At 34.4% G+C, this 132,990-nt stretch overlaps 6 protein-coding genes across 6 annotated transcripts; 3 read left to right on the top strand and 3 right to left on the bottom strand.

Moving 5' to 3' along the window:
- Window positions 1-7,391: 7,391 nt before the first annotated feature.
- LOC127245009 (uncharacterized) lies at window positions 7,392-19,278 on the top strand. Its single transcript, XM_051265652.1, has 5 exons — window positions 7,392-8,579; window positions 8,917-9,341; window positions 9,924-10,216; window positions 10,274-10,348; window positions 19,211-19,278. The coding sequence occupies exons 1-5, from the start codon at window positions 7,392-7,394 to the stop codon at window positions 19,276-19,278; spliced, it is 2,049 nt and encodes a 682-aa protein (XP_051121609.1).
- A 46,634-nt stretch (window positions 19,279-65,912) lies between these two features.
- Window positions 65,913-69,190, top strand: LOC127245008 (uncharacterized). Its single transcript, XM_051265651.1, has 8 exons — window positions 65,913-66,449; window positions 66,552-66,761; window positions 66,842-67,354; window positions 67,440-67,637; window positions 67,779-67,948; window positions 68,027-68,207; window positions 68,292-68,570; window positions 68,651-69,190. Exons 1-8 carry the CDS (start codon window positions 65,913-65,915, stop codon window positions 68,900-68,902), a joined length of 2,340 nt encoding a protein of 779 aa, XP_051121608.1. The 3' UTR covers window positions 68,903-69,190.
- Window positions 69,191-70,429: 1,239 nt separating this feature from the next.
- On the bottom strand, window positions 70,430-72,954 carry LOC127245007 (uncharacterized). The gene is made up of 6 exons (XM_051265650.1): window positions 72,846-72,954; window positions 71,949-72,739; window positions 71,587-71,792; window positions 70,764-71,513; window positions 70,579-70,581; window positions 70,430-70,474 (listed from the first exon to the last, which is right to left on the bottom strand). Exons 2-6 carry the CDS (start codon window positions 72,655-72,657, stop codon window positions 70,430-70,432), a joined length of 1,713 nt encoding a protein of 570 aa, XP_051121607.1. The 5' UTR covers window positions 72,658-72,739; window positions 72,846-72,954.
- Window positions 72,955-73,119: 165 nt separating this feature from the next.
- LOC127245155 (uncharacterized) lies at window positions 73,120-74,197 on the bottom strand. Its single transcript, XM_051265894.1, has 3 exons — window positions 74,028-74,197; window positions 73,428-73,756; window positions 73,120-73,171 (listed from the first exon to the last, which is right to left on the bottom strand). The coding sequence occupies exons 1-3, from the start codon at window positions 74,034-74,036 to the stop codon at window positions 73,168-73,170; spliced, it is 342 nt and encodes a 113-aa protein (XP_051121851.1). The 5' UTR covers window positions 74,037-74,197; the 3' UTR covers window positions 73,120-73,167.
- Window positions 74,198-106,310: 32,113 nt separating this feature from the next.
- On the top strand, window positions 106,311-106,970 carry LOC127245003 (uncharacterized). Its single transcript, XM_051265645.1, has one exon. It carries the CDS (start codon window positions 106,331-106,333, stop codon window positions 106,742-106,744), a length of 414 nt encoding a protein of 137 aa, XP_051121602.1. The 5' UTR covers window positions 106,311-106,330; the 3' UTR covers window positions 106,745-106,970.
- A 334-nt stretch (window positions 106,971-107,304) lies between these two features.
- On the bottom strand, window positions 107,305-110,687 carry LOC127244762 (65-kDa microtubule-associated protein 8). The gene is made up of 11 exons (XM_051265247.1): window positions 110,482-110,687; window positions 110,197-110,400; window positions 109,766-110,023; window positions 109,460-109,672; window positions 109,157-109,312; window positions 108,920-109,079; window positions 108,681-108,832; window positions 108,502-108,589; window positions 108,251-108,324; window positions 107,972-108,046; window positions 107,305-107,843 (listed from the first exon to the last, which is right to left on the bottom strand). Exons 1-11 carry the CDS (start codon window positions 110,563-110,565, stop codon window positions 107,529-107,531), a joined length of 1,779 nt encoding a protein of 592 aa, XP_051121204.1. The 5' UTR covers window positions 110,566-110,687; the 3' UTR covers window positions 107,305-107,528.
- Window positions 110,688-132,990: the final 22,303 nt, after the last annotated feature.

The following is a 132,990-nucleotide window of genomic DNA, read 5'->3' as shown; positions in this document are numbered from 1 at the left end:
AATATTAAAAATACCCTTACAACTTACAATATATTACACAAATGTCATTACTTTTATATCTCACAAAACTAATAACATTATTTGAGTTTTTTCTACTTTATTCATACTACATCCCAATATAATAGTAATATATCTAAAATTTCGTGCAAAAAACAAACGTATAGATAGATAAGAAACAGAAAAAATAAAATTATAAGCAAATTGTTTATCGAAAAAAAAAAAATTATAATTCTTAATTTGTGGGGCCATTAATATATGTTAATAAATATGTTAATAACTATATATACATATATATGAAAGTATGAATAAATCAATAATATATATAAATATTAAAGTAAATATGCTAAAATTACACAATAAATTATTTATCAAAAAATAAAAAATATATTATAATCATTACCAAAGTTTTATCAATAATACCAAATAAATTCCTTTATAATTGATTAGAAATGACGATAAATATGATATTTATGACCATCACTTGCGGAGTTGAAATTACTCCAAATATTTTTATCAAAAGAAAAGTTGAGAGCTCTTTATATTTTAAATTTCTTGAAAGGTGTTATTATTTTTCCAATACAATTATAGTATATATGATATTATTAACCATTAATCTAACAGTTGCAATTGGTGAAATAAGTTTTTCAAAATTAAAATTAATTTAATCTTATTTGCGTAGTTCTATATCATACGAAAGATTTAATAGACTAGCTTTGGTAGTAATTGAGAATGAGATTTTGGATACAATTGATTAAGAAGATTTGATTGATGAATTTGCTTTAGAAAATGCTCGAAAAACAAGATTTTTCAAATAACAATAGGTAAATTAGCAATTTATTTATTCTTACGGTTGAAACGTGACTTGGATTTAACGGTCTACCTGACCCAAAACTAAAACGAAAGAGTTGTTTCAATTGGCAGGGTTCCTTTTGGGTTTATCTTAATTAATAACAAATAGACTTAGGGTTTAGAGTGTTTCGAAGTGCTTATAAATAGATAACTATGGTTTTTAGTCGGATGACAATTGTAAATATCTGAATCAATATAATAAAATCTCTCCAGTTCCTGCCTGTGGACGTAGGTTGACACACCGTCATCCAACCACGTAAACCCTCTGTGTTTTTTATTTGCTTTCTTTCTCGTTTTCTCATAACAAGTGGTATCAGAGCCATATTTCATTGATTGAAGATGTCCTCGTATAAGTTTTGATCTGAAGAAGTTTAATGGGTCGAATGACTTCACGCTCTGGAAGGTCAAGATGAGGGCACTTCTGCTTCAACAAGAATGTGCCGCTGCGTTGGAGGGAGAAGACAAGATTCTCAAACACACGAAAGAGGAGATAAATAAGGAGATTTTGGCAAGGGCTCATTCTGCGATCTTGCTGTCAGTTACTGATGAGGTGTTACGGGAGGTTGTAGATCAGACAACGGCTTTTGGGTTATGGAATAAATTGTGTGAGAAGTACTAAAGCAACTCTCTTACGAACAGGCTATATCAGAAGCAACGTCTTTACACCCTCCGGATGTCCGAAAGTACTAATTTAAAGGATCATCTTGATATCTTTAACCATATCATTTTTTATCTTCAAGGGGTTGAGGTTAAAGTAGATGATAAAGATCAAGCCCTAATTTTACTGTGTTCACTACCTGATTCATATGAGAATTTTGTAGATACTATGCTATATGGTAGAACTACAATTTCTGTTAATGATGTGAAAGATGCCCTTATGTCCAAAGAATTGAAAAGAAAGGTTTATCTGGAAGAGGGTTCTGGTTCAGGTCTGTTTGCAGGTAAGGGAAGACTACAGGAGAGGGGTAACGGGAATGGGAGGTCGCGTTCAAAATCAAAATTCTCTAGTAAAGTTAAGTGTTATCTTTGCAAGGAAAATGGGCACGTTAAAAGGGATTGTCCACAGAAGAAAGGAAATACAAAAGTTGATTCTATTAACAGTGGCAGCAGTGCTGCTGTGATACAAGACAGTTCTGATGATGGGGACTTTGGTGAAGTTCTGACAGTGTGTAGTGCTAGTACTGCTGATTCCTGGATTATGGATACCGGTGCTTCTCACCATATGACGTTCTCTCGTGATCTACTCAATTCTTTTAAGGAGTGGAATGGAACGGTGAAGTTAGGTGATGATGGGGTTCTAGCCATAAAGGGAAGCGGGATAGTGAAGATAAAATTGCATGACGGTACTGTCAGGAAATTTGACTGTTGGTATGTTCTTGAACTCAGAAAGAATTTGATTTCTCTTGGCACCTTAGCCAAGAATGGTTTAAAATATCATGGTGAAGGTGAGTGGGTGAAAGCCCTGAAAGGTGCTCTGGTAATGATGAAGGGAAAACTGCAGCATGGAATTTATTTTCTATAGGACAGTTCAGTGATGGGAACGGTGGCAGTATCCTAGTCCTTGCATAAACATGATGATATGACAAATTTGTGGCACTTTCGATTAGGTCACATGAGTGAGCTAGGGTTGTCTGTGTTGAGCAAGCAGGGTTTATTTGGTCGGGATATGATAGGTAAAATTCAATTCTATGAGGCTTGTGTAAAAGGGAAGCAACGCAGGGTGAGGTTTATTATCGGTCATCACACTTCAAAATAAATTCTGGACTATGTTCATTCAAATCTATGGGGTCCCTCTCCGGTAAAATTGCAGGGCAGGTGTTCTTATTTTGCCACTTTTATAGATGATTATTCGAGAAAATTCTAGGTGTACTTTCTGAAGACTAAAGATGAGGTGTTTGGTAAGTTCAAGGAGTGGAAGACCATGGTTGAAAAACGGATGGGTAAGCAGGTCAAGACTCTAAGAACTAATAATGGGTTGGAATTCTGCAACGCTCCATTTGATGATTTCTGCAAGAAAGAAGGTATAGTGAGGCACCGCAATGTACAACACACACCACAGCAAAATGGAGTTGCAGAGCGAATGAACCAAACCCTCATAGCGCGCGCTAGGTGTATGCGCATATTTGCTGGTTTATCTAAGCAATTCTGGGCTGAAGCAGTTAACATTGCTAACTATCTGGTTAATAGATCTCTATCAACTGCAATTGACTTAAAGACTTCTCAAGAGGTATGATCCGGTAAATCCTCTGATTACTCTAATATAAGAATATTTGGATGCCATGTATACGCTCATGTGAATGATAGTAAACTGTGGCGAGTAAAGATGCAGAAACCTGGATTATGGCAATGAATGAAGAGATGCAGTCTCTTGAAAAAAACAAGACTTGAGATCTTGTTGCACTACCAAAAAGGGTGAAGCCAGTGGGATGCAAGTGGGTCTTTAAAAGAAATGAGGGAATTCCTGGTGTTGAACCTGCTAGGTTCAAGGCGAGATTGGCGGCATAAGGGTTCTCACAGAAGGAAGGAATCGATTACCATGAAGTCTTTTCTCCTGTGGTGAAACACAAAACCATTCGGGTTCTTTTGGCAATGGTGGATGCTTTTGATCTGGAGTTGGAGTAGCTTGATATAAAAACAACATTCCTTCATGGTAATCGAGAAGAACAAGTTTACATGTCTTAACCGGAGGGTTTCTGCAGTTCTAAAGGGGACCAGGTATGCTTGTTAAAGAAATCTCTGTATGGCTTGAAGCAGTCTCCGAGGCAATGGTACAAAAGATTTGACTCATTCATGGTGTCTAATGGTTATACTCGTAATCAGTTTGATAACTGTGTTTACTCGAAGAAAGTTTCTACTGATTCCTTTGTGTATTTTTTGTTGTATGTGGATGATATGTTAATTGCAGCTAAAAACACGGTTGTAATTAATGACTTGAAAGCTCTACTAAAAGGTGAGTTTGAGATGAAGGATTTGGGTGCGGCAAAGAAAATACTTGGTATGGAGATCTGGCGTGATAGAGAAGCAGGACGGCTATGGGTTTCTCAAGAAAAGTATATTGAGAAAGTTTTGCAGGCATTCTCTGTTGATCAGTCCAAACCGGTAAGTACCCCTTTGGCGGCACACTTTAAACTTGATCGAAGAACTATACCGGGTACAGATGAAGAGGTTAGCTACATGAAGACGGTTCCATATTCAAGTGCAGTTGGAAGTCTTATGTATGGGATGGTATGTATGAGACCGGATCTCGCTTATGCGGTTAGTGTGGTAAGCAGGTTTATGGCTAATCCGGGTAAGGCTCACTGGGGAACTGTAAAGTGGATCTTGCGATATTTGAAATGATCGTCTGATATTTGTCTAGTATGTGATGATAAAGGCCATGGTGATGGTCTTGTTGGCTATGCAGACTCTTATTACGGAGGTGACTTGGTGAAACGAAGATCACTGACTTGCTTTATCTTCACTCTGTTTGGATGTGCAGTCAGTTGAAAGTCTACTTTACAACCTACAGTTGCACTGTCGACAACTAAGGCGGAATACATGTCAATGACTGAAGGTATTGAGGAGGGCATCTGGTTACATGGTCTGGTGCAGAGTTTGGATCTGAAGGTAGAGAAACCGGTGTTATTCTGTGATAATCAATATGCTTTGAGTTTGGCTAAAAATCCAATGTATCATGAGAAAACCAAACATATTGATGTAAGGTTGAATTTTATTCGTGATGTTCTGGAGGAAGACAGGTTTTCTATTTAGAAAATAGCTACAGAACACAATCCAGCTGATATGTTGACAAAGACGCTACCGACGGAGAAGTTTGAGCACTTCTTGAACTTGGTGAATATTTGCAGGAGGTAAAGCCCTCTCGGGGCATCTGGCAGGAAGGAGACGACTGAGAGATACTGACGAACCTTTGGCGGTTGGAGAAACTCTAAGTCAAGGTGGAGATTGTTGAAACGTGACTTGGATTTAACGATCTACCCGATCCGAAACCAAAGTGAAATGGCTGTTTCAATTGGCAGGGTTCCTTTTGGGCTTATCCTAATTAATAACAAATAGACTTAGGGTTTAGGGTGTTTTGGGATGCTTATAAATAGATAGCTATGGTTCTTAGTCGGATGACATAATTGTAAATCTCTGAATCAGTATAATAAAATCTCTCCCGTTCCTGCCCGTGGACGTAGGTTGGCACACCGTCACCGAACCACGTAAAATCTCTGTGTTCTTTATTTGCTTTCTTTCTCGTTTTCTTACAACACTTACATTTACTATTATTGTAATTCTATTGTTTGTAAAATATGTTATGAGATTAGTACATTTATGATTTAAAATAAAATTTATAAAAAATAGTATATTTTATTTTTAAAGGGTCTACTTTTTATTTTTGCATGTGATATTATATGGATATTTGGTCAGTGTATGTATATATTTATATATATGTGCGCGTATGCATGTGTGAGACTTCGCATTTTATGATATTTGATATACATATTTGATCATGTTAGTGAATTTATGAAAATGGATGATATGTGAGCTATCTCACCAGCCCTTTTCGGTAATTCACTTATTTGATATGTTACACACATATTGTACGGTTTATCGGATATGTTTTTATGGATCTATCGTTTAGTCTCCGTGTGCGGTAGTGCGAGGTGAGGATATTATTTGGGGTTAGGGTATTTGACCTCAATGTACCGTAACACTTTGACGATAGTGGACGATAGTAGTCAGACAATTGGATAACTTAGTTGCGTGGTTATTCAGGGATTAAACCCATTGTAGTTGAGACTTATTTCCACTAATTGGGTTGGCCATTGATGAGGTCTATCGGTAGTGATATCATATGCCAAACTCCAAACATGATCCCGTTAGGGTGCGCAATGAGGAGTACAATTTCCGGGTTTCCCTTGGATGATTCCAGGTATATCAAGGGAATCATCACTTATTTCCTTTTATTATGGAGAGAATCATCACTTATATCACTTATGGAGAGAATCACTAATCATGGAAGTATATCAAGGGAATCCTCACTTATGGAGAGAATCACTAATCATGGAAGTATATCAAGGGAATCATCACTTATGGAGAGAATCACTAATCATGGAAGTATATCAAGGGAATCATCACTTATTTCCTTTTATTATAAGTTTCAATATAGTATAATTTCATATCTAAAACTTCCCTAATTATTTATTTCCTTATAGTTAGACTTACCTTTTGGTTTGTTTCCTTTATTATTTGCTGCCTTTTATTTTCCTCAAGGACTTCTATGTAAGGTCCTTACCTATCATTGTAATGAGAACCTTCTTTTTTTACATCTTGAATTGAATTTCACTTTTATTATATTTTCTAGTGTTAGGGAGTGATTTCCTCGCATTTAGAATCTCAAATCGGGTCTTTGGAGTGATTCCATCGGTTCGTGGCTTCCAATCCTTTGCAGTGGGATTTAGCCTATTGTTTGTGTTTTACCTATGGATTGATTTCAGGTCCGAGACTTATTCTCGTGGTTGGTTATCATCTATACTAATTCACACTCTCTGCACTATCTTTCCTCTTCCTTCTCTTTTCTTTTATACATATTCTTAATCTATTTGTTCTATTGAACTTTGTGAGTAAGAACACTATGTTGGTTATAATTATACGTGGCCGGGCCGTGTCATCTGGTATCAGAGCTAGTTGATACAATCTCTTGATTGATATCACGGTTCTTATTTGAAAAAAAAAATCAAAAAAATAGAGCAAAAAAAAAAAGAGAAAAAAAAAACGAAAAAAAAAATTATTATCAAAAATCAAGATATTTGTTATTTACTTATAGTTCTCGAATCATCTTTTCTTTTATTAAAAAAACGAAAAAAAATCTATTTAGATTATTTGTCTTCTACCTTCATTCTGAACTTATATTTCTTTTGGTTTTCCTACTGTCTTGGATTTTTTGGCTATCGTCTTTGGGAGAATTCCATCGATTTGATTTGAGTCCTTTTTGCGAGACGGAGAGGTACATAAGGTGTGGAGTGATACACGAGAGTTCTAGTGAGGTTATTTTCTCTTTTTTTTTCTTTCGTCTCTTTCTAATGGCAGGGGGTGAAGGACCCAATTCTCAACAAGTTGATGTACAAGGTCTTCTCAATACCATTCTACAAGAGTTCAAAACTCTTCACTATTCTCGATTGGAATTGATGAATAATAGGATGGATCAACTGGAAGAGAATCAACAAAAGTTACAGGAGAATATCCGACCGTTACCGGAAACTCAGAGGCGAAATGATGTTCAACCGCATTTGAGGCCAAGACGCAACATCCGGCCCCCACCCCCACACAACTTTGACGAACCCGACGATGAGGAGTTTGAAGGAAATTGGGAACGACGTAAGCATCATAATAACTATCACCGACGGGATGGAGATGAGGCTATCAACTCGATCAAGTTTCAAGTGCCACCGTTCCAAGGAAAATCCGACCCTGAAGTATTTTTGCAATGGGAACAAAGGTTAGAACTAATCTTTGATGTTCAACAATTAACTGACCAAAAAAAACTCCGTGTGGCTGTAATGGAGTTTTCAGATTATGCCCTTGCATGGTGGGACCAATTGAGCATCAACCGCCGCAGAAATAGGGAGGCTCCAGTGCGTACTTGGACAGAACTTCGTACACTCATGTGGAAGAGGTTTGTTCCTCCTCATTACCATCGTGAAGTATTGCGGAGATTGCAGAGCATAGAACAAGGATCTCGGTCAGTGGAGGAGTACTATGAGGAGCTTGAAACACTTCTTCTACAAGCTGATATCCATGAAGATCAGGAGCAAACGATGTCTAGATTTTCGAATGGGCTTCAAAGGGATATTGCTGATGCGGTAGAGATGTACCAATACGTGGACCTCAAGGAGATGGTACACTTGGCCATAAAGGTGGAGAAGCAACTAAAATCAAAGAGGATGCAAGGTAATCCGTTTAAACTTGCTCCAATTGTAGAGTCACCTAAAGCACCGCTTCCACAACATATCAACAAAGGAAAAGAGGAGTCCAATTTGAAGTCCTCCTTAGAATCACCCGCAGCAAAAGGTACTCCGGATACAAGTGCATCTACTCTTTCATATAGCCTAACTACCCCTCAATCTCTCAAATCTTCATCCTTACCAATAAATACATCTGCCCCGAGCCACTCTCAAATACTCTACCCTTCTACTCAAAAATCTAACACGAGTGTTGTGATTCTGGGTGAAACCTGCTGGAATATTAAACACAAGAGTGAGAGGTCTAATCTTTTTATGTGTAGGAAGGAAGCTTTACGCTTGGAACATGGAGTTCATTGTTTGCTATTACTTTCTAAACCTACTTATTTTTCCATGAATGACTCTAACAAACTTCCATCTAGTTTTTCTAACTTATTGCAGGCGTATGATAATGTTTTTCCTGATGAAGTACCCCATGGTTTACCACCCACTCGTGGGATTGAGCACCAAATTGATTTTGTCCCGGGAGCATCAATTCCTAATCGGTCAGCCTATCAAGCCAATCCGGATGAGGTAAAGGAAAAAAAAAGGCAAGTCGAGGATCTACTGAGCAAAGGTTGGATTCATGAAAGCCTAAGTCCTTGTGCTTTACCTGTCCTATTTGTGCCAAAAAAAGATGGAGGTTGGCGCATGTGTGTGGATTGCCGAGCCGTCAACGCTATAACAGTTAAGTATCGTCATCCCATTCCTAGATTAGATGACATGCTTGATAATTTGTGTGGTTCTGTAATTTTTTCAAAAAAATTGATTTAAAAAGTGGCTATCACCAAATTCGGATGAATCAAGGTGATGAATGGAAAACAGCCTTCAAGATTTCTTTTGGTCTATATGAGTGGTTAGTTATGCCATTTGGACTTACCAATGCCCCATGCACATTCATGCGATTGATGAATCATGTTCTAAGGAATTTTATAAATAAGTTTGTGGTAGTATACTTTGATGACATACTTGTTTATAATACTTATATTGAAACACATATTGAACATTTACAAGCAGTTTAAGATGTTTTACGGGCTGAGAAGTTATATGCTAACTTGAAAAATGCGGCTTTTGTGTCGACAAGTGCAACTTTTTGGGTTTTATTGTACGAAAAGATGGAGTATGTGTAGATCCTGCGAATATTGCAGCCATCCAAAAGTGGCCTACACCTACTAGCGTGCGTGATATCCGCAGTTTCCATGGCCTTGCAAGTTTCTACCGTCAATTTGTGTGGAACTTCAGCACTATTGCAGCACCCTTAACTGCAGTTATCAAAAAAGAGGATAAGTTTGAGTGGGGAAGTGAACAACAAAATGCTTTTGATACTTTAAATTCGAAACTTACATGTGCACCCGTACTTGCTTTACCTGATTTCTTTAAACCGTTTGAACTTGATGCCTCTGGTGTAGGTATTGACGCCGTCCTCTCACAAGAAAAGAGACCCGTTGCATTTTTTAGTGTAAAGCTACATGGCCCTGCGTTGAATTTCTCAACCTACGATAAGGAATTGTACTCCTTAGTGCAGGCCCTGCTCACATGGCAACATTATGTACGTTCTCCAGAAGTTGAAGACGCAATTCGTCGGTGTACAACGTGCTTCTCGTTGAAGTCTACTGTTCATCTACACGGTTTGTATACTCCATTACTTATTCTTGAATCCCCTTGGGTTGATGTTTCTATGGATTTCATATTAGGTTTGCCTAGGAGTAGGCCTGGTAAAGATTCGATATTTTTTGTGGTTGATCAATTTTCAAAAATGACACATTTTATTCTATGCAAAAAAACCACTGATGCTTTGCATGTTGCTTCATTATTTTTTCAAAGAGGTTCTTAGATTGCATGGTGTTCCAAGATCCATTTTTTTTTTTATAGGGATTCTCGATTTTTAAGTTATTTTTGGAAAACACTTTGGACTAAATTAGGCACACAATTAATGTTTTCCACATCACACCACCCACAAAATGATGGTCAAATAGAAGTTGTTAATCAAACTATGGGAAACTTGTTACGTGCCTTAGTTAATAAGAATTTGAAGAGTTGGAAAGAATTTTTAGCTCATGCTAAATTTGCATATAACTGTATGATTCATAGCTCTACAACTTGTTCTCCATTTGAGGTTGTTTTCGGTTTTAACCCATTAACTCCTCTTGATCTTATGACATTGCCACGCAATGAGCACGTTTGTTTTGATGGCAGAAAAAGGGCTGAATTTGTCCAACAACTTCATTCTCAAGTTGTATTCGAGATAGGAGACTGGTTTTGGCTACACTTAAGGAAGGAAAGATTTCCAAAATTGCAAAAGTCGAAACTTACTCCCCATGGCGATAGACCTTTTCGAGTGTTGGAACGCATTAATGATAATGCCTACAAACTTGAACTCCCAGGTGAGCACCAAGTTCATGCTACTTTTAATGTTTCTGACTTAAGCCTTTTTGATGCAGCGGATGAATATCTTGTTCGGGAGAACAAGAAAGCTTTTCAAGAAGGAGGGAATGACGAGGACGTCAAATCTTCAAGCATTCAAATGCCCGTGGAACCCATCACTCGAAGCCGAGCTCGTCAGTTTCAAAAATCCGTCACTGCATTGATCAGACGATTTTTCATGGAGAATCAATTTAAGGATGATGCTTGGAGACCACTTAGCCCTCACCTGACGCTCCTTCAATGGGACCCGCAAGAATCCCAATTGAAAGATCAAGAGAATCGCTAATCATGGAAGGTTATCAAGGGAATCATCACTTATGGAGAGAATCACTAATCATGGAAGTATATCAAGGGAATCCTCACTTATGGAGAGAATCACTAATCATGGAAGTATATCAAGGGAATCATCACTTATGGAGAGAATCACTAATCATGGAAGTATATCAAGGGAATCATCACTTATTTCCTTTTATTATAAGTTTCAATATAGTATAATTCCATATCTAAAACTTCCCTAATTATTTATTTCCTTATAGTTAAACTTACCTTTTGGTTTGTTTCCTTTATTATTTGTTGCCTTTTATTTTCCTCAAGGACTTCTATATAAGGTCCTTACCTATCATTGTAATGAGAACCTTTTTTTTTACATCTTGAATTGAATTTCACTTTTATATTTTCTAGTGTTAGGGAGTGATTTCCTCGCATTTAGAATCTCAAATCGGGTCTTTGAAGTGATTCCATCGGTTCGTGGCTTCCAATCCTTTGCAGTGGGATTTAGCCTATTGTTTGTGTTTTACCTATGGATTGATTTCAGGTCCGAGACTTATTCTCGTGGTTGGTTATCATCTATACTAATTCACACTCTCTGCACTATATTTCCTCTTCTTTCTCTTTTCTTTTATACATATTCTTAATCCATTTGTTCTATTGAACTTTGTGAGTAAGAACACTATGTTGGTTATAATTATACGCGGCCGGGCCGTGTCATCTGTTATTATGAAGCCGAGGTTATTCCGGCTGCTCACTTCGACGGATGTATATGTATGTGCATGTGCATCGTTGTCGAGTTTGATATCTTTGTTGTATCATTTCACCCTTGGCATAACATAACATGACACGTATTTTATGAATGACAGATATTAGACTTTAGTAAAGGTATGACATGACATATTTCACGTTAGTTCTCAAAATGAATTTAATTCTAAATTGTTTTTGAGAAAAATATTTGGTTCAGGTATGTATGGCACCTCCGGGATAGGGGACGTTTCGGGATATAGAAAGACGGGCTAAGTGAGTGAACTTACATATGTTGTATTATATATAAATTTTTAACCAAAAAAACCACTTGTTTAGGAGTATATTTTGTAAATATTCATAAATCAGATTGTGTTCATAACATGCGCTTTTATAGCTAATCTTAGCCTTAACACTGTATTATGGAGCCCGAAGTAGGAGGTCACGACCTCATGATACAGTGTGGTGGGAGCATTTCCAGTATGAGCCAACTAAGAGTGTTACATCATCTCGTTCTAGTATCCTCTGTAGATCAGATAACAGATATTTTCAACAAGTCTCTTCTTCCAGGCCGCTTCCGATTACTTTTAGACAAACTCAAGTTGGTCTCTAATGTCCCATTTTGAGTTTGAGGGGATGTTAGATTTAGATATTTCTATAAAATTTGGTTTTAGATTTAGTAGATCTATATTTAGATTTGGTCTTCTCCATATAAAAGATTACTTAGATTTGAGTCTATCGAGTCCATTATGTGTTGTCTATATATTGGCCTTTTATTTTGATGATTAATATACAATCTCATTATTTTTCCCTAAAATTTCTAACAATAAAGATATATTTTAATTGAGCATAATACACCTCTTGCTTTAATTTAATGTATAACATACCTCTTATTTTATTTATTGTGTGAAACTTCTTTATGTTTCATTAATTTTGTTGGTGAAAGTAAGTAAGATTATTTTGATATATTTACCTTATGTACTTTATGTATATATGTAATGGTATGTTTTTAATTGAGTAAAATAACCCTTTTGTTTTAATTTAAATGTACACAATACCTTATATTTTATTTATTGCGTAAAAATTTCTTTTAGTTTCATTAAAATATGCACAAAACAACCTCTTCATCCAAAGCAAATATTGGTTGTAAATATACACCTAAGTATCCAAAATTTAAACAAATAAAATAGATAAATAGCTTTATTTGAATAAAATAAATAAATAATCAATATTCTATTTTATACTCACTCCGTCCTAAAAAAAGTGTCCAGATTACCGTAGACACGAAAATTAAAGTAAAGTATAATTAGTAAATAATTAAAAGATTTATTAGTAAAAATAATTATTGTATAATAAAAATAATTATAGACGTATTTTAAGATAGCTAAATAGTTTAATTAAAATTAAAAAAATTATAGAATATGAAATTTAAAATGTGATTAAAGTGTATAATTATATTTCTAAAAAAATAAATACAAAGTACGTGAGATACACCAAAAAAAAAAAAAAAGACACTTTCTGGAACAGAGATAGTATTTTTTTTTTTTATAAAGATTAGGTAATAATTGTCTAGAAAAACCATTAAATGAATGGTTGATAAATAATTTAATTATTTAGTTTATTCAAAAAAATATTATTTAAGACATTTTATCATTTTTTTTTTAACTTTTATAAAACTGTTATAATTAGGTGTGCGTTTACAATTAAATATCAGCTTCAGATGAAAATAAAAATTCCGTATATATTTTAGTTTAACACGAAAGATATTTAATACAATAAAACGAAGTATATTGTATATTTTTATTAAAACACAAAAAATATAATCCAATTTATTCAAATAAAAAGTATTTAATATAACATGCTATTATTTTGGCTATAATAGAAATTAAAATTAATAATTATTTTTAGTGAAACATACCTATAAAAAAAAATTCAATTGGAATAGGAGAAATATATAATGAAGATAAAACTAAAATATATATTTGAATTAATTTTTTTCTTAACCCATGTATTATAAATAAATAAACTGACGGCCAAATTAAAGTGGAAAGTGACTTGGCTTTATTTGAATGGTGATTGTCAACTTGAAACTATTGGAATATTAGGAGTGTGTGTTTAACTATTTTATTTTATTTTAATTTGAGGTTAAATAATATTTTAATATAATATTTTATAAAAAAAAAATACTCTATTTTAAAGTAGTAATTGGGAGAGATGAAAAAGCTAAAAAGAAATAAAAGAACATTTCTGGTTTGAAATTTGATTTAAATTTTTTATATTGTAAATATGTGATACTCTTTTTATTCCATATAATTTGTTCCTATTTTTTATTTCGTCGTTTCTGCATAATTTATTTTTTTTAAAAAAAATATGATTATATATTTTAATCACTTTTTAAATTTTATAATTTTTTAAATTTTAATTAAACTATCTAATTATTTGAATCTTAATCTATAATTATTTACTACCCAATAATTATTTTTACTAATACACTTCTTAATTACTTAGCAATTATACTTTACTTAAACTCTCATATCTAAAGTATAAGCCCATATTACATGGGACAGAGGGAATATTTAAACATTATTTTCAAATAAATGTTAAAATAAAAAAAAATGATATTTCAAAATAATCTGCTGATTTGATTGGTTCTACAGAGAGAAATATAATTTATATATTGTGTTGTACTTTATAAGTATATTTGAAATAAATAATAGATCGTATTATATGAAATTATATTAGTAATTGTATTTGTATTATTAAGAATTGCAAATATATGTTTGTTGTCTTATTATATATATTGAATCAAATCAACATTATATTAATTTGATTCAATCAATACAAAATTTCATGTGATTATTATTGCATTTTTTTATTTTTTATTTTTCAATAGAAGTTAGGAAAGTAAAGAATATATAAATTATATTTATTCATTATGATCAAATTGATTTGAGAGTTGTCCATTAAGGATATGTTTTTGAGTAGATTCGATTTATCCAATTAGTTTGAATTATATCTAATATTTGTTTTTTATACACTTTGGACAGGTTTAACAATCTTCAAAACTAATATTCCTTTGGTCCCAAAAGAATAGATTGATTTATATTGGACAGAAAATCTAAAAAATATTGATATTATATAGTAGTTGGTAGAAAATATAATTTTATTTTATTATTTTTTTTTTTTGGTCTTTGTGATTGTGTGTTCATTTAAAACGTAAAAAGTAGTGATATTTGTGTAATAAAAATAAAAAAAATAAGAATAATTTTACGATTTTATGATCATCTATAGAAATGAAACTATTGTTTTGGAATGAACATAAATTGTAAAACAAAACTATTAGATCCGGATGAAAAGACTATTTTATCTAAAAATGTTAAATTAAATATCTATTTTTTTATTATTTAAAAAAATATAAAAACTTCTATTTAAATAGAATTCAATTGTGTTTCTTTGAACTTATATATATATATTGAACTTTTATATATTGATTTTTTACTATTTACTATTTATATTTTTCAATAAAAATATATTTCCTCTATTTCCATATTATAACAATAGTTGGTAGAAAATATGTATAAAAATAATTTTTTTTGTTTTAAGTGTATTAGTATTAAAAATATTGATATTTATATAATAAAAAAACCTAGTATTGGTTTCATGATAATATGATTAATTATATATATAAAAAAACCTACTATTATTTTAGAATGAATGAAACAGATAAAAAGAAAAAAAAAAAACTATTGAATTGAGACTAATGAAGTATATTTTTTTTTAAAAAAAAGTTAAAATAAACTATTAAATATAAATTAGAACTAAATTTTCCTGGAAAAAATAAAAAAAACCCGAATAAGCGCACCCCTAATTATTCTAGCAGCACGATAGGTTGGGTATATGATAAATTCATGTGCGGAATTGGTACATTTATATTTATATTTTAGAAGAAAAAGGTTTGCATCTTAAATGATGAATTCTAAAATATTTTAAGTTCAGTTTTCTACTCTTACGCACTTCTTCTCTATACATGTTTAAAAATAAAATTCAATGTTTCTAATTAAAAAATTATTTTATGGCACAATATATATATATATAGAGAATTATTTTACCTAAGTAATATGGATCTGTTTTGTTCTTTTATCAATTATTTTCCAGATTTTTATTATTTACCAATTTTTTTTTAAAAAAAATATCAAATCAAATATTTATTTTTTATTTTTTATATTATACTAAAAATTAATTTTATATTCAAGATATTACATCATTCACCTATTTCAATTCAAAAATTTTACTATTCAAATCCCAACAAAAAAATTCAAACAATCAAACAAACACACTTTTTAATAGAATAATTTCTCATAAATATTATTTAAAAAATATAATATACACGTACATAACCATAATATATACTCCATCCGTTCTACTTACCATGTCCATATTTCTATTTCTGTTTGTCTCACTTATTCTTTCACTTTTTTCTTTGGAAAAAAAAATTATACACTTTGATCTCATTTTTATTATATGATAAATATTTTCACTGATACATTCTTAATTATTTACTAATTATACTCATCCTAAATCCTCATATCCAAAGTAATGAGGACACGGTAGTTGGGACGGATGGTGTATAATTTATATACTTTATAGACTCATAAAAAATTAATAATTTAATATAAAATATTATTTTTTATATCAACATCAATTCTCCATACTTAATAGATAAAAACTACATTCGTAAAAAAATACAAAATAAACTATCCAATTTTCTAATATTTTCAAAGTTTTCAATAATCATCAACAAAAATTCCAACATATCATAAAATCAAATGGACAATAATTTCATTAATTTTTATAATTTAGGTGTTTTTGTTTGATATATGAAGAATTGTAAAGATATTACTACATATTGAAATGATACTTAATTTCATGTGTTTTTATTAAATTTTATTATATATATTTTGTATTTTTTATAATCGTATATATTTAAAACATTAAACGAATATACTCTTAATATTTTCATATTCCCCATGTCTCGCTACAGACGATCAATTTTTCTTTTTTATCCGTTGCACAAAATATGATTTCTTTATATTCTTAGTAAATTTATTCATCTTAAACATACTTAAAAAATATAAATCAATTTAATTAAATTTCTAGCTCACTCAAAACTCCTTTATTTTTATCTCTCTTCAACAAGGAAATATTTTTGTCTATATTTAAAAATTTTCATTTTTTTTATAAAATAGTTTTAAGTTAATTATAAATACATAAATAAATATATTATTTTATTTATTTTTATTATATAAAATCTTTTTTTTCTACAAAATAATATTTATATTGCATATATTTTATTGAGATATAATACTAATAATATTTAAAATATCAACAAAATTATTCATATAAACAATAATAAAATAATTTACTAATCTAAATTACCTAAAATACCATGTCCATAACCAAATGATTAATTTTTTCCGAGACGGAGGGAGTATTAGAGAGATGAACAAAGTCGGTCGGTCCAAATCCATTGAGTCTGATTAGGCACATGTAAGTTGTAAGGTTAGGTTCCTCTTATCATATCCTATATTTCCAATCATACTTACAAAGGTAACTTTTAGGCTTACATTTTGGTTCAAAGATTTCGGGTCTGACAAAAAAAAAACATATTTATCAATTCAATTAATCTTCTATGGATTACATTAATCCAATTATTTACCAAACTCAAGTTCAATCCCATAACCATATTATTTGGTTCGGAAAGCAGTGCACACATGTGCTTTTACCGGAATTCATGTGTTTAAACCACATTATTAATAACTAATGCATAACATATATGTATTTTAACTCACCGAATAATCGATTTAAAAATTTATGAATTTATAATTAAATTTTATTGATTAATTAACCAATAATTCAACAATAACCCACATAAGTGGAAATACTCATAATTAGAACAAAACACAATTCAGTTCCAGAGATATCGACACGTCATGATAGGTAGTTTGTGGGTTGAATCTTCCTTAGTCAATATCATTATATGCACTTGTGGCCTAGTTGACACTATGCATTGAACTATTCTATCTTGGTGTGCATCTTAATCAATAATATTGACATGTCTCTATCTCAACCTTATTTTATTCTCATGTTTTAATCTGTTTTGGCCATGTATCATATCTTTGGATTCGTAAAATTTAATTTGAAGTGGTCCTCACTTCACACTCATATATGTAATAATATCTTAAAGTATCCAACTCTACTTTTAAGATTATTAAGAGTCGGTGACTCAACCTCACTATTTTGCACTTCGTAACACTCGTAGCTTTGTAAGAAATAGTGATCGAGTGTTCGTGCTGAATTAGTACAAATTATTTTTTCCATTGAATCAAAACTTGGGATCTCCAAATAATTTGGTTAGGTTACCACTGGAATTGTCCTTTAACTTGTGAATTTCAAACTTATTTTCTTTAGCAATTTAAATATTTGGTCACGATGTAACCCTTTAGTTAAGGGATCTGAAAGATTTTCTATTTAGCTAACATAATCAACAATTATAACCCCACTAGTGATCAATGGTCTTACAATGTTGTGTACGTGTTCGATATGTCGGGATTTACCTTTATAAATTTCATTCTTAGCCTTTGTTATAGCTGCTTGGCTATCACAATAAATCAAAACCGGAGGTATTGATTTTGTTCAAAATATAATATCATCTAGAAAACTTTTAAGTCATTCGGCTTCTTTATCGGTTTTATCTAAAACGATGAATTTTGATTCCATAATGGATCGAGCTATACAAGTTTACTTCACGAACTTCCAAACAATGGCTCCTCTTCTAATCATGAAGATATATTCACTTGTAGACAATGAATCTTTCATATCAGATATCCAGTTTGCATCACAGTATCTTTCAAGTATTGAGGAATATCTTGTGTAGTGTATGCCAAATTCAAGAATATATATTTTAAACACCCAAGATTCTATCTAGTATTTTCCAATGTTTGTGAGTTGGATTACTAGTATAATGACTTAGCTTATTCACTGGACAAGCTAAATTGAGCCTTGTACAATTAGTTAGGTACATAAGGCTCCCGATTATTTTGGTATATTCTTCCTGCACAATAGAATCACCTTGTTTTTGCTCAGCTGAACACTTAGGTCCATGAGTGTTTTTGCTGGAATATTCTTGAAAGATTAAACCATCTCAATATTTTCTCGACATTGTGAGACTAAGTTAGACAATTATTTTACTGTTTCTAATAATTTGCATTTCAAAAATCACATTAGCGACTTCCATGTCTTTCATGTTAAGGTTTCGTCTTAACATGCGTTTAACTTCTTCAATTAAGTTAATTTCATTCGCCATAATCAACAATTCGTCTACATATAAACATAGCATAAGAAATCCAATAGAAGTTTCTTTGATGTAAACGTATTTGTCACATTCGTCAATCTTGAAGCCATTTGATAACATTATATTATTAAATTTTAAGTGTCATTGCAAATGTTCTTGTTTCAGTTCGTGTAGCAACTTAACAAGTTTACACAAATTCAAATTAAAATGCATAAAACGAAACTAAAACATGAAAAGTAAATAGAGAAAAATACGAGTTCATCTTATTGTGCGTGTGTGTGATGTGTTTTTTCCTAGTTTTAATCCTAAGATAGAATAACCACCTCTTCCCACTAAAATGGGCAGTTCCAATTATTCCTCCACCACTCTCAACCGCCTGGTAACCTCCCACTATTACCTCAAACTGCATGGTAACCTCCTCCCACTACCTCCAACTGTCTGGTAACCTCATTCCATTAGTTCCCTGGTAACCTCCTTCTATCAGCTCTTAAGCCACCTGGTAACCTCATTCCATCAGCTCCCAACCGTTTCCATTGCCTCTGGACCGGGTTCCATTTGCTCTGAACTTCTTCTATTGCCTCTGGACCAGATCTGCTGCTTACTCCGACTTGTTTCCACCGTACTCCTAGCCGGTCCACGGGGATGTATCCCCAATAGCCTCGAGTTAAATGTAATCTTCGGTTTTACTCTTGTTGGCTTGTTCCATAGAGCTTTTTTAATAAAGTAGGAAAATGCATAGGCCCTCCACTGATATTAAGTACGAAATTATTAACCCATGATCTGTGGAAGCTGTTGCTTTCTATCTTGTGGAGGCAACCTTCCTCTACTTTGTGGAAGCATCACAGTCCAATGGAGGCAGTTGTTTTCAACCCAGTGGAGATAACACTTTCTGACCTTATGGAAACATTGTTCCGGGATGGAGGTGCCATAGTCCAAGGAGTTGCTGCCCTAAGGTCCATGGAGGCTGCTGCTTTCGGCCCTGTGGAAGCACCACAATCCAATGGAAACTGTTGTCTTCGGCTCTGTGGAGGCAGCAGTCTTTGGCTCCAAGGCCTGAAGCTCCATTGCTGTTGAGCGGCTCCGTGGCCAATGAGCTCTGACTCCACTTTTATCTTTGAGTCTCCTTCACGTTCAGGTGCTTTTGGACCCATGTCCAACATTATTATTATTATTATTATTATTATTATTATTATTATTATTATTATTATTATTATTATTATTTATAATCGGTGCTCTGCACACTGCCATTAAATTCAATTTGAACATTCCATTGAAAAAATAGCCTCTAACTAAAAACATTTCATTTTCAATAAAATAAATCTATATCCTACGAAGACTAGTTTAAAATCATGTCTAACTATTAGCGATCCCGTGATGAGGTTCTTGCAGATGTCTGATACATCAATATTCTTCAGGGTTAAATATTTTCTTGGAAGTCATTTTTTGCACCGCCACTCCCACTCATTTGACTTTGAAAGACTCATGGTTGCCATGTATATCTTTTTTCCCCCAGTCTCTTTGTAGATCGAGAAACTTGTCTTATCGGAACAAACATAACAAATGGCGCAATATTAATGAATCATGCCTTCGAACTGTCAACATAATTAGTCTCGTACACAACAACTACAAAATTAAGTATATATATATGTTCATATTTTTTTTGAAAAAATTAAATAATTCGTGGTATTTTTATATATAAATATTATATTGACATTGTACTGTTTAAATTTAATGTAGCAATGTCATTAAATTTATTATTTTAATTCTAACATAGATGGTAAAAGAAATTATGCACAATTAAATTTAGATAAGACTAAAATTATATTTGCAATTGTCTTATAAACATAAATAATTTTTTAATACTCATTCTATCTTGTAAAATTAAGTATGTTTAATTGGACACAAAGATGAAATAATAATATTTTAATATGAAATTTAGAACAAAGAAGATAAAAAAGTAAAGTGAGATATTATAAAAATTTTATTAAATGATTGAGAAAAAAAATAATAGGATAAATAGAAAAAGTAATGACACATTAGTTATTATAAGAATTAATAGAATTGTGAGTTGATAAAATTGTTTACTATAAATGATTGTGCATAATTCTATCGAACTATCAAAAAATGAATAATGAGATAATTTTAGCGAAAAAAAGTATAATTAAATTGTTAAAAAAAACAATAAATATATAGTGCTTTTCATATTAATAATTTATATTAATTTTAAATAACACATAAGAATTAAATTAAATTTATTTGTCTTCAATTTGATATATATTTTAGTAGTAAATGTAGTATATTTTAGCAGTTTAAAAATCATACTAATTTTTTTAATATATATTTATTAGTACGCACTATATAGATATATTAAATAATTTATAATATTTTGTTCGTTTGAAAAAAATTATGTTATTTTTCATTTGAGAATAAAGATTAAGAAATAATATTACCTCCACCAGTCTCATTTATTTTCTACAAGTTGATCTTTGAATATTAATTATTATATTAAAACGTAGTATAAATTAAGGAAAAATTGAAAAAAATACTTTCATTAGTATCTTATAATACTACTAGAATAACATTTGTACAAAAAATTATATAAATATAATGATATTTTTAATGTTAAGTACAATGACACAAAAAGTAAATGTGAGTGACTCTTAGAGGCAGACGAAAGGAGTATCGTTTTAACATATAAATGGGGTAAAGAAAATTAAATGGGGTAAAAAAAATAGTAGTATCACAAAAATTTTTAAAAAATTAAGGAAAAAACAATAGGGCAACTAAAATAATAATAATAATAATAATAATAAAGATAATAAAATTATCAATAAATATACATAACTATAAATAAATTTTTTATAAATTTAACCAATGAATTTTAACTAACATAAAAGATCATAGATTATCTAACTTACCTATAACACAATGGAGATGGATTCAGTAAAGTCATGAGTTGAAACATCGATGCTTCCAGGTTTTATCTATCACGTATGGTTCGTTTAGTGTGACTTGTCTTATCGGATTTAGTTTGTAATGTATTATATTCGCCCGGGAGTTTACCCAGTGCGTACTCGTCGGTAGCGATTTCGAATTCTCACTTTATAAATATATATATATAATTCAATTTAAAAATCGACTTAAAATATTTTAACAATTATTAAGTGGTTTTCTTTTCAACATGTATGTATGTGTCCGTACGTTTCACGATTACAATTTAAAATTGGATTTTGTTTAAGAAGTCAAAGATTAGGGTAAGTGCGTGTTAGTACATTAAGTAAAATAATATTTCTTTATTTTACATTTTGTTTCCAATCTATTATGAATAAAAGAATTTAGCTAAAATATAATTAGTAATTGTTTAAAAATTATTTATAAAAATAATTATTATATAATAAAATTAATTATAAATTAAAATTAAGATAATTAAAAATTATAATTAAAATTAAAAAATAAAAAAAATAAATGAAAAAAATAAAAAAAAGGTGAGATCAAAAGAATATTGATAATAGGTAAAAGGTAAAACACAATATATAAAACCCACTATTTACATATGACATATCTTTAAAAAAATTGATATTACTAATAATATATGGGGTGTTTGGCAATTAGTTGGTTTGACTAGTTGAATATATTAGTTGTTTGTGCTAAAGTGTTCGGTAAAATATCAATTTTATACCTAAAATGATAATTAAGAACATCTTATATTTTATTTTCAAAATATTTAGTTGAGGTTTTTAGTGGATAGGCTTTTCTAGAATTTTAATATTAATTTTAAAAATTAGAAAATTTTTATTAAAATATTTATTTTTATTATTTTTAAAATATTTTGTAAAAAATTAATGCAAAGTTATTGAAAAATGTATTTTTTTCATTAAAAATGATATAAATATAAAAAAAATAATCAGTATATGTATTTCTATTAGATTAATTTTTAATTAATATATATTTACATTAAATTTATAATTTTAAATAAATATATTCATTTTTAATAAAAAAATTTATGCTATAAAAATACTATATAAATGAATTAATAATATTAATATTTTTTTATATTTTCTTTATTTTAAAATTTTAAAAAATTTATATATAATATAATTGGCATTTTAAAATTTTAATATATAATATAATTGACATATAAAAAATAATTATTTTAAATTTATAAATATGAATTTATAGGTTCTTAGAAGAAAATATATCCAAATAATTAATAAATAGTATAATAAAAAATATATTAATATATGTGAAAGAATTAATTAGTTTTGAGGGCAAATAAGAAATAGAAAGATTAAAATAAAACAGTTAATCTGAAACGCTGGGATACAATTTTTTCAAAATTAGTTTTTTGAACAATAAGCTAATTGAAAACGCTAATTTATCAAACATCACAAATTAGATAATTTACTGGTCAAAATACAAATCGCAAAATACTCTTTTAACTTTTATAAAATACAATAATATTCATTTCTTTTGTACTTACAAGAGCAAAAATATCAAAATTATCTTAAACACTTCATCTAATTAATAAAATACTCCATCCATCTACTTTGAAAGTGTACATTTATTTTTTGCGTATTGATCTTTTAGTATTAATTATTATATTAAAGCGTACTACAAATCAAAGACATATGACAAAAATACTTTTATCAGTGTCTTATAATACTTAAAAAAAAAACATTTATACAAAAAGAATTATATAAATATAAGAATATTTTTTTAATGTTAAGTACAATAATATAAAAGATAAATATAAACTTATTAAATGGACAGAAGCAGAAGAAGAAGTATTATTTTTTTTAAACTACTATTAAAAAAATAAAAACAACAAATGAATATTTTAAATGGAGAGGAAGAAGTACAATATATAACTAATGTAAAATTTTAAAGTATTGATTAAAATTTTAAGTAGAACATACAATATAAACTAACTTAAATTGACAAAACAATATCCTAATAGTACATGGTAATAATTTACACAGTATATATTACAATTAATTCTTGCACAGTTATATATTAACAATATATATAAAACATAGACAGTATATAACAATAATCATTTTTTTTAAAAAATAACGGGTTACATGCTAATTAATCAACACAATATTCTATCTCATTCTTATATATAGATGATCGGTTCAGAGTATGGTGTTGAATTATAAGTTCAACACCATATTGAATAAATTCTAATCATTAGATTTTAAAATTGATCAACGGCTTAAATTAATTTAATGAGTAAAATTGTTAATTTGTCATTAATGTTAATTATTGTATTGATTACATCATTTATGAACTTTTATTTAGAGGGTGTTTGGGAAAAAATATTTTGAAGAGCTTTTAGAGCTGTTTTACTGAAAAAACATATAAATATATTTTTATAGCAGTATTTATTAATTAATTTTAATATATTTAATTTATTAAATTATATTTTTATTTTTATAAATTTAAAATAATTACTATTATTAAACATATAAATTATTTTATTTGTAAAATATATAAAATTTTAAAATTAAATAAAATAGAAAACATAAAAGTTATTAATTTATTTATATATATTTAAACAATAATTAACATAATAAAAATATATATACGAAAGATTTATTATTTTATATTTTACATAATTTTAATAAAAAATTATTATTTTTTAGTAAAAATAATTTTCTCAAATCTAAATAATAAAAATAAAATAAATTTTTTATAATATTTTTATAATTTTCAATAATTAATAACAAAAATTCTCATAAATTTCAAACCAAAATGAACAAAATTAAATATTTTAAAAAATAGCATATCAATGTCTTTAATAGTCATTTTACGTATAAACAGCTAATGTCAAACAGTTGTTTTACCAAACACTTTAATACAAACCGCTAATTGAATCAGCTAGTCAAACCAGCTAATTAAATCAACTAACAGCTAACAACTAATTGAACTCAACTAACAGCTAAAAACTATCAGTTAATTGTCAAACGCACCTTAAGCATTACAAATATGGAAAATATATAATTATATGAATTATTTTTTATTTGATGGGAGAAATCATTTCATAAGAAAAATAATTAATTTTTCTTTCAATATCACTCGTTTGAAATATAAAATCGTCTAAAACATAAAATAAAATTGTGCAATGATATGGATCGATTTTCTTTTAGAAAAAAAACGACGTTTCAAAATATTAAGAATGAATATTATATTCGTTGAGCTTTGAATCATAGTACATTTTTCTTATCTGAGTGTAAATTTTTATTTTTTTATTTTTTTACCGCATCATATATTTATTTTATAAACATCATCTTCGAAGGTATAAGAAAACATTCATATAATACACATACATCATTTCATCATTTGTACTTTTTACGAACAAATGTATTATTCTTAAGTCATAACTATTTTCAAAATATATACATACTAATTGTTTTTTTATTTTTTCAATATTATAAAATTTTCAATTCTCATATATCATCTTAAAAAAAATTTTAAAAAAATGATTGACATTATATTTTAAAATATTTTTTATATTCTTTTTATAAATTTCCATAAATTTTACATACTAAATTGAATTTACAAAATTCATAGAAAAAACTATTTTTGGTAGTTGTATAAATTTAAAATTTAGTCAAACTTAATTAAATAACTTAACATAAAATTAATAAATATCCATATTGCGGAAAATATTAAATTTGATAGTTATAATACTATAAAAATTTACCTATAATTTTGGTATTTGTAATCTACTTTATTTATTCACCTAAAATATAGGACATTAATTATGAAACTAATATATATATATATTATTTTTATTTCCAAAATAATTAAGCTCAATAAATCCGAATAATTTTATTCTTCTAAAATATTAGTTAAAAATAAAATTGATAAATTGTAACGTAGTTCTAACGAATAACAACATTATCATGCAATAAATATATCATATTGCAATATTACAGAAAACATATACATTATTGAGTACATCATCTTGTATAATTTTCGTGACATTGGACTTAATCAACACCTCATAATCTACCATCTTCTCTACCATCGATGTCTATTGCAGATATTAGAAACAAACGTCAGAAATGAAGGAAATGCGAGCAAAATTGGATCGAAAATAAAATTACTCACGGATGTGGTATTTAAATCAATGAGGACGGTGTGGGGGTGGATGAACTCCAGTGAGTCCTTGCCGATGGTGTGACGAAGGGTTTTCGGGTGAGAGGCAGTCGAGAGAATTTGGGGGGTGTGAGTCGGTGGCTAATGAAGAATTTAATTCTTGTTTAAATTTTTTATGTTATAATTTTGTTTTATTTTTTAATTGTTGCGGGTACCAATAATTTGTAAATTAATTGTGTTATATGGAAAATATATCAATTAATGAAAATATATTGTAGAATATTGTAACAAAATATGGTAATAAATATTATTTAATTAGGTGTGTTATATAATAAATATTTTGTAAATAATTGTGATTTATTTTTCTTAAATTGAGGCTGAATTTTTATAATCAATTTTAATATTTTAAGAAATAATTAACGGTAAATAACCCCAAAACATTTATCATCTTGTCGTACTATGTACATCATTTTTTTTTTTTTATATTTCTCATATTATATCATCCATGTAATTTTAGATAATATATCATAGTCTTACCTTGTCGGTGGCATATGTTTGTGTTGTAAATATCATATTACTTTGATTGTAAATATTTCAATTGAAATTTAATGTAACAAAGATTTTCATAATTTAAGACGATTTTTCATTTCAAATATAACGTACAAAATTAATTTTATTGATTTCTTTAATTAAAAAATTATAATAATTTTAATATAATACCTAAATGTCATGGATCATTATAAACCACAACATTATAAAATAAAGCAATCTAATAGCGAAAACCTTATACTATATATATACACACTAATCATGCAAGGCAACTGTTATGAGAAAACGAGAAAGAAAGCAAATAAAGAACACAGAGGTTTTACGTGGTTCGGTGACGGTGTATCAACCTACGTCCACGGGTAGGAACCGGAGAGATTTTATTATACTGATTCAGAGATTTACAATATGTCATCCGACTAAGAACCATAGTTGTCTATTTATAAGCACCCCAAAACACCCTAAACCCTAAGCCTATTCTTTATTAATTAGGATAAGCCCAAAAGGAACCCTGCCAATTGAAACAGCCCTTTCGCTTTGGTTTAGGGTCGGGTAGACCGCTAAATCCAAGTCACGTTTCAACAATCTCCACCTTGACTTGGAGTTTCTCCAACCGCCAAAGGTTCGTCAGTATCTCTCAGTCGTCTCCTTCCTGCCAGATGCCCCGAGAGGGCTTTACCTCCTACGAATATTCACCAAGTTCAAACAGTGCTCAAACTTCTCCGTCGGTAGCGCCTTTGTCAACATATCAGCTGGATTGTGTTTTGTATTTCTGAATAGAAAACTTGTCTTCCTCCAGAACATCACGGATAAAATTCAACCTTACATCAATATGTTTGGTTCTCTCATGATACACTGGATTTTTAGCCAAACTCAAAGCACTTTGACTATCACAGAATAACACCGGTTTCTTCACCTTCAGACCCAAACTCTGCACGAGACCATGTAACCAGATACCCTCCTTAATACCTTCAGTCATTGACATGTGTTCCGCCTCAGTCGTCGACAATGCAACCGTAGGTTGTAAAGTAGACTTCCAACTAACTGCACATCCAAACAAAGTGAAGATAAAATAAGTTAGTGATCTTCGTTTCACCAAGTCACCCCCGTAATCAGAGTCTGCATAGCCAACAAGACCATCACCATGGCCTTTATCATCATATACCAGACAAATATCAGACGCTCCTTTCAAATATCGCAAGATCCACTTTACAGCTCCCCAGTGAGCTTTACCCGGATTAGCCATAAACCTGCTCACCACACTAACCGCATAAGCGAGATCCGGTCTTGTACATACTATCGCATACATAAGACTTTCAACTGCACTTGAATATGGAACCGTCTTCATGTAACTAACCTCTTCATCTGTAGCCGGTATAGTGCTTCGATCAAGTTTAAAGTGTGCCGCCAAAGGGGTACTTACCGGTTTGGACTGATCAACAGAGAATGCCTGCAAAACTTTCTCAATATACTTTTCTTGAGAAACCCACAACCGTCTTGCTTCTCTATCACGCCAAATTTCCATAACAAGTGGTATCAGAGCCATATCTCATTGATTGAAGATGTCCTCGTATAAGTTTGATTTGGAGAAGTTTAATGGGTCGAATGACTTCACGCTCTGGAAGGTCAAGATGAGGGCACTTCTGGTTCAACAAGGATGTGCGGCTGCGTTGGAGGGAGAAGACAAGTTTCCTAAAGACACGAATGAAGAGGTAAATAAGGAGATTTTGGCAAGGGCTCATTCCGCGATCTTGCTGTCAGTTACTGATGAGGTGTTACGGGAGGTTGTAGATCAGACAACGGCTTTTGGGTTATGGAATAAACTATGTGAGAAGTACCAAAACAACTCTCTCACGAACAGGCTATATCAGAAGCAACGTCTTTACACCCTCCGGATGTCCGAAAGTACTCAGGTAAAGGATCATCTTAATACCTTTAACCGTATCATTCTTGATCTTCAAGGAGTTGAGGTTAAAGTAGATGATGAAGATCAAGCCCTAATTTTACTGTGTTCACTACCTGGTTCATATGAGAATTTTGTAAATACTATGCTATATGGTAGAACTACAATTTCTGTTAATGATGTGAAAGATGCCCTTATGTCCAAAGAATTGAAAAAAAAGGTTTCTCTGGAAGAGGGTTCTGGTTCAGGTCTGTTTGCAGGTAGGGGAAGACCACATGAGAGGGGTAACGGGAATGGGAGGTCGCGTTCAAAATTAATATCCTCTAGCAAAGTTAAGTGTTATCTTTGCAAGGAGAAAGGGCACGTTAAAAGGGATTGTCCACAAAAGAAGGGAAATACAAAAGTTGATTCTAGTAAGAGTGGCAGCAGTGCTGCTGTGGTACAAGACAGTTCTGATGATGGGGACTTTGGTGAAGTTCTGACAGCGTGTAGTGCTAGTACTGCTGATTCCTGGATTATGGATACCGGTGCTTCTCACCATATGACGTTCTCTCGTGATCTACTCACTTCTTTAAGGAGTGGAATGGAACGGTGAAGTTAGGTGATGATGGGGTTCTAGCCATAAAAGGGAGCGGGGTAGTGCAGATAAAATTGCATGACGGTACTGTCAGGAAATTTGACTGTTGGTATGTTCCTGAACTCAGAAAGAATTTGATTTCTCTTGGCACCTTAGCCAAGAATGGTTTAAAATATCATGGTGAAGGTGAGTGGTTGAAAGTCCTGAAAGGTGTGTTGGTAATGATGAAGGGAAAACTGCAGCATGGAATTTATTTTCTACAGGGCAGTTCAGTGATGGGAACGGCGGCGGTATCCCAGTCCTTGGATAAACATGATGATAGGACAAATTTGTGGCACCGGCGATTAGGTCACATGAGTGAGCTAGGGTTGTCTGTGTTTAGCAAGCAGGGTTTATTTGGTGGAGATGTGATAGGTAAAATTCAATTCTGTGAGGCTTGTGTCAAAGGGAAGCAACGCAGGGTGAGGTTTAGTACCCGTCATCACACTTCAAAACAAATTCTGGAGTATGTTTATTCAGATCTATGGTGTCCCTCTCCGGTGAAATCGCAGGGCGGGTGTTCTTACTTTGTCACTTTCATAGATGATTATTCGAGAAAGGTCTGGTTGTACTTTCTAAAAACTAAAGATGAGGTGTTTGAGAAGTTCAAGGAGTGGAAGACCATGGTTGAAAAATGGACGGGTAAACAGGTCAAGACTCTAAGAACTGATAATGGGTTGGAGTTCTGCAACGCTCCATTTGATGATTTCTGCAAGAAAGAAGGTATAGTGAGGCACCGCACTGTACGACACACACCACAGCAAAATGAAGTTGCAGAGCGAATGAATCAAACCCTCATGGCGCGTGCTAGGTGTATGCGCATATTTGCTGGCTTGTCTAAGCAATTCTGGGCTGAAGCAGTAAACACTGCTAGCTATCTGGTTAATAGATCTCCATCAACTGCAATTGACTTAAAGACTCCTCAAGAGGTATGGTCCGGTAAACCCTCTGATTACTCTAATCTAAGAATATTTGGATGCCCTGCATACGCTCATGTGAATGATGGTAAGCTGGAGCCGAGGGCGGTAAAATGCATATTTCTAGGGTATGCAACAGGAGTAAAAGGTTACGACTGTGGTGTACAGAAGGTAAAAATCATGGTAAATTTCTTATTAGCAGAGATGTACCCTTTGATGAATCTGCTATGCTTGATCAGAGTAGAGGTTGTGAAAGTATTGCAGGTACAAAAGATTGTGGTGCTAACCAGAGGGTGGAGTTTGAGACTCCTGACAGAGTTGTGTTAGAGGAAAAGCAGCAGGATAATACTATTGATCAATCCGATCAACCAGATCAGTCAAAACCTCAAGGGAAACCGGTTGAGGGGGAAGCTGATGACGCTGGTACTGGGGTTGAAGATTCCATAGCAGCAAGAAAGGGAAAGAGAAATATTCAGAAACCAGCTAGGTTTGCAGGATGTGTCAATACGTGTGACATGGATTCTGTTGCTTATGCACTAGCGGTTGGTGATGATTTTGGCTCTGATGAGCCAAAGACATATAAAGAAGCTGTGGCGAGTAAAGATGCAGAAACCTGGATTATGGCAATGAATGAAGAGATGCAGTCTCTTGAAAAGAACAAGACTTGGGATCTTGTTGCACTACCAAAAGGGGTGAAGCCAGTGGGATGCAAGTGGGTCTTTAAAAGAAATGAGGGAATTCCTGGTGTTGAACCTGCTAGGTTCAAGGCGAGACTGGTGGCAAAAGGGTTTTCACAGAAGGAATGAATCGATTACCATGAAGTCTTTTCTCCTGTGGTGAAACACAAAACCATTCGGGTTCTTTTGGTAATGGTGGGTGCTTTTGATCTGGAGCTGGAGCAGCTTGATGTAAAAACAGCATTCCTTCATGGTAATCTAGAAGAACAAATTTACATGTCTCAACCGGAGGGGTTCTACAGTTCTAAAGAGGACGAGGTATGCTTGTTAAAGAAATCTCTGTATGGCTTGAAGCAGTCTCCGAGGCAATGGTACAAGAGATTTGACTCATTCATGGTGTCTAATGGCTATACTCGTAATCAGTTTGATAACTGTGTTTACTCGAAGAAAGTTTCTACTGATTCCTTTGTGTATCTGCTGTTGTATGTGGATGACATGTTAATTGCAGCTAAGAACATGGCTGTAATTAATGACTTGAAGGCTCTACTAAAAGGTGAGTTTGAGATGAAGGATTTGGGTGCGGCAAAGAAAATACTTGGTATCAAGATGAGATAATAAAGACAAAAGAACACAAGAATTTGGTAACGCAGTTCGATCACGATGATCTACGTCTGGGGGCGCTGCCAAGCCATGAATTTTACTATAAAGTACGCAGGCACATGTTAAAGTGAGAATACATGGATATTTATAGCCTAAGCCTTTGACAATAATATCCAAATCATATCTCTAAAATCTAAAATATAATATCCAAATCATATCCCTAGATTTTAGGATATAATCAGACTTCATATCCCAACAATCTCCCACTTGAAGACTGATTTCATCTTCCACTTCAACATACCTCATCCAATCTCCACTCTCCACCATTCGGTATTCTGATTCGAATCATTCATTTACCTACAATTTTCAGTGTCTCATCATCTCCAAGATAGACAACACCAAAATTACCTGTGGTATAGGATTCCATGATTCTCGAATCACTGCATGAGTGGAATGACGACGTTCGACCAAAATCCATGACTCCATTGGACTGCTGACGCTCAGAATCAGCGCATCGGATATCTCCTCCGTTGCGTTTGCTGAACCCTGATCCTTCTCCGGCGCCCTGCACTGTCGTTTCAAGTGCCCCTTGCAGTTCCAATATACCACATGACTTGCATCTTCCTTGTCCTTATTCTTCGGCTTCAACTTTGACCATTCTTGATCTTCACCCTTTCCTTTTGCCTCAAATCTAAATTCAGTCGAGACATTCTCCCAAAGGGTTAGTCGAACCGCACTCATCATCTTCCTGTTGATCTTCCTGTATTCGGCTTCATCCATGTCTTCGGATTTCTCCTTCAATACCGCATCTAGATCTTTACCATTCATGTAATCTTCTATATGCATATTTTAGAAACCGAAGTTCATACCATCGAATACCTTGACAACATGACAATCACCCATCTTGACTCCCACAAACAAACCTAAGGTTCACTTGATATGAGAGCACATCGGATATTCCGCTGCGTTTGCCGAAACCCTTATCCTTCCCTACCAACCTTGCACCGCCTATCACAAAGGGACTCGCTGCCTGACCTACCAGTCGGGACCGACCCAACACCGCCAGGAGACTTTCGACACAAGGCACCTCCGCAGGTCACAAGGGATTCCCACAACGATCCAACGTCCGATTCCTCTCAATCCACCCTATCAACGAACTAGGCTCTGATACCACTTGTTATGAGAAAACGAGAAAGAAAGCAAATAAAGAACACAGAGGTTTTACGTGGTTCGGTGACGGTGTGTCAACCTACGTCCACGGGCAGGAACCGGAGAGATTTTATTATACTGATTCAGAGATTTACAATATGTCATCCGACTAAAAACCATAGTTGTCTATTTATAAGCACCCCAAAACACCCTAAACCCTAAGCCTATTCGTTATTAATTAGGATAAGCCCAAAAGGAACCCTGCCAATTGAAACAACCCTTTCGCTTTGGTTTAGAGTCGGGTAGACCGCTAAATCCAAGTCACGTTTCAACAGCAACATTTCTACTAACTTTAATAAATTAATTAATAATTTATTGAATGAATTATTTAACAAAGAATGTAAGCAAGATGTATAGTTACATAATTACACAAAAAAGAAATGAAGGAATTAAAATTATAATAAGTATATTTACTAAATAAAATAATGCATAAAAAAATAATAATAAACGGAAAGAGGGGTGCGTGCCAAATTTCCAACCGCTAGTATATTATTAACATTTTTCTAAATATAAAAACATTAACATATGTTTTTCTTTTCAAAAAATTTTATTGTATTATATATAATAAAAATATATTAATTTTTATAAAATATTTTAAAATTAATTAAAATGTATATTTTTGTAATATTTTCACAAATTTTAGTAATTAATAATAAAACTTTAAAAATACCAAATATTAAAACAACACGACTTTACAAAAAGAAAATGGGAATTAAGAATTAATTGGCATGCAATGCATTTGAAAGTAAAGTTATCCACTAACTCCAATTTCTTAGCACGCCAATGATTATGCAAATATAGATATATATATATATATATATATATTATTTCGAATTTTAGTTTCTTTTTTTAAAAAAAATTAAGGTTATTTAACAAATTTATATTACTATAATTTAATAATATGTTTTGTTATATCACTCGATCTATATTATTTTATTGAGTGTTTTTTTTTAATTGATTTTAGATTTTTTTTTTCTTTTTATAATAGGGTAATTTTAAAAGAAATCGCAAGTATAGGGTAATAAAAAAATAAAAATAAAAATCCAAAATAACAAATAACTACCTTTAAATTAAAACTTAGAGTATGTTTGGTACAAGAAAATAAAAATATATTTTTTTCCTCGTATATTTGAGTTAGAAAATTAAAATTTGAGAAATAAATTAATTTTTATTCTTTGTTTTTATTTTTCTCCGATGCGTAAAAAAAATGAAAGAATCCCTTAGTTTGTTCACATAATCTATTTTTGAGTAGCACATTTCTCCATAAACATTATAAAAAATATAATATATATTAACATAATGTGTATAATATATATTTTATTCACACACAAAAAATTAATAATTTAATATAAAATATTATTTTTATATTACTGACTGTTGAATAATCGATTATTTTGTAAGTGAAAATTCGACGGGCCGGTGTACCAAATTAATATAATTAATTTGAAAGAAATAAATAAATATTATTTATTTATTGTATATGAGGTTTGGTTAATATTTTGACTATTTTACTTGTCTCGAGACAAACCAAATTGTGCAATCCCAAATTAAACCCGGGTATATGGCCTAAGTCGCAATATTATTCTGATAAAATATTATCCGTTGGATAGATTTATTATAATCTCAAACGGAATGTTTGAAATTAGAATAAATTACAATCGTTTCAAACGGAAGGTTTAAAATTAGAATAAATTACGATCGTCATAAACGGAAGGTTTGTAATTAGAATCAATTACGACTGCTTCAAACGGAATATTTGAATTTATAATTAATTACATCGATAATTAGGGTCGTAATTATGATCGTAATTGATCTCCTGCCATTTTGCCGAGTGGAGACGCCTATATAAAGGGCCTCCCCCTTCATTCTAACATCCAACACAAACAATCTTCTCGTCCTTCTCTCATCTCTTCTAGTATTCCGGCAGCCTTCCCGGCTCAGTTCCTCTCTCGTTTTGTTCGTCGGAATTCCAACGATTAGAGGTGCCACTTTCATTGGAGACGAAAACCATTTTATCTTTAGATTAGAACGTCACCCACCGGAGACACTACCGGGGCATATCTAATTTTCGGAAAGAGGATCCATCCTCGATTCGGTTTCACGTTTATTCTCGCAATACTCATATATTCCAACAATTGAAAATTAGATAGTACTTTGCGAGAATGTCAACCCCCGCTCTTCTACCTGACTGCGATTGGGTTTGTCATGTTCGTGTTGCATGATGGCCCAATCACCCCAGAGCCCGGTGTGGATCAGCAGACGCATGCGAATTATGCATCGTGGGCACACGGAGACTACATGACAAGAAATACTATATTATGTAGTCTCACTAACTCTCTTTATAATGTATATTGCAAAATAAAGAGTACGAAAGGGTTGTGGGATGCCCTTGAGAAAAAATATAAGTCCAAGAATGCCGGGACTAAAATGTTTGTTGTGGCCCGATTTATGGATTATAAGATGGTAGATGACAAGTCTGTTGTCGAACAAGTGGAAGAATTTCAACATATTGTTCACTCTGTTATCGACGAGGAGATGTCACTGCCAGAAAAGTTCATCACGAGTGTGATGATCGAGAAATTGCTGCCGAGTTGGAGCAACTTCAAGCACGGGCTGAAGCATGAGCTAAAACAAGTGGGGTTTGAAGATCTGATTGTCCGAATCCGGATAGAGGAAGACAACAGAAAACAACACAAGGCTAAAAGTGAAGATATTGTTAAAGCCAACTTGGTCGGATATCCCGCCAAAAAATGTGCACGTCCAACTCAAACGGACACGGGCAAAGCCAAACAGTCCAAGTTTATAGGTAATTGTTTTAATTGTAGTAAAACAGGACACCAGGTTAAGGACTGCAAGGCATCAAAAAAAAAGAAGCCGAGTTCCCAACTGGTCGAGACGAGCCACCGGACTGATCGTGATCTCAATACTGACAACCTTGTCGCTGTTGTGTACGAAACAAATAATGTGGAAAGTCCGAGAGCTTGGTATATTGACACCGGAGCAACCTGCCATGTTTGCTCCGACAAAACAAACTTCTCGACCTACAAGGAGACTGAAGGGATGAAGCTGCACATGGGAAATCATGCAACTTCTGAGGTCCAAGGCGTAGGGAACGTGATGCTGAAGATGACCTCTGGCAAATAACTAACCCTGAAAGTTGTCCTGCATGTGCCAGACATTCGGAAAAATCTCGTCTCAGGATCGCTACTAGTTAGGCATGATTTTAAACTTGTCTTTGTAACAGAGAAATTTATAGTATCGAAAAACGAGATGTTCCTAGCTAGGGGTTATCTTACAAATGGGCTGTTCAAATTGAATGTAATGGCCGTGCGCCGAACGCTACCTACTGATAATAAAAATATTGCCTCTTCTTCGTACTTGATTCAGTGTTTTGACTTATGGCATTGTAGACTAGGTCATGTAAACCTAAATGCTATAAAAAGATTAGTAAATATGAATTTACTAAATATAAAAGAGGTGAACACTCAAAAAAAATGTGAAGTTTGCGTGGAGGCCAAAATGGCAAAATTACCCTTATCGTCTGTAGAAAGAAAGACTAAGCCATTAAAGTTAATTCACACCGATGTATGGATTTTAAATTTGTGCAAACTAGAGGTGGAAAGAAATATTTCATCACATTTATCAATGACTATACAAAGTATTGCTATATTTACCTATTAAGGGAAAAGAGCGAAGCAATCGAAGCCTTCAAGAACTTCAAAACCGAGGCAGAAAATCAACTTGACTGTAAAATCAAGACAGTTCGAAGTGATAGAGGTGGCGAATATGTGGCCCCGTTCGAAGAATTATGTAACGAAAATGGCATAATTCATCAGACAACGGCTCCATATTCACCTCAATCGAACAGCGTTGCAGAATGCAAAAATCGAACACTTAAGGAAATGATGAATGTCTTGCTGATAAGTTCAGGACTTCTCCAAAACCTGAGGGGGGGGAGGCGGTACTGACTGTAAATTATATCCTGAATAAGATTCCACTTAAGGGTAAGGATGCCACCCCTTACGAACTATGGAAAGGCAAGAAACCCACATACGAATACTTCAAAGTGTGGGCGTGCCTAGCAAAAGTGGAAGTTCCGCTTCCAAAGCAAGTCGCTATCGGCCCAAAAAACGGTATATTGCATATTTATTGGATACGCACTAAATAATAGTGTGTATCGTTTCATAATTCACAAATCGAAAATCCCTGGGATGACCGAGAGAACTACGATAGAATCAAGGAATGCCACATTCTTTGAAAATATCTACCCTTGTAAGGAAATGATGCAGTCAAACCCAAAATCCGTAGATGAAGAACTACGGGGCGTAAAAAGAAAAATGGTCAATAGCCCTGATCAAGAGACTTCAGAGCCTAGGCGTAGCAAAAGGAGAAAGGTTGAGAAAACTTTTGGTCCGGATTTTGTTACGTATATGTTAAACAATGATCCAACAACGATCAAGGAACCACTATCTAGTCCTGATGCTCCTTTTTAGAAGGAAGCAATAGATAGTGAAACAGACTCAATAATGTATAATAACACTTGGGTGTTATCTGACCTACCCGAAGGCTGCAAACCACTAGGGTGTAAATGAGTTTTGAAAAAGAAACTCAAGGCTGATGAGTCTATTGACAAATACAAAGTTCATCTCGTAGTAAAAGGCTACAGACAAACTCGAAGGGTACTGCGATGCAAATTGGATATCCGATGCAAAAGACTCATTGTCTACAAGTGGATATGTATTTAGAATTGGAGGAGGAGTTGTCTCGTGGAAATCCACAAAACATACGTGCATTGCACGGTCGACAATGGAATCGGGGTTCATCGCCTTGGACAAAGCTGGCGAAGAAGCCGAATGGCTGAGGAACTTCATGGATGATATTCCAACTAGACTAAACCAGTACTTCCCGTAATGATTCACTGTGATAGCCAAGCTGCAATAGAAAGGGCTAAGAATGGAATTTACAACGGTAAATCCCGACATATCCGACGTAGACATAACACTGTAAGACATTTGATCACCAGTGGGGTTTTGATTATTGAATATGTAAAATCAATAGAAAATCTAGCGGATCCGCTAACCAAAGGGTTGCAAAGAGATCAAATGTACAAACTGCTAAAGGGAATGGATTTGAAATCCACAAGAGAGATAATTACAGCGGTAACCCAACCAAATCACTTGGAAATCCCAAGCCTTGGTTTAATGGGAAAACTAAACTGTAAGAGTCCGGCACGAACACTCAATACAATTCCCTGAAAAGCAATTAGTGTTATAATGTGCAAAAATGGTGAGATTGAGTCAATGACTCTTAATGATCCTAAAGGTGTGAGTTAGGTACATTGATATAGGATTACCTATATAAGTGTGAAGTGTGGGGCGCTTCAAATAAAACACTTATGAATCCAAAGATGAGATCCATGGCCGAAATGGATCAAAACATGAGAACAAAGTTGAGACTGAGATAGCGACACGTCAATATTATTGACTAAGTGCACGCAGAGGTGGAACAGTTCAATGCATCACGTCAACTAGACCACTAGTACACTCTGTAATGTTGACTATGGAAGGTTCAAAGCAAAAAACTATCTGTCCTGATGTGTGAATGTCTTACAGGGATTGAATTGGGCTTCTGTCCTTTATGGGCATTTCTACTCATGTGGGGGATTGTTGGATAATCGGTTATTTTGCAATTGATTATTTTGTGAGTGAAAATGCGATGGGTCAGTGTACCAAATTAATATAATTAATTTGGAAGAAATAAATAAATATTATTTATTTATTGTGTATGGGATTTAGTTAATATTTTGACTATTTTGTCTGTCTCGAGACAAACCAAATTGTGCAACCCCAAATTAAACCCGAGTATATGGAGTAAGTCGCAATATTATTTGGATAAAATATTATCCATTGGATAGATTTATTATAATCTCAAATGGAATGTTTGAAATTAGAATAAAATACAATTGTTTCAAACGGAAGGTTTGAAATTAGAATAAATTACGATCGTCACAAACGGAAGATTTGTAATTAGAATCAATTACAACTGTTTCAAACGAAAGTTTTGAATTTATAATTAATTACATCGATAATTAAGGTCGTAATTATGATCGTAATTGATCCCCTGCCATTTTGGCCGAGTGAAGACGTCTATATAAAGGGTCTCCCCTTTCATTCTAACATCCAACACAAACAATCTTCTCGTCCTTCTCTCATCTCTTCTAGCTTTCCGGCAGTCTCCCCAACTCAGTTCTTCTCTCGTTTTGTTTGCCGGAACTCCAACAATTAGATGTGCCACTTTCATTGGAGACGGAAACTGTTTTATCTTTGAATTAGAACGCCACCCACCGGAGGCACTACCGGGGCGTATCTAATTTTCGGAAAAACAATCTATCATCGACTCGATTTCACGTTTATTCTCGCAATACCCATGTATTCCAACACTGACCTTCTCTATGTCTAACATAAAAATATATTTTCATCCAAAATACAATATTATTCAACGTTATTGTATAATTTGGCTATTCGGTATATTATATATGTTGTTCTATTGTGTTTGTACCGTGGAGTTTTTTATTTTGAATTTTAATTTTAGTTTTGGGTAGTAAAAATTTGAATTTAAGTGATTGTTTAATATAATATAAATATTTGATGTGATATTTTGAATGTAAAATTAATTTTTAATATAATATAGTCCCTCTGTGTGAGATAATTATACAATTTTCTCATTTTTAGTTGTCCATTAAACTTATTTATAATCAATTTATAATAAATTTACAAACAATTTTATTACTTGTATTTTAACAAATAATAACTACTTTGTTTGTGCCTCACACCCTTTCCCCCGTCTGGGTCCGCCCTTGTCTGTGCTCGAGTATTTTAGCATAATTAACTCAGTTGAAGAGAATGATAAATAAAAACAAAATATATATTTAATTTGATGTTATTAAAAAAATTGAAATAGTAAAACTCAACTCATAACTTGACAAACAAACACAGTGTATATATTGGAAAACTAATTATTTTTCTTAGCATGTGTTAAATTAATATTTAAAAGTCCACACATATACATAATAGCTAATATTTATTTCTAAGATTTGGTAAGTAAAACTTTATTTAAAATATATTATCTGTAACAAATAGTTAAATGATGAATCATTATAGTATTAGATATTTAAGCTAAATATAATAAATGGATGAATAATAAAAATTCTTCACAAGTCTAACCTAATATCCCCATTAAGAAAAAATAATAAAATGAATGATTATATTGTTGATTGAGATTCAATTAGTGACACCAATAAATAAAATATAGTATGTCAATACATAATTTGAATTAATACACTATCTCTATATAGATTGTTACACTACCATAGTAAATATTTTAGAAGTGTGTTGATTTAATTATTTTTTATGCTAAGACTTCTTATGTGAACTATTGCCTTATTATTAATTTATATGCATTGTTTATATTATATTAATATAAGATTTATATTATACTCTCTCCGTCCCATGTAATATGGGTGTATTACCGTAAATACGAGAATTTAGATAAAGTATAATTAATAAGTGTATTAGTAAAAATAATATATTATTTAGTAAAAATAATTATAGATTAAGATTAAAATAAGTAAATAGTTTAATTAAAATTAAGAAAATTATAAAATTTAAAATGCGATTAAAGTGCATAATTATATTTTCAAAAATAGAAAGGACAAGTTATATGGAACGGACGAAAATAGAAAATAGGGACAAATTATGTGAGACGGAGGAAGTATGAACTATTCTCATGTATAAATATATTGATTAATTTCCATCAACACACTAACGACAACCTAAAATAAATTATATAGATTTATATTTATACCCATTTTGCAAAAAGTTGGCAATCTTTTCTAAGATACATATTTAACTTTTTTGCAGCATTATCTCTTTTAAAAATGAACTACCAATACATATTTCATTCGTTCAGCCATAAAGTATATATATTTTTATTTTAGGTTGTTAAATTACGAAGTAATTATTTTATTATATATCCTATTTTTTTTTTTTTTCACAAATATCCATATTTTACCATCGTATAATCACTTTTATACTAAAAATGTAAAGACAAAATGTCTTTACATTATTTTTAACTACATATTATAATTAAAATACTATTATTTTTTAAATTCTATATCAAAAATAAATATTTACTTTATAGTTGGACGAAGGAAATATAATACATATATGTATGTGTGTATATATATATATAATGATTCTTGAAATTATTATTGTGGCATCAATTTTAAGGTACGTAATAAGAAAATCCATTTTTATGATGCTTTGATCCATATGTTGACACATACAACATGTATTGTATTTTGTTTTGTGTTAGTGGAAATAATAGGCTTTGATTACGTTGATTTATTACTATTTCATTTTAAAAATATGTATGTTGTTTAGTGTATTGTATTAATTTCATATACTTTTCAATAAAAAAATTATTTTAATAAAATATATATATATATTTTTTTGTCCCGATTCAAAATATTATTTTTACTATTATTGTGTGTCTCATTCAAAAATATTTATTTCATATTGTAGTAAAAGTAATTATATACTAATATCAAGATATACATAGCTTTTATTTAAATTACAAATATACTATTACACATATAATTACTTTATATATAATATCAAAGGATAAAAATATAAAAAAAAAAATTTATACACTTTCACCAACCAATAAAATACTATTATTTCTTAATTTACTATTAAAACTCAAAGAAATACATTTAAAAAAGATTAAAGGAGTATTATATAAAAATACTATTTAAATCAAAATTTAAATCCAATCACATACTAAACAAAATACCCTCGGCGTTTTACTATTCTCTATTATTATTATTATTTTCAAAATTTCAAAGTGTATTCTTTTGTCGTTTGATTTTAGTATTTTTACTAAACAATAATTTTTATTTTCGGTTAAAAAATAAACAACATTCCTTTTATCCGCACTACAAGCAAATATTATTTTTATAACGAAAATTTCATTCATAAATTTATTTTCTCCATTATTAATGACACTAGGAACAAAATTAAGGAATAAATTCATTTTTTTATTAAGGGATGTATTATGTAGATTTTGTTTAGATTTCTAAAATATGAGCTTATTCAATCCAAATTTTTAAAATTATTTTAAAATATAGAATCCAAATTTTTTAAAATTTTTTAAAATCATGAGGTATTCAACAATTCACAAGCTTTTAAAATTTACGGATTTTATTGGATTTTGATGTAAATTTTTTAAAAAAATGTATTATATAAAATATCAAATCAAACACCTATTTTTTATTTTTTATATTATACTAAAAATCAATTTTACATTAAAAACATCACATCAACACCTATTTATATCACATCATACAACTATTCAAATTCAAAATATTCAAATCCCAACTCAAAATCCAAACCCCCAAACAAACACACCCTTAATGGATTTTTATACTAATAATAATAATAATAATATGTTATTGTATACCTGATAAATAATATGATAATATTTATTAATATTATTGTAACTTTTAATAAAAATAATGATCTAAAACTAAAATATAATAAAGGATTAATATCATTTTTGAAAAATTAATATAATATTAAAAAATATTATTATTATAATAAATATATATTATTATTGTATTCTCTTTTTAGTTATCAAATACACTATATTGTCATATCGGTAATAATGAAATAAATATTTATATATATATTTTTTATTTAACCATTTGTTTATATTTATTTACTTTTTTATTTTTATATATTTTTAAAAAATCATAAATTATAAATTTTATTTTATTTATATACATATTTTTTACGTAAAAAATATTATATAAATAATAATAATAACTAATACAAAATAAAAATAATTTAATATATTGAATAATAATATAATAACTGAAAATTATAAAACTAAAAATATTAATATACAGTATAGTAGCATTATAAGTATATGTTAATATTTTTACATTATTAATAATTAATTATTTATTTATTTTATAAAAACATAATAATATATAATAACTTTAATTATAAATATATTATATTTATAAAAACTGTACTTAATATAAATTTATATAATTATATATATTAATAAAAAATTATTGTTTAATTCTACAAAATTCATAAAAAATTTAATTAAATATATAAAAATTCATTTAAATTAATTATTAAAATATATGAAACTCACGATTTTATAAATATTCTAAATCCATATAAATATATAGACTTTCTAAAATTCAAAAAATTTTATTGAAATCTCAATTGAACACACCCTCTAAATTTCGTACATAAAGTTCACGAAATTAATGTCACCTGTCTCTAATTTCCGTTACAAATATGTTATTTCATCCATCTTTCAAATTTATTCTCACTTTTTTCTTTTTAGACCGTCTGCTTAAATTTACCCCACTGCTAATTTTGACAGTGTCAACAAATCAACATTTATTTTTTACTCTCTATTCAATATTTATTTATAATAAATACCACTATTTTTATTGCATTTCACCTCTTCATTTATTTTAATTTTTAATTAAATTTTTAAAATATCCAAACTACCTTTTTACTTTATTTATTTTTTTTAATAAAATATTTATTTTTCTTAATCCTCGTATGATTAATTAAAATTAACAAATGGAGGGAGTGTTTCTTTTGTAGTGCAAGATCAAATGTATCCATTTGAATTTTTATAGTAGATTTAAAAATAATACCCTCTATGTTCGTCAAATTTATTTTCATATTTTTTTTTTAGTTTTTTCACTAAATTTATTTTATTACTAATTTTGACAAAAGTAATAAATCTAACATTTAATTATTACCCTCATACAATATATATTTACAATAAATATCACTAATTTTATTACATATTCTCTCTCTTTGTTTACTTTAATTTATAACTAAATTTCCAAAAAATGCCCCCAAATGCTTATCTTTTTTCAATAAATATTTTTTTTTATAATTTTCGTACCGGACCCAAATATGCTAATTTTAATGGATCGAGGGAGTAATAGTGAAGTCTGTAAGATGATTATGATATTTTTCTTTTATACCTGGGATTGACATTTGAATAGTAAAAATTTTGAATTAGAATAGAGGTATGATCTAATATAAATATGCATTGATGTGATATTTTGAATATAAAATTATTTTTAATATTATATAATAAATGAAAATAGATGTTTTATTTGATATTTTTTGGAAAAAAAAATTTGATGAATAGTAAAATTGAGACAAAATCTTATAAAAAAACACCACATATGATATTTTTGTAATTTTGTAAAAATTAATAGTATTCAAGTATTATCTCTGTTATAAAATATGTTCATTTGATTGGACATGAGTTTTAATTATAAAAGTGGGTAAAAATATATTTTTTTCTTTTATAGTAAAAAAAATAAAAAAATAATAGTATTTTTATTAAAAATGATAATATTTTTTTTTTGATAGTAACTTTAAAAGAGAATATAAATTTGGGTGACAAATGTACGAGTGTACGGTTATTTTTACTATAAAGAGATATTTTTTTTGAATAGGATAAATAAAATTGATAAAAATTATACTTTCAATTAACACCTAGAAAGTGTTATTTATGCAAGACATCACATGAATTTTGTTTGTTTTGAATTTTAGTTTGAAGATTTTTTTTTCTTTTTTCATGTGAGGTATTAGGAATTGTATAGGTAATTTAAAAATAATAAATATATGTAATATATTAATTTCTTAGGTTAAAAATATTAGATATTTTTGTCGGAAAGAACACTTTCTTAGTCAGTATTCAAACAAAAAAGCAACTAGGGGTGAAAATAGGCCGGACCAGACCAGACTTTAGCTAAACAGGCTAGACCTATTTTAAAAAACTAAAGATTGAGTCTGGCCTATTAACAAGTAATAAAAAAAATTATACAGCGCCTGACCTATTTTTAAGCCTATGTAGTTACGAACCTATTTAAAAGCTTATATAATAATTATTTTTTTATTTTTAAAAATTTAATATTAGTAAAAAAATATAAATGCAATTATTATTTTATGTATATATATATGTAATTATAGTTACAACTAATCAATTTTATATTTGGTTATTATCACTAAATTAATTTTCTTTTAAAAAATATAAATATATAATAACTTTATATATTAAATTAAAATTATATATAGAAATAAGCCTAAAAGGCTTTTCGTAAAGCCTAAGCCTATTCTAATTAATTAAATAGGCTTTAAAATAAATTTATATCGAATCATTTGAATAAATAGATCAGACCGAGTCAGGCCTTATGCAGACCAGGCTGTAGGCCCCTGGTAAGCTGCTTGGCCTATTTCCACCCCTAAAAGCAACCTCAAACTTTAGAAAAATATTAAGATTTTGTTCTTCCAATATATATATATTTTTTCCGAAACGATTCTTAGTATATATAATATACATATTTTATCATCTCACAAAAAATCAATATTCAATTAAAAAATATTATTTTTATATTACATACACAATTCTCTATACCTAACATGAAAAATATACCTCAAACCAAAATATTAAACAAACAAACCCTTTATGTGTTTATTTATGAGATTTTAGTTTGATGTTATTACCTCCGTCGTATAAGTAGAACTGCTTGTTTTTTTGTTTTTGTTTACATCATTATACTTAATATTAAAGCTATCAGTATATTTGTATAATTTACTTTACAAATGTTATTGTTTTGTATTATAAGAGACTCATAAAAATATTTTATTTTATTTTTTATTTGTACTATGTATTGATATAGGTAATAATTAATATTTAAATATTTAAACACAAAAGTCAATGGAACTCTTATTTTGGAATGGATGTAGTATCATATTAATATTTAATTTTATATTTAAAATATCACATCAATATATATTTATATCATATCAAACAATTATTTTAATTTTAAATTTGTAACCAAAATAAAAAATCAAAATCACTAAAAAAACACATAACCAAAACTTGTAAAATCCATAGGTGTATTTCTTTTCAACTTAGATTGAATTTATAAATTTTGTAATTTTTATTTAAATAATACTTAATATGATAAAATATACATTTTCCGAAAACGTGCAATCTAAATAGTAAAACATCATTTAGTTCATTCAATGATTTTTTATTAACCGACAAATTTTTTATACCTAACATAAAACATATCCATTTAAAAATACAAAATGAACATACATGCACCCGATAAGTTTGTTCTTTTATACATCACACAATTTTTAAAAAATACCACTCATATCTTCTTAATAAAAATATAAATATTGTTTTTTTAATAAAAAATAATTTTAAAAAATATTAAACATTACTTAATCAAAACAATATTACAATTCTTTCAAAATACTTTCATAATTTTAAATAATCAACAATAAAAATCTCCCTATTTTGAAATCACTATAATAACACATTCCATATCTAAATGCAATTATAATACTTCGTCCGTTCAATTTCTATTATCCTAAAGTATATTTGCACGATTTTTTAGGTAATTGTCTTTTTGTTATCAATTGACAAATTTGCCCTTAATTGTATGGTAGAGATTAAAAGTATTAAATGAATGAAGGGTAAAAATGTAAAATTTGTGTTTAAAAAAAGAAAATAAGACAATAGTTGTTGAACGTTCCAAATAAAAAAGTAGGACATTAGTTTGTGGGCGGAAGGAGCAGTAATTATTAACATTTTATTTTACTTGCTAAATATATTTGTGTACAAACATAAGTATTGGACACATCATGCAAATAATAATAATCCAAAATAATAATAATAATAATAATAATAATAATAATGATAGTAGTAATTAAAAAATAGTTCCACTAATGTAAAAAGGGTGGGAAATGACTGATGCAAAGTGCCAGTAGGATTCCATACAATAAATAATATTAATGCCATTAACAGAAAGTTGCTATAAGTGGACACCATCCTTTCTATATATACATCTACACATTATCCATCTCTATCTTTGTATCGTTCAATATAGTAATAATACTGCATTTATTATATTGAATTATAATAAATAATATTATTTTATTTTATTTAATATTTATTTAAAGCATTCGAATATGATATAGTTACAAGTCCGATATAATAATAATTAGTTATAACATTAATAATACCTCATATTAATTTATCCGATTTAACAAAATATCTAAATTGTCCTTCTTCTTAATTTGTTTTCATAAATATTATAGCAAGAAAGTATTAGAAATATGATAATACTTTTTTTAATATAATATTTAGTTGAAATTAATCTTGATTTTTAATATTTTTAATCAATAAAATATACAGAGGTAATAATTAAATTTAATAGTAATATTATATAATCTCGTGCTACGCATATATTATTTTTATATTAAATTATATATTAATTATATATTTTTTATAAATAATACTTATATTTTTTTATACATATGAAATATATTACTCAAATCAAATATTTAATATACTTTTGAAAATATATATATAGTTGCATTAATAGTAATACAATGATCAAATTTTAAAAATTAATTAACTCTAACGTAATTAATTAAATTATTTATAAATTAGATTAATCAACTATTTTTTTTTAAAAAAAATAATACTCAAATGAAATAATAAAATAAATAAATAAATATACACGTATGTTTACACAAATACATATACTCTATTTTAATAAATTTTTTTTTTTTATATTAATTAAATATTTTTCTATATTTAATATTATACGTCTCAAATCTTATAATATAAATTAAACACACTATTAATATATATAAATATATATAAATATTTTTTATGGTATTTTTCTTTAAGTTTTTTTTTTTATCTTTTAAGATAACTTTTTTTTACACGGAAAAAAAATATATTTATATAATAAATAACTAATAAAAAACAGAATTTAATAATAATAAATATATAAAATATAATAAATATAAATTATAAATTAAATATAAAAAATTTAAATTTATTCATAATTAATGGATATATTTTCTAAATGTCATAAAATACTAGTATAGTCATTGTAACAGCTCTGTCGAATAAATTTAATATCTACAGATGATTCACTGTTAATATAATTTGAGATAGATGATAGGAACACACTGTTGGCTATGTGATACCGTACGAAGTAATTAAGGGCCGAAGTACTTAAGGGACGTAAAGGACTTCAAGTATTACGTTAAATTTAATAATCCAAGGTATTTAGTATCCTATTGTTGTTAATAGTTGTTATCTCTGGCATATTTTATAAAATTATAATAATATTTTAGGTACTTTCGATGAGAGTTCATATACTCCTGAAACGGCTTTGTATGAATTAATTTAAAATGATACATACCCATATATATTAGTTGTGTATACCGAGAAATATAATGAGAATACTATCTAATTTCAAAATCCACCAATAGTGGTCATGTATATGGATCATCGTTCAATATACAATCTTTCAGAAATAAAAAGAAATTCCAGCCACATGAGAAACTAGAAATACCTAAGGTCAATCCTCATTGCAACTTCGTCGGTTATGTCCTAGGTGACCACAACGACCACATTATTTAGATTGCTTCACCTGTTGTAATTCAAACCATCTTTTCTTTGGCCGGCCCGGTTGGGAAAATATTGTAGGAGGAATTATCTTTGTCTGCGGGTTATTCCACACTACATTCATATTATGTGTCGGCACCGGGTTAATGGGTTCTTCATAAGTTTTTTTGTAGGATATTTTTTTGTTATTTATTATACCCCAGTGAGTCCCTTGGAATAAAGAAGTCTCCTAACACCGGGGCTGTGATTACACAATGAAGGCTTCGGCAAATGGCATAGCCTCCACAATAGATGTTATATGCTGCTCAAAATCTTTCCGTAGAGGTGCATAAACAGCTTTGTTGAAAATGGATGTCCATTGTTTCTTGTGGTGCATCGGATATCTCCGTATTGCCTATACGAAATATAATTACCATGTTCACATATCATAATAAATAAAATATATATTATACACATATCTGTGTGCGGAAGTTGTCCACCAAATGCTGGAGAAAATATGCGTGATGGGCTCCGGGAAACACGACAACGATAGATTTTAGAAGTCACGAGTGTTTATCCGAAAAAAGTGAATTCTTTCCAATTATACCAACCATCAATATGAAGAATATACCTTATAACCTTCAGAAAAACCATTCTCAATTTTTAGCATTTTCGGTAGACACTGCTGCATAGCAACAAGATTTTATGAACATCCAAGCCACAAGCACATGAAACATATACCATGGTTCATACATTAGTAATTGTAATAGATATAAACCAAACCAGGGTATCTTCAAACATATAAAGCATATAATATCAGAAAATATGAGTATAAGATTAATAAATACAGGTATACTCCATAAAAAAAAAGTTTTCTGTGAAAATGTGTGACACCCCTACCCTCAAGCAACACGAAGTTGAGCATGTCAAGATCGTAAACTAGCCCCAAAGGTCAACACGAGTCATTTCAACGCGCTTTGTCCTCACTTACGCGCACCCTGCAGACTTCTCAGGGGGTCATCCATCTTCAAATTACTTTAGAGCAAACTCTACAGTTCTTTCAGTAGGGCTTCCGAAAAGTAATGTGCATATTGTTGACATGAGTAGTCTATTCAATCTATTTAACCTCTAATCAACTTCGGATGGCCTGGCACCGGCTTATCCACAGGAGTTGGCCTAGCACCGGCCCAACTCTGGCGGTATTACATCCTCCCCTACTTAAGGAATTCAACGTCCACGTTGCACCACAAGGATCATCAACTGCTAGGCCCGTCACCAGTCCGTTCAACGACTGCGAGCTGTCGCAAGTCAGCTCTGATACCAATTGTAACACCTTGGCTCGCAAGCAACACAAAGATGAGCATGTCGGGATCGTAGACTAGCCCCACAGGTCAACACGAGTCCTTTCAGCACGCTTTGTCCTCACTCACGCGCACCCTGGGAGACTTTCCAAGGGGTCAGGGTTTAGGTCAAATTACTCTAAAGTAAACACGCTTAACTCTAGAGTTCTTTCAGTAGGACTTCCGAAAAGAAATGTGCACATTGTTGATATGAGTAGTCTGTTCAATCCATTTAACCTCTAATCAACTTTTGGATGGCCTAACACCGGCTCATCCACGGGAGTTGGTCTAGCACTGGCCCAATTTCGGGGGTATTACAAAATGCCCATGCATACTATTGTGAAATCGCAACAACCCCCACAAAGTTTTCTTCGTATACATATTGTCCCGCATAAGAGGTCATTATGAATGTAAATAATTACCAACCATTGCACAAATAATTTCAAATAGGGCATAATCACCAATGGATTAGTAAAATACGTACCGGAAAAGGCTGAAGTGAACATCCCATCAATTGCCATCAATTGCTACAACGCTAAGTAGACATCCTTTGTATTTGTTCTTCAAATGTGTCATATCCAGAAAAAGTATGGGTCTGCAACCTCTAGAAAAACCAATTCTGCACGCATTGAAGCATACCAATAGGCGTTGAAAACGTCGTGTTTATGCTTCTACTTCACAATGCACCATACTGCCCGGATTAGACTCACACAACGTATGACAGTACCAAAAGAGATTCCCGTAACTGTCCCTACCTCCTTCATTGATAGACCTCATCGCGTTTTTCTTGCCTCGCAATGCTCTATAATATTTGACATCGATCCCATAATCGGTTTGGATATGCGTTTGGATGTCGGATGCCTTATAGGATGGCATTGTACGTAGCTTATCTCTATAAATGTCTAATATCCTATTTGCATTTGCATGTAGATGATCCCGAGACTGCAAGAAACTCAAATCGCAAGTATGTTACAAGTTGCAAGCACGAATACCAAAGGTGCACTCTGTAACATAGTATGAGGCATAAACCTGCCAGCCACAGCTACTATCGATGCATGCAACAATAATTTTCTTCGAGTCATTCTTATGATACTTAAATGCTTTTTGTGTCGCAATGCAATAATTCTTTAGCATCCTTCTAAACTTAAGCGCATCCTTGAACGTTTGAACCTCCCCGATTATGCATCTTTGCATTGAAATACGGTTCATGCTTTCATCAACAACCATAACACCGGTCATTTCATCTTCATCGAATAATATACCCTTAGATACAAAATTATTATGAATCAGAGGTTTTTCAACTAAAAGAGAAGGTACCCATCTTTTTATACCGGGTACTCATAGATTGTGCACGATTAATTACCAGGGAATCTAGGGTGTTTAAGGGTGCAACTGGATCTATTAACCATGTCTAGTTACAAATTATAGTGTAATATCTCAAGCTATAGATATTGATCTTATTCGTAACATTCCACCTACCTATTTCAAACCGATGGATAGTGTTAATGGCGTATAGTGCGAAAGTAACTGTCTTCACAATACTTTCGACAGTACTTCTCCACTAAATGTTTTTACAATACCTCTATGGGTTTGTATAGTTCCCCATAACCATTAACAAAAATGTGCAGTCAATGATTACCTAAAACAAAAAAAAATAAAAATGGCACTCTCGTATGTCATGGCCATGCAAGAATGTTGGCAACACAATCAATGGAAGTAGTTTATTTCCAACCATATATATCGAAAATAGTGAATACATGCATCATTTCACCTTAACATCGGTATAGGTAAAATACTTACTTTTTCGGTATATTGGCCATGTATACATGAATGCTTATAATTCATATTCTTGGAGTAGTACATCTTTTATTATAATCTAAGATAAAAAATTTTCAAACCAAATAATGCAATAGTAGTTATAATACAATAGTAGTTATGTAACTGCATTCAATGCTGCATTGGGACGGCAAGTTCTGGTGCTCATTTCTCGAATGTGCAACAATGTCTACGAACATAAATTTTAACAAAATATGCATTCTCCACATATTTGACACATCATTGTTGCACAACGTCACATAGTTCTTTTGAATTGGTGCTATATATTAAAGTTTTACATATTCAATGGCAACTGCGTTCCATCGTTACGATAAATTACCATAAAGATCTGCGAGCAATGCATTCTCTTTTAGCGCAAGTACATAAAGCTCCCTTTCATATGTGCATATGATTAATAATTTGGGACTACAGTCCTCTCTATCCATTGAAGGCTTCACCAAATACAAAATATAATTCTTTAATACTTTGACATACAAATTACAATCATCAAAACTTCATATATAACTATATTATACCAACATAAATCAGCAATAAATATTTATTCTTTTAGTGCTTCGAAATATAGGTTACATACATAACATCCAAACAACAAGGATGCCCTTTAATATAATCTATCCAAAAAGTTAAACCTAAATATTATTTTTCCAAAACTTAAACTTATAGTTTCATACTGACAGAAAACTTCATATTTTGTCATACCTAAAATAAAATAAAATAATCTCTAAGAACCAGACGACAACATGGATCGATCACACAAATTATTTTCACTGATTGCGGTTACTTGTAATATCAAATAAAAGTGAAGATGATCGATCATACCTGAGTTCCAATCTTCGTCTTCAATGGAATGTGGGTAAAATCGATCGTGAGCCCTAACAACACCGCAGTAATCAACTAACAAAATTATCATAACTAAAACCATTCGAAAGTTAGGCTTCCCCTTACCAGTTTTTTCCTCGTGCAAAATAAACCTAAGTATTGAAATTTGGATTCGACATCTCCATCGCCATCGATCTCGCGCAAATGAAACAGAAGGTTGGATGGAACTCCTTCGTGCGAAAATAACCTAACGAGGAACACTATATCAGAAATGATAAATAGATTTTTGGGGGAGAGAAGGACAATAATGTTATTGAGATTGGTGTAGGAAGTTAGTGGTAATGTTCATTAAAAAGTGGGGAGTTCAGTGTGTGAAAATTATTGGGGACTGAACTCAAACATCAAAATAGAGGTAAAGATTTTAATGAAATTGTCCATTTTTTATATGAGTAATATTGTTGATATTTTAAATATTTCTAGTATTATATTCCAAGAAAATATACTCCCTCCGTCCGCTTACAACGATGACATTTACTTTTTGCACGTTGTTTAAGAAATATTGTATTTTAATGATAATTATGATAAATTTAATATAAAAAGACTAAAACACCCCTATAGTACTTTTATTTTTTTTGCTTTGTAATTAAGTTGTGATTTGGGGTAATATAATTAATGCACTTTACAAAAAAATTAATTAAAGCTAGAGTGTGCAAAAAATTAGCAAATTTATAGAATAATTAAAATTATTGGGATAATTACATAATTACTAGAAAAATCACAAAATGCAGAAAATAAGTAATGTAATTAGAATTAAAACAACACAATTAAATTTATGGATTTAAAATTAAAATTACACAATTAAATTTACAATTCACATAATTAAATATAGTGCAGAAATCTTAGTTAAGCTGACAATGTTCAAATTAATAAAAAATGTACATAATAGAACAAAAAAACCGTGTACAATTAAAACTGTACATAATTAGGAAAAAAAGAAGTGTACAACTAAAAAGTGTACATAATTAGAAAAAAAATCCAGTAGACAAACGTATAACATCATACATTGAGAAGGGAAAATCAGTAGACAATGCGATATATCAGTAGAAATCGCAATAAATCATCATGGCATCACACAATAAAAATCACAGTGAATATAGATAAAAACCAGTGCACAAAATAGCCTCCAAAACAAATTCATTTCCCTCCCAAAGAAGGATAATCATATCACAGTCACATCATGTTAATCTTTCTCATCAAGGAAAAAAATTCCCTTAATTACCAAATGCATATTTCCCCTTTAAATTACACTATATATACATCATTAAATTCACGTATTAAGCCACTCATTTTCACAATGGCTGGAAATATGAAAAAACAAAATTTAGCAGCCAATGATCTTAATAACTTCTCTAGAGGAGTTTTAGCAATAGATAAATGTGTAGGTGTAGTAAAACATGCTTTTGCTGATGGGATAAGTTATGGTTATTTCTATAAAACACCTCTATTTAGAGAGGTTGTTTAAGCGATAACCAATAATCTCTTTTGTAGGATAATTAAATCGATTTGTACGCTCAAAAAATCTTTGGATGGGATAATATGCATATTCGGAACATTTTGTATGTCTCTTTTCATAATTTATCATTATAGAGTGTCATCAACTCACTCTCAGAAATTAATTGACATTTATCGGGTGCTCTCAGATACTAATCATCATCGAGTAAGGGCCGGGGTGTACAAATTTCAATGCATATGTGGATGCATTACTTTAAAAGTAAGCCTCCAAATACAAAATGCATCATATGAACATCAAAGAGCACAATCAGTAACTCTCATAAGATAATTTTCATCAAGTGGGGCGTAATGCCTACGAATTCAAATGCACAGTGGTTGCATTACTTTAAAAGTAAGCCTCCAAATACAATATGCATTATAGGACCATCAAAGAACATATTCAATACACTCTCAGACGTTAGCCTTCATCAAGGAGGGGCAGTGACTATGAATTCAAATGCACAGTGGTTGCATTACTTATAAACTAAGCATCCGATACAACTATGCACGATCGGACACTATCGGAAGAAAATCATCATCGAGTGGAAGCTAGTTATGCAAAAAGTCTTGCACATATATGGTGCATTACTTATAGAGTAAGTCATCCATAAACAATATGCACTAGACACAACCAGCAACCTATATTGCACATAATCAATACGAAAATCCTTATTTCAGCCACTAAAATTGAAATTCCCAACTCCAAGTATTCATAAAATAAAAACCATAGAAGGTATACCTCAGAGTACTCAGGCAAGGTGGTCGCAAGAGGACAATAAGTTCTCAGGAACTGAAGGAACACTTCACGGCAGCTACGAGCATCAATTCCAGCTACAAGGGTTTTTTTGGCCATGTCGTTTTGAACGAAAACCGGCGATGGACACACAATGGCATCCTCGGAGTCTGGCACAACCCAGCCGGAGTACAGGTGGGGCGATTCCGGCACCTCGGAGGCCAAATATTCCGATCCTGTACAAGAGTAAGACATCTCAACAGACAGCCGACAGCCCCCCATCTCGAAGGTCTCAAACCCACCGTCGAAGGTCCCGCACGTCTCCGGCACCATGGATCTGTAAAGATCAGAGTCGAAGAGTGAAAGATCGGAATATGGCTTCTCGGGCGACTGCCGGACAAGGTCGACGGGCGAAGCCGGAGGAGGATCCATTGATAAATCCTTCGATCGATCGCGATTTGGGCGATTTTGCGCCATTCGGGTGGTCAACGGCGACAGGGAACCAAGATCCAGAGAGAACGATGAAGACGAAGATTGCGAGAGAACCCTAGGAGCGAAAGAGGATTGACGAGAATGAAGAGATTCAGATAATTATTGTAATTTTAGAAATTATTTTTTGTTTTTAAATATTGTGTTTTATTTTAAAAAAATGTGTTTTAGTTTTAATTGTTGGGTTTTATGTTTAATAATTGTGTTTTAGTTTTAAGTATTGTGTTTAAATGTTAATAATTGTATTTATTTAAAAATAGTTGTATAAATAAATATAATGGTATTTGTGTAAATAAGTGTAAAAGCAAGGGTACGAGTAATATGGAGTGGGGTCCATACTTACTAAAAAAGGAAATGTAAACTTTGTAATTGGACAACCCAAAATGGAAAAATGTGAACTTTGTAAGCGGACGGAGGGAGTATATAATATGAATCTCATTTTGTAGATAATAAAATTTTATATAATATAAATAAATAATAATATATATTTATTTATAATTAACTTAAAACTAATTTTATAAAAAATGAGAAGTTCTAAATATAGATAAAAATATTTATTTACTGATGAGAGAGATAGAAATAAAGAATTTTTGGGTGGGTCCTACTTGTAAGATGTTAGAAATTTAATTAAATTTATATTTGTTAAGTATGTTTACGATGAATAAATTTACTAAAATTAAAAATGAGTCATCGTTTATGGGACTGACAAAAAAGAAAAAAAGGTCGTTTGTGGCGGCACGGAGATAGTACAGCACATAACTAAGGGTCAACATTTGGATTTCGGTTCGGATTTTCTCGAAATCGAACCGATCCGAAAATCCAATTTTCTAAAAAAACCAATATGAACCAAATCGAAAATCTAAAATCCGAATTAGAAAATCCGATCCAAACTGAAATATCTGAAATAATTAGAAATCTAAATTTTTTAATATTTTTTAAAATTTTAAAATTTATTTTAAACTTTTATAATTCTTTTATACTATTAAATATATATAATAAATAAACATAAGTATATTAAAATATAATTAATAATTTTAACTTTTTATTTCTATTAAAATATTAAATATATAAGAATAAAATATATTAAAATTTATATTTCGGATTTTGGATTGGTTCAAATATTTAGTATACCGATTCAAACTAATCCTAAAAGTCGAAAATTATAAAATTTTCAATCCCAACCAATTCGAAAATCTGAAAAATCCAAACAAATTTTAAATTTTGGTTTGGTTCAGATTGAATTTTTGATATTTTATTCACTCCTACACATATCTACTAATATTATTTAGTCTAATAATAAATACTCTTTCTGTCCGCCAAAATTATTCTCACTTTTCTTTTCCGCCCGTTAGTTAAATTTACTCAATTACTATATTTGTAAAAGTCAAAAAGTTAATAGATAATGCCAAAACTGCCCATATCCTCTCCTTGGTTTGGAAACTCGGTGTTATTCTCCTCTGTACTTTAAAAATTGCTTGGTATTCCCTTGTGTTTTCAGACACGTTGTGCGTAACCCCCTAAACGTTAAAAGATAATGGAGGTTGGTATGCACATGCAGATTAATCGAGCATTCTTGGAATTGCTTCTCTTAAATTATCCAAACTACTTAATTTGCACTTATGACTCTCATTAAATTCTACCATTCCCTCTCCATCGATCTCGCACCAATGAAGCAAACCTAGGTCCCGAATCCCCTCCTTGACATTGCTTAGCCACGGATTTTTAATTCCTAGGTACGTTTTTCTATTGAAAACTTGATGTTTTCGTTTTGCCTTTTTTTTGGCTTTATTTTTCCCTTAATTTTTTTTTCCTGCGTTTGGCGACATTTGGATATGATTTCCGTTTTTGTGGATGTTGATTCTGCCTTGATTAAGTTTTGCGAACATGGGTATCTTCGTTGTAGTGTTTAAAATTGCTATCTTAAATGGCTATTTTTTTAAATGAGGCTGAATTTTTTATTTCTTTTCATACCCTAATGTCGTCAGTGGTGTTTGTTATTTTCGATATTTTGTAAATTGGAATGAACTGTGTGATTTTCTTTTGATTCAGAAAGATTTCTAGCTTCTCTGAAATTGTGGAAATTTTCTAGTCTGTCTAACATTTTTGAGCTTCTTTTAAATTGAATGTTTAATTTTGTTTCAAGCTGTAATGTTGACCTCCTCTAAAATTGTGTGAATTTCCCGATCTGCAGATGTCTACGAGTAGTAATAATTCCCACGCGAAAATAAGAACGAGTTTTGAGTTGAAGTATAAATGCCCAAAGTGCAAATGTGGTGTTCTTGCTGCCATACGTGTGGTTGGTCCATCAAAACAGACCGAATGTAAATTATTCTGCAACTGTCGGATGGGGGTTTGTGATTTTTTTCGTTGACTAGAACCTCTTAACAGAAGGCACAAGGACCACGTGATGCACACGAAGACTGAGATCGACTCCTTCATGTGTTTAGTTGATGAAGTAAAGGAGATTAAGATAGTGAACTATCAGATCCTTTCCGAGTTGAAGGTAATGCAGCCCATTTTGAAAAATATCATGACTATTTTTGTTGTTTTCATTGCAATTGTGTTGTTAAAAATAGCACTTTAGACGGTCCAATGTGCTCGTCGAGGTGTGTTTTTCAGATGAATAGTGTTGCTCATGTGGTTCTTGTATTTTAGAAGGTGTAGTATTGCCCGTTCGTATTCCAGTGCTTTTACATGGTTTGTGCCTTGGATGGGTGTCAGTTAGTACTCTTTTAGCAAGATTAAGGTTGATTGAGTCGTGGTTGAATGAAAATTTTTTGGGTTGATGTAGATGATTCGTGTTTCTATTGTAGTAGTAACTAGTTCGTTCAAGTTATTGTTAATCAAGTTCGATTACAAACGTATTCCTTTGTTGTTGCAGTAGTAAACCACCCCTAGGATATTAATAACATTCACAACTATTATCAAACGAAGAAATTAAATAAATGCTAAGAAAATGTACATTCTTCGAAACCATAATACTTGTAAAATTCCTTGCTATTAGTAGTAGTAGCTAGCTGTGACACCCCGGCCCGTAAGCCATGCAAAGCCGGACATGTCGGGATTGCAAACTAGCCCTACAGGTCAACACGAGTCCTTCTAGCGCGCTTCTGTCCTCACTCATGCACACCCTGGGAGGGTTCTCGAAAAAAAATGTGCACATTTTTTACATGAATAGTCTATTCAAGCCATTTAAGCTATATTCAACCTCGGATAGCCTGACACCGGCTTATCCACGGGAGTTGGCCTAGCACCGGCCCAACTCCGGGGGCATTACATCCTCCCCTACTTAAGAATGCAACGTCTTCATTGCACCCCAAGGATTATCAATTGCTAGGCCTGTCACCAGTCCAGTCAATGACTACGGGCTATCACAGGTTGACTTTGATACCAACCAAGCACGCTTAACTCTAAAATTCTTTCAGTAGGGCTTCAGAAAAAGAAATGAGCACATTGTTGACATGAGTAATTTATTCAATCCATTTAACCTATATTTAACCTCAGATGGCCTGACACCGGCTCATCCACCGGAATTGGCCTAGCACCAGCCCAACTCTAGGGGTATTACACCAGCCGACAAGAGCAGACTGTCCAAATAAATTTCAAGCCTACATAATGCAGGATTTCCTAATACAATATTAATACCTTACTACCGTCATGTCGTAGCGAACCAACAAACAAAAACACATCAACCAAATCGCTAACACAAAAATGATACAGACAGTGCAATATAGTTCCGCAATCCTAACCGATATAATACCAAAAATAAAGCTGAACAATTCCAACTTCAATACATAATTATGAACCACCACATTCACGAGTGTGTGGTGTTTTCGAGAATCCAACAGATTTCAGGAGCGATGCTATGGACGCCCGCATAAATGATGTTGTTGGCTTTTTTCCTTTGTCTCCGGAAGTTGTTCCTCCCCAACTGCGAATATGCAAGCAAATAAATTATTAGACGTGGATGAAGTGTGACCAGATAAACTGGACGTCCAGAGTGTCACGAGATAGGTACCTGAAGACATTAAATCCAAAGCCGATGATCGAATCGCCCACACGGAGACTAAAACCCTCTTAAAAGCGGCAAAACCAAATCAAATATCAAAGCCGCGGATCGTCTAAAGAAGACATCAAATCCAAAGCCGATGATCAAATCGCCTACACAGAGATCAAAGCTCTTCAAAACACGGCAAAACCAAATCAAAGATCAAAGCCTCGGATCGCCCAAAGAGGATATCAAATCCAAATCCGACGATCAAATCTCCTGCACGGAGACCAAAGCCCTCCAAAGTCTGGCAAAATTAAACCGAAGACCAAATCTCTTCGGATCAAAAAATCCATCGAAAACCAAGTTGAAAAACAAATCGACCCGAAAGAAGAATCAAAGGACCCATTTAGAGAATAAGACCCGCTATAAATCCAAATCAAATATAATTTGTACAAATTTTTGTATTTATTAAAAATAACACAATTTTTTGTCTACATATACGACTACTCTAAAGCTAATCTGGTCTGGGGACTACTACCTTCGAAGAAAATGGAATGTTTTTGCATCGTCTTTTGTTATGCCCTTGTTGTAAATATTTTGAGCATGTGGTCATCAACCATTTTTGTGAGGCTTTCTCTAGGTTCTTCTCGTCGTTTCCATCACACCTTCTCGCTTTTTTTGGTCTTCCCATGCGAATCTTTATTTTCAGGGGATCAACCGGGCCTAGGTGACTCTCCTTATACTTGTGCATCCCAGGGACTGGGTTAATACTATGGTTGTACACCATCTCATATGTATCATTCCGGAAGCATACATCCACAAAGTCATCCACATTCAGACGATGGTAATCGATGGCCGCGATGGCGTGGCAGTAGGGTACCCACATATTTGAAACATTCCGCATGTGCAAGTCTTATGACGCAACTGAACAACATGATTCTGTTGATAATGCAACACCTTAAAATTTTCCCCTCCACCTCACGATGCAAAACAAATTATGGACTCGATGTGCTGCTTCTTGATCTTCTTGACAATGTTGGGACAAACCACCCCACTGAATTTCTCAATCCCGTACGCTTAGTCTGTATTCTAACCATCAAGTTCTGTCTAATCCACTCTCACATATCAACGATTGGTAGATCTCTTACATCCAAAATAAGCCGGTTGAAGGACTCGCACATGTTTTTTACTAACACGTCATTTTTGGTTCTTGTCGAGAAGAATGCGCGACACCAGTGGAGTCGGGAAACTTCGCTCAACCAAGAGTATGCCTCTTCACCGATCCCATGCACCGCATCATACTTTCATATATCCTTTATATTCCTCTCGTACTCCTTGACAATGTACGTCAAAGCAGCCGTCCAAAATAACTTCTTAAGTGCCAACCATTTAAATCGAGACTTGAAATTGTTATACATGTGACGGATGCAAAATTTGTGCTCCGCACGAGGTGCATGGACTGAAATCGCCCCAACCAGCCCTTTTCAGGTCCGATATAAAAGCCCATTCTCCATCACTCCACTCGCCCAAATCCTGCAACAATCTCTCTAGAAACCAATCCCATGTCTCGAACTTCTCAATCTCAGAAGTACATCCTTCAACCTCGATAGACAGAAGTACATCCTTCGTAAAACCAGCAGATCGTTGTTGTGATTTACATCCAAAATAAGGTTGTTGCCTTGGTTATACTTAAATACAGTCGCATAATAGTCGTATAATTGCCGATAGTGCTCCTTCATGTCCCCTTGAATCAACTTCAATGCATACTTCTTGGCTCGATACAATTTGTGCATACTAGCATCAACACGAACCTCCCTCCAAATCTTTTTCTTGAGGGCAGAGAGCGTAACATCAGGATTATCACTTACGATACTTTTGATCCGTGTGTCCAAATATTTTTAATCTGCTTGCATGTTTTGTGTTTGGTGCGTGCAAGTGTGAGTTCCTAAATGCCAATACAAACACAAATTGAATGTAAAATGGCAAAACAAGAAACTTTCTTTATGTAATCGCAAACAAGTAAAAAAATACCTTTTAACGTCTTATTCTGAAACGCCGGGCCATTCATTATACATGATGCGTGAATTCTCCAAGCGCACCATTTCTTACAAACTATAGTCATTTTTGTTTTTTCATTCTTCACGAAGGAAATGTCTCATCCCTTGCGCACCGCACAATACCTCAATGTCTTCTTATATTTGTCGCGGCTCTCAAATTTCAATCCACTTTTAAATCAACACAGTCTAGATCCCGATCCTCATCCTATAACACAGGGGTAGAAACATGGTCTGTCCGAGGCGACGTCCTTAGACAGCCCTCGTTGTCACTATCCACATCACTAAACCAGCCTTCGATTGGTCGAGATCCACCTGTGAACCCACACTCTGGCTTCTCACCATCCTCTTCGTGTAATTGGTGAATCACATCCTCAAGTCCCTCAAAATCATTTCCATGTCCGGGCTTCTCATCATCCTTTTTATGTAATCGGTGAATCTTTTCTTCAAGACCCTCAAAATCAGTTCCATGTCCGTGCTCCTCATCATCTTCCTCGCCCGAGGTGATGCCATCCCGACACTCGCTATCATCATCCGCTGGCACATTAAAGTCTCCCTTCATCTCCTCATCATCGTCTGACTATTCATCTCCGTCTGTGTCACGTCGGTCCTCGGCTATGAACCCTTCAGGTAGTTCCTCCTCATCGGCTGTGAACCCTTCAGTTGGTTCTCCGTCCTTGCCGTTGAACCCATCCTCCTATCATTCACTCTCATTGTCAAAACCACACTTATATGCTTAGTCTATAGCATCGCGTTCGTCGAAATGATATTTGCACTATGTTTTTCCCATTCATTTCTACCCGGTGTAAATTCGAATGTATATTCCACCCCACTTTGTTGGTTCCTCCGGGTACCAGTAATATTTTTGGTGTAATCTGCCTACACCGGTTCATCCACACCAAGATGCCCTAGTCCGTCTTCTCCGTATGACTCGTCACCATCATCGTCGTAACTCCATGTTGTCGATCCACTACCACCACCTTCATTACCCTCTTCGTTCATTCTATCCTCTCATGCGCTATCGTACTCGGCCCCCTCGAACTGATCATCGTCATCTTCGTCCATTTCCTCACCCTCTTGAAACTCCCCTTAGCATCGATCTCCCCCACTGCCAATGTCCGAGAACTCGGACTCCGAGTCTAACTCATCCACAGTTTCAACAATCCTTTTTTCTCTTCACAGCGTACAACTCCTAATTTAGATCAAACCCCCTCAGTCATCTTGATGTTGTACTCGCCGCCAACACAATCATCCAGATTTTCCTCCACGGGTTTGTCCGAATCTGATGATGCAATATCATAGACAATGGTTTCAGGTGGAATTTGATAACTTGAATTGGTATCCCCGTTCCAACCAATAAGGGCACTTCCTTCTCCAAGCCTATCTCGCGCCATTCCCGATCACATATGGCGATCGGAATGCAAATGTCTTCAGCATATACGTGTATATGTTTCTCCCCGTAGTGTTCTCGAAACATTTCCAAGATGTCATCGTCAATTTTCATAAGGAACATATATTTTGTACAAACTTCATTAGGGGTTCCCTTTGATGTGTGATACAGCCGAACCACAAGAGAGTTTCCAGAGAGTTTCCACCAGCGCGTCCAAACATATCGAGCAATGTTCCAAAGTAAATTTTGTCCTTATCGATATTCGTGAACAACATTTTTTGGGCCTGGGCTTTCCGGTTGAAAGAAGCCACTCACCCACATGTATATGTTCATGTAGCCGTCGGTACTCATTGATTGATGTCAAAAAAACCTGCAGGTGGGATAATATATATATTATTCCCAAAGAATCGATAAGAAAATAAATAAATGACTAACGATAGGTGGTCCACCCCACCATGGTCAACTACCGACAGCAACCAAAAAGAGAAAAAAATAATAAAAAATACTTATTTCATAACTGAAAAGTGACACCGTTGTGAATTTTGGGGGATAAACAATGAAAATGTATAAAAATCCGAATAAATGCACTCATCGAACACCCGAATCTACATCTATAGCAAATCGAGGAACTTTCCAACCCGATTTAGCCCTCCTAATCCTATGGAGTTCACCGGCGGATGGAATAATCGGAGGAATCATCAAACAATTTGGGAGGGATGCATTTGTATCGGTTTGCATTTGTATTATATATTATTTAACAAGATCTTGGGGAGAATTTGTAATATATACACTCACCGTCGAAGAAATCAAATTTGGGTGTGGCGTCAGTGTGTGTCGTCGGCATTGGTTTCGGAGAGGTCTTCGGGTGTGGCATTCGGTGTCGGCGTTTGGGCGATTCGTCGATCCGAACCATGATTCGGTGGTCGATGGGGGACGGAAGTGAGTTTATGGCGAGATTGAGGGAGGGCGTCGATGGGGAGGGTCTCGGTGGGAGAGATTGTGAGTAATGAGGGAGAATTGTTAGGTGAGAGGTATTTAATTAAGGGTATAACAATCCATTTGACTAATATATTTAACAAGGAGAGAGTGTGCAAGGTTTGTGAAAACACGGGGGAGTACTACGCCGTTCCGAAAGTATATAGGGAAATAACGTCTGAGTTTCTAAACCACAGGGGATATAGGAAGTTTTGTCGTATTTAATTATTATCTTTTATTCAACACTTATTTACAATAAATATTATTTTCTCCGCCCCACTTAATTTGTCCACTTTTTCTATTTTCGTCCGTCCCACATAATTTGTCATTTTTTTTTGAAATATAATTATACACTTTAATCACATTTTAAAATTCATAATTTATATATTTTTATTTTAATTAAAATATTTAGTCATTTTAATCTTAACCTATAATTATTTTTATTAAATCATAATTATTTTCACTATTACACTTATTAATTACTTACTAATTACATAATATCTAAAACTCTGTGTTTAAGCTAAATGAGACAATTTAGCTGGGATGGATGAAGTAGTAACTTTATTACATTCTCTCTCAATTTTCTTTAATTACTAACTAAATTTTCAAAAATATCCTCAACTACCTTTATATTTTTTCTATTTTATTTTTTTTAATCCACGCGTCAAGTCTAAATGGGCTAAATTTATGGGATAGAGGAAGTAAATATTTACATACAATCCAAACAAAAATAATATTTTATATTTAAAATTACTCCCTCCATCCCAACTAATTCGTCCCTTAAGTATAGGTACAGAGTTTTAGATATTGTATAATTGGTAACTAATTAAGAAGTATATTAGTGAAAATAATTATAATTTAATAAAAATAAGTATAAATGAAAATAATGATAACTAAATAATTTAATTAAAAAATATATATAAATTATGTATAATTAAATTTTCAAATAAAAAAAAAAATAAATTATGTAGGATAAATAAAAATAAAAAGAATTACAAATTAATTAGGACAAATAGAATAGCATTTAATATCTATTTTCATTTAAATATTACTACAATCCTTATTCTTCATTTAAATTTTTTCTAAAATGATTATGCTACTGCTCCTTCTAGTTATTTAGAAAACAATAATAATAAAAATATATTTTCCTTGTCAATTCAAACAAATTATATTTTACTACTTTTATATGTTCAAATATAAATTATTTATATATTGTTTTAATAAATTAGACTACACTATAAATTATAATATTTTTGGTGTGTTTGTTGATCTGTTTGGATTTTCGAGTTTGAATTTTTTAATGGTAAACAATTGAATTTGAATAGTTATTTGATGAGATATAAATAGATATTGATGTTATATTTTTAATGTAAAATAGATTTATAGTATAATATATATAAAAAATAATTATTTAATTTAATTTTTTAATAAAAAAATCTAAATAATAAAATTTTGTGATAAAATCTACAAAGAACACAACCGTATTTTTTCTTTTTACATTAATATTATTATATTAAATTAAACATACAAACAAAAGTATCTCTGTATATAAAAATATAAAAAAATTGCACCAAAAAATAAATATTAATTATGTTTTTGTTTTATGTTTTAGTTTGAAAAAATATATTTTTATATTAAGTATAAAAAAATTGTATAAATAATATAAGAATATGTAATAAATTAATTTTTTGGATAAATATTTAAAATTTTTTTGGTTGATATAGAAGCTCAAATCACCTAGTTCTATGATATTACCAAGTGTGTTTGTATAAAGGATTTTAACAAATTTATATTTTCATCAAAAAATTTTTCTAAAAAATAGCAAATTATTTATTATTTATTTATTATTTATTTTTTATACCATACCACTCATGTCTTATTAATTTAAGGGAGACTTGGACTAAAATCCCTGTCAGTGTATTTTGCTTGCAATTCAGTCCCCATTGTAAATTAATTGATCTGCAGTCCCTACTTTATTGATTAGATATGTTATAACTCCCTTCTTGTATTTTCTACTCAATCACCATTGTATATGCAACATGTACTTACGATTGATTAATAAATACTCCCAATTTTATAATATATACCTACATTACCTCCCGCTCTACCCCCAGTATACGATTAGATAATTCCATTTAAATACTGCGTACCTTATTTTGTGATTTTTTTTAAAAAAAAAATCACAGAAAATATGCACGATTTAAAAACTGAAACATTCTCTAACTCCCCTCACTCACTCTCCGTTCAAGCCCTAGTTCTTCGAGAAGGAAATCGTCCCTCGCGAACTCGACGATCAGCAGTAAGACATTTTGTTCAGCGAAATGGTGAGAAAAACCGCGAATCCGCCGCGATCCCCCACGAGGAGTTCAAAAAAGTAAGTGTCTGGTCGAAACCCTTTTCGTTTTATGATTTTGTTGACAATCGAATTTTATATCGTAGTTTACTCGATTGTTTGGGGTAGAAGCCTTGGTCCCGTGTTTGTATGCCTCGGTTTAGTGATGAGAAGCCCTGGGTGTTCGGTGTTGTGTTAGTTCAACGGGTGGTTTGAAATTGTTCGAATTTTTGGCCAGGAAACCCGGTTCGGCCGATTTTGGGTGATTTTATCTGTTTTTATCTTTGATTTTGTTAATTTTGGAGATGTATATTTTGTTTAGTTACTCGAAGTTGCATATTTTAGGTTTTTTGGTGGATTGTTCGGTAAATAGTCATATTTGTGGGTTGATAAATGCGGTAATATTAGGCACCAGGAGTTTCATTTGTTTGGTCTAATTTGCCAATTAATATACCTGAACGGCACTGTTGTATACTCGGAATGCGTTTTTACTCCTGCTAAATTGTGAAAAACTTTTAACTAAATTAGAGATTTGGGTAACGTGGACTTATGGTTTTTACTTACAGGCCAGGCAAGGAGCACAAATCGGTGATCAGCCGATTTGCATTACCTTTTTTTCATAATGAGCTGGCCAAACTGAAGCAACACATGAGAGACCAACACATCGCAGCTATAAACATGACACCATTCGGGCATTTTATGGATTGCCCGAAAATGAAGTTTCCATGGCACCGACTTGTTGCCCTCGTCAATAGCTTCAGTTCGGAATCTATGTCCTTCAAGATTGGAAGTGACATTGAGCTTCCGTTTGAAGTTGAAGAATATTCTGTAGTCTTAGGACTACACGCGAAAGGAGTCTACGTGACCGAAAATACATCGGTCGAAAGCGAATGGTTTGTTCGAATTTTTGGGAGCAAGCCACGTTCTGTAACCCGCGGGCAGGTGTTGCAGAAGCTGCGTGAGGCTCTGTTGCAGGGGCTGGAGCCTCTTTCTGTTGCGGATGTTGCTCGTCTTTTTATTATGTTTGTTTTTGCAAATATTTTATTTTGTTCTGCGAATTATTCTGTACCCCTTTTTTTGTTACCGTATGTGGAAGACCTGAGTGCGATTGGTGACTACGCGTGGGGACCCGCGAGTCACCGTTATCTGTTGAAGTCTATAAGCGACTTCAAGTCCGGGAAAAAATATTTGACAGGCTGCACCGCGGGTTTGTTGGTAAGCAATGTAATATCGGATTTGTTAATTTTTTCTACTTATTTTGGTATATTGCACAATATGTATTATTGTTGGCAGTACTGTCTATTACAATATGTGCAGGCCTGGTTCAATGAGAGGGTCCCAACTCTGGACAAGGCACGGTGCCTTCCGAAGGTACCGCGTCTCTTTCGGTGGCTGAATAGCCTCGGTCCAATGTCCAGGGTTCATGCAGTTGATGAACTGACTTCCATAAAGCGGTCCGATGTTCAGGAATTCTATCGGATAGGCACGGAAGAAAAGTTCGTTCGTGCTATTTGTCATGCTTCAGAGGTAAATGCATTATTCAATGTTGCTACCGTTGTAAATGGATAAAATAATTTCTTATATGACATTATTAACATATGTTGCAGGAAGCAGCACAGGAAATTGCGGCTTTGAAGGTGGAGCTGCGGAAGAAAGACACTGCAATTGCCAGACTTGCTCATAAATTACAAAGATCTAGAGCCGGTGTTGTCGATGACGACAGTGAAGGTGAGGGTGAGGACGAGAGCGATGGCGAGGAGGGTGATGCAAACTATGGGGATGAAGGGACAGCAGACCGGATGGCTGTGGAGTCTGAGAGGAAAGAGAAGCAGGCCGACATGGAGGAGAAGCAAGGTCAGGAGGAGGAGAGTCAGGGTGAAGAGGAGGAGGAGGAGGAGAAGGAGGAAAAAACTGGGGAGGAGGAGAGGCAGACTGAGGAGGATCCCGAGGAGGCAGCGGAAGAGCAAGCGAATACCGAGCGCCGAAGCAAAAAAAAAATGGACATCCTTTTGGCCGAAGTTGATCCGATAAACGAGTCAGATGACGAAGGGGTTGGTAGCCTGCTAGAGTTTAACCAATTGATGGCCATTGTTCCTTATGTTGCACCGATAGATGTCAAGGTAAGCTAATTAATATAGTAATTACAATTTGTCCGGTCGTAGTTGTCTATCTGTTGAATGATTATTTGCTTTGTTGAAATTGTAGCAGGGCGATGACTCCGACCGTGAGACTTGTAGCAGGGCCGCAGATTCATCGATTGTACGTGGTGTAATGGCACGTAAGGATCGGAAGAGAAAGAAGAAGCCTGAATTCGTGACACCCGTGTCGACACCGCGAATTGAGAAAGCGAGAAGAACACGGAGGGCGAAAGGAAAGTCAGCGGTCGACGTCAATAATGAGCAGGTACGTAGTTCCATACAAATATAAGTCGTCTGGCTCAAAATACTTCAGATAGATTCATAAATACCTAGTGTTTCTGCGTCAATACCTGTACAATAAATACAGATACCTACGGAAACATGATTATCTTAATTGTTGGTTCAGGAACCATTTGTCGTCGGCGACGACGGGGACTCGGATGCTAAGGTTGTAGCAGACCCTGGAGCACAAAAGTGGGAGGGATATCGCAATAACGACAGCTACTGTGGAAAGGGTTCCTTATCTGAGGATGAGACGAACACCATTGAACATTTTCTCGCGTCATTCGCTGTCCGGTATTGCTATTCACTCTTACGGCTTTATATATTTTTCTCAATCAATGTATTTATCCGTTTGCGACTATCATGTTGTAGGGACACTGTATGGCAGCAGGGCGTCGTGTCTGTCTCGGCCGATGCCGTTTTAGAACTACTGTTTGACGAAGCTGTGAAAGGCGAAGTCATCGACGCGTACCTATATCATCTATGCAGCAATGAATATCAGCTCCAACACAATCCGCAGGTGCGGTGTGGTTGTGTGCCATGGTTCGTAGCGGTGAGTATCCTGTTTGGAATTTATACGGTTAGTATTACAAATCACATTGTTATTATTGCGTTGATTGCTGTGTTCGATTTTCAGAAAGCCGTGAACGACGCGCTATCACGACCAAGCAGGGGAGCGAAAAAGCCGAGCATCAATAAGGGTAATGTACTCGCGTTTGCCAACTCGCTGCAAGTGACCGTAGGCCAAGAGATTGCCGGAATCATGGACAAAATCCGGTCTGGGTGCCGGTACATATTTCTACCCGTACACACCCGGTTCCACTGGCATCTCTGCATACTGGATACCGTCAAACGTGTTGTGTTGGAGTGTAACTCAATGCGCGACCCCTTCGGGCAGGGGAATGCAAAGAAATTGGTACGTCTTTCGAATGATCATAATTAATTGCCTATGGGTAGGGTGAATGCCTTAACGAAAGAGTAACGTTATTTGTGCAGACGCGATTTTTATCGTTGTATATGAACGCGTCACGACTATGGCCTATGGTCAGCGACATGCCCGAGTACATTAGATGCCGACACCAGGGTGAAACGTTGGACTGTGGACCTTTAGTCTGCATGTTCGCAGAGTGTTATGCGCGGGCAGGTCCAGATGTCAATGTCGTTGGTGTCCTCGGCGAGGACTTCGGCGATGTCAAGAGCTACCGAGGCACGATTGCGGCGAGGATATTGAAAGGTCCCCCCTTCTGAAACGTAGACCCCGATGGAAAAATAGGGCAGGTTAACACATGTAATGAATTTGGATTGATTTGGGAAGTTTTTGCGTTGTGTGGCGAGGTGATGGATTTGTTGAATGTCTTCAGTTTGGATTGATCTGGGAAGTTATTGTGTTGTGTGGAGGTGATGGATTTGTTTAATGTCTTCAATTTGGATTGATCTGGGAAGTTATTGCATTGTGTATCGAGGTGATGGAATTGGTAAATGTCTTTTATGTGGATTGATTTGTCATCTTCATTATATACCTGCGTTGTGTGGTGATACCCGTTGATAGCTTTTATGTGCCTACGGAAAACTAGTATGTACTTCCATTTATATATTACATGCTCCAGTCATTTGCGTTTGTGGGACTGGTCATTTCTTTTGCACTGATCACTGAAATAGCGTTCACTTTGAATCAGTTCAACCGTGTCGGCGTTTCTCATAAAACCCTACTGGACGCCATGTTTTAATCGACCGGAGATACTGCAAGGGCTTACTCGTTAATTTAAAACAAACAATACTAAAAAAACATGATAATATTACAACAAAATATTTGTGCGGGACATAGGTGTCTGGTAATTGCGTGTGGGCCAACGTCTAGATTACAATCAACTATTTCCTGCGGAATGCTAAGCAACACGTGGTTACAGGTAAGTGCTACTATACCTACAACTACGATACCTACAACTACAACACAGATGCCCGCATACGCAATCTGTGTACCCCGTTCAGCGAGTCTGGTACTTAGCTCAGATGCATAAGTAACGGAGTCATTACTAAAAATACCCTATAGTATCTATTATGTACCTACGGAAATAGCCTTTATACTTCCGTTACCATTTCAAATGCTCCGGTGCCCTGCGGGTGGGGACTCGGCCTTTTCTCTTAAAATATTCATGAACTGATGGTAAGAGTGTATTGGCTTAACCATGGTAGCGTTTCTCGTCAACCCCATAATCTTGACATACGTGTTTTAGGCCACAGATTATACTTACATCGTTTACCCATTAATTGAATTAGAACACAATAGAATAGACACGATAATATAACCACAATATAGTTGTGTGGCATATGGAAGTCTGGTACGTAGCTGTGTGCTGAATTTTAATCAATACTACGCCTCCAAGTTATTACACGGTAATACAATTTGAATACTGTATAAACAAAATAAAATATGGTTACTACTCGGACCGCAACCCTATATGTTGGAATCATTATTCATATACCCTCTGTAAGCTATTGCGTACTTAAAACAACCGTGACATTATACTTCAGTTGCAATTATGTATGCCCTGGTTACCTGTGGCTGGGGAAACGGTCTTTTTTTTTCTTTTCTTCAAATAGCATGTATTTACTGCTGATGGTTAAAGAAGGCATCAACAAATACTTAAGTTGTATGAGACATGCAGTTGGTTAGTATGACGAGTTTAATACAACAACTATACCTCATAGTAATAACCCAAAAATAGGATAGCATGTACTTTCAAAACAATTAGATATTACATTAACCATCCGTCCCTACAGAGCTACATAATCAAATGCCTCAGTACATGAAAAATATACCTGCAGAATATAACTATGAACCTTCACAACTTCATCATATACCTGCGTGAGAGGGCTACATACCACTTACTACTGCAAATAAGTCGATGGATCCAACCGGTTACATCCTAGAGACACAAAAAACAATTACAATATAGCTATTGAATATGTACCTACTGTCTTAATATATACTCCTGGAAGCCAAAAAGATGTACAATGAAAAAAAGGTTCGCTAATCTATTCGTTGCTTGCAACTTCTTCTATTATGTCCAAGACGCCCACAACGACCACATTTTCGTGCATTCTTTACCTGCTGGGACTCGAACCTTTGCTTCTTTGGCCGGCCTGGTTGGACAGACGACGGAGGAGGGTGAATTTGGTCCGCCTCAATTTCAACAATCACGTCCATATCATGCGTCGGTACGGGATTTATTGGCTCCTGGTACGTTTTTCTGTAGCATTCAATGCTATAGTAAAGATCGCAAAAATCATAAATTGACATACTGCATTTTTCAATGCAAGCGCAGGCATGCTTGCAGGGCAATCGGAACATTTGCCATTCTCGACAAGAGCATTTGCGCGCCTCCAAATCGACTGCGTATCTTTCATTACAATCTGTTACCTCGAATACAGTTCTAGAGGATGAACTGCACTGTAGCCGTCGAGACGCCATGTACGATAGTGCCAACTTGCTCTCCTGTTTTGGACAGAGCCTTCCGTGCATTATCTCCGACTTTTCGCGGCGTTCATTCATCATTACCATCACTTGCCTTCTAATGGTATCCAACATCCCAACGAATGGCATTGACCTCGCGGACCTCACCCAACTATTCCATGACTCAGCAATGTTATTATTTATTATTCCCCAACGAGTGCCTTTGAATAGTGAATTTGCCCAACATTCTGGGTGTGATTGGGTAATGAAGTCCCTGGCCAATGGCATTGATTCGACCACAGAACTAATGTGGTTTTCGAAATCTCTCCTCAACGGAGCATAGGCGGCCTTATTGAAGACAGCGGTCCATCGCTTCTTATTATGCATTGGGTATCTCCGCATAACCTAAAAAAAAGACATTTTATGGCTGATCATAACCAGTGATGTTCATTACAAATTACTATTGACGTACATGTACCTGGGTACGGAAGTTGTCCACTAAGTGTCGGAGACAGTACGCATGATGTGCTCCGGGAAAGACGCACGAGATTGACTTTAGTAAACCCGAGTGCCGATCCGAGAAGAATGTGTACTGTTTCCAATCCGTGCGTCCCTCACATTCTAAAACAGATCGCAGCTTCCAGCAAAACCACTCCCAATTTTCATCATTTTCCGTAGACACAGCTGCAAGTCAACAAATTAGAACACAAATAACTACAAAGGTTTCCAACGTATAAGGGTACATACGTGCCTAAAGAGAGCATGGAAAACAGCATACACGAACACCTATACCCAGCATTCTAACATAATGACAACTGTAGCTAATATCAAATTACGTACCAGAAAATGCTAAAGTAAACATCCCATCATCCCCATCCACTGCAATTGCACTTAGCAGACACCCTTTGTGTTTGTTTTTTATATGTGTCCCATCAAGAAAGAGTAGGGGCCTGCAACCCCTCAAAAAACCCAGCCGGCATGCACCTAAACAAACAAAAAGGCGTTGGAAACGTTTGGTTGCCTGCTCAACTTCGCAGTCTATAATACTTCCCGGATTTGACTCCCGAAGTGCATGACAGTACCACGGAAGTTGTGAGAAACTGTCTCTACCTCCACCATTAATTGCCCTTATCGCATTCTCTTTGCCACGCCATGCTTTATGATATTTCACGTCAATCCCATAATCTGTTTGGATATGCTCCCGGATGTCGGATGCCTTATACGCTGGCATAGAACGTATCTTATCTTTGTACACCTCAGAAATCCAGTTCGCATCGGCTGCTGGATGATCTCTTGATTGCAATAGACTCATAGTACATGTGTGATGTAAATTGCACTTACGAATGCTGAATGATGCATCACGAGCATGGAAGGATGCATAAATACGCCAACCACAGCCTTTGTCGATGCACACCGCAATAATTTTGCTCGAATCATTCTTTTGGTACCTGAAGTGTTTCTGAGTGGCAATAGAATAATTCTTCAGTAACTTTCTAAACTCCTGCGGTCCCTTGAATGTCTGCCCTTCCCCGACAATGCATCTCTGCATTGCAATTAGACTAGTACTTTCGTCGGGAATAAAGATACCATCGGCGCAATCTTCGTTCAATCCAGAACATTCGGCCTCACCCCTACATTACAAATACAATAATAAGAATGAAAATTATATCAGATGTAAGTAGTTCTAATTTTATATGGTAATAGATATTTTCAGAGTAAAGGGAAAAACATGGGTACCCATCTTACTCGACCGAGTATGTCCACGGTGTCTATGGTTACCTACCGTGTCATCCAGGGTATTTAAAAGAACAACTGCATCTATTCACCGCAGCAGGCTACGTGATGCAATAAATGCCATGGGCTACAGAAATTTCAAGGCATCGATCATGGTACACCTACCTAAACCGGATTGCTAGAGGATATTGACAGTGGCGTGTGAAGAAGGAGTGAAAATCGTTAAATACCTTCAAGACGTTATATCCCCACTATATATCTTTACAATCTCTTCAGTGGTTCGTTCTGCACCGCGCTACTACAAAATCGCGGAGGTGGATACTTACTACCTACAAACAACATCGCAACAATATACCACGGTATTGTTGTATGCCAATATCATGAAAGAATTATTACTAACGTAACCTATGAACAATATGTTTTTAGATATGTTGAACATGACATTATAAGCGCTTACAGACTGCATTCTTACATATTGCATTATAAGTGCTTACAGACTGCATTCTTTCATAAGGAACAATTGTGACTGCATTCTATAACAAAGTTTAATAAAGACTACTTAATTACAAATGATGAGTAACGTACCTGCGTCCAACCGTGCTTCGGAGAGGCACGCTCTGGTGCTCGCTTCTGCACCGTGCAATCATATCCACAAACATTACCTTTAACAAGATATGCATTCTCCACATATTTGCGACATCATCGTCACACAATAACGTCACGTAGCTTTTCTGAATAGGTGCAATATATTGGAGTTTTACCGCCTCAATACTCACTTTATTCCATCTTTTCGATATATTCCGGTAAAGATCCTCCAGCGTGGTGCCCTCTTCTAAACGAATTACATGATGCTCACCTTCGTAGGAACATATAATTAATAATTTCAGACTACTTTGCTCCATGTCCATCGGAACCTAGCGATCCAACCGATGAACGTATGAACTATATTAGGTCGTATGGGCGATTAGATAATCTTACACAAAATACACTAAAATCATATGTTCTTACGGAATTCTAGTAATGTCTTGATCCTCAATAGCAACAAATTACCCATTTCACAAAATAAATATTACCCTTAAACCCTAAATAGCAACAAAATTTATTATCAAAATCACCCAAGATAATACCCAAACATTTTCTTCGAGATAATAATTTTCCAACTAAGATATCGATACAAAAACACACCTGGTACATCTAATTTCGCCGGAGAACAAGAAAGACGGGCCAGGGAACCGGTGACAGCCTTCGGTAGTTCTTCGACCGAATCAATCGACACAACACACTTGGTACATCTAATTTCACCGGAGACCAAGAAATACGGGCCACGGAACCGGTGACAGCCTTCGGTAGTTCTTCGACCGAATCAACCGACTGCCGACGACAGGGAACCGGAACAGGATTCGGAGAGTGCCGTAGGAAATTTTTCAATCGAACCAGACAAGAAGCTTACCTGTGCGGGATGTGGCTTTCGAGCTCACGGAAGAGGACAACGGCTTCACAAGAATTTTTTGCGCGAAAAGAAACAGAATGAAGAGAAATACGATTAGGGAGGAAGAAGAAGGAAGAAGGAAAAAGGGGGGAGTGCAGAGCAAGTTTTTATCTTTAGGGACTGAATCCCAAATGATAAATGGACAGAGGGATTTTTGCCCAATTGTCCGTTAATTTAAAGGTGAGCAAAAAAACTAAATTAAATTGCCGAACAGAATTCTCGATTAATCAAACAAATTTGATTCAAATATAAATATTGCACATTTAATATTTATTCAGTTCGATTTACTTTTAATTTTAAATATATATTTTTTTTCAATTAACCAAATCGAATCAAATACTTCATCTGTTTGCCTCTAAGGGTCATATTTACCTTTGCGTCATTATACTTAATATTAAAAATATTTTGATATTTATATATATATATATATTGTACAAATATCATTCTATTAGCATTATAAGACACTAATAGAAGTATTTTGCAATTTTCCTTAATTTGTATTACATTTTAATATAATAATTAATATTGAAAGATCAACATGCATAAACTAAATGAAACTCTTGAAATCGGACGAAAGTAGTATATTTTATATTATTATATTTTAAATTTTATATACTCCCTCCGTCCCATAAGTAAATATCCATTTGTTTTTTGCACGTAATTTTAAAAATTTTAGTATTATATTGAAATATAGTAGGAATAAAGTAAAAATGACTAAAATAACCTTATTAGTATGTGTGATATAAATGTAATGATATTTGTGTAATATATTGTAAGTTGTAAGAGTATTTATAATGTTAGGTAGATAGTACAGTTACTAAAAAAAGAAATGGATACTTTGTTATGAGACGGAATAAAATGGAAAAATGGATACTTTGTTATGAGACAAACTAAAATGGAAAAATGAATATTTTGTTATGAGACGAATGGAGTATTAAATTAACCAAATTGAACCAAAATTTTTTCAATTAGAATGCAATTTACAATTTGGAGTATTTGTTTGATTGACTTAAATACCAAATAATTATATACTTGCAAATAATCGAATCTTTGCCCACCCTAGTTATCATGTAATAACGAAATTCAAATTTCTTTTTATACCTATTAAATATTTACCCATATTAACAAGATGATGTGCTATTAGGCACAACATTAATAAAGCAAGATCTCTCTCTCTCTCTCTCAAGAAACTTCTTACAATTTTAATATCTAATGTGTATATGAATGAGTAATCTATAAGATAAAGCATTCATCAAATATATTTTAAACCAAAAATGAAAATGAATATAATAAAGAGTGGCCATGGAACAATCGACAACTCATGGAGAACAACACAACAAAACACAAGAGTGGCCAATGATGGGGAACCCACTCAACAAATTAAATACACACACATGTCTATATATATATATATAAATAAAGTTATTTATTTAGGGTATGTTTCTTTCGATAAGTTTGGTAAAATTTTGGTTTAAGTTTGGTATTAAAATAATATTTGATAAGATATTTTGTGAGAGAAAAAAAATGTATTCTTTTTTTCGGAAACGCAGAGTCTAAATAATAAAATTTGAAAAATTTTAAATAAAGAAACATACCCTGAATGAGATACGCTCACGTAATAATAAAAAAATAAAATTAAGTTGAAGAAACATCTTCAAATTCAATTATATATGAATAATTATAATTAATTAAACATGATGACTTGACTACTTTGTTCTTCTTCACCCTTCTATTAATTTCTTACAATTAAACTCACCAATCCCTGCTTAGCTTTCTGCACCACACGCCACAACTTAAAGCAACTTTGTTTTTCTTCTTCACTACCTTCTTTTTTTTTTTTTTATTTTTTATTTTTTTAATTTTTTATTTATATATATATATATATATAAATATATATATGGATACAGATAAGAAAAGATATGGGAAAAGTATTGCTGCTGATTACTCCATCCGTTCACATATCATATATTTTCTTCGTCCGTCCTCAAGGGTCATATTTATTTTTTACGTCATTGTCATTAACATTAAAAATATTCTTATATTTCTTCCTTCTATTAGTATTATAATACACTAATAGAAGTATTTTTGCAATTTTTTTCTTAATTTGTATTACGTTTTGATATAATAATTATTATTCAAATATCAATACGCAACAAGTAACTGGGACCTTTAGAGTCGAACGGAGGTAGTATGATATATGATATGCTTTCTTTGTTCGGCTCTGAGAGTCTCATTTATCTTTTGCGTTATTGTACTTGACATTAAAAATATCCTTATATTTATATAATATTTTGCACAAATGTCATTATAATAGTATTATAAGACACTAATATAAGTATTTGTACTTTTTTCCTTAATTTGTACTATGTTTTCATATAATAATTAATATTCAAATATTAATACACAAAAAGTAAATAAAATTCTTAGAGCCGGACAAAGGTATTACATAATTTTAAATTCAATATAATTAGTAAATAATTAATAAATAAATTAGTAACAGCAATTACAGTATAATACAATGATTATAAATGAAAATCAAAATAATTAATTAGTCTAATTAAATTAGAATTATAAACTATTTAAAATATAATTAAATTGATAAATTCTTTTTTTTTTAAAAAAAAATAAAAAGAGACATAAAATGTGGGACAAACTAAAAACACAACATAGACACTAGATGTAACGAAAGGAATAATATTTAGTATTGCAATATTGGAATCAGTATATTATACTATAATTATGTCACTGAACATAAATTAAATTATTATATTATGAAATAATATATCATGCACATCTACATAAATATATTTAATAAAGTAAAACAACGTATGAACAATAATTTTATAGCAATTTTTTTATATGAGCAATTATATTAATACTACCCAATATTTTGGATCAACAGTTTGAGTTTGTTTTTCCAAAAAATTATTTTTTTCAACACGATTTTCAATATATATATAATATATTTATCATCTCAAAAGAAATTAACATCCGATATAAAATATTATTTTTATATTATCTACACAATTCTATGTACCAAAACAAACAAACAAACCCTTCATATATATATATATATTAGTATTTAATATATTGAATCAATATATGCAATACATAAACAAAAATTTTAGAGTGTCATTCTAGTGTTTCTATCTATTTTAGATTTTGATGTTTTCTAACTATTGCACATAATATTTTGTATGAAAAATAAATATTGAATAAAAAAAAATTGAAAAATTATATAATGGTCATAAAAATAAAAAACCCCCTTAATGATCAATATTTAAACATTTAAAAGTAACATTTCAATTTAACATAACAATATATCTCATATGTGAACATTATTTATCAACAAATATTACTATATTTTTTACATATAAAAAACATATAATTAGATGCATATATTTTATTTCAAAAAGTATTACATCAAATTATCCAATATTTTACTATTCCTAAAGAATTTAAAAAAAAAAATCATAATTTTTTATATGAATAAAATAAAGAATGGAATTAGCGAAGGTGGCAGATTGGTCTCCTAACTTGATGGAGATAGACCAATCGTGTTACTATATTATAATTGGAAGCCAATTGAATCACTGGCCAGTTGAGAAGCACACCTGTTCACTCACTCAACCCTAAATAATTTAATAAATAAAATAACCAAAGGCTATATCTAATTATTCGATGTTTAATATTAAAAAAAAAAAAAAAAAAAAAAAAGTCGTAAGTATAGAAACCAATTATTCGATGTTTAATATTCAAAAAAGTCTTTAAGTATGGAAACCAATTGAAAGGTGCAGGGAGAAAAGAGGCAAACAAAACAAAAGAGTGAACTTAGAAATAACCTTTTTACATTTTCACTGATAAATACGTCTCTCTGTCAGGAACTCTCTTATATTAGTTAAATAATTAATGACGACGTATCTGTAATAGTTTAAAATTTTTAATACAATAAAATAAAATAAAAGAACGTAACATACAACAAATTTAGCCAATGAGCCTTCTCTTTTAATCAAAATTGCAAAGAACAACCAATTGAAAGAATATTGTATATTCAACATCTCAGTTACAGTTACGAATCACTAAGAGAAAAATTGAAAGAATAATAGATATATCTCTTCCCGTCTCCCGAAAAAACATTTGGGCCATTTGTACAATTTTTGTATTACTAGACTTTTGCATTTAATTTTTATAAATACTTGATGTATTTTCTTCAAATTATATCGAAAATATTAGAAAAAATAATTAGTTTGGCTGCCTCTAGCGGTATATCATTTTGATCGAATTAAATTACTGTATTGTTGTACTTTCTTTTATGTATTTTTTATCTTGATTTTTTAATTTTACAATGTTAACTTATAATTTTTTACTTTTCTATTTAAGGCTATGAACAAAAACCTAAAAGGAATGTTTTGCATATCTTGATTATCAAAATGATATTTACAATATAAATGGATCTGGTGGTGCTGATAAAATCAGTGCTAAATTATGTTGAAAAACTTATGATATAAAATCTTAATTTTTATCATTAAATTTTGTAATTAATATAATTAAAAGTAATTATGATTTAAGGTATTCAACATTCAACACCTGATCCATGCCGATTTACAACATATGTTATTACATGAGATTCAAACATGACACATGTTACTGATGTCTTCTAGTTATTACAGGGCCGTCTCGGGTTTTTGTAGGGTCCTAAACAAAAAATAAATAATAAGCCCTATAAGCAAATAAATTTTTTTAAATACTATCAACGATAAATATAATAATAAATTTCACTAAAATAAAAATTATATTAATCATATATACAATAAATGAAATATATGTCGCCTAGTTTTTATAGTTATCTTGACTATTATAAAACTCGACAATATTTTGACTATTATAAAATCAATAACTCAATAATAATAACTACAAATTCAAAATGCAAGAAATATAGGATTAATTTTAGAAAAATTCTAGTTTAAGTTTATTAGAATTAGAATATAATTTGGGATTAATTTTTTTTAAATAAATTTGTTTGTGTTTATTAGAATTAGAATTGGATTTGATAATTGTAGAAAAAATTTTGTTAGAGTTTATTAAAATTATAATTAGATTTAAGATTAATTTTAGAATTTTTTTTTTAGAGTTTATTAGAATTAGAATTGGATTGGGTAATGGTAGAAAAAAAAATATGAATTAAAATTTAAATTAAATTTTAATATATCTAATAATAACAAACTTTAAAAATATATTCCAAATGGGAGGAAGATAAGATTAATTTTAATTTTTTTTTGGTTATAATTAAATTTTAAAATTAAAATTAGATTGAGTAATTGTTAAGGAAAATATGGAATAAATTAATATTATGGGTCAAACCTAATTACATGTAAACCAGGCCCGACGAAATAATCATACTAGGCGATGGTCACAAGTCCAACTCCTACACAACCAGATCATCCCTTGTGTGGCTAGAATATCACATCAAACATAAATTTTTATTCAAACATCATATGGGGGGCACTCATTTCTCATTTCTCAAAACCACACAAGTAAACACACAGAACTCGACAACAACATGAAATACTAAACAAGAAAGGAGCATAACTCAGACCACGTAGTCATGCAGATTAGATAGACATACAGTGAAAGCACTAATTTGCATTTGAGAAATATAAGTGGAAATGCTATCCAGGAATGAGAATAAAATCACAATCCACAAGTACTAAAGTAATGGCATTAGGAAGTTTCAATGCCATAATTTGTACATGATTACAAAAATATACACGACCCAAAAATTCGACCCGAATCCGACACAAAAAAATTGTACTTAGCCTAAAAAAATAGTACTGAAACATTTCAAGGCCGTGCCTAGCCCAATACAAGTATGAACCGGGCTATGTCTGGCCCGGCCCGAATTTTAGGCTACATATAATTTTAGAAAATGAATTTATAAATATATTTATGTAAAAAATAAAAATTTAGTTCAATGGTTTAGTTTGTATAGCATATATAAAGTTATAGATTCAATTCTGACACTTAATATATAAATATTTATTAAATTATTTTGTAACAATGAAAAAATAAAACTAAAATATTGAAAAAATCAAAATGGGCCAAACGGCACAATCCGATTTGAAACCCGATTGTGCTCGGGCCTGAATTTTCAAGTCCTGTTTGAAATCGGGCCGTGCCTAACTAGCCCAAAATATTCTCACATGATTCAACAAATTTTTTAGGAACATTCTTAGATGTTTTTTTATTACCCAAGATATAGTGTTCAATATATCTAGGCCATGGTTTAAGAAGTGTTTAGTTGAAGGTTGATTTCAATGTTTTTTCCTTACATATCCTTTCGATTTAATACTATAAGCATAATAATATCTAAACAACTATTCAAACCAAAACAGTATTAAAAGGTAAAACAAGAAGAGAAGAAATGGCAGAGAAGGTGATGAGGATGAAGTTGCCATGCCATTATATCATAAGTTGATTGATTCCCCAACATTGTGAATCTCCTTAAACAAGAAATCACCATTGATTATTATTATGTGCATTTTCTTCGGCTACTCATGCCCTAGTTTGAACAAATACACATCCAATTGCATTTGTAGGAAAGAAGAACAAATTGAAACCTGCAAAAGGTCTTCTCTCCGTTGAAGAATAAATTATTGGATTTTGAAATAATGAAGCGGTAAGAAATTGAGTCTTTTTAAATAATTAAAAAAATAGACCTCAATTAAAGAGTATCCAGAACTCCTTGATTGTAAATTAAAGGAGTTCTCAGAACTCCTTTTTTATTTTAATAAGAATTTAAATAGATAAATTTACCATAATTTCTCACTTTCCCGTTACTGACGAAGCAAATCATTCTTCCCATGCCTCCTCACCGAAGCGAATCGCCACCGCTGTCGACGACTGCCGTGGCCCGAACACCACCAAAGCGAATCGCTGTTCTTCCTCATTACTGACGAAGCGAATCGTTCTTCCCGTGCCTCCCCACCGAAGCGAATTCGCTATTCTTCCGTGCCTCCCCACCAAAAATCGCCACTTCCGTTGCCCGAACGCCACCACTACTGCTTCTACAATTCCACCGCCGGGTCGATCCCCTTCTTCCTCCCCTTTCTTCTTCCTTCAATTCCTAAAATATTTGAGGTAATTTCTTTGATTTTCATTAATTTTGTGTTAGGGTTCTAATTTCTGTATTGTGTTGGTGTCATTTGGTTTTTTAATATTGTGGTTGACGGTGGAGGCAGAGTTAAGAAAATATAAATCTTTATTTCTATTTTATATGCATTTTTATTTGATTAGGTTATTTGTAATTTGCTATATTATTTCTATTTTTACAGAAGATTTAAAATTCTAACATTGTAGGATTAATTTTATAATATTATTGGTGGCTGGCAACCGATTAAAATTTTTTTTTTTCTCTTTAATATCTGAAATTTTGTGTGTAATATCATCATGCTAAAATATATAGTTGGTATTGAGAACTACCCTATATTATATCTAGTTGAACTTGTTTGAGAATCTAGAATTAAATCATTCCCGCATAAAAGGATCTCGATTTGGTGCATAAATATTATGCTTTTATAAGGATAATAAATTTGTGTATTGTTATTATTTTCATTTCAATTATATTATTTTCAGATTATGTTTTCATATCGAGATGGATTGTCCGGCCCTACTAACGATCGATTGCTTTATCTTCAATCGACACATCGTTCTGAACGTATTTGGAATAGTGAGTTGATTGATCATAAGTTTAGTCTTGTTTGTCCTGAAAGATATTGGACTAGTATATCCTCATTATGTCATCCCAGGGTTCTTTAAATATTGCATCGAATTGGATTTTATGGGATATATAGAGTTGGACATGTCAAGCATGATCCTGGTCTTCTTACAGCATTAGTCGAGCGTTGGCGTCCTGAAACACACACTTTTCATTTTACATCTGGTGAAGCTACAATCACATTAGAAGATGTTGCTATGATATATCAATTACCCATTGATGGTAAACCCGTTGTTAGTGTTGCCACGTCTAGGCAAACTAGAGAAGAAGCTTCTGCCCTATGCATAGAGTTGGTACACTTGCCTCTTACACCGAAATACTTCAAACATGGACCTTGGATTTTACATTGTACTTTAAATAATCATTTGAAAACTTTCCAAATTGATAATGATAGTTCTAAAGAGGTAGTAGAGTGTCGAACTCGTGGGTTTATACTACTTATGATTATGGTAGCATACTTCCCTCTTCAGATGGTAGTAAGGTTAAACTAACTTACTTATCATACATACGAGCACTTGACCTCTCTGAGAAGTATAGTTGGGGAAACGTTTGTCTTGAATGCTTATATCATAATCTTTGTTCGGTTGTTATTGGACAAGATAGAAGGAAGCTTAGTGGACCACTCACATTATTGCAGGTATAATATGTTAAAAAGAAAATATATTATGACTATATGTTTAAATATATTATTATAACATGTTAAATATTTTATTCACGATATACTTTGTTATTTCAGGTTTGGGCATGGTCTAGACTATACATGCTAGCTCCTCGAATTAAATCCGTTAAATCTATTGATCTTGACCCTCTGATACTTCCTAATGGTCTAGTACTACCGGCTGCTCCTTATGGAGCTAAGTACGTAAATTATTTATATTTTACGATCATCATTATATTAAAATTTTATTATTTGTGGTTCTTAATATAATGTATAATATCCATTTGTTTTGTAGATGGAGTCGTGGTAAACATAATCTTGCACTAACCGTGCATAATTGTGTATCTGCTATTCGGGATATTATTGATCATGAAGGAGATGGACAAGTATTTTTATTAATAGTGCAAACTTTTTTGTGGTATAATCATTTTAATCAATTTATCGATATAATGTTGTATTTATTTTCCGTACAGTTTAATTGGCGGTCTTATGAACCTAACTTGTACAATTTCTTACCGCATTCTTGCCCTTCAACCTTGTTCCGGTACAAAGGACCTTTATTTTACGAGCGCTGCGTCGAGCATCTTCACTTAGATAGGGTACTTCGACAGTTAGGTTTAATTTAGCATATTCCGGATAATCCATTGATAGTGGAGAATAGGAACACACATAGTTCTTCACGAGACTCAGATGCTAGAAATTTGTTGCGAATTTATCAAATATATATTCAATTGTGGTATAAGTCTAACTTGGTGATTGGTGAATCAAACTTGTATGATACGCCGTATACTCCAGAATATCTTCAGTGGTATATAACTCATTCCATAAGATTTATTTATAATCCTAAATTGCGTTCACGAAGTGGCTATCCACCTGAGCTACCATCTTACAATCATTTTGCGGTAAATTTGTTCTTTATTTAACGCATTCTAATTATTGCATTTTGAAAAAATTATAATAATTATTATTTTTTGTGTAGATTAATCAATTGAGGCATTGCATTGAGATTAGAGACATCAGTCTACTCCAAAACATTATTGACGACGTTTCACAAGATCGAGCAAATTGGACATTTGAGTCATATGAAACTACTTTCGTAAATGATTATCAAGTCCACCTAAGTCCGGATTCTTATATTCACAGTGATTCTATCCAACAAAAAAACTTACTTCCACTAAATGTAAGTCAATAGTTGCGACTCGATGATGTTTCCTCGGCCGCTTCTGATTGCGCTAGTTACCTCGCAAGTATTTGGCCCTGATCCATTTCATTTCAAATGCGTGTAGTGCGATCACAACCTCTTCTTTTAATCCTACGTTGGGTAGGATTGTGTACCAATTGAAATGAAGTTGATTTACCAAAATGACTCATCATGATATGTATAAAATTGAACAGTATATGTGTTTATCCATGAATCAATTGAGTAATAGTCACGCACGTATCATTTTCCATTCAAATGGAACATACGACACACCTTTAACACATGTGAACATGGTACCCTATCTAATGCCCGTTGACCACAAGAACAAAACTTTTTTTTTTAATCGAAACAACATGCTCTTTTGATACCTGGCTAACACTATCAAGTGTAAATACCTTTGTCCCATATTCATCTTCATTTACCATCACTGCAATATGTTATCAGGTTTTTTGCTATGAGTCAAGATACTTTATGCGTGCACATAGGGACCATTCATAACTAGAGTCTTGCTTATCTCGAGCATCATGAAGTCGTTTAACGAAAAAAAATAACAACTCGATCATACGTCAATTGTACAAGAGCAGTGATAGGTAGTCGTCGAGCCCCATTCAATACTCCATTGATGCATTTAGACAAATTGGTTGTCAATATACCATGTCGCCACCCTTCATCATAGGCAAGTGTCCATTTACTCTTCTCAATTTTCATAAGCCAATCATAAGTTGTCGGCTTCAAAAGGTGGATTGCCGCTAATGTTTCGTTAAACTCTAATGGATCAATGGATGCTCCTGCCCTCCAACACATATCTTTCAATCTTACATCTTTAATTTTTTGGTTGAAGTTAGAACATATATGCCGAAGGCAAAATCGATGCCGACCACGAGGTGGGTGAAATGTAGGAATACGATCAACTGCATTCGTGATTCCAAAATATCTATTCCAACGAGGTGGGCCCACTCAACAATTGTATTTGGTATGTACTTTTGAAGTGTCTTCATATAAGCTGGAAGTTTTTGTACCGATGTCTCCCATGTCTCATAAACATGCACAATTGCACGTTTTAATCCACGTCATGCCTTTGAATAAGATATATCAAAACCATATTCTATTTTCACTACTCTTTTCACATTCGCTAGCTCGTATGTCGGATTTCTACTAACAAACCCCTTCAACAAATCCGCTATCATGTTAACATCCAAGTTGCTATGCTCCAAAGACGCATCATCCGGAATACACGTGTGATCAGACATCACCGTAATAAGTTGCCAACATTCCAAGTGTGACTTATATGATGCAGTCACACCCCACCCACAACAATGTTTTCCATAATGCTTACATTTTACCCTAAAAACTGTACGGGTGCTCTTCGTCAACGTATATTCTCTCCCGACCACTCGCACCGAGTAATTCTTTATAGCCATTTGCATTTGCTTTTTATCATTGAATGTCATCCCAGAAATCAGAACAACATTATTTTTTGTGTACATATTCCATTTTCAACTAGGAGTATCGTATGTATCTTGTAGAAACTCTTCCCGAGGCAAATTCTGAAAAAATTCAGTCGAGCGATGTTCAATCTCACCCCCTGAAAGTTGTATGGTGCATGTTTCGTGACATCTCGATGACCCTAGATTTGGCCATTCTGCAACACCAGCATTTTCTCTGTCATCATTTTTTTTCCCTTCTATTTCATCATCTGATTCTGATAGTGATTCTGGCTCACTACATTCATCTTCACCGATTTCCTTACAATCAACATCTAATATTTATAAATCATCACTTGTTGGATCATGTATTCTGTTGTAATCCACACTAGGACATCAACAATTGCACTTTCAGAATTTATTTGGAATTCAACAAATAATTCCAAACACTTGTAATCATTAGTTTAATTCAAAAATGCTCGAGATTAACCGCAGTGATTGTAATTAACCTCGATTTCTGAATACCATGGTCATGCGTCCAACTGTATGGCATTTTCAAAATAATAGAATACTAACGTCGATCTTTTCCGGTCACATTAAAAATAATACCTTCTAAATCTTCAAATGTACTATTACGTCCAATAAAAGTCATATATTTGGGATCACAGTCATATTCTATTATTCCATAATTGCGAATAATATTTTTATCCCAATATAATAAAATATCAATATTGCTATTGACACCGAACATCTGTTCAAATAATAATAATAAAAAATATTAATGCTACATTCATAAACAAACACATAAAATTATATAAAAATTAAAAAAATTATACATTTCATATTAAAATTATCAATATCAAAATAAATAAATAGAAAATAATACAACACAATAAATCTATAATGCATAATATTGTATAAATATATTAAAATTTTTCTTACATTTTACGAAACTAACAAAATATTCTAAATCCATCCAAATTTTTATTTTAATAATACATAAAATTTAGATGAATACATATAATAAGTATTCAAGAAAATAAAAAAGAAAAGAAAAATAAAAAGAAAACTTACCGAGGAGGATAAAGTTGTGGAGAAAAAACTTATTGTGTGAAATATTGTGATATAATAAATGAAATAAAGAGTGAAGATATTTGTGTAATGAATAAAAGAAGTTCTCAAAACTCCTTAAATTGACATTCAAGGAGCTATCAAAACTCATTGTTATTAAATTCAGATTGGTGTGGGCCATAACTATCTACACCAAAATGAAGTTCTCAGAACTCCTTAATTTTGCAATCAAGGAGTTTTAAGAACTCCTCAGTTTATCAAAATTAAGTAGTTTTTAGAACTACTATGAAGTCTATTTTTTTTAAGATAGTTTTGACTTGGGACATTATTTTAAAAGGTAATTTAATTTATTAGGTTGTAAATTATATATTTGGACACGGATTTTTTAAAATAATGTCATAAGTCCAAACTATTTTTAAAAAAATAGACCTCAAAGTAGTTTTGGAAACTATTTAATTTTGGTAAATTGAGGAGTTCCCAGAACTCCTTCATTGTAAATCTAAGGACTTCTGAGAGAACTCCTTTTTTATTTTAATAAGAATTTAAATAAATAAATCTACCATAATTTCTATTTCCCCAATTTTTCAATCACCCGTGACGATACGAATTGTTTTGTGCCTCCCCACCAGAATCGCTGCTCTTCCTCCCCACCAGAATCACTACTCTTCCTCTTCCTCCCCACTAGAATCTTTGCTCTTCCTCCCCACCAGAATCGCTGCTCTTCCTCTTCCTCCCCACTAGAATCGTTGCTCTTCCTCCCCACCAGAATCGCTGCTCTTCCCGTGCCTCCCCACCGAAGCGCCACCGCCGTTGACGACTGCCGTGGCCCAAACCCACCGATGCTGCTCCTACAATTTTACCGGCGGGTCGATCCCCTTCTTCCTCCCCTTTCATCTTCCTTCAATTCCTAAAGTACTTGAGGTAATTTCTTTGATTTTGATTAATTTTGGGTTAGGGTTCTAATTTCTGGATTGTGTTGGTGTAATTTGGTTTTTTAATATTGTGGTGGGTGGTGGAGGCAGAGTTAAGAAAATACAAATCTTTATTTCTATTTTATATGCATTTTTATTTGATTACTTCATTCGTAATTTGCTATATTATTTCCATTTTTACAGAAGATTTAAGGATAATATTATGCATAAATATTATAACTAAAGGATAATGCTATGCGTAATATTATGATTTAAGGATAATATTATGCATAAATATTTCCATTTTCGATTTGGTGGATAAATATTATGCTTTTATAAGAATAATAATTTTGTGTATTTTTATTATTTTCAGATTATATTTTCATATCGAGATGGATTGTCCGGCCCTACTAACGATCGATTGCTTCATCTTCAATCGACACATCGTTCTGAACGTATTTGGAATGGTGAGTTGATTGATCATAAGTTTAGTCTTGTTTGTCCCGAAAGATATTGGACTAGTATATCCTCATTATGTCATCCCAGGGTTTTTGAAATATTGCATCGAATTGGATTTTATGGGGTATATAGAGTTGGACATGTTAAGCACGATCCTGGTCTTCTTACAACATTAGTCGAGTGTTGGCGTCCTGAAACACACATTTTTCATTTTACATTTGGTGAGGCTACAATCACATTAGAGGATGTTGCTATGATATATCAATTACCCATTGATGGTAAGCCCGTTATTAGTGTTGCCACGTCTAGGAAAACTAGAGAAAAAGCTTCTGCCCTATGCATAGAGTTGTTACACTTGCCTCTTACACCGAAATACTTCAAACATGGACTTTGGATTTTACATTCTACTTTAAATAATCATTTGAAAATTTTTCAAATTGATAATGATAGTCCTGAAGAGGTAGTAGAGTGTTGGACTCGTGGGTTTATGCTACTTATGATTATGGGTAGCATACTTCCCTCTTCATATGGTAGTAAGGTTAAACTAACTTACTTATCATACATACGAGCACTTGACTTCTCTGAAAGTATAGTTAGGGAAACGTTTGTCTTGAATGCTTATATCATAATCTTTGTTCGGTTGTTATTGGACAAGATAGAAGGAAGCTTAGTGGACCACTCACATTATTGCAGGTATAATATGTTAAAAAGAAAATATATTATGACTATATGTTTAAATATATTATTATAACATGTTAAATATTTTATTCACGATATACTTTGTTATTTCAGGTTTAGGCATGGTCTAGACTATACATGCTAGCTCCTCGAATTAAATCCGTTAAATCTATTGATCTTGACCCTCTGATACTTCCTAATGGTCTAGTACTACCGGCTGCTCCTTATGGAGCTAAGTACGTAAATTATTTATATTTTACGATCATCATTATATTAAAATTTTATTATTTGTGGTTCTTAATATAATGTATAATATCCATTTGTTTTGTAGATGGAGTCGTGGTAAACATAATTTTGCACTAACCGTGCATAATTGTGTATCTGCTATTCGGGATATTATTGATCATGAAAGAGATGGACAAGTATTTTTATTAATAGTGCAAACTTTTTTTGTGGTATAATCATTTTAATCAATCTATTTATATAATGTTGTATTTATTTTCCATACAGTTTAATTGGCGGCCTTTTGAACCTAACTTGTACAATTTCTTATCGCATTCTTGTCCTTCAACTTTGTTTCAGTACAAAGGACCTTTATTTTACGAGCGCTGCGTCGAGCATCTTCACTTAGATAGGGTACTTCGACAGTTAGGTTTAATTTAGCATATTCCGGATAATCCATCGATAGTGGAGAATAGGAACACACATAGTTCTTAACGAGGCTCAGATGCTAGAAATTGGTTTCAAATTTATCAAATATATATTCAACAGTGGTATGAGCCTAACTTGGTGATTAGTGAATCAAACTTGCATGATACGCCGTATACTCCAGTTAATCTTCAGTGGTATAGAACTCATTCCAGAAGATTTATTTATAATCCTGAATTGCGTTCACGGATTGGCTATCCACCAGGACTACCATCTTACAATCATTTTGCGGTAAATCTATTTTTTATTTAACGCAATCTAATTATTGCAATTTTGAAGAAATTATAATAATTATTATATTTTGTGTAGGTTAATCAATTGAGGCATTGCACTGAGATTGGAGACATCAGTCTAGTTCAAAACATTATTGACGTTTCATAAGATCAATCAAATTGGAAATTTGAGTCATATGAAACTACTTTCATAAATGATGATCAAGTCAGCCTAAGTCCGGATCCTTATATTCACAGTGATTCTTTTCACGCATATGAGACTGGTGAAGGTAGTGGCGTACACGAAAGTAGTACTACACCTCATGTAGGTAATATGGCTAATTTTGATCATTCACTACTTTTGGAATGTCATCGTGTGCAATCTCAAGGACATGTACTTGATAACTCACCTATTGAATGTAATATTGTTGAATCCCCATGTCCTCAAATTCAACGAGTACTCCGTAGAAGCACTCGTGAAAGTCACCCGCCAAATTGTGGTACCGGAGGCCACCAAGGACATTGACATGAATGTAAATATTTGTATGTATGTGTCGCTTGATTTTGTATGTGAATGTAGACAGATTTGGATATTTGTTTAATGTCGTTCGATATTATATTTCTAGTTGGAATGTTGTTTAATTTAGTTGGATAATATATTTGTACATATTGTAATAATATTATCAGGAATGTTTGTTTGTATAATATGTACAAGTATTGTATATTGAATAATAATAATAATAATAATAATAATAATAATAATAATAATAATAATGACGACAACAGTAGTAGTAATAATAATAATAATAATGACAATGACGACAAAAATAATAATAATAATAATAATACATAATAATGTCATGGTAATTTTTTTGATAAAAAAAAAAATTGTCTTACAAGCATAAGCATACGATAATGAGATGACATCAAATTATATATTTTTTTTCCGGATATTTGTTCAAAGTTCAATCAACAATAGCAGCATATTTTGCATATGTTCATCAAACCTGCATAATAAAATGACATCAAATTATGTTCCGAACAAATTATTGTTCAAACAAAAAAAATCCGAAATTTTACTTTGATATTTTTCGTAAGCCATAACGATCTCTCTTCATAAATTTGGTTATTTGCTTCATCGCATTTTCCTCCATCTCCAACCTATACATATATACATTTCAAAAATTATGATTACCAGCCAACATTATATTTTTAATATATCCCTATAATAATTATATGCAACAAAAAACTTACTTCCACTAAATGTAAGTCAGTAGTTGCGACTCGATGATGCTACTTCGGCCGCTTCTGATTGCTAGTTGCCTCGCACGTATTTGGCCCCGATACATTTCAGTTCGAATGCGTGTAGTGCGATCACGACCTCTTCTTTTAATCCTAAGTTGGGTAGGATTGTGTATCAATTGAAACAAAGCTGATTCCCAAAATGACTCATCAGGATATGCATGAAATTGAACAGTATATGTGTTTATCCATGAATTAATTGAGTAATAGTCACGCACGTATCGTTTTCCATTCAAATGGAACATACGACACACATCTAACACATGCGAACATGGTACCCCATCTAATGCCCATCGACCACAAGAGCAAAACTCTTTTTTAATTGAAACAACATGCTCTTTTGATACCTGGCCAACACTATCAAGTGTAAATACCTTTGCCTCATATTCATCTTCATTTACCATCACTGCAATATGTTTTCGGCTTTTTTGCTCCGAGTCAAGATACTTTGTGCATGCCCATGGGGACCATTCATAACTAGAGTCTTGCTTATCTCGAGCATCATGAAGTCGTTTAACGAAAAAAGCAACAACTCGATCGTACGTCAATTGTACAAGAGCAGTGATAGGTAGTCGTCGAGCCCCTTTCAATACTCCATTGATGCATTCAGACAAATTGGTTGTCAATATACTATGTCGCCACCCTTCATCGTAGGCAAGTGTCCATTTACTCTTCTCAGTTTTCATAAGCCAATCATAAGCTGCGGGCTTTAAAAGCTGGATTGCCGTTAATGTTTCGTTAAACTCTAACGGATCAATAGATGCTCCTACCCTCCAACACATATCTTTCAACCTTACATCTTTAATTTTTTGGTTGAAATTAGAACATATATGTCGAAGGCAAAATCGATACCTACCACGAGGTGGGTGAAATGTAGGAATACGATCAACTGCATTCGTGATTCCAACATGTCTATCTAAAATTAGACATGTATGATATCTATCCTACACAATATATTGCATACACAATAATCAAATAAATATCATTACTAGAATTTTCAAAATATATATAATTTACAACCTAATAAATTAAATTACCTGCTTACTAGCTGGAAAAACCATATCCAAGATTCAGTATTCTCTACATCAACAATGACAAAGGCTAATGGCAACACATGATAGTTGGCATCTATAGTAGCAGCAATCAACATAACATGCTTGTATTTTGCACATAAATGAGTCACATCCACACTAATTACATTCCGACAATGACGGTATGCCTCAATACAAGGTCCGAATGCCCAAAACATATATCCTAATGTGAATTTCTCTTGATGTGCTGCTTCTACATGGGCCCACTCGACAATTGTATTCGGTATGTACTTTTGAAGTGTCTTTATATAAGCTGGAAGTTTTTGTACCGAACTCTCTCATGTCCCATAAACATCCTCAATTGCACGTTTTAATCCATGCCATACCTTTGAATAAGATATATCAAAACCATATTATATTTTCACTACTCTTTTCACATTCGCTAGCTCGTATGCCGGTTTATACTAACAAACCCCTTCAACAAAATCCGCTATCATGTTAACATCCAAGTTGCTATGCTCCAAGGACGCATCATCAGGAATACACGTGTGATCAGACATCACCGTAATAAGTTGCCAACATTCCAAGTGTGGCTTATATGATGCAGTCACACCTCACCCACAACAATTTTTTTCCATAATGCTTACATTTTACCCTAAAAACTGTACGGATGCTCTTCGTTATCGTATATTCTCTCCCGACCACTCGCACCGAGTAATCCTTTATAGCAATTTGCATTTACTTTTTTATCATTGAATGTCATTCCAGAGATCAGAACAGCATTATTTTTTGTGTACACATTCCATTTTCAACTAGGAGTATCGTATGTATCTTGTAGAAACTCTTCCCGAGGCAAATTCTGAAAAAAATTCAGTCGAACGATGTTCAACCTCACCCCCTGAAAGTGGTATGGTGCATGTTTCGTGACATCTCGATGACCCTAGATTTGGCCATTCTGCAACACCAGCATTTTCTCTGTCATCATTTTTTTCCCCTTCTATTTCATCATTTGATTATGACAGTGATTTTGGCTCACTACATTTATCTTCACCGATTCCCTCACAATCAACATCTAATATTAGTAAATTATCACTTGTTGGATCATGTATTATATTGTAATCTACACTAGGAGCATCAACAATTGCATTTTCAGAATTTCTTTAGAATTTAACAAATAATTCCAAACACTTGTAATCATTAGTTGAATTCAAGAAATGCTCGAGATTAACCGCAGTGATGGTAATTAACCTCGATTTCTGAATACCATGGTCATGCGTCCAACTGTATGGCATTTTCAAAATAATAGAATACTGACGTCGATTTTTTCCGGTAGCATTAAAAATAATATCTTCTAAATCTTCAAGTGTACTATTACGTTCAATAAAAGTCATATATTGGGGATCACAGTCATATTCTATTATTCCAGAATTGCGAATAATATTTCCACCCCAGTATAATAAAATATTAATATTGCTATTGACACCGGACATCTGTTCAAAAAATAATAATAATAATAAAATATTAATACTACATTATAAACAAACACATAAAATTATATAAAAATTAAAAAAATTATACATATATAATGCATAATATTGTATAAATATATGAAATTTTTTCTAACATTTTATGAAACTAACAAAATATTCTTGTTGAACACAAAATAATGGATAGGTTTTTAGGAAATGGGCCTGCCAAGATTAGGTCATTCGAAACGTCCAATGGGCTTTTTGAAAGTCCAAATATGATTGCAGTAACCAGGTCGGATGAGTTTTGAGTCTGATCAAACCTGGTCGGGTAAATCCCCAAGGTCGGACGGATGAGGAGATTGGACCTGGTCGGGACCAAATAGTTCGGACGTCAGAGTCGGACCTAGTCAGGACAAAGTCCGAGGGTCGGATTTAAGAAAGTCGGACGGGTGATAAGATTGGACCTGGTCGGGACCAAATAGTTCGGATAGAGAAGTCGGACCTAGTCGGGACAAATTCCAAGGGTCGGGCATAAGAAGGGTAGATATTGAAGTCGGACCAAGTTCAAAGGTTAGGTATTAAAAGTAGTTATCCTATAGGTCGGATAAAATGCAGTTTCTGGTAGTGGGGGGTAGTTTCGACTGGTGAGCGGTTTTTAAAGTCGGACGTGACAGGACGGTTCTCATACGTGTCGATAGAAGAGAATTTTTTGGGGAGTTAACAGCGGTTATGGTAACCGACTGGATAGCGGTTCGAACCGTATCTTCAAGGGGTTATTTAAAGATTCTGTACGGTATAGAGAGGGCACCTTCAATCGACATCAAATTCAAGAAAATCGCTTTTGGGGATCGCCACTTTATTTTCCAGTCTTTATTTTATTCTTATTTCATTCTACAGTGTTTAGAAGTTTCTAATTTCATACATTCATCTATCAAATTCGGGAATATTTCTCTATTTTCGAATTTTACTTTTTATTGTTGAAAAAACGCATCAACAATTTGGCGACCATAGTGGGAGTCGAGGCAAGATTGTTGATCCTATGTCAACGGAGAGTTTCATACAATTGAGATCCGGCCGAATCATCGGAAGGATCCACATAGCAGGCTCACAGCCTCAATCATCTTCGGCACCGGTGGGAGAAACGGTTTCACCACCTGTCATGCCAAATACAAGAGAAATGCCACAAACACCCGCTGACTGGGTTTCTTATGTTCAGTAATTGGACAACCAGCATAATTTGGCCATGCAGAATATGTTGCACGAGCAACAAATGTTGCGCGAGCAACAAAATCTTATGCAAAATACGTTAAATCAGGCGTTATCAAGGGTTACTTTGCAACCCATCCAGACGCCACCAGAACTATCACCATCCAGGTTACAGACAAATTTTGCGGGGCCTTTATATTTGGACAGCACTTTTCCAAGTGTTACCGCCCCAAGGGTTGACAGAGGGAAGACTTCTCTTACATACCCGAATAACATTCTGTCTGGTGGTAGGATCGAGCCTACCGATCTCAGAGAGGACAGATTGGGAGGCCAGGCTCACAATCCTATTCAGGTATTGGATCCTGTCCCACTCAGAGTAGACCCAGAGGACATTACTCAGGTTTTAAGGGTACATTTTGGAATGAACCCCCAGACGGTCAACAGACCTGCGTACCAAAGACCATTTCCAGAAAGAATCATCACAAACATCCGCTTCCAAGGAATTACAGACCACCCGATTTTCATTCGTTTTCTGGAGAAGATGAGGCATCAACTATAGAACATGTGGGACGTTTCATAGCCCAATTAGGGGAAGTAGGCAATAATTCTTTCTATAAACTACAATTGTTCGGGTTATCACTTACAAGGACCGCTTTTTCATGGTTTGCAAATTTGCCACCCGGGCAGTTGCAAACCTGGGAAAGCTTGGAGGCAGCATTCTATGCAAGATTTTTTAATCCTCTCCCGACACTCTCACTCACAGATCTTTTAGAGATCAGATAGATGCCAGAAGAGACCGCGTATCAGTTTATTGAACGGATACGACTCATGAAAGGCAGATGCCCGACAATCATCGAAGAAAGTGAAATGACCAATTTGGTGGTCAGAAACATGCATTCCAGACTTCGGGAGGCATTGACAGCCCATGATGTTCAGGACTTGGCTAGTTTGGCCTCCAAAGCAGGGAGATTAGAATATTTGTTCAGAGAAAAAGATCACAACTTTCGTCGGAACAGGGTACATCAAATGGCTAGTGTTGATACAGAGATTTATTCGCCAGAAAAAGGAAATATTCTTGAAGAGATAGCAGCCGAAATTGTGAATGGCAAACCGTACGTATGCTCGAAACTAAAGCCATTGCCAGGAACAGAGGAGAGGGAGCAGCCGACTTTCGATGTATCCAAGGCCGACGAGATCTTCGATATTCTATTGAGACGGGCAGATTCGTATTCCTAAAGGGCAAAGTTTGGCAACGAAGGAGGAAATAAAGGGAATGCCATACTATAAGTGGCATAATTCCTTTACTCATAACACTAATCAATGCACACATTTCCGAAAGGAAATACAGAAGGCTATCAAAGCAGGGAGATTCAAATATGTAACAATGAGAGTAGAGCATCAGCCCTTCCCAAAAGTAATTACTGCAATGATTTCTTTGCGGTCTTCACGAGTTGTGCAAAGTGATGACGAAGAAGACACCGGACGAAAAGATCGCAAGCCTAAAGAATGAGAATCCAATCAGGAAGTGAAGTTCAAAGTTTTCGAAACTAGAGTAGCAGAGAAATGGGATAAAGAAGACGGATCGTTCAAAGTGGAATTGAAAGATAAAGTCGTGGTACGGGACCGACCAACCCGCAAACCACATCCAGTCCAAGAGAAATGGAGCCGAAACAGAAAGCCTCTGCCAATAGACATAGACCCTCGATTTCCAGGTATGAATCGCACACAAATCCATAATGCTAAACGCAGGTATGCAGCACGGCATGGAAAGCGAACATATAAGGGTAAGGAGAAGAAAGAATCATCACCTAAAAGGAAGGACTTGAATGACGAAACAAAGGAGCAAGGGGAGAGCAGCAAGCCTATCAAGAAGGCCAGATGTTTTCGATGTCAATTCTGCAAACGGATCAATATTGATCCTGAAATAGAAATTGCAGAGGAAGAGACCCCCGAGATTATTTTCGGATCATTTGCCCCAGAAGAGACGAAAGTTTTACGCAGCAAGATAGTAAAACTTGATAAAGCAGGATTCGAGGTCAGGATGACGGATATGCGATGGTTCGTTGAAGAAGAACCCATTTGGGCTAAGTTCGAGGAGGAGGAAGAACCAGAATGGGCAGCAATGGTTGGCAGACCCCCACCTATGGTTTTTCCACCTATACCAGAAGAGGCAGTCCCGCATTTAAAACCACTCTATGTTAACACACACATATGTGGTAAGCCGGTTAACAAGGTTTTTATGGATAATGGGGCTGTTTTCAATGTCATGCCCCTCAAAACTTTAAGAAAATTGGGTAAAGAGATTGGTGATTTATCTCCGGTAGACATCGAGATGACAAGCTTCACAGGACAATCGACCAAGCCAGAAGGGATGATGGTGGCGCCCATTGAGGTTGGACCGAAGGTGATTTCGACTGTGTTTTTGTTGTGGATGCCAATACTACCTACTCAGTTTTGTTGGGGCGAGATTGGATTCACGCTTCCAAATGTGTGCTTTCTTCTCTTCATCAACAAATTATGTTTTGGGAAGGAGATCAGGTTTTCACCATGGAAGCCAGTACGAATCCGTTCGGCTCTACAGAAAGAGTGGAAGAATCGGTTCTTTATACGGAATACATACCACCTATTTCACGGACAACCATGGTAGATGAGTATCCCTGGAAGGGTTGTAAGCTCACTACGCAGGGTTGCATGTTTCATTAGAAGCAATTTTCTGTTTTTATGGCTCTGTTGTTAGCCAAAATAAACTTTTACTTGAAGTTGATTTATGGAAGAAATAAATAAATGTGATAAACTGATTAGACAGTTCTATTTAAACCAATTAATGGTTAGACTACATAATAGTAAAATTTCCAACAATAATGTTGGCGAAGAAGAAGGTTTTCGCTGGCCTGATCTCCTGGAAAAGACAGAAACTTCTCTGTCAAGTCAGCACCCCCTCATTGAATATAATGTGGGAACCAAACAGATACCCAAGATGGTTAGGGTAAGTGGTTTACTGACAAAAAGTCAACAGGAGCAAATGGTAGCGTTAATTCGAGATCACAAGGAATGTCTGGCATGGGATTATTCCGAAATGCTCGGATTGGCGCGCAGTTTAATAGAACATAGGTTGCCTATTAAAAAGGGGTTTAAGCCTTACAAGCAATCACCAAGGAGGGTGAGTCCAGAATTGATGCCCCAGATCAAAGAAGAAATTGAGAAGCTACTAAAGGTTGGTTTCATTCGTCCATGTCGATATGCGGAATGGTTAGCCAATATCGTTCCGGTAACCAAAAAAAATGGAAAGATCCGAATTTGCATCGACTTCAGAGATCTCAATCTCGCCACTCCAAAAGATGAATATGTCATGCCAATAGCAGACATGTTGATTGATTATGCGGCGGGACACCGTATTTTGAGTTTAATGGATGGATACGCAGGGTATAATCAAATTTCATTAGCAGAAGAAGATATACCCAAAACTGCATTTAGGTGCCCAGGAGCGTTGGGAATTTATGAATGGACAGTTATGCCATTCGGTTTAAAGAATGCAGGGGCGACCTACCAACGGGCTATGAACACTATCTTTCATGATCTTATTGGGCGGTCAATGGAGGTATGTATTGATGATATGATCATTAAGTCTACCGACTTTGATTCACATTTGGTTGATTTAAAAAATGTTTTTATTCGGATGAAGCAGTACAACCTGAAAATGAACCCAACGAAATGTGCCTTTGGAGTTTCGGCGGGGAATTTCTTGGGGTTCTTAGTATATGAAAAGGGAATAGAGATTGACGCGAACAAAGCCAAAGTTGTTCTAACGATACGATCGCCTCAGTCGGTCAAAGAAGTACAAGGTTTTTTGGGAAAGGTAAATTACCTAAGGCGTTTTATATCAAACGCTGCGGGGAAATTAAAACCTATCACGAAATTGTTACGGAACAAGGCTACCGATTTTTCTTGGGGTCGGGACCAACAGAAGGCATTAGAGAAAATCAAAGAGGCATTGGTTAACCCGCCTGTGTTGGTCCCTCTAAGAGGCGACCGACCTCTTCGGTTATATTTGGTGAACAGTTTTGATGTGGTAAGCAGTCTCTTGGTACAAGAATGGGAAGATGGTAAGGAAAGAGCCATTTATTATCTAAGCAAAACTTTAGCAGGACCTGAGTTGAATTACAGTATGCCCGAAAAAATGTGTTATTCTTTGGTCTTTGCTTGCACTCGGTTGGAACATTATATTCTGCCAAGAGAAACCGAAGTGGTTTCTAAAATGGATTTGGTCAAACTAATGTTGCACAGACCAACCATGCAAGGTAGATTAATGAAATGGGCTATTAAGCTGGCTCCTTTTGCACTACGCCACCGACCTCTCAAGGCTGTGAAAGGACAAGTTGTGGCTGATTTGTTAGTTGAGTTTACAAGTGATGGATCATCAGAAAACAAAATAATGCCATATATTGGCACCAGTCCTTGGAAAATGTTTTTTAATGGTTCCCATTCGAAAGGAAAGTCGGGAGCGGGAGTGATACTAGAAGGACCATGAGGCGGCAAAATTAATTTGCAGCTTCAAATGGAAGATATGACACATAACTCCGCAGAATATGAAGCACTGATTTTGGGTCTGGAAGCACTTATCGCTAAGGGAGTGCAGTCTGTGTTAATCTATGGGGATTTTCAACTTGTTATCAACCAAGTATTGAAACGGTACGCGTGTAATTTTCCCCATTTGCATAGATACCGAGATGTAGTGCTACACTTGTTATATAGAATCGGGGAAGTAGTTTTTGAGCATGTACTAAGAGCGGAAAATCAGCTGGCTGATAATCTGGCTCAGAGCGCTTGTCAACAGCTGATTGGCAGTCTCGATTCTGGGACTGATTGGAGAACAGAGATTATGGAATATTTGGAATCTCCAAATTCTACTGCTCATGTTTGTGTTCGCTTAAAGGCTTTACGTTTTCAGCTAATTAATGGGATTTTATATAAAAGAACCTTTGAAGGGGTTTTGTTGAGGTGTTTGGGACCTGAGGAAACTATTAAAATAATGGAGGAGGTCCATGGAGGAATGTGTGGTGCGCATCGAGCAAGTTTAAATATGCGATGGGCCATTCATCGTATGGGATTCTATTGGCCGAAGATTTTTTATGATTGTATCAGATTTGCCAAGGGATGTCAAGAGTGCCAAAAGCATGGTCCTTTGCATCATTTGCCAACAGTGGATTTGCAGACAATGGTTAAACCTTGGCCATTCAAAGCTTGGGCGTTGGATGTAATTGGAAAGATTCATCCAGCCTCGTCGAAACAACGTTCTTTTATTTTGGTGGCGACTGATTATTTTGCCAAATGGGTAGAAGCAGTTCCCTTGAAGAATGCGACGCAGAAAGAAGTGATTGAATTTGTACTCAATCATATCATCTATCGATTTGGAATTCCTCACACTCTCACAACCGATCAAGGGTTGATGTTTACTGGGGAAAAGTTTATTGAGTTTTTGGCCGAATACAATATCAAATTACACCATTCTTCACCGTATTATCTACAGGCGAATGGATTGGCCGAAGCAGCAAATAAAATTATTATTGGCATTATCCGGAAAATGGTGGAGGAGAATCCAAGGAAATGGCATACTCTGTTATCTCAAGCATTGTGGGCTCATCGAAACAGTAAGTACTTCTACTGGATTCTCTCCATACCAATTAACATTCGGGCAAGATGCAGTATTACCTGCAGAATTTGTCGTGCCTTCACCCAGGTTGACCAGTACAACAGCCTATATTGATGAGATGTATTTACAAAAGATGTGGCAACAGTTGGAAGAGTTGGATACAGATCGATTGAACGCGTTGGACCAAGTAATTAAGCAGAGTGAGATTCGGGCAAAATATTACGGAAAAAGGGTGGTCCCTAAGCTCTTTGCAGAAGGCGATCTGGTCTGGAAGACAATTTTGCCGAACTATAAGAAAGTAGATCAATTGGGAAAGTGGTCTCCCAACTGGGAAGGTCCTTTCATCATTCATAAGGTAATTGGAAATGGAGCCTTTATTATCATAAATCAAGAGGGAAAAACGGTACATGAGAATATTAATGCTAAGTATCTGAAAAGGTATTACCCTGCCTTTTCGGAACTTTGTCATTGATTATTTCGAAAAAGAAAAAATCATAGGACCCTTTAAAGGGTTCGAACCCATTGGTAAAAAGGGTTCTCTAATCATCGGAAAGATTAATGGTGTCATCCCAGACTGCCGAGGTCGAGACCATTTCAGGTTCTTCATCTAGAAGATCATCCAAATCCAAGTGGTAGCGATCCCATTTGTCTTGCATGTCTTGAAGATTTTGTTCAATTCGGGACTTCAATCCTGCAAAGACTGAATCTCTCGTTCAGCGAGGACACTCAGTCTGGAGAGCGTTGATCTTTGTGGCTGAAAATCGTTGTTCCAACTAAGGCCTGGGAGAATGGCGGTTACATGATGGTTTATCATGTCTAGATGATGGTCGAGATCTGATATACGTGTGAGTATGTCGGTATAAGGTTCGTAGCTGGTAGATATATGCTCCATCAGTCGGATGGTACGATGAATAGTTCTCCTACCTCTGCCGGAGAATCTGAATTTGAAATCCAGTTGTTTCAGAACCTGTATCATATCTTCAGCGTGATGACCTATGGGGTGCTTTCCTACTAAGAATGGTTAGAGAGCACCTTCCCAGTTTGAGAGAGGAACACGGAGGCGAGGAGAAACCATATTGCATGAAAAGTAATGGTGATATTTTGAAGTTGGAGGTACGGAGCTTATATAAGTATTCTGGTTTCTAAGTTAGGTGATTTAGTAATAGGCAATAAATACGGATCTGTGTTTGCTTGTTAGACTTAGTAAAAAACACAGGAAAGATAGGATCTGTTTTCTAGAAATAGGAATTAATACTTGTTAAAACCGAATCAATGTACAATATATTTGAATTACATGGAGAGAAGCGCCCGTAAAGCAGTTTTTAGATCGGTCCATTTGAGTTCTGACTTGATGGCCCGACGACGTTGGTATGCTTCTTGGTGTCTCTGGACGAGTCTCGTTTGAATAGCTGCCTGAAGTTGTTCGCAAAGATTGGCTTGGTTAAGGCAATGTGTTTCAACCAGACGACTTCCCTCTCGTATGCTATCATCTATAGCTTCCAATCGTTCTTGAAGTCGTCGTAGTTCTTCAGTCTTTTGGGAGATTTCAGTAGCTAATGTATGTCTCTCATGCCGGAGCTCGTCCAGTCGGGCCCTAGCAACGCTGAGATCTTGGTCGGCCTTCTTCAAATCTGCTTCAATATTATTAGGATCTGCTGCCGGACGGGAGGAGGTCGCTTCGGATAATGGGGGTTGGATCAGAGGAAGTTCAGCTTAAAGTTCAGTGATCCTTGCCATCATCCGATCGAGAACTGGTGAAGCTCCCGACTCCAGGGCAGGTTGAACCAATAGGGTTATTGTGACTTGGACTAGCGCCGAAAGGTCAGCCAGTTCTAAGTCAGCAAAATCCAAATTGCCGTATCGTTCCACAATGGTTTTGACGGGAGTCGGGAGGTCTATTCGGGTCAAAATGTTCATCTCCTGAGCAGCCTGAACCAGAATAAGATTAGCAAGCTAAAAGACATGGCAAAATTTTTGAGAGATAAGGTCGGAAGGTTACTTGATTCAGGGCAGCTGTAGCCTCAGAAGGGGCCATAAGTTGGAAAATTGAGGGGTTGACTGGTCGGATAGTTAGACCAGCAACTGATTCATCCCCTGGTGGAAGTTGTTGGGTGGCTGCTAAATCCATACCCTGAACAGAAGACAAAAGTTTTCAGCACCATTGGATGGGCGAAAACTAAATCCAAAAATAGATGAGAAAGGGTACCAACCAGATCCAGCGGGACAAAATTAACGGAAGCTTCACCCGATTTTGAGGAGGAAATTTCCTCTACATCGTGGGGTGGTTGGACTGGTTCGGGACCAACAAGAGGAACCTCATCAACTTGCTGAACAAGTGGGTCGGGTAAAGCCACGACCTGGTCGGGGTCGGGTAATACCACATCTTCAATAGGTGCCTGGACCAAATAGGTTTTAGGTATCAGGAGTTTTATCAAAAGGACGATGTTGAAAGAAGGTTTAGCGCTTACTTGTTGAGGTTCCGCAACTTGGTCGGGGAGGACAACAGGTTGGTCGGGCATCACCGCAACCATGTCCGACGCTAGGGGATGAGGTAGCCTGCCCATCGATTCGCCTGGTCGGTGTGCCTACAATAAAAAGTTTGAAGTTATTGTTTAAAATTAATATTTTGTTGGTCTAAGGAATGTCGGAAACTATCTTTTACCTCTGATTGTCTGGTGGTCGGTTGTGTGGTGATCGGGACTATAGCTAGTCGTTCTGTGGTCCGGACCACAGATGGTTGTTCTATGGCCGGGACGGCAGTTGATCGGGACGAAGATAAATTAATGGGAAGTTGTGCCTCGGGTGATTGTTGATCGGTCGGTTGAGACGTGGTCGGGCCAGTGGTCGGGAGCATTGAAGGATCTTTTGAAATAGACATATTGGAGTTAGAAATGGGCCGTATGAAAATAACATAGGGAAAGGAACAAAACTTACCAAATTGTTGCCTTAAATACTTTGGCATCCCACTGGTATCTATGGGCAGAGAAGCCAAATATTCCTCGATGGCCTGCCTATCGATAGCAGGAGTGGCCTTTGCTTTTTGTCTTTTTGCTCCCGACCCACCTGCCACAGGTGCTTGCCTTTTCCTTCCTCTGACTGCCAGTCGGGGGAGCCAAGAGCCAGAGCTGTGGGTGGAGCAAGCCTCCCGACCAGTTGGTTAGTCGAAGGGGCAAGTAAAGACCAGGTGGCCGACCACCAGGCGGGAAAATTTTTGGTTGTCGAAGGTTTTGGGCAGAAAGGGAGATAAGGTGATGTAGCTGGTGAGTTGAGAAATATAGGTCGGGATGAGTTCGGGAATTGCCAGACCCTCGGGGCTTTGAAATATGAGGTGAGGACTGGCTAATGGTCCTGGTATGCCCTAGCAGCAACCAAATTGCCTCGACAAAAATTGAGGTTGGTAATTGTAAGTAAAAAATGATCTACGATTCTTCTTATCCGACCTTCTACTAGAAAAAAGAGATCGGGGCTTCATCGCGGCGTCCCAGGAAAAAATGTAGGTCGGGTGAGGGATAGGATCTGGGCGAGTTAAAGGATAGGTTGGGTCAGGATAAAGGAAGAAAAGATCGGTCGAATATTGCATTAAGGTTGTATATACAAAAAAACGGGAATTGTTCCGATCTTCGGTCAAAATTTGGGTTATTATAGAATTAGAGGATTTTAGACAAGAAGAGTTCGGGGTTAATCTGGCTAAGGCATAGCCAATAGACCTGTAAGGATTGGGAGAAATTGGGAGGCGACCAAAAAATGCAGAGGGGAAGTATAGACAGAACCACAATTCCAAGAATCAAAATGGTCCTGAGGCTGCAGTGTCCGCCTTTTTAGTATCCGTAAGACGGGAACTTACTCGGGTTAAACCTTCAAAGAGGTTGGCTAAAAATAAGGTACCTAAAGAAGAGAAATGACCACATGCCAAATGAATGGCTAGGTCAATATGAGTTGAAAGGACAAGTTTAGAAGGGGAAAGAATGATATATCTGTGAAATAAAAGAAGAAAGGAATGTAAGCTCAAACATTCAAACTTTGTGCATACAAAAGAAATCAAAAGGAAGAAGATATACCTGCAGAGCCAAAAGAGGAGAAAAGCAGTGTGTTCCAACTCGGAAACAGGGGTATCCTCCTTACCCTGATATTTATTGACAAAGTATGTCCATCCTTTTTCTCTTTCAGGCAGTTTGGCCAGGGCCCAACCTTGATGGTTGGGGGGAAGTTCTTGATTTCCGAGAGAAACCAGAACGGGGTCCTCTCCTGTGATCGGTAAATGCGCGATCACTGCTACATCCATTAGGGTTGGACCCATTGGACCTGAAGGGAGGAAAAAGGCACCTATTTGCGAATGCCAAAAAGCCGCCATGACCATCAGAACTTTATCGTGGAGGTAGAGGGGTTGCGTTGAAAGGAGGATAACTTTATCGATCCCTTGGGTTTTCCATTGGTTTTCAAAATGAGGAAGGAGCCTCGCGTACCATTTCCGGTAAGCATCTTTTGGATCGGTCAAGTGAGTTTTGATGCTATCCAGAAGGCGTTCCGATTTGAACGCTTCATTGTTGACGATAATAGGAGAAACTTGAACAATGACTGAACTCATACGCTCAGCATCCGCAGTGGTAGTGCAGTAAAGGCGGATTGTAGGGGTAAGAACTTTGGAAGATACAAGGGGTATTGAGGGTTCAGTTCCGTCAAAAGGGAGTGCAGGGACGTATTGGTTAGCCATTTACGCGAGAATGAGAAAAGATAGAAAGAAAAAACGAAAAAGGGAGCTATACGAGAGCAGAAAGGGTTTTAGAATTGTGAATGTGTACGTTTGAGAAGATGAAGTTGGGGTTTAACATAAACCCTTTTGACGCAGCGCAGTGTGATGATCACACTGTAACCCTAAAACGTCACGTCTTCCGTAGTTCGAGGAGTGACGTTTCGACGGGAGGGGGCAAGTTGTTGAGCACAAAATAATAGATATGTTTTTAGGAAATGGGCCTGCCAAGATTAGGCCATTCGAAACGTCCAATGGGCTTTTTGAAAGTCCAAATATGATTGCAGTAACCAGGTCGGATGAGTTTTGAGTCTGATCAAACCTGGTCGGGTAAATCCCCAGGACGGATGAGGAGATTGGACCTGGTCGGGACCAAATAGTTCGGACGTCAAAGTCGGACCTAGTCAGGACAAAGTTCGAGGGTCGGATTTAAGAAAGTCGGACGGGTGATAAGATTGGACCTGGTCGGGACCAAATAGTTCGGATAGAGAAGTCGGACCTAGTCGGGACAAATTCCAAGGGTCGGGCATAAGAAGGGTAGATATTGAAGTCGGACCAAGTTCAAAGGTTAGGTATTAAAAGTAGTTATCCTATAGGTCGGATAAAATGCAGTTTCTGGTAGTGAGGGTAGTTTCGACTGGTGAGCGGTTTTTAAAGTCGGACGTGACAGGACGGTTCTCATACGTGTCGATAGAAGAGAATTTTTTGGGGAGTTAACAGCGGTTATGGTAACCGACTGGATAGCGGTTCGAACCGTATTTTCAAGGGGTTATTTAAAGATTCTGTACGGTATAGAGAGGGCATCTTCAATCGACATCAAATTCAAGAAAATCGCTTTTGGTGATCACCACTTTATTTTCCCGTCTTTATTTTATTCTTATTTCATTCTACAGTGTTTAGAAGTTTCTAATTTCAGACATTCATCTATCAAATTCGGGAATATTTCTCTATTTTCTAATTTTAGTTTTTATTGTTGAAAAAACGCGTCAACAATTCTAAATCCATCCAAATTTTTATTTTAATAATACATAAAATTTACATGAATACATATAATAAATATTGAAGAAAATAAAAAAAAAATTAAAAGAAAACTTATCGAGGAGGATAAAGTTGTAGATAAAAAAACTTATCATCGTATGAAAAATTGTGATACAATAAAGTGAGGATATTTGTGTAATGAATAAAAGAATTCTGAAAAACTCCTTAAATTCTGGAAATTGCTATTAAATTCAAATTGGTGTAAACCATAAATATCTAAACTAAAATGGAGTTATCAGAAACTCCTTAATTTTTTAACTCCTCAATTTTTTAACTCCTCAATTTACCAAGTTTTCAGGTCTATTTTGTTTTTAAATAGTTTAAGTTAGGACATTATTTTAAAAAATCCATGTGACACGCGCCAAGAATTTCCGTTTCCCTCCAAAATTCCTAGTGCTTCGGTAAATTGATATTCAACTCACCTTTTTCTCACACTTTGAGGAGGACAGGAGGATTCGCAATGGCGGAGCAGGAGGAAGAACAAACCCCTAACGCCGCCGAGGAAGCGCACAAGCTGGAGATCCCGACTCGTCGAGTGAAGAACATCATGAAGCTCGATAAGGACATCAACAAGGTCAACTCCGAGGCACTGTTTCTCATCGCTTCATCCACCCAGCTCTTCCTCCAATTCCTCGCTGAGAAATCGGCGCACGTCGCCAGGGAGAACAAGAAGAAAACTGTGAGGACCGAGCACTTGAGAGTCGCTGTGAAGCGACATCGTCCGACTGCCGATTTCCTGCTGGATTCTCTCCCGATGCCTCCTCAACCTCCCGAACAAAATCCTGTCAAGGAGCGCGCTAAATCGCGTCCTGATAAGAAGGCTGTTCCTTTTGCCACTCGGTCGATTGATGCCTTCTTTCAGAAGTTCTCTTAGATTTAGGGCTTTCTGTAGATTGTACATTTTTCTGAAGTAATGTTTCCAAGTTTCCTATTTTAAGCAGAAACAAAATTGAAGGAATGGTTAGATCAAGCAATGCCAACAATGGATTTTTTGATCCATTTTTTAGATTGGTTGTGTTTGAATGGATGGACTTGAAGCCTAAAGTTACATGGTTTCTTTGGATGTTCAACTTCTTGATGATCATTTTCTTGATTGATGTTTGCAGTGATTGGTTGTGTTTGAATGGATGGACTTGAAGCCATCGAAAACTAGTGATTAAAATCCATAGCTACTAGTTATTTGCAATCTTTCACTCGAAAGTTACATGGTTTCGATCCTATGTTGGACTTCTTGATAAGCATGTTCTTTGTTCAGGTTTGAAGTTTTGCCTTTGTTTGAATGGGGATATTGAAACCTGTGAAAATTATTGATTTCATTGCTATTGTTTCAATAATTTCATGTTATAGTGAGTTACAATTTCCTGAAGTTTTAATTTTATTATCTACTTATCTATCTTTCTCTCTAACTATTTTCTCCATGCAAATGAGGGAAATTCTAGCATCTTTTGAGTGGGAGATCAGTCATTAAACTGAACAAGTTTAATCAAAACTTCTAAACCCAGTGCTTATTCAGATTTATGAATGGTGTGATACTGGATTCTGTACAAACTAGAGGTGATCCATGTTATTGGTTTGACAAATATTTCTGCACTAATGGTGATAAGGGGCATGAAGATAGTGGTGAATTGAAATGAAATCTTCGTGGACACTCTATTGTCCTAAGGGGAAAAGGGGCCAGAAAACGACGACACAACTGAAACAGTATCTTCTCTGAGATGGTATGCAAATTCTTTTGGAGTGTTTGTCCTTTGTCTGTGTGGCTTATTTCCTCCTTTCATGTATGATATACCTTGAGCAGGTGTGTTGATGCTGGTTCCCATCTGCTGTAAGATTAGCTTTCGGTTTATTGGAATTGTGTTTCTCGGGCCACCATTTATGCTACTATCTGAGAGGCGCCGACTGCTGGTGCCCGGCCTTGGTCCAAAGGGGCTGTCATGCTCGGTTACTACTTTACTTTGTGCTTTCTTTTGCTCCTGCATAATACAAAGGTAAGCTCTAACTTATATCCTATTTTTATCAGTTCGTATATTATAAAAATTGTTCTGCAAGTTATTTGTTAGTTGTGATTGATGAAGAGAATTGTTGTGGAGGATAATGGTACCCTTTGTTTATGTTTTTCTTCTTCTTTTTCCTTCCTCACCATATTGTACTCTTCGAGCATTGCAAGTAGAGGAACCTGGTGACAGAATATAATTCCCTTGTAACAATCAAATGTCATTTCCTTAATCAGGCTGTAACGTCTGGAATATGTAGCCAAATTTGGATTAGTTCTCAGTTTTATAAGTTGATCCCAATCCTTAGGTGCTCAAGAAACTATATTTTGCCATAACTGTTGATAATTTCCATGGTTCATTTCAATTTTTGTAAGAAGTATGCATACCTCGTCGTACAAGAAAACTTTCTTTCTTTCATCTTCCCATTGCTTAGTCTTTGATATGAGCAAATCCACCAGACCTACAAAGTTGTTAAAAATGCGACACAAATGCACATCTCAGTTTCTAATTCTTCTTTCGTGCTCGTTTAACTGATTTTATTCTTGCCTAGATTTTAAATGGCACAACATTGATGGTTTCAGTCAGTTTTGCTTCTATCAATGTATTGAAAACAAGCTAATAGCTTGACAGAATTGACCTGGTATCTTGTTCACCATCACTCTAGCGCGCTCTGCTCTTTTAAGGTTCTTGTGAGCACCTCTGCTAACTGAGTAACGATTTTCATCCTGAAACAGTGACTTGATTGCTCAATTTTTTGACCTGAGAATACAATCAATGTGTTTTAATTTGCATATGAACTTGAGAGTAAAGTTTAACCCTGCTGTACTCCTCCAACCAGCGCTCCTCGTCCCGTGCCAATATCCATTTTTCAACCTTCTCCATAATCATCTTTCGGCTTGCAGCTTCTTCTTCAGCTCTTGATATCTGTTCATCCACACTTGTGAGGAGATCGGCATGATCAATCTCCCCTTTTGTTTGTTGGTATCAGTTGAAAAGTGTTTTTACCACAAGCAAAAACTGCAAAAATTTATATTCTTTTATAAATGTAAGTTTACCTGAGTCTATTTGGCTGATTATTTTTTCCATGTCTGATCTTGAAGGTATTTCCATGTGCGATCTACTGCATATCTCTTCAAGTTCTAATTGCCTTTTGAGGAAAAACTCCTTCATCTTGCTTGCTTTTAATTGATCCAATCTCTTGACTTCAGTCTCAGCCTTGAAGCAATTTGGATCAGTTCATACATTTTATATAACTATAGTTTGTATAAATTTCAGACTTGTCGTACACGGACCTGCTGCACTATTTCTGGGGTAAGGCTTCCAGGAGTGGATATCTCAGCTGATGCCATTGATGATAGACCGGTGACATGGAGAAATGGCTGACGGTCTTTGTAGGATGTGTCCATGAGACTCCACAGGTTAGCTAATGATTTACCAAGTTGTTGAAGCTGCATTTATAATATTACCCTCACAGCTCAAAATCTGGCATTTTATACTATTTGATGTGTACAATTTATTTATTTTTTTCCTTTTTTCTCTAATTTTCATGAATTTGATGCTCAACATTTACCTACTCAAGATTGAAAAAAGCATACCTTATCAAGCCTTGTTTGCTTTTCTGATTCAAGTGTTTTCACGGTGCTATCAAGCTTTTCTAGAATAGCATCACTTATGTTCTTTGACAATCCTGACAGCTCGTTCAAGCTTGGATGTACTTTGGTTATTGTTAGTGAGGAATCCATTCCTAATGTGGCCGACAATTGTTTTATTGTGCTGATGTATTTTTCCACCCTCTGAAGTCTGTCACTCTTAAATTCATATGAACATTAAAAAAGGAACATAAAATCAGCAGTTTTCCTTTTCTTTTGGTCCCATTGAAACATGCTTATTAGTTTTTTTACCTTCTCTGCATGAAGTCTCTGAAGCTCATTTTGATATTCCTCAAGCTTTTTGAGTGAAATATCATTTTCATTAACTGAAACAGCTGATGGTGAGTCACTGTACTCCGTCCGACCATCTATCTCTGCAGAAATTTTATGGATTTGTCCTTGCACCACTCTGAATTGTTTAACTCGGTCCTCTTTCCTTAACTGCATCTCTCTTAGTGCTGGGGTTATGGAATTTAATTGCTCCTTCAGTGTTCCTGTCATTTTCTCTGGCTGCCATGAATGAAAATGTACTTGAATTAACACAAGAACAACCTCATCTGCACATCAATACATTCCGAGAATATGCTCACAGATGATTTCTTTCCGGTTGTATTTACGCATTTCCTATGCTAGATGTCTCTTTATTTATTAGTTACTCATTATGGAAGTATCCGTGCTCTTACCCTTCCAGGGAGTGATCTTTCGCCAAGGGACAGCAGGAGATGAGTGAATTCAGCTTCAGATTCTGCGAGCTGCTGATGCAGTCTGGCTCGAGAAATGTTTGCAGTGTCAACTTTCTTCCTATAAACTTCAAGGCATTCCTGCTCAAGTTCCAGCAGAACTTTATCTCTCTCAAACTGGTCTTGTCCTACTTCATCCCATATAATCTGCAAAATTATATCGAAAGGTATGAGTAAGGTAAACAGATCCATTCATATTGCAATAAACTGCTAAATTAGAACACTTGCCTTCAATTCTTGTAGCAAATAGCCACATGATGTCTCCAGCAATGCTGAACTTCCCATCCCATTTGATTTTGGAAAGGATCCCATTAAAGTAATCCCTTACAAAAACTTAAAACTAGACTAGACTTTTAAGAAGAATGTGTTTTTAGCCAAAATAAAAAGATAAAACTAGTGTTTCTGTAGTTCTTGAGGAGTTTTAAACTACAAAGATGGAGGGTCCAAAATAAGGTGAGGTGGTTTGGCTCTGGAAGTGAATATTTGCTTAAAAGATAAGGCTTCAATGGTGGGTGTCAGTGAGACTTTTGCTTCAAGAATCACTTGTTGCTTTTGATCCTCTTATGAGTTTTATTCCCTATACTTTAATTCTGCAGGTTTCCACTTTGATAATTCTAATGTGTTGGTATCAAACTGGCTGAACTATATTTTAGTTATCAGAACTCCAATTCTAAATTTAAATGCTTTTTAGTGCTTTAAACAGGTCTTGATTCTGAAGCAAGACATCAGGAGGACAAACAAAATAAAATAAAATGAGGAAGTGAAAATGGCAGCTGTGTGATTCAGGTAAAATTTGATTATTCATTAGAAGTACTTTTTAAAGATGATGGGATTCAGAGTTTGCTAGTTTTATTTAAGCTTTCCACTTTCCTGAAGTCATTATTATTTCTGAAATTTGTTCTAATATGACTTGTGTTGAAAGATATATTTTCAAAGTATTTGGGATGTTTATTTGCTTTGGAAATTTGTTTTTTTTTATATTTTTTTATTAATGTGATGCAAATAGATATTAGATGTGATATTTAATACATAAAAAAATTGATGTATTATTTTAAATAAAAAATGAGAATTTAAATTGTGTAAAAAAATAATTTGAAAATATATATTTAAATAGAAGATTGTGAATCTGCAGTGTTATAGAATGGTAGCAAGCTTGTGTAATTAAGGATGGCCTAATTTGTGAGTTTTCTTGAATTATATGTGTTGAGGATTCTTGTGAGAGGTTATATTTTTGTGCCTACTTCTACTTGTTTAATAATTTTGTTTGTTGTTGGAATAATTTGAAAACTTTATCTACAATCCATGACAGGTTGAAGATCAATGCCTCACTTTTTTTGACACCATCATTACATGACGATTAGGTTGTGTTTGATTTGGGGTTTATGTTTTGATTTTTTCTTTTTTTTGAGAGGGTTAAATAAATATTTCTTCGGTCCCATGTAATATGTGCTTATTGCAGTAGATATCAAAATTTAGGTAAAATATAATTAGTAAGTAATTAAAAGGTGTATTAGTAAAAATAATTATAGTGTAATAAAAATAATTATATATTAGGATTAAGATAATTAAATAGTTTAATTAAGATTAAAAAAAATTAAAATATGATTAAAATTTATAATTATATTTCTAAAAAAATGACAAATAAAAAAGGATAGGAACAAAGTATACGAGATAGAGGAAGTAGTATGTTTTTATTGAAAAATATAGTAAAATTTTTTATTGAGAAGGAAAACAAGCCATTCGACCCAAACAAACCCTTGTGTAGCTTTTCTCCAAGAAAATGACCTCCCACCTCGTGTACCTTTCTTTAATGCAAATTATTGCAAAGGGTTTACATTATGTATGCTGTGGATTTATTTCAAAATTATATTGTTGAACTGTATAATATATATATATATATATTGAATTAAATAAGAAATTTGCCATATTAGATATATATAAAATATTAATACGGTGCTTAATTGTTGAATACCTTTGAAAATAGAATGAATCATACGGAATAAGAGAATTATTGTTATTGAGATTAAAAAGCAAATAAAGAGGGGCGAGTTTGTTTATGTTTTCTATGTGGGACACAATCTTTTTATATATATATTTTTTCTCTTTCATATATTCATCTAACAAACATAAATTTTGTTGAACATTTATTATATATTTGATTATTCACAAAAAAAATAAAATAAAAATGGGTTTTTGAATCATGTAAGAAATGATTAAATTTTAGTAATATTAATGTATGTAATGTAAGAGGTAGACAGACTATCTTCATCAATCTTGTTTATTAGGTGAAGTGAAGTGTGCTATGAATAGCTTAGGAATGCGATCCATAACCACTCATCACTTCACTTGAGGCCCTTAAATACCGTTCTTACAAATGTTGACTTTTTTAAATATACATTTATGTATGGTTTCGTTGTAAACTTTTAGTTTGAAATTAATTAAATCACATGTTAATTTAAATTTTTATTTAAATAGTATTTTGATGCAATATTTTATAAAAAAAAAATAATATTCCCTCTGTCTCAGATTCCATGTCCACGTTACCGTTTTTGTCCTTCCCATATACCATGCCATTTTTTTTTAAGTGATTACATACTTTAATCTCATTTTAAATTTTTTAATTTTATTTTTTTAATTTTATTTTTTTAATTTTAATTAAACTAATTAGTTATCTTAATCTTAATTTATAATTATTTATATTATAGGATAATTATTTTCACTAATATATTTTTAATTATCTACTAATTATACCCCTTTTAAAATACTACGATATCTGGGACGGAGGGAGTATATTTTTATTAAAAAGTGTATCTGTTGATTTCGACTTGAAATAATAAAGAAACAAACATAATTTGTCATAAATAAAATATTGCGAGGGTTTGGTTTGCATTTAATATTTAAATAGTAATTATAAATGATATTTTTAATTTATAAGAAACAATAAATATATTTTTTAAAGAATTGTTTTGCATTTTTTTTAAATATACTTTGGATGCATTTATTAAATGAAATTAGAATAAATAATATTATTTTATTCGATCTAATCTTATTTAATTCAACATATTCAGGTGTTATATAATTAAAAATTGGATACAATAATATTCATTTTTAGCCTATAGAATTATTAACACAATCTAACTTCTTGGTATTATTTAATTATATTTAATAAAATATCTAAATTACTATTTTTAGAAATTAAAAGTATTTTATATTAATATAATAAAAATATTTATATTTAATATATTTTGATGTCATTTGAAATGTAATTGTTTTTTTTTTTTTTAAAGTTAATCAATAAAATATATAATGATAAAAATGATATTATATACATTGCTAAATATCAATTTATAGTTTTGAAGATAAAATTAAATATATCTAATAAAAATATATCAAATTATATATGTATATATATCATGACAATATAACAGTTAAAATTTTAATATATATTATTATATATAATATTAGTATAATTAAAAAGAAAAACAAAATATAAATGAATTATATTATAGGGTGTGATTGTTTTGTGAGAATGTTGATTTTTTTTTTTTTTTTAATGTGAAGTATAGAAAATTGTGTAAGGAATATAAAAATGGTGAATTTGTGTAGTGTATTAATATTAATAAAAAAATATAAGAGAAAAAAAGTAGGAAGAACAAAGCTACAATCTATAATAAGATTATAATTGTTGTAATATTAGCATAGGATTAGCCAATAGAAATATTGATTATTTCTAACTAACCACTATTTTATATATTGTATATACATATATAGTATATAAAGATATATGACTGTGGCGTGTGTAAGTAATAATATATATATATAAGTGTACTGTGTGTGGCCTGAGTAAGTAATAATATATATATATAAGTGTACTGTGTGTGCGTTATATATATTATAGGTATATAGATAAATATTATATGATACTAATAAATGGAAGGATAAAACGAGAGCAAATTATTGATATTGAGAGTAATATGAGAGATTTTATTATTTTATCAATTAGATATTAATACATGTATTTATAGACAGGAATGCGATGAAAGAATGAATATTATGTATCAACTGAATTCTGCATATGACTTGGTGTTCTTGCGTGTTCCAACAATAACAAATATTTGAAGTAAGAAAAACTAAATAAATAGAATACTTCCTCTATCTCAAACACGGTTGACACCTATATTTAATTAGTTAATAACAGTGAGTTATGATATTATTTTATTACTTTTATGTAGTTAATAATATTGATAGTTTGAAAATAAATTTAATATTGTTACGTACGAAATTTAGAATTAGGTTAAAAGCCCAAGGTAAAAAGAAGAATGGGCCTGGCAATAGAGTTGATTGAACTGGCTGAAGGATACCGTGGGGAAATCAAGGAAAATAGGTTTATTTCTAAGGAAAAATATAAGACGGAAAGTCCTCAGGACGGAAAGACTAAAGGGCGGAAGGTCTTCAGGTCGGAAGGCCCTCAAGACGGAAAGTCCCCAGGACGGAAAGACCTCAGGTCGGAAGGTTTTTAGGTCGGGAGGTCCTCAAGACGGAAAGTCATCAGGACGGGAAGTCCGCAGGTCGGGAGGCCCTCAGGTCGGGAAGTCCTCAGGACGGAAAGACTAAAGGGCGGAAGGTCTTCAGGTCGGTAGGTCCTCAAGACGGAAAGCCATCAGGATGGGAAGTCCGCAGGTCGGGAGGCCTTCAGGTCGGGAAAAGGAAGAAAGTTAAGATCTCAAGAATTGATCCAAATCCAGACTCAGGTATTACCAAGAGATGGTTGTCCGTGATCAGCAGTTCGGGCTGTATTCAGGTCGGGCGGAGTCTAAAAGAAAAAGGTGTACCCAAGTTGGGTAAACCGTAGATCGGATGGAAGGCGAAGTCGGGCAGACGCGGAGGTCTGTCAAGAGGAAGGTCGGGCAAGGAAGAGGTACGGACAGACGCGGAGGTCTTCGGTCAAAGACGGAGGGCGGCTGATGCGGAGGTCGGCCCAAGTGAGGTCGGGCGAAGAAGCAGGTCGGGCGAAGGACGAAGTCGGGCCAAAAGGGCGGAAGGTCTGTGGTCGGCTCAAAGAGTGAAATATAGGGATAATTTTTGGTCTGCTGAGGACACGTGTCAGCAGGAGAAGGGTTGGAAGACGGTTGGGAAGGAGACGTTGTAACCGTTCGGGCGACGGTTTTCAGTACAGTTTCCTAGAGAATATTTAAGGATTTGGATCATCATTTGGCAAGGTATCTTCAATCAACTTCAACAAAGCAAAGTCAGATTTGGGGATCACCACTTTAAATTTCAGTCTTTTATTTTCCAGTTTATTTTCTGTACCATACAGTGTTTAGAGATTCCTAATCTCAGGCACTAATTAATCAAGTTTAAGGATATTTTCTATATCTTTGAATTTTACTTTATTTTTGTTGAAAAATTACATCAACAAATTGGCGACCACAGTGGGAGCAAGACACAATTGCTCATTCTAATTCCGGCGATAATTTCATACGTCTTAGATCCGGCCGAATCATCGGAAGGGTCCATATGGCAGGTTCACAACCGCAGTCATCTTCGGCACCGGCGGGAGAATCCGTTCCACCACCTATTGTGCCAAATGCCGGGGAAAACTCACAACCACCAAATGATTGGAGGTCTTATGTTCAACAACTGAACAACCAGCAAACTTTGGTTATGCAGAATATGTTGCGTGAGCAACAAACGAGCATGTTGCGTGACCAACAAAATCTAATACAGAATATGTTGGATCAAGCACTGTCAAGGGTTAGCCTTCAACCCACTCAAACTCCACCAGGAGTATCACCATCCAGATTACAGACAAATTTCGCAGGGCCATCATTCGTGGATAGTGCGTTTCCAAGTGCCACAAATCCCAACCGAACGGATAGGGGAAAATCTCCTCTGACGTTTCCCAACACTGTTCCGCTGGGACCAAGGGTGTCCAGTCCGCAGCCGAACAATACAAGGGAGGACAGGCCTGGAGGATATATACATGATCCTATTCATATTCCTGTGCAGGATCCTTTCCATGTTCCTGATCAGCAACGCTTTCATGTAGATCCTGATGAGATTGCACATATATTAAGGGATCAGTTTGGGCTAACTCCTCAGATGACTAACCGCCCTGCATATCAGAGACCTTTCCCAGAAATGATCATTAATGAACATCCCCTCCCAAGGAATTATCGACCACCCGATTTTCATGCATTCTCAGGGGAGGACGGATCTTCCACCATAGAACATGTTGGTCGGTTCACAGCACAATTAGGAGAAGTTGGCAATAACCCTTTTTATAAGTTGCAGCTGTTTGGTTTATCTCTTACTAGAACGGCGTTTTCGTGGTTTGTAAGTCTGCCTCCTGGACAAATTCAGACATGGGAAGGACTGGAGATGGCATTTCACGCTAGATTCTTCAATCCTTTACCAATTGTTTCTTTAACTGATTTACTAGAATTGAGACAGTATCCAGAAGAATCTGCTTCACAGTTTATAGAAAGGGTGCGATTGATGAAGGGGCGATGTCCTACAGTAATCAGTGAGAAAGAGATGACCAATTTAGTGGTCCGGAATATGCATACTCGCTTAAGAAAGGCACTCACTGCCCTGGACGTTGAGGATTTGGCAAGTCTTGCATCTAAGGCTGGACGTTTAGAGTCTTTGTTCAGAGAGGAAGATCAGAATAACAGGCGTAATAGAGGCCAACATATGGCGAGTATGGGAACAGAAACATGTGACTTTGATTTTAATCAGTCAGAAGAGATGGCAGCCGAAATCCTTTCTGGAAAACCTTATGTGTGCCCCAAATTGAAGCCAGTACCAGGATCTGAAGGAAAGGAGCAACCGACGTTTGATAGTTCGAAAGCTGATGAAATCTTTGATATCCTGCTGACTGATGGGCAGATCCGTATTCCAAAGGGGCAAAGACTGGCCACTAAAGAAGAAATCAAAGGGAGACCATATTGTAAGTGGCAACCGTTTCCGAAAGTAACAACGGCAATGGTTGACATCCAACCAAGTTCGGAAACAGGGAAAAGTTCGGCCAATGATGGACAAACAGGGGAACGAACTCAGGCAAGCCCCGGAACAAAAAAAGGAAGTCAGCCAAACAGTGGCCGACCGGAAGAACGACTCAAAGTTGTTGAAAGGCCAGTCGCTGAAAAATGGGACCGTCCAGACGGTTCTTTTAATGTGGAGGTGAAAGAAAAGGTTTTAGTGCGTGACCACCCGACCAGAAAAACAGGTTCAGTCGGGAACAATTGGGCTCGAAATAAAAAGCCTTTACCCGTTGATATAGATCCTCGTTTCCCAGGTATGAATCGTACACAGATTCGCAATGCCAAACGCAGGTATGCTGCAAAGTATGGGAAACGAGTTCCTTCAGCAAAACAACGAACCGACGAACAAAAAGCAGCCGACCACTTGGCAGGAGATCAGTCCATTAGAGTCTTTACAGAACAAACGACCAACGAGCAGGGAGCAGCCATGCAATCTCCAAAAAGTCGGTCCAGTCGGGTCTGTTCAGGAAAGCAACCGAACGACGGATTAGGCGCTTCCGACTATACCAAAGGAAGTTCGTCGGGACAGGGGAAAGGTAAAGGAATGGCAGATGAAATAATTAGAGGTTTTAGATGCCAACATTGTGAACGGATTAACATCAATCCATCTCCTGAAGAATTCCGTATAGAATCTTTGACGGTTCAATCTCGGGATAAGACAAAGGAAGAAGTTGTAACTACAGAGGAGAATTCAAGATCTGTTAAATCTCGTCTGGGGCCACGAATCCCTTGTCGAATGACAGAGATTAATCAGATGAGAGATGAACCGATGTGGGCGAGTCTGGTAGATGATACTATGGACGAACCTTTATGGGCATTCTTGGCAGATGATGAATTAGAGGAAACAGAGTGGGCAAAGACTTCAGATTCCGAGCCTCAGTCGGAAACACCTTCGATAGTGTTTCCTCCTATTCCAGAGGGTGCGATCTCCCATTTGAAACCTCTGTATGTTAATGCTCACATTTGCGGGAAACCAATCACAAAGGTTTTTGTGGATAATGGGGCAGTCTTTAATGTTATGCCATTGAAGACTCTCAAGAAGCTAGGGAAAGGAATTCATGATCTGTCTCCTGTGGAATTCGAAATGACAAGCTTTACGGGGCAGCCGACCAAGCCTGAAGGTATGATGGTTGCCACAATTGAAGTCGGACCAAAAAGATCTCCACTGTTTTCTTTATTGTGGACGCAGATACTACATATTCTCTCTTACTGGGAAGAGACTGGATTCATGCTTCTCAATGTGTACCATCAACACTGCACCAGCAGTTAATGTTCTGGGAAGGAAATCAGGTCTTCAAAATGGAAGCAAATGACAACCCATTCGATGTATCAGAACAAGTTGAAGAGTCAGTGTTTTATTCCAGTCATTTGGCTCCGATGTCTCAATTGTATATGGCCAGGGAATACCCAAACAAGGGTTATAAAGTCACTGGCCAGAACTCGATGTTCTATTAAAAGAACACCTTTATTGTATGGCTCATGATAAAGCCACACCCATTCCCATATAATTTGTTTGTTATGGATGATACAAGTTTAGAAGTATGTAGTTCTCTTATTAATAAGTTCTATTTAAAGCAGTTATTACATAAAGCAGAAAATAGTAAAGAGATTCTTGATGTTCACCTCCAAGAAGATGAACAATTTCGTTGGCCCGATTTATTAGAAAAAACAGAACCAACAGCTTCATCACAAGACCCATTATTGGAGTTTAATTTAGGAACCGAATTGGTTCCAAAAGTGATCAGGTTAAGTGGTTATTTGTCTAAAGAGCAACAAACAATGATGCTCGAAGTTATTAGAAACAACATTGATTGTTTAGCATGGGATTATTCAGAGATGCCTGGTTTGACAAGAAGTCTAATAGAGCATCGATTGCCTATCAAGGAAGGTTGTAAACCTTACAAACAACCTCCAAGGCGAATGAGCCCGGATCTGATGCCTCAAATCAAGGAAGAAATCCAAAAACTTCTCAAAGTGGGTTTCATTCAGCCTTGCCGTTATGCGGAGTGGCTGGCTAACATTGTGCCAGTGGTCAAGAAAAATGGTAAGATAAGGATATGCATTGATTTCAGGGATTTGAATCTAGCTACCCCTAAGGACGAATATGTGATGCCTATGGCCGACATGTTGATAGATGCAGCAGCAGGGCATAAAGTCCTTAGTCTGATGGATGGTTATGCAGGTTATAACCAAATATTTCTGGCAGAAGAAGACATTCCTAAGACAGCATTCAGGTGCCCAGGGGCTTTAGGTATTTATGAATGGACAGTCATGCCATTCGGGTTAAAGAATGCAGGGGCAACTTACCAAAGAGCCATGAATTCAATCTTTCATGATTTAATTGGCAAATCTATGGAAGTTTATATTGATGATGTTATTGTTAAATCCTCCAGTTTTGACGAACATTTGAAAAATCTTGAAGAGGCATTCGAAAGAATGAAGAAGTACAAGTTGAAGATGAATCCAACCAAGTGTGCTTTTGGAATATCAGCCGGGAGCTTTTTAGGATTTTTAGTTCATGAGAGAGGAATTGAAATTGATGCCAATAAGGCTAAAGCCATTCTTGACAGTCGGCCACCCAAGACGGTTAAAGAAATCCAAAGTCTTTTGGGTAAGGTGAACTATTTGAGGCGTTTCATTTCTAATGCTGCTGGCAAGGTCAGACCCATTACTAAATTGTTGAAAGCTGGAAAACATGCTTTTGAATGGGGTCCCGATCAACAGACGGCTTTAGATGCTATCAAGCAGGCATTGGTTCACCCTCCAGTCTTGATGCCTCCTAAACAAGGTCGGCCACTCAAACTTTATTTGGCAAATACATATGAAGTGGTTAGCTGTTTATTGGCACAGGATGGTGATGACGGGAAGGAAAGGGCAATCTACTATCTCAGTAAAACCCTTACAGGACCAGAACTGAATTACACTATGCCAGAAAAAATGTGTTATTCATTGGTCTTCGCTTGTACTAAACTCGAGCATTATTTGCTGCCCAGAAGAATTGAGGTCATATCAAAGGTGGATCTCATCAAATTGATTTTACAGAGGCCTACTATGAAGGGCAGACTCATGAAGTGGGCCATCAAATTGGCTCCTTTTGATCTTCAACATTCCCCTTTGAGGGCAATCAAGGGACAAGCAGTAGCCGACTTCTTAGCAGAATTCTCACAAGTCGGGTATTCTCTTTGTGATAGTGTCCGACCATTTAGTTGTTCATCATATCTGGATAATCTACAGGTCGGATGTGTGCCTTATATAAGTACCAGAACATGGTTGATGTTCTTTGATGGTTCTACCTCTGGAAACAAATCAGGGGCAGGGGTCTTTTTGCAAGGACCTGACGGTCAAAAGATCAACTTACAACTACGATTGGAAGCCATGACCCATAATTCGGCAGAATATGAAGCTTTAATTTTGGGTTTGGAGGCTTTAATAGCCAGGAAGGTCCAGTCTGTAATCATAAGGGGGGACTCTCAATTAGTAATCAACCAGGTAAACAATCAATATGTTTGCAATTATCCTCATCTTCGCAGATACAGGGATATTGTGGGTCGGTTACTGACAAAAATCTCAGAAGTAATAATTGAGTTCATTCCGAGGAAAGAAAACCAACGTGCTGATGGGTTGGCTCAAAGGGCCTGTAAAGGAATTCTGGAGGATATGTGGTCGGAGGTCAAGTCGGGCATAGAAGGAAAGACAGACCCAATATGTGATCGAATGGTCGGGCAGGAGACTGTCGGACAGGAGCCCGACTGCGAGGTTACGGTCGGGCAGGAGGCTGTCGGACAGGAGCCCGACTGCGAAGTTATGGTCGGGCAGGAGACTGTCGGACAGGAGCCCGGCTGTGAAGTTACTGTCGGACAGGAGCCCGACTGCGTAGTTACTGTCGGACAGGAGCCCGATGGCGTAGTTACAGTCGGACACAAAGATACCAGTGAAACAGTGACCGATTGGAGAACAGAGCTTATCATGTATTTACAGAATCCAGGTGCAAGTGTTTCAGTTGCGACACGATTGAAGGCTTTGCGTTTTCAATTGATAAATGGAATTTTGTATAAGAGATCATTTGAAGGTTTACTTTTGAAATGTTTGGGGTCTAAAGAAGCTCTAGAGGTAATGACAGAAGTACATGGTGGGATATGTGGAGCTCATCGGGCAGGTCTGAATATGAGATGGGCCATTCATCGTTTGGGTTTTTTCTGGCCAAAGATTTTTGAAGATTGCATACAATTTGCCAAAGGCTGTCAGGAATGTCAGAGACATGGAAATTTAAACCATTTGCCAGTAACCGAATTGCAATTTTTGGCAAAACCATGGCCTTTTAAATCATGGGCTATGGATATTATTGGTAAGATACATCCTGCTTCATCGAAACATCATTGTTTCATATTGGTCGCGACTGACTACTTTACCAAATGGGTAGAAGCGGTTGCTTTGAAAAATGTAGATCAGAAGGAGGTGATAGACTTCGTTTTGAATCAAATTATTTACAGATATGGCATTCCTCAGTCTATAACAACCGACCAAGGCCTGGTTTTCACAGGGGAAAAGTTCTCTAGTTTCTTGGCAGAATTCGGTGTTCGATTACATCATTCGTCACCTTATTATCCCCAAGCCAATGGACAAGCGGAAGCAGCAAATAAGATTATTATTGGGATTATAAAGAAGATGGTTGAAGGGAACCCAAGAAAGTGGCATTTGTTATTGTCTCAGGCTTTATGGGCACATAGGAATACCAGAAATACGGCCACAGGGTTCTCACCTTACCAACTCACGTTTGGCCAAGATGCTGTTTTACCAGCCGAAATCCGAGTATCATCTGGCCGAACAGAGTTTACTGATGGTGATCTTACAAAAGAATACCAACAACTTATGTTGCAACAGTTGGAGGATTTGGATGTTAGCCGACTTCATGCAATAAGTCGAAGTGTGAAACAGAGTGAAAACAGAGCAAGGAATTACGGAAAGAAAGTTCTTCACAGGACATTCCAAAAAGGAGACCTAGTCTGGAAGACCATTCTTCCTACATATAAGAAAACTGACCAATTGGGAAAGTGGTCACCGAATTGGGAAGGACCATACATTATTCAAAAAGATATTGGGAATGGCGCTTTCATTATTGTAAATCATGAAGGTAGAAGAGTACATGATTGTATTAATGCTAAATATCTGAAGAGGTATTATCCTGCCTTTTCAGATAACAAAACTGCATGAAACAAAATATTATTCAGAACCCATTTATGGGGTTCGAACCTATTTAAAGGTTCATTTCTGTTAGTCATCATGTATTTGTGAGAAATTTTCTGCCTCTGAATCAGAATTTTCATTCCAGTGAGTGGATATTAATTCTGGTTCTTCTTCAATAAGATCTTCCAAATCTGGTCGGTACCTTTCCCATTGGCTTTGCATTTCGTCTAGATCTTGATTGGTACGTGCTTGCATGTCTGTTATGGCTTGATATTCACGGTCAACAATGGTACGCAATCTTGAAAAGACTTTTCGTTGATTGGAAAATATATTATCCCAACCAAGATCTGGAAGTATGGTTGCTGCATGATTTTCAATCATTTCCATGTGATGATGGAGGTCAGGAATGCGGCTAAGGATGTCACGAAGAGGTTCATACCCCTCAATGATTTTTTCCATTAGGCGGATGACGCGATGAATGGTTCTTCTACCTCGTTGGGAGAATCGGAATTTGAAGTCTAGTTGCTTGAGTATATGTAACAAGTCTTCTGCATGGCCTCCAATAGGGTGATTACCTACAAAGAAGGGTTGAAGAACACCTTCCCAGTTGCTTGATGGAACATGAGGTCGGTCATTCGCCATGTTTGTTAACACTTCAAGTGTTTGAGTTTCAAAATATGCCTTGGAATGTGTTTCTTAAAATGTGAAAAACAGTGTTCTTTTAAAGAAGGAGTTTGTTTCGGTTCCTACAAAGTTGGAAATTGAAAGGTGATCCTTGTTTTGAGAGAAGAAGGAAAAATATATTACTAAGTCAAATGTTGTTACAGAGGGGGAAGTATTACAAAAGTGCCCCTAGGGCAGTTTTTATATGTGTCCATTTGACTTCATCCCTGGATAGCCTTCTGGTATTAGCAGCCGTCTGATATCTTCTGATGAATTGGGATCGAGCTTGGGTTTTCAGCTCTTGATCCAATTCGGCCTCGTTTTTGTATACTTCTCAAGCAGACGCTGCTCATTGGTAATTTGCTTATCCAGGGTAGACTGTTCTTTCCTTAGCTCCCGCAATTCTGCCTCCTTTTTCTGAATGGATTCATCAACTCGAGCCTTCGTGCTAAGGAGACCGCCCAGCCTTCCAGTAGTCTGTTGAAGGGATTCTCGGGTCTTAGCCAAAGAATTCTCCAGCGTTGTTTGATCGAAGACAGGCTGGGGGGTTTCGGCTGACAGGAGTCCAATAACTAACACTTCAGTCTTGAGCTCCGTAAGTCTTTCCATCAGCCGATGCAGAATGGGGACGGCTGGCGATTCCGTCGGAGTGTAAAAAAGAAGGCCACCAACCGTCTGAATGAGTTTGTCCAATAAGTCGGATCTTAATTCTGACAGGGGATGGTTAATGGCCTCAGTGAATATAGTTTGGGCCTCCGCTGGAACCGGAACAGTCGATAGGATAGCTAAGTCCGAAAGCCCCTGCAAGTCTTACAGTGTCAATAAGTATTCCAAGGGAGGTGCAAATTTATTCAGATAAGATATGTGTCACCTCTGGGCGAACTGCTGTCAGTGAGGGGGGCAGCAATGAGGTCGGTCGAGTAGGGCGGACAGCTGGTATAACAGCAGCCGACTCGTCGGCTGCTGCGAATGGTCGCTGAGGTGCCGACCTGGGTCCCTATGGAAAGTAGTATATAAAACAGTTAGTGTTTTCCGAAAGAAACATTATGGCATGGATTGGTTTAATCTTACCAAATTCACAGAAGTCTCCGAATCAGACGAAGAAACTTCTTCTATTTCTGGAGGTTGGGCTGCCACAGGTGGTTCTTCTGCTTGCCACTCGATTGCTGGAGGTAGCACCGCTGCTGGTCGGGCGGCTGCAGGTTGGGCAGCTGCGTCTAGAGCCACTGCAACCGGTATCTCAGGAGCAACTGGGATAGCCGCAGCTGAGGCACTTTCGGTTTCCAGCGCGGCTGCATCCGATTGGACTATTTCGGGATCAGCAGCAGCAGGGATGTCGTCGTGAGGGTCAGCTTCGGCAGGGGCAGTTGGTTCTTCCTTCGAAATGGATGAGTCTGATGCCATGTATGGCGGTCGACCCATCTGGGAAGTAGTCCCCTCGCTGTCTGAAGAGACCCCTGCTGCTGATGCGATTGGTGAAGGTGTCTGTGAAAAATCATGGAAATGTTGTTAAATATACCAAGGTTGATCGTTAGAATCCTAAGTATTGCTGATAAGAGGACTTACTGGTTCTATAGGCAGTTCTAGTAAGGATTGCCTCCTGGTCGGGTGCCTGGCCCGACCGCTCCTCGGTGCAGGAGGAAGAGTTTGCCTCCTTGTCGGGTCCTCCGCCCGACTGCTCATTGGCAAATTGCGAAGTGGAGTAGGGGTTTGGAGAGGAAATGCTTCAGTCTGGACTAAAAGTTGGTCGGCTGGGGCTGGCGTCGTTTGTATGGTCGGCGCTACCAAGGTCGGTTCTGGTGAATGAAATGAGTGAAATCAAAGTTACGATATAGTGAATTGGTTCACGGTTTTAAGAAAAATTACCTATTCGGGGTCGGGTCCTTGCTGACGTCCTAGTAGTTCCAAGGTCCGCTGGTGCTTGCTGGTCGGCCCCAGAGGTCGGGGGTGTTTGCAGCTGGGAAGCTTTCCTTTTTCGCATTGGAACACTAGATCCGATTCCCGGGGCGGCTGTTTGTTGCTGAGTGCTAGTATGTCTAGCCGCCCCTAGAACTAATCCTTGGGGGGGAAGGAGTATGTTCAGCAACCGATCCTCATTAGGGGAAATCAGGGGCCATACAACCGACCACCATTCATTGAATGTATCTACAGTCTCAGGGTTGGAGCGGAAAGGAATATAAGAATTGGAAACTATATACGTGGTGAGCTGGGAGATATAAGAAGGGATTGAATTAGGTAGGACTCGTCGGTCAGGACTTTGAAAAATTATATGCGGACAAGCGACGGGTCCAGGGATACCTTGGCAACAGCCGAACTGGCGCGCCATGAATTGAGGTTCATAATTAAAGGTGCAAAAAGTTTTTTGCCCTTTTTTATCAAGTTTTTTGCTGCTAAAAAGAGACCTGGGTTTGAGGGCAACGTCCCAAGCAAAAGGATAGGTGGGATGAGGACAAGGCTCAGGCGTCGGAAGAGGATTTGGTGCCGGAAAGGGCCAAAAGTGGTCGGGAGCATAACCCGCATACTTTTTATACATAGAAAATCGAGAGTTACTGCGGGTATCTGTTAAAATTGTGGTTATTATTGGATCGGAAGATTGGAGTTTATTGCGTCCTGAGCAGAGTCGGTTGAGGGCTAATCCCAAATGTTTTTCGGATATTGGCATAGTGGGCGGAGATCCTAAGTTGAACGCGTTGGGGAAGTAAAGACGGAACCAAAGTTCTAAAAACCAAAAAGGACCCGATGCGGCAGTGTCTAATTTTCTATTATCATTATCTGTTAAACGAAGGCTAACCCTGGTGAGTCCTTCAAACAGATTGGCTAAAAACAGGGTGCCAAGGGAAAAGAACCGACCTGATGCGATATGAATGGCCAGGTCGAGATGAGAAGGAAGAACACATTTGGAAGGGGAAACAATGACGTACCTACAAAGCCAAAAAAGAATAAAGGCAGTATGCTCCCGGTCGGTCACGGGGGTCCCTGGAGCCCCTTGCTGGTCGGTTGCGAACTTTGTCCAACCCCATTCCTTCACACCTTGTAAAGACCACCCTGGATGGTCTTCTGATGGCTCCTGCCCATCTAGGGCTCCCATCACAGGGTGGGTTCACCCACGACTGGGAGATGCGCGATCATTGCCACATCCATAAGAGTTGGACCAAAGGGGCCCGATGGTAAGAGAAAAGTCCCATTTTCCGCATTCCAAAAGGCAGACATGGCTAGGAGCACCTTCTCGTGCAGATTGATCGGCATGGTGGACAATAGTATTGCTTGGTCGATTTTTTGAGATCGCCATTGGGTCTGGAAGTGTTCCGCTACCCGTCGATACCAAGAGCGGTAAGGATCTTTTGGGTCTGTGAGATGGGTTTTGATGCTGTCTCGAATGCGAACTGCTTGGTAGTTAGGGTTGTTGATAGCCAAGGAATTTCGAGATTCCAAAACTTCCCTCATCCGATTTGAGTCTTCAGGAGTAGTGCAATATGGGCGGATCGTCGGAGTTAGTACTTTCGAGGCTGAAAACGGGCCCTCTGGGAGGGTTCCGTCGAAAGGAAGGGCAGGAATGTATCGATTCGCCATAGTTAGAGTGTTTTGGGATTGTGATTCACAAAAGCTCGTATTGCGGAGAAGGAAGTTAATCAGGAGTGTTGCAGTAACTGGTGCAGTTGCTAAGGAAATTTTTCAAGAGGGTGGTGATTTATGAACTTCCAAACATTGATTGTTAAATGGCGTTTGAAAGTCCCTTGGCGGCGGGCAAGTTGTTACGTACGAAATTTAGAATTAGGTTAAAAGCCCAAGGTAAAAAGAAAAATGGGCCTGGCAATAGAGTTGATTGAACTGGCTGAAGGATACCGTGGGGAAATCAAGGAAAATAGGTTTATTTCTAAGGAAAAATATAAGACGGAAAGTCCTCAGGACGGAAAGACTAAAGGGCGGAAGGTCTTCAGGTCGGAAGGCCCTCAAGACGGAAAGTCCCCAGGACGGAAAGACCTCAGGTCGGAAGGTTTTTAGGTCGGGAGGTCCTCAAGACGGAAAGTCATCAGGACGGGAAGTCCGCAGGTCGGGAGGCCCTCAGGTCGGGAAGTCCTCAGGACGGAAAGACTAAAGGGCGGAAGGTCTTCAGGTCGGTAGGTCCTCAAGACGGAAAGCCATCAGGATGGGAAGTCCGCAGGTCGGGAGGCCTTCAGGTCGGGAAAAGGAAGAAAGTTAAGATCTCAAGAATTGATCCAAATCCAGACTCAGGTATTACCAAGAGATGGTTGTCCGTGATCAACAGTTCGGGCTGTATTCAGGTCGGGCGGAGTCTAAAAGAAAAAGGTGTACCCAAGTTGGGTAAACCGTAGATCGGATGGAAGGCGAAGTCGGGCAGACGCGGAGGTCTGTCAAGAGGAAGGTCGGGCAAGGAAGAGGTACGGACAGACGCGGAGGTCTTCGGTCAAAGACGGAGGGCGGCTGATGCGGAGGTCGGCCCAAGTGAGGTCGGGCGAAGAAGCAGGTCGGGCGAAGGACGAAGTCGGGCCAAAAGGGCGGAAGGTCTGTGGTCGGCTCAAAGAGTGAAATATAGGGATAATTTTTGGTCTGCTGAGGACACGTGTCAGCAGGAGAAGGGTTGGAAGACGGTTGGGAAGGAGACGTTGTAACCGTTCCGGCGACGGTTTTCAGTACAGTTTCCTAGAGAATATTTAAGGATTTGGATCATCATTTGGCAAGGTATCTTCAATCAACTTCAACAAAGCAAAGTCAGATTTGGGGATCACCACTTTAAATTTCAGTCTTTTATTTTCCAGTTTATTTTCTGTACCATACAGTGTTTAGAGATTCCTAATCTCAGGCACTAATTAATCAAGTTTAAGGATATTTTCTATATCTTTGAATTTTACTTTATTTTTGTTGAAAAATTACATCAACAAATATGTATTATTAAAAAAATTTAAATATGTATTTAAATATTAAAAAATTATATCACAATAAAAATATATGTAATATGAATATCATTTTGTAAAAAATAAAATTTGCAGATAAAAATATTTAGTTTTTTTAAGGAGAGAAATAGAAATAAAAAGGTTTCTATGATATTATGATCTGTAGTTAATGAAATTGATTTATATTTAAATATGTTTTGATTTAGTAAATTTTATTCAAAATAAAAAAATATTAATAATTCTGAGATAAACAAAAATAAAAATAGCATTAATTACCGTGAAACACAAGAAGTATTAATTAATCTTTTAAAATAATCTAAAAATTACAATCTCATGACACACCGTTGGATAATAAAGTTTGTTACTATATGCAAAAATCCAAAAAAGAACGGTCTTTTAAATGTAGTAACTAATGGTTTGTTTGTTTTGGGAAAACAAATCAATATATATATATATATATATTAAAAAGGTGATATTTTACATATATTAATAATTTTTATATTATCTACAAAAAATTTTATATCGTCACATAAAAATTATTTTTTAAAACCATTTCATAAATCAAACAAATCTTAACCTTTGAGCATTTGGACCAAACATCGTAAATGAGCTTTAGGGTAAATGGGCTCAGGAAAAAGTAAAGCCCATTAATTACATTTCAGATAATTTACTATTTAATTATTTTCTATCATTTAAGTTAATATTTATTTTTTTTTATGTCAGCAAAACTATTCATATTTTTTATTTAGTAAAAATTTATAATATTTATATAAATATATATTACTATAAATGATAAAAAAATAATAAAAAAGTACACATATTAGAGCTTATATATAAAAATTTGAACATATTTTTAAGTGATCTGAAATATAATTTTTAAGTAAAAATATAATATAAATGCTTTGGTTATATTTTTTTAAATTAAAATCAAATTTATTTAAAAGACGTATCACAAAAAGTCTTATCAAAATCCAAAAAACAACCACTACTTTATGATAATATAAATTTTCCAATCGTTCTAATTTTAATTTTTTTGTCTGTCACACTTATTTCATTAGTCAATATTCATAATCCCGAAAACAATTTCAATGTTTTCTTTATAGGATTTAAAGTTGCGCAATTAAATAATGCATATAAGAAACCAAATACATCATATATGAATTTTATTTTTATTTTTTTAAAAAATAGCAATCAATCATAAGCTATCGATGCAACATCAATGATTATCTTTGGACGAATTATAACTACTCACTCGTCAGTAATAAAATTGTTTTCATAGTTAAATATTAATAATAAAGTAATGTATTAGATAATATGTTTATCTTTTTAGATAAATTTATTGTTCATACACAAATAATCAAATTAACATCAGTACATTTAATGCCATCAAACATGGATTCTTTGAGTCAATCAACAATCTTATAACTTATATAAACAATCTTTTAATATATAAAATAAACATGCATGGAACTTAATTAATTGCTTTAGTAACATACTGTTTTAACCAATTCCTAAAATGTATCATATTACTCCTGCTAATTTAAATTCACATAAAATATACATATATTAATCTCTCACATAAAAAAAAAAAAATGAATGCAAATAATTTTTGAATTCCATAAAAATAATTTTTGGAATAAAATAATTTTATGAAAAAGTAATTTTCGAAAAATAAACTTGCACGTATATACATGATTACACACATATATATACGGGGACGGAACTACATTAGGGTTTGGGGGTCAGACCCCCCAATCCAAATTTTTTATGATTTTTTTTGTATTAAAAATATTAGTTTTTATATATTTATATACAATTTATCCTCCAAAAACTATCTAAATTCATATATAATTCTTTCATTATTATTTATTTAATTTTATTAGCAAAATATTAAATAAATTGTAACATTTTACCCCCGAAATTTAGATGCTAGTTTTGTCACTATATATATATATAAATATTTGCGTGTCTAATTCTAACGGAACAATTAATTGTTCTAATAAAATGATCAAACTAATTATGCAATCAATAATCAAGTTAATCATCAATAAAATATATTTAAAAAAATCAAAGTGACATCTTGATGACAGGTTCTTCCGATGGATATTGTATCAAAGTAAATCAAAAAACAATGCATCCAAATAATTTTAAGATTTGACAATTTTATTTTATAAACCAAATTAAAATCAGTCTCACATACAAGTCAATTTAATAAACTATTAAAAAATTAACAATAAAGAAATAATAATAAAAAAATGACACAGATGCTAGAATTTACAATATATATGCATCATATAGCATATTTTGAAATCATCGGACATGGTGCATATATATAATATTTTGCTTGAAAATTTCAATTAAATGATATATTATATATATATAAATAATATCCTCCATTATATTGTTGGTCTTGTTATCGAGGATTCAGCTCCCAATCTATAATTACAAGGACCTGCTGCTATCCTATGTTTCTGCACTTGGTCTCGTTGACTGATGGTTAATCATTACTAGTTATCGCCATATTTCTCTAGCTCTGCTTCTTTTCTCAGACCATTCTTCGTCTGTTGTATTGTTCTTCGATCATGATTTCAAGAAAGACACTTCTTTCAATATTTTAATATGCCCGATTTCGGAGTGTATAAAATAATATTATTATGCCAAAAAATATTTTTATAATATTTTGGAATTAAAAAATTAATATTCTGAAATAAATTTTATTCCTATTTTATATATTGATTATGATTGAAAAGACTGTTAAAAAAATAAATATCAATAATAATAAGAATAAGAATATAATATAATATATATATAATAATTTAATATAATAATAATAATAAGGATGGTAAGGATAATAATAATAGTAACGTTACTACTAAAAATAATAATAATAATAATGTTTAATATATATATATATATTTATGTAAAAGCAAAGCAAACAAAACACATTAAGATGCATTAGCAGAACCCGAACAAAGAGAAGAAGGAAAAAGATTTAACCATTGTATTTCTTGTAATACGTAGAATTTAATTATGAATTTTAATATGAATTTAGATATTGAAGATATTAAATTAGAAAATTTTCAAAAATTCATAACTGGCTATTTGGCTATTTAATCGACGAATTTCTTTAGCTAATAGCCTATCCGTAGTTCTAGTGTTATATTCTGAGAATTTCGCATCATTCCAAATCGGATTGAAAACGGCAGTGTACTGCATCTACCTGTTTATTCATATCTAGTATTTTTATTTAATAACTGGGCAATATAAATATTATGAGTTATAAGGGTTTTATAGCTAGAATATCGTATTCTACCAAATATAAAAGTTTGAAACCCAAGGAGCTAATTATAGAAATTAGCTTTTGAATAAGCAGATAGCTCCTATGAATAAGCATATAGCTCACCTGATTTGAGTAAATAATGGGGCAAGTGTATGTTGAAGGAGATTTGAATGAGCACTAAAAAAAACTCTTGATTTGCGAGGGAAAAATTCCCTCGAAAATCAAATTATTTCTTTCGCAAAACATGTTAGCGAGGGAAGTTGCGAAGGAATACATGTCATCGCTATACACCTGCTCGCTAATTTGAATCCGAGGAAAATTCCCTCGCAAAAGTTTGTGAGGAAATTTAGCGAAGCATCGATTCCTTCGCAAATGTTTGCGAATATATAATTTTCCTTCACAAATTGATTCGAAATTTGCGATGGAGCTCATTCCTTCGCAAATATCCATCGCAAATTGATTCAAAATTTGCAAGGAAGTTCATTCATTTGCAAATATCCATCGCAAATTGATTCAAAATTTGCGAGGAAGTTTATTCCTTCGCAAATATCCATCGCAAATTGATTCGAAATTTGCAAGGGAATTCATTCCTTCCCAAATATCCATCGCAAATCATTTTACAAATTATCATCACTAGTTTATTTAAAATTCCTATACTTCCAGTACAATTACAAATTAAAATATATTCATTTTAAATTCGTACACATGTCTCAAACAAACACAAACTAACATTATAAAAAATCATTTTAACCATCCAAATAGTAAGCACCATGTAATAGAAAATAAACTCCATCTCCAATGCCCTAGTATATCCCGCCCACCTCGAATATCACTCATCCACTTGTTATAGGCCTCTTGTGCCCTAATATTAAGTTTCTTTAAGACCTTTTCCTCATGAGTTGGATCCCACCTGATGTACTCCTGCATTGATTAGAATACACAATACAAAAATGTTAGAAGAAATAGAAGTGAATCTAAATTAGTATGTTAAGAATTCACATAATTAGTTGACATACCTTCATCTGAGTCGTATACCACCGGTGTGTATCTTCCGGTACGGAGAGCCGCTTGTTTCCTTTCTTCAGTAATTTTGATTTGAAAACATTTCGGAACTTAATCGAAGCATCACGTGGCCAAAAGATGCTGTAAGTTTTATACATTTTAAACTAATACTACAATACCAAGTTGAATGCTAGCAAAAGGATCTTAGACAAAAACATACCTCCCACCCGACTCGACTCTCACTTCGACACGTGGGTCGTCTTTAACAACAATATCCGCTTGAGGATCTCCAACACCTGTTCAAATAAGAACTTCATGTAATAAAAAAAATTTAACTATACATGTTCAAATAAGAACTTCATGTAATAAAAAAAATTTAACTATAGCATTCTCATAAAATTTACTTACGTGATGTGGTAGCCTGTGTATTCTTGGCCGATGTAGTATCTGCAGACGTACCTGCATAATGAAACTATCCCGAAGCTTCTCAAAGGATGCTTCGTGACTTGCCTCCCACTTAAATGGAATATTCTTCTTTAAAAGGGAGGTCAATGGGGCTGCTATCACACTAAAGTGTGGTACGAATCGCCTAAAGAATCCACACATTCCAAGGAACCTCCGGACATCGGCCACACTTGTACATTTTTTC

The sequence above is a fragment of the Andrographis paniculata genome, unplaced genomic scaffold (assembly GCF_009805555.1).
Source record: "Andrographis paniculata isolate CXL003 unplaced genomic scaffold, ASM980555v1 Contig21END, whole genome shotgun sequence".
Classification (NCBI taxonomy): Eukaryota; Viridiplantae; Streptophyta; class Magnoliopsida; order Lamiales; family Acanthaceae; genus Andrographis; species Andrographis paniculata.
Note: the sequence above shows the minus strand (reverse complement) of the source record. Positions and strands in the feature narration are given on the sequence as shown.

What these genes read in the sequence shown, in the direction of transcription:
- LOC127245009 (XM_051265652.1), top strand. Translation starts at nt 7,392, where the DNA reads ATGGAGTTTTCAGATTATGCCCTTGCATGGTGGGACCAATTGAGCATC. An exon ending in CTACAAACTTGAACTCCCAG is followed by an intron (nt 10,217 to 10,273) that starts GTGAGCACCAAG and finishes TTTTTGATGCAG; the next exon opens with CGGATGAATATCTTGTTCGG. An exon ending in CGAGGACGTCAAATCTTCAA is followed by an intron (nt 10,349 to 19,210) that starts GCATTCAAATGC and finishes CCTCTGGACCAG; the next exon opens with ATCTGCTGCTTACTCCGACT.
- LOC127244762 (XM_051265247.1), bottom strand. Translation starts at nt 110,565, where the DNA reads ATGGGATCCTTTCCAAAATCAAATGGGATGGGAAGTTCAGCATTGCTG. An exon ending in AAAGATCACTCCCTGGAAGG is followed by an intron (nt 110,024 to 110,196) that starts GTAAGAGCACGG and finishes CATTCATGGCAG; the next exon opens with CCAGAGAAAATGACAGGAAC. An exon ending in AATCAGCCAAATAGACTCAG is followed by an intron (nt 108,833 to 108,919) that starts GTAAACTTACAT and finishes AACAAACAAAAG; the next exon opens with GGGAGATTGATCATGCCGAT.
- LOC127245003 (XM_051265645.1), top strand. Translation starts at nt 106,331, where the DNA reads ATGGCGGAGCAGGAGGAAGAACAAACCCCTAACGCCGCCGAGGAAGCG.
- LOC127245007 (XM_051265650.1), bottom strand. Translation starts at nt 72,657, where the DNA reads ATGCAGAGATGCATTGTCGGGGAAGGGCAGACATTCAAGGGACCGCAG. An exon ending in GTTTACTTTAGCATTTTCTG is followed by an intron (nt 71,793 to 71,948) that starts GTACGTAATTTG and finishes GTTGACTTGCAG; the next exon opens with CTGTGTCTACGGAAAATGAT. An exon ending in TGGACAACTTCCGTACCCAG is followed by an intron (nt 71,514 to 71,586) that starts GTACATGTACGT and finishes TCTTTTTTTTAG; the next exon opens with GTTATGCGGAGATACCCAAT.
- LOC127245008 (XM_051265651.1), top strand. Translation starts at nt 65,913, where the DNA reads ATGACACCATTCGGGCATTTTATGGATTGCCCGAAAATGAAGTTTCCA. An exon ending in GCTGCACCGCGGGTTTGTTG is followed by an intron (nt 66,450 to 66,551) that starts GTAAGCAATGTA and finishes CAATATGTGCAG; the next exon opens with GCCTGGTTCAATGAGAGGGT. An exon ending in CTCGCGTCATTCGCTGTCCG is followed by an intron (nt 67,949 to 68,026) that starts GTATTGCTATTC and finishes ATCATGTTGTAG; the next exon opens with GGACACTGTATGGCAGCAGG.